This window comes from Perca flavescens, chromosome 7, assembly GCF_004354835.1.
Source record: "Perca flavescens isolate YP-PL-M2 chromosome 7, PFLA_1.0, whole genome shotgun sequence".
NCBI lineage: Eukaryota > Metazoa > Chordata > Actinopteri > Perciformes > Percidae > Perca > Perca flavescens.
Genome location: NC_041337.1, coordinates 22,587,470 through 22,709,365, shown reverse-complemented (window position 1 = coordinate 22,709,365; position 121,896 = coordinate 22,587,470). Strand labels below are relative to the sequence as shown.

Below are 121,896 nucleotides of genomic sequence, written 5' to 3'. Positions count from 1 at the left end.
AAATGTGCTATAGAAATAAACTTTACTTACTTACTTACTTACTTACAAGGCCCTCATAGAGAGTGTGTTGTTTTATTTACCTGTTTGAACGTCATTTTGCGAGTGCACCGCAAAGTCCTCCTTAAACTGCTCCAGGTTCAACTTCCCTAACGTTACTCCTTTACTGTAATATAACCAATCAGCTCAATCTGTACCAGTACAACCAGTCCTCAAAGTTTTCAGACATGTTGAGCTGAATGAGGCTCTGCAGTCACAAACAGTAGAAATGCCTCACACACCTCACTGAAGGTAAAAGTTCCTGAGTAAACTTAGCGACATAGACAGTAAAATAAATGGACACAGCGACGCCATAGACTTCGACAGAGAAGAAGCAAAACGTTGCTGAAATATTTTGTTCCGATGCTTTCATGGACTCTCTATGTGCCCCCGATTTCCTGCGAGCTTCTCCTGACAACAGAAAGTTGCGTGGTTATAACACAAAGTCAGCCTGTTTTTATAAAAACATGGGCGGGGGCACCGTTTCGGTGGCCTCCACCGCTAAGGCTCTCTTCTTGGATCTGCCGGAGATCATCAAAAGGCGGCAGACCAGAGAGGCATAAGCGCTCCCGGCTGAGCTGAGCTTCCAGCCCCCGCTCTTGTTTACGCTCAGGAGCCGCCTTTCTCACGGTCTCCACCCTGGCCGAGCTTCACGGAGCATTCGGCCGTTCGTGGAGGAGGCTCTCTCTCTCCCAGCCCGGGAAACTGAAGGCTCCCGTCTCTCGCTACGCCCCGTTCACTCGGGTTCAAGGCGACACAGAAGTGGGCTTCCCTTCGGTAACCCCCCTGGAGCAGAGCCTGGCATCCATTCTGCTTCCGGAAGCTGCTTTTTTTTGGCCACCGGAAACCCGCGCCTTTTCCCCCAGCACCGGCGTCGCCATGACAACTGCCATAAAATGCTGCGGCGGCGTCTTCCCAGGCTTCGAGCCCCGCTCCTCCCCCCTGCCCCCCTCCGCAGCGGCTGCCGGCACATTACCGGAAGGCTACACGGTGCCAGAGGACCATGAAGGTGTCCCTAACCTGATCTAATCCAACCCCCAGCCACAACGGCGTGGCTATGTCGGGGCGCGGGTAACGTCTGTCCCTCTATGGTTAAGTGCCAGAGACACAACAGCCCTCGTTCCCACTGAACAATGCACTGACAACATGACAGTCGTTCCCCACACAAGCACACACCAGCCCACCGCAGCACGTGGAGCTCCACTGCTGTCTCACTATGAGTATGCAGACAGCGGGAGCAAACGCTCACGCACTATGAGCGTTACCGCTCAGTCATTCTTCTCCCCCCGGCTATGCCAGCGGGATGAGGACGACAGTGACCCGGTGGCCGCTCCCGCCCCAGTCAGCGGTGACCACGGCGGACATAAGGCAGACACAGCAGCTGTTTGTACACTATAGGGAACACTCCCAAGGAGCGGCCCTTTCAAAACAGCGTCTGTCTCACTGGTCACTCGTCTGAGACCCTCACCCCCCCTACACTGGGTGGCTGAGAGGAACATGGATGTCCCATAATTGTCAATCATTTACAACTCTCACTATCATGCACGCCTACACTCATGGCTTGGGCTTTGCAACCAGCTAGGTCAAGTCTTTACCATGGCAGGCTCTTTTACCAGAATAACGCTTCTGATGCGATCTTCTGCCAGTGCATGAGAGAGAGAGAGAGGGAAAAAAAATAAAAATAAAGTCTATGTCGCAGGTGGCATTGACTACATCAGCTTCGCCCTAACCCAATAGCGTAGCCTTAGAGGGCGAAGCCTATACGAAATAGAACGATAGTTACGTTATTGTAACTCCAGATTCTATGAGTATAGGCGTAACCCTCTAAGATTCGGGCCACCTGCTTCTGTAACATTAGCTGAAGAAAAAGCTGATGTTGGGAGATGAACAACGGGTCCGCTCTGTACATATACAATATCTGCCGACGTAGTTGAAGCCCGTACTGTACGCGAGGGCGGGAAAGAAAATCTTCACGACTGCGCATGCGCGAAGGGATAAACCCAATAGCGTAGCCTTAGAGGGCTACGCCTATACCCATAGAATCTGGAGTTACAATAACGTAACTATCGTTCTCATTTCTGAAGGTTTGAAGTATGGACGCCACTGTAAAGCTATTCAAGATGGGCTTCTCTCATGGTCAATCCGTGGTTGATCACATGATGAATAAGTGTGGCCCTGATCTCATCAGAGATGGCTTTCCTTCTTTCTCTTCTTCTTTCCTCCTCCTCCTCCCCTTGCTCTCTGTCTATTGTTGGCATCCATTGTTCAAAACAGGTAATCTGACCTTTGACCTATGTATAGGCCTATACTAAAGCAATGATTGGTTAGTGTTCAGTTATGACATAATGTGTTTGCAAATGTGAGAAGTGTGTGTGTGCCCTGGTAAATAAGTGTAGCATTTTGATTGATTGTGTTTAGAAATGGATAGCAAGTCACTTCCTGTTAGATTTTTGTGTCTTAGGTAGAAAATGGTGTGTTGTGTTTTGAAAAAAGTGTTTTATGCAATTGAAAACTGAGTGAAAGACTGAGAAATAGCTTATGGTTTTGGAAATTTGGTGTGTAGTTTTGCACTTTGAGTGAGAGGTTTCAAAAATCATGCATACATGTTAATGCATCTGTAGTAATATTCGATAATAACATAATATGTCACAATATATCCCTGGCCTAAGGGCCATTCTGCTGCATCAAGTACATTTTGCTGAGCATATATTTACTTAGGTAGGAATTTTAAATTCAAGACTTTTTCCTGTAATGGAAAACTCTACACACAATTCCTAAAACTGCACGCACAAAATGCTAAATGTCTCACATCTCCTTCAAAATCAAACACTGCATTCAAAATACCATGAACACATCTCAAAATGAAGCATTTGCATCAAATGGCAAACACTTTTTTCATAATAGTACATTTTTGGATATACCATGTACACACTGTTGTTCTAAATCTATAGCTCTTTTGTCTTTCATAGGCTTATAGCTACATTTACAATGTTCTAGAGGGAAAGTAATATGCTGAATGTGGTTGAAAAGTGCACCTGTAAAAAACAATCTAATGTTACAGTGAAACAGAAAATATTAAAAAGATATATACAAAGAATTGTATGCACTTTGTGCAAAACAAAGTCTGATTGATTTGTAATGCTGAAATAGTCATTAGATAGTTGCATGCAGTATGGACACCACTGTAAAGCTACTCAAGATGGGCTTCTCTCCCTGATCAGAGATGGCTCTCCTACTTACTCTTCTTCCCTCCTCCTCCTCCTCGTTGTTATCCCCTGTCTCTTCCTCCTCCTCCCCTTGCTCTCTGTCTATTGTTGGCATCCATTGTTCAAAACAGGTAATCTGACCTTTGACCTATGTATAGGCCTATACTAAAGCAATGATTGGTTAGTGTTCAGTTATGACATAATGTATTTGCAAATGTGAGAAGTGTGTGTGTGCCCTGGTAAATAAGTGTAGCATTTTGATTGGTTGTGTTTAGAAATGGATAGCAAGTCACTTCCTGTTAGATTTTTGTGTCTTAGGTAGAGAATTGCAATTGAAAGCTGAGTGAAAGGCTGAGAAATAGCTTATGGTTTTGGAGATTTGCTGTGTAGTTTTGCACTTTGAGTGAGAGGTTTCAAAAATCGTGTGACATGAAAAGATTTTGTGTGTAAGCAGTTGGAAAAAACTGTAATTTGTGGTATTACTAATTTTTCTTACAGAACAGATCTGAAAATGTTTTGCCTCCTCCCTGATACAATGGAGCTGAATGGTTTATGTTGCTCACAGCATTGAAAAATACATAATATACAGCAACTCTTTCCAGAATTAGAAATAGCCACATATGAAAACTATTTGGGTTGACCCTTTCATGAATCTGTAGTTTTATGCTGTAGGCTTGACTCACAAATGTATTGCTGATATATTGTGCATTTGGCTAGTATACCATGATGACACACAGCACAGTAGTGGGACCATCTTATCAGGATCAGGTCACTGAATCAGATAGACAGTCCAGTCTCACAGCAAAGGGAGCTCAGCCAGTATCTAAAATATACAAAGGTGCAAGCTGTCTCATGATGGAAACACATGTAATTGTACAGACGATTTTATTAATGTGGTCGTATTATGGCTCATGTACACAGCGTTGTCTTTCATGTTCTTAAGGACAGAAGTCAGATTTCATCTACAGAAAAAAAAACATATGACTCAGGTGCAGATGCTGGTGCAACAGAGGCAAGCAAGAACCCATGGAGGGTGTTCTAGAGTCATACAGGGAGTAAAACAAGAAAAATAAATGAAAAGGCAATGAGGGGGAATGAGAAGAGTGCAAGGATTACAGTGTATGAAACTGTTGGTCATCCAGGCACAATAATACCGTACTAAGCCTTTAAGTGAAACTTTCTGTTCGCTTTGCTTTAATTTATATTTTGGGAGAACTGCTCTTTTTATAAATGTGTAGTCATCTCCCTCCCTTCAAAATGGTCAGCGTACTGCATTTTAACTTCACCTGTAAAGAGCTACAGGTAATTGCACATTGACCTTAATGATGAGTTTTCTGCATACCTCTTCCCTAAAAACCTGTCTTGTCAAGTGTGATGCAAATAAAGGAACAAAATTGTTAGTGAGAACGACTAAACCACCTTCCATTTACTGCAACAGTTTACATGTAATTCCTCATTATGCCCTTAGATGGAAACACAGGGTCAGACTGAGAACGCTCCATGTTTTGCCAGATACATAACATTCTTAGTAGGGGATGATCTTTGATTGTTACATAGTGTAGTTTAAGTGACATTTAGCATAAAAAGGACTATTAAAGCCACAGCACAAGACTGAAATAACATTATAAATATGAAATGCTAGAAAAGTGTAGCCAAGTTAAATGTAACAGCACAACGTTCTAATCCCAAAAGCACATCAATAGCAGCACTTAGTACAAACACATGATCAATAACAGCTACAGCTGGCCATTTATTCATAACATTGTCATCATTACGTAGCCTACCACGATTTGCCCAACAATACAATCGTTGTCATCCTATTATATTATACCTGAATTGTCCAAGAAAACAAACCTCCGGCACTCACAGATAAGTAGTCTTCTTATTTAATGTGGGCAAAAGAAGACCTGAGTGACTGTGAGTGCCAGTTTTGTTTTCTTTGATCCTTGCCACAAGGTAGGAGTGTGTGCACTGTTGACAACTTTCAAAAACTATGACATAAACATCATGTAATTTACCAAAAAAACACTCCATCATTAATTCCTAAACAAACTCACATGAAACTAAACCAACTTGAGTATTGTATAATATGTATATTAGTTTAGGCACACATAATGTACAAATAAGCATGTAAAGACTAAAGTGAGACCTACTAGTTGCAACACTGGGAAGCAGCTGATTGGGAAAAGTGTGCCTTCTGTCACATCCCATCAAATAGCTCAGGACCCCTCAATGTGCAGAGATGGGAATGTAACTCTACAGGCACAAGGACCCAGCATCATTTGGCTGGACTGCTCAGCCTGCAGGTTGTGTACTGGGATATTTGTTCAAACAGGAGTACATTCTTGTGAGAAAGAAGTTAACATGGAGCAACACTGGTCGGCAATTTGTGCTGTGATTTTAGCACTTGGTGCATCGGTGCACTTTGACATAGTTTTTGCTGCAGAAGCTGATGGCAATTTAACAGGTACGTGTTTTGACTCAGATGGTAATATGTGTTTAACGTATGTTATTCTGAAAAAGAGTGAATGTTTGTGTGTTCCGTTCCACAACACGTTGTTTGGCAACCACACACCTTTATTAATGTGATCCCAGTTTCCACAGCTGATCTTTCTTCTGTTCTGCTTCACTGCTTCTTTCTCTCAGTGATTCTTCCCAAACCTGGCCACTGCCCACGTCGCCTTAATGTTGTCCCATCACATAAGGGGTGTGTGTGTGATGAAGACTGTCCTGCTGACCACAAATGCTGTGTCTTTGACTGTGGAGCTGTCTGTGTCCCTCCTGCTTTCAGTACGAGCCACAATGTTGTACTTTTTCTCAAGTGGTCAGCTGTTAAATCTTTGGTTGAATCTTCTCTGAGACTGAACATGATGTGGGAATCAAGCATGGACAGTAGCCTATACGTTTCTGTTTCAGCTCTTTGTATATATTAATGTCTCTTTTCCCTTCAGCTAAACCAGGAGTGTGTCCTCGCAGGCACTGGGGCTCAGGACTGTGTGCTGAATTTTGCTCCAATGATAGCGACTGCCCCAAGGATGAGAAGTGCTGCCACAATGGATGTGGACACGAGTGCATTGCACCATACACAGGTTAGATGTGAGCAACAGTTGCAAAACTCCCTAGTGTGTGATCAAATGAATGTGTTGACACTGTGTATGTTTTTGTCTCGTCAGTGAAGCCGGGTCGCTGCGCCCTTCCCCAGGGAACCCCCATGTGTGCTGAGTACTGCTACCATGATGGTCAGTGTCCAGGAGAGCAGAAGTGCTGCAAGACAACCTGCGGCCACGCCTGCAGTGAGCCCTGCTGATTGGACAGCTCTGCAACACTTCTTTAATCTTTAATGCAACAACACAGAAAAAGCATCATGTTCATTTTCCCTACCTTTTCAATTCCGTAGTAGCACACTTTGGTACAATACTTGAGCATTGGCTTGCACAAAGTTGGATTCTTTGTGGGGGAAAAAAGTAAATTGTTTTCCTTCAATCTAGATAAGATGCCATTTTATGTGCCTGTACTTTAAGTACAGTCATGTGAAAAAATTAGGACACCCATGCTAAAGTTGACTAAAAAGAGGAATAAAGAAAATCATCTTTTGCAAATTGATCTTAATGCCTTAATTAAAAAAAAAGAGGAAAAATCCAATCTTTAACCAGTTTTTTTTGTGAATGAATAATGTATCGTAAATAAATAAATCTTCCTTAAAATACAGGGGGCATAAGTAAGTACACCCCTATGTTAAATTCCTATAGAGGCAGGCAGATTTTTATTTTTAAAGGCCAGTTATTTCATGGATCCAGGATACTATGAATTCTGATAGAGTTCCCTTGGCCTTTGGAATTAAAATAGCCCCACATCATCACATGCCCTTCACCATACCTAGAGATTGGCATGGGGTACTTTCCATAAAATCATCTCTCAATGCAAATCAAACTAGCTATTAGGCTAACCGACATAAAACCATGCCATCTTACCATACCAGTAATCTTACTTTGAAATCAATTCACATTGTTGTTGAGTATTGATATTGTATCATCTAGTATATTCTAAATGGATGAAACATGTACTGTACTTATATACAGTATCAGTTGCTTGTAGAGGTTAAAGGTATGGAGCAATTTACATTTTTTTGTATTATAACCAATAAACATGTTTCTAGAACCTAGAAATGTCTTATGTATGTCACCTTGCGGGTTATACATCTTGAGTTTCACTGGTCTCTTTTATGGGCGTATTAGGCGAGAGCTTGGCTGAAAAAACAAATGATGAATAATGCCAAGAATGGAAAGTGCTTACTGGCAGAAAACAAGACTATTTTAAAGAGGTGGCCAAGAAGGTCTGTTACTTGAAGGTTTCAACACTGTTGCACCACAACCTCAAATGCAGCCCAAATGGAATTTTCTATAAACACATTTATTTCTGTAATTTAAGTGACTAAAAAGTGTACTTGTCTAGCTAATCACAAACATATATGCTACATAAAGTGAAGGCTCTGTTGCTGTGACAAGCCACTTCACACGAAGACTGCTACGGCTGAGCCAGCAGAGCTATATTTTCCAGCTGTGTATATCTACTTGCTTAGAGAGATAACATAGTTCACAGCTGACCACATATGAATATTACTTATGTGGAATGCTGTTTTTTTTCTTTGTTTTTGTTCCACGTTGTTGCCAAAAACGTGCAGGGGTGAGAATCGCTGACCGGCCAAACACAGAGACGTCTCTGTTTGTTCTCTCAGAGACTGCCAGAAGTGGGGCCAAGTTTGTTTGCACAAAGAATGTGGGCATTCAGCGGAAAGTAATACAGCTCTAGCTTTGGTGCAGTTTAGAACGGTGTACCTTCTCACAGAGGTAGAAATATAATATATATTGAATAAAACAACATGTTTCAGTGTATTAAAAAGGACGGACACACGGACACACCAGAGGATTGTTATTGGTAAAAAAGTTTAATAACCAAACACATGGTTGTATTTAATGGGAAATGGTAATTTTATGAAACTGCATTGAACTGATGAGTGAATGAGTCAACAACCCGACAAACTAAAGGCAATTCATTATGAAAAGACCTGCTGACAATCGCATTTAACATTCAAGCATGCATCCAACAACCAAGTGCAAAATAAATGTTTGGTAAGAGGGCTGTTCCTTTTTTATAGAGCAAGAACAAGCACCAGACAAGTAATGTTAGTGCTTGTAACATATTTTTAAAAAAAACTATGGTTTTGGTAACTTTTTAGTATTTTTTTTTCTCAAACATTAAAACGTGTCTCAGGGAACACAAATGAACTATTAAAGAGGAAATACTTCTGGCATATCCCATAGTTAAGACTCTGATGCTGTGTTAATTTCTGGTTGGATATGGAAAGATATATCCTGTCAAAGGAAATATGACATTCTGAAAGTTATTTATCTTTCCTAGCAGGGAGGATCGCAATCAACAGGTCAGGACAGCAGTCCTCGTCCTTTTTCTATTGGAGCTCTGAGGCTTTTTAATGCTGCATTTGTAGAAACATCATTTTACCACTCATAGTAACAAAATGTCTCAGATGGCTATTTTATGATGTAGTGGAGTTATGGCTTCAAACATCCAGAAACAAAAACAGTCTAACCAAAGCCCTCTGATGCGGTTACCATAGCAGCATACTACACAGCTTTGGTTTCTTGTTAAACAATAACAAAGCTCTTACTTTCCACCCAAGTAGAGAAATGTCTATATTTTCTTTTCCTTAGCCCGCAGGAAATTATCCTGAATACATTTTATGTTAAAAATGTATCTTCTTCCATTCGAAAACAAAAACTTCAAGTTGACTTTTTTTTAAAAACATTCATACCAGCGCTTGACTCGGTTCTTCCCTGAATGTCACGTTAGCCAGTGGTTTTGCCAAAAGGAAATCTTCCTTTCTAAAAGAAGAGCCAGTTGGCTTTCGTGTCCAGCCTCAGAGTGGCGGCACACCCCTCATCTTTCGGATGATGTTGGCTATCCGCTTGGCCAATCCCGGGCTGGGCTCTTCTATCTGGAAGCTCCGGGTCAGTAGGTTGTAGAGGGAGCCGTAGCCCACGGCCACCACAGTGCAGGTCAGGCAGATGACATTATAAGGCATGCTAAAGTCAGGAGTTGGCAGGTTGACCAGCAGAGGCTCTGTATAGACACGCACAAAGTAGCTGGACTCCTCTTTGCAGGGAAAACTGGAAGCAGATGGGAAATTGTATCATTCGACTTTCCCCAACAAATGTGTTTCTCTATAGAAACTTAAACAAAACTCTTTACTTACAAGCTGCTGAAAAGTGGCTGTTCCCGAGTGCTGTTTGTATCCATGGCGACAATACTTGGTACAAGAGAGCTGATTACTGAAGACCTAAATGTTGAAGAAACAGAACAATCAATACGAAGCTTTCACAGATGTTCAAACCACCCACTCTTACATCCCTCAAAACCATACAACACCTACAACTTTTGAAGGGACACAAGAAGCAAAATGTGTCTCTGCCTTATTTTTTTTTTTTTTTTTTTAGCATCCTCTGGAAATAATCAGTTTTGAGAACAACTCCACATGCTCCATACCCAACATAGAAGCCATGGTTGGGATCAGGGGTGTATTCAGTCCACTTGAGCAGAGCCCTCTCAAACTGCACGGTGACCTCGGTGACGGAGTTAGGAGGAAGCTGGACCAGCATCTCCAGCAGGTGGGGCCTCACACGGTCCTTAGACGGCTGGTAGTGGATGTAGCCTGGCGGAGGAAAAAACTAAATCATGAGTGACCATTAATAGGCTATTCTAATGTTTATCCATAGCCTTTTGTAGTTTCACTAAGTTGTGATATATGATACAATGTGACAAAACTCCACACATTCATAACATTATTTCATATAATAATAATACTACTAATAATAATAACCCTAACAACAACAACAACCTTTATTCATATAGCGCCTTTCATGAAACACAAGGACACTTTACAAAATTACAGTGGCTATACTAAGGAAGCCACTGTAGTAAGGGAAGTTATAATATATATATATATATAATGTTTGAGCAAGAACCACGCACCAAGATAGGTACAGTAGGTAGACCAAAATAAAAGGCTTCAGCTTTCATGACACAAAATAGGACTCTTGTTCTCCTCCCTCTGGTGAAATGATGCATCTGCATGGAATTACACGAAACAATGATTCCTCTAAGGAAACTAAGAAGGTACAGTATGTAACTCATGAGGCTAGTCCAATAATTGTACCCATCAGTGTAGAGCTAATCATTTTTTAAGCAAAAACCCTACGACAGAATGGATTGTCATAAAAATGAAAGCATAGTAATCAATAAGTTGGCTGTCTTACTAGAATTACATTATCCTTCTTTCCTACTAATGTAAACAGTTATTTTCATTTCCACATTAGCTCCACTTAATACAAAATAGTGAATGCAAACACTAGAAATCAGCCTCTTCTTGTGTTTACAGCAGCATTTGCCACGCATTACAAGAATAATTCCAAGACAATTATGAATCATGGAATAGTAGACCCTTAACATTTTTTAAATCTTGGACAGAAACAGCCACGCTTCTGTTATCTACGGTCACGGCAATGCAGACTAACTTGTGTGAGTGGGGGGGACAGAGTTCTTTTGTGCATATAATTGTGCTGTGCATGGACAGTGCAGGTACTGTCTAAAACTAGCTTTTTAATCATCACATAACCACTGGTTAACTAAAAGTACATTTACACAGAAATGTTACATTGGCTCATTTCACGTAAGGCTAATCTAATTTTTATGATGTCAAAAAGTAACCAGTTATGGCTTTTAGAAATGTATCAAATCATAGACAAATTGTTCCAGCATTTGGCACATTTGTAATTGTTAATTTCACACCGTGGCTGCAATTTTGTGTGCACATGCATCCTACTTGGCTTTCTAAAGTCACTCACTGGGCTTGTTGTCCTTTCCCTTGCTGGCCACAGTGAGGGTGTGAATGTAGAGACGAAGGTACCAAGGCACAGAGTCCAGCAGCAGCACAGGGAAGGACCTGTAGGGGTGGTTGTTGTACATCAGCGTGTGAATCTCTCCTGTCTGCAGCCCGTAACCAGCCACATAACGCTCACCGTGGAGCAAGGGACGCAGCATGTCTCCTGCAGGCAGGGATTATGAGACAAGGAGGTTTAATGGTTGACCATGTGGGAAACATTGCAGCAGAGACAAGAAAACACTGCATATGCTCACATTTAAAAAGAAGAGTTAGAGAATATGACTTATGACTGTTGTTCTTTTGAAAATCAGGACTCCGGTCTGTTGCTCTTGTTGACTTTATCAAAAACATCAGTTACAGTTTTTCTCAATTGCTTAAACACTATAACCAGGCTTTTGAACTAAAATTTCAAAACCATAACGTCATTTTTCAAAAAGCACACCCATTTCACTAAACTATAAACACTATTCCCTGGTTTTGACACGAGTCAGATTTGTTGAACTGTTACTGCAAAACTTTACACACAAATCCCTCAATTTCTCATTGCCTACACCATTTTGTCATTTAGAAAGCACAGCTCAAGTCAGCACAGCTGAAGCTCAATTATCACACAATTACCCAGGTGGAAACACTACGAGTCAAAATTGATCACACACCAATCAGAACTTTCAATAGATAGATAAAATGGCCAAAGTCAGTTCATTGAGTTTTGGAACAATGGATCCACAGAGAAATGACGGTCGAGGAGGGAGAGGAAGCGGAAGAGGAAGAGGACATGGTCGAGGAGAGAGAGGAGGAAGACATGGTGAAGGACAAGGTAGAAGAGGAGGACGTGGTGAAAGACAAGGTGGAGGAGGAGTAAGGGCAAGGAGACAAGCAGTCTCGGATGAAATTCAAGCCACTTTAGTGGACCATGTTCTTGTCCATGGTAGGACCATGAGGGAGGCTGGGCAATGAGTCCAGCCTAATTTGAGTCGCTTCACCGTCTCCTCCATCATCAGAACCTTCAGGGAGGAAAACAGGTAGGTGTACTTACAGTACGACTGCTCTGTACAGTAACTTTTGAGTGCTGTACTCTGTGCTTTGACATCACATGCACTGTTGTACTATGCTTCTGTAATACTAAATAAATCCATAAAATTTAAATAATGTGTGCTTCTATTTTTGTAGGATACAGAGACGACCATCTGGTGGTGGGAGGCTAAGGCTTTGGTCAGAGGAGCAAGAGAGGGAGCTTGTAAACCTGGTCATTGTCAATAATGTAATCTGCCTGCAAGAGATTCAAAGGAGAGTGATTGAGGATAATAATCATTTTCAAGGAATAAATTCCATCAGCCTTTCCACAATTGATCGCATCCTCCAAAAGCATCGGTTCCGGATGAAACAGGTGTACCGCGTCCCTTTTGAACGAAACTCTGACAGGGTAAAAGACCAACGAGTGGAATATGTTCAGGTATGACTTTTGATGAAGGAGAAGGGGAAGGAATATAATCGGCCATCGGGCTATTGTAAATGTCCCTGGTCAGCGTGGAGGGAATGTCACGATGTGCGCAGCCATCAGCCAACGAGGGGTACTCCACCGCCATGCCAGTCTAGGACCCTATAATACTATGCTCCTTCTTGCATTCCTTGACGGTCTAAGAGAGCATATGTTCCAGCTGGACCACAGGGAACCAGCACAACCAGAGCACCCTCACTATGTTGTTGTTTGGGATAACATCAGCTTCCATCGCGCTGCTCTGGTTCGTGACTGGTTTACAGATACCAGAAAGAGGTTGGAAAATATTGGGTTAACCCAATATTTTCAAACATCTTTCTGCCTGCATACTCTCCATTTCTTAACCCAATAGAGGAGTTTTTTCACACGTGTTCACCTCCTTCAGGCCATGGAAGAAGCCTGCCTAGACATATCCATAGATGCGTGCCAGGGGTGGATCAGGCATGCATGAGGATTTTACCCCCGCTGCCTGGCTAGGGCCAATATAGCCTGTGATGTGGACGAGATTCTCTGGCCTGAACCAGAGCAAAGACGGGATGCTGATGCAAAATATTTTTTTTTTTTTTTTTACTGTGTAGTACTGTAATACAGTAATGAATAAAATGTGCCAATGTAACCATTGGTTGTGTCTGAAAAGGTTTGTGGCAACATAACTTAACAGTTTTGGAAATGTTGTTTTTAATTTATTACACCAGTGTGTAAAATGAAGTTTTAGTGTGTATGTTGTGACGGCTTGTGTGTCCCGTCTGAGGTCAAAGTTTGGTTTTTCAGCAAGAGTTAATGGTTTTGATATAGTGCTTCATTTTGACCTGAAAATAGGATGTTTGGTGAATTGGGTGAGACGTTGTGGATTTGGGTTTACTGTTTTGAGAATACGAGGCATAGTTTCAAGAAATGTGTTTAAGCAATCGAGAAAAACTGTAATAAAGAAGTTTCACCCTAATGTTTGAAAAATTAAAAAGGAACCTCTAGGTAACAAATAAGTACAGTGTTGCTTTGATACAAAACACAACCATCTTGGATACAAGTTGTGTTTTCGTATTTGCTTTTTTTGCCTTGAATACGTTTTGCAAAAACTGACACACGTTACAATCTGAAAGTCACTTCAGCTGCTGCTTGTTGAGGACTTTCTGTCCGAAAACAGAGAACAAATTGCAGATACAATGATGATTGCAATGCAAACCCGGAGAATAGAAGAACAGTAGTTACATCATGTAACCAAGAGAGATATGACAAACAGATGCAGTTGACATACTGTATTTTTGTAAACACAATGGTAGACATCTCTGTCCACCATCTCCTGGATTACACACTTCCATCTTCATACTCCCACTCTACCTCACTGCATTAAAAAAAATATTAAAAAACTATATTTTAGTAATAGTAGTAGTTTTGTATATGTATAATGTATTTTAGTATATTCTTTATATTGTGTATTCTATAGATATACATCTTATATTATTTAAAGTGTATGCTAAGGTTTTTTTCTTGTATTCTGTATTGAGCTATTTAAATTTATTTATCATCCATCCATCCATCCATCCATCCATCCAGCATGTCCAGTCTCTTACACAAAGCTGCGTGTCATGCCCTGCTGTTCTCACTCACCCTCACTGGATTTCCAGCGGATTAGCAGGTTGAGGGAGCGCACAGTGCCAAAGGTGATTTGGTGGGTCAGATCGTAGACAGAGAAGGTTCGTCTGTCCCCCAGCACCATTGCCTGGCCCAGCAGGGGAGTGGCCGGGCTCACCTCAAACTGTTCTCCCTGCAAAACGACAATTAATTACTCTTGTATTGCACATCAATATACATACTGTACAAAGATAATACATTCTACACCTTGCTACATTGGTTTCAAATCATCTCAAATGGTACCCTGTGGAGTTTTCTTGTATACAAAAGGTTATGTTTACATTAAGTGTAACACATTATGTGTATCCTTGAGCCCTAACAAATTTGTGTAGTGCATTCCATTTTGCAAAGCAGATTAAAAAATTTTTTTAAAGCCTGCATTGTTTAAGTCCATGTTTGCTTGCAATCTTCTTCTTCTTAGCTTCCTTTGTTGGCGCATTGCAGCATATCTTAGCCAGCTCATAAATAAATGCTACTAGGGGTCAAAAACTCCAAAGGGAACCTTTGAATATCTGCACCTTCATACTGCTTTGACAGTTCAGTAAAACTAATCCTCTTTCTGTGAAGTTTGCATTGAGGGAAAAAAAACTAAATCACTTAAGAGTGCATGATAGCATATTATGTGGGAGTCAAACCTGAGGGTTGTCTGTGATGTCGATGTAGATTTTACTAGAGGAGGCCAGTGGACAAGCTTCTGTCAGGGTCCGAGAGAACATCTTAAACAGAGACCACTCTGAAGGAACAAACGGCTTAAGTTAACTAAGGCCAAAGAGTAATCATGTTTTATTCTACTACCAAACCTCAGGACCTCTAAACCTAAATAAGAGATGAATGTAGGAAGAATGTGATATTGCTCACCTCGTTTACCCTGTCCGGGGGTGTGCAGGTCAAAGACCACATTCAGCGTCTGTCTCAGCTCCCAGGATGTGGTTTTGCACTGCCAGTCTTGGCACACAGGTCTGATGTGCACTGCCTGGGAATGAAAACTGCTGTGGAAGAGTTTCTCTGACTTTAACAGGACAGCGAGACCAGCCTGCAAGTGCAACATGACCACATAAAGAAAGAGAAAAAGAAACTCAGTTAGCTGCAGTCATCAACATTTGACACAATGAAAGGGTGTTTGAAAATATGATCTTGAGAAGATTTGCCTCATATGAGGCGCTACAGACGAAAGATCATGGATGTCAGTATGTGCATCATCATACAAAGGACAGAAAGACAGAAATGAAGACAGACACACAGACACAGACACACACACACACACACCTTGGATCCACATGGCAAGAGTTTCTTCCAGGGTGTCAAATTCTCAGTGCAAACAATCTCTCGTGGGAGGGTGGCATAGCGAAGAAAGCGGTGGTCCGTCACTTCAAGTTTAACACAAAAAACAAAATCAGTCTGTAATTAATAACATACTTCTTGGGCAGTATCTGTAGCACCTGCATGCTGCAAGAGTTTAAGGTGTCTAATCACACCATACGCTTTTATTCAGGCTCATCACTCAAAAGCTCTACAAAATGCAAAGGGAGATTGAAGAAGCCTCTCTGTACCGTTGCCTATACCCAGCGGTTTGAAGGATGCGCTGGGCTGAACAGTGTTGGTGGAGTCAATGAAGTTCAGTGAAGCGCAGAAGATCCCTGACAAAACATTTGTCAGCTCCTTCCAGGTGCCATCGACACTAAAAAGGGCAGAAAATGGAACGAAAATGGCTGATAAAGCACATACTAGGATTTGGGAAAATAGTGCTCGTTTTCCCTTTCTTCTCATAAATCCGCAAATACAGAACATTTATTTCACCTCCACCAGAGGGCCGTACTCACTCTGTCACAGAGTCCTGGAACCAGACCCAGAGTTCAGCCCCAGGAGGGGACGGCAGAAAAGGCTGCCCCCACTGCATGGTCCTCCAGTAGCCCTGCGTGAAGGAGATGTGCAGCTCTCGCACTGAGAACTTGGAGATGACCTGGCCCAGGGACTTGGGAAAGAGCCGGTAGTGGGACACTGAGAAATACAATATAACACAATCATCAAAAACTGTGGGACTAAAATTGTACAGGAACAGATATTTTCTGTTGTAAAGAACAAGGTGCATGCAAGTAAAGATTTAAGCTACCGGTTCACCATGTAAAACAAACACGACTAGCTATATAATCGCCATCACTTAAATGAAGGGTATAAATACGACCACATGTATTCTATTAACAAAAATAACACGTTTATTTCTGACTAAAAATGAATGGCATGTTAAATCACTGCTAACAGTTAGCTTACCTTTGTTTCCTCTCATGAAATCCGTCTCCCAAAGTGTGCGGAACTGGAAGCTGGTGTAAATATCTCCTGAGTGCAGCGGTCTGATAACCAGTTCCTCTTGAAAATCGTCTTTAGGCTGTGGTACCGAGGAGGGGGCAGCGGTTTCGGGAGTAGAAGTGTCCTGTTTGTCGGTGTCAGCATCATCCGGAGTCGCCTCTTCAGTTGCTTCCCACAGCTTCTCCTCCACCGCAGGCTGCTCGGCCGTTTGTCCCGCTGTTTCTGTGGCTGTTTGTGGATTATCGACCTCAGCGGCATGGTTATCGCCAGTTAGTGTCGTTTCTTGACTGTCTGCGACAAAAAACCTTGACAAACTACAAATAATGAGCAAAAAAGCCGAATAGCTGCACCTGTGAGCTGCCATCTTTCTCCTTCGGCGGTGGTTCACTTCCGCATTGGCGCGTCATACGTGGAACAAGCCAATGGGCTGCTTCCATATGTATTCCTGTGGCACTGACGTGAACCTTCATTGTTTTAAGCAAAATAGTGTAATTTTATGATATTTTGCGAATAAATACTAATATGGAAGGATCGTCTGCGCATTTAAGCACGTATTCTAAACATAACGGTATTGTAATAGAGTGTAGAAGTTATTTTAAATGCGGAAGCGGTAACGTAGGCTTCTCTTAATGCTTTTCATGCAATAGTTGTATTTCAGATTTGGCGTTTTTATATAGCCTATTATGCTTCTAACAATACGCCTGCCACGTTTTCTACGTACTACCGTTGTATTATAGTTTAAAAAACAAATAAACAGACAACAATCTGACAGCAGCTTATTATTTATTTTTGCTATGCTTTGTGGAGCGAGGAAAAATGTAAACAATGCGGAAATTACAACGCATAGTATGCTATACTGTACTATAGCTATACTATGTCCCTGTCATCAATCCACCTTTTTATTTCTGTAAACTATAGGCTATATAGTATAGTATGTAGGCAGCACATATAGGCCTACATCAGTTGACCAATGTCACATGTCCAGTTGATGCATTCTGACCTGCTTTATACAGTCTATGACTCTAACTAATTAACCAATTACAGCCAATGTCAATGATCAGCCTATAACAATGCTTGCTCGACTCAATCTGGCATTTTATAGCGTTACCGGGGCTGCCCTACCCTAAATAAACGATAAAGGGGAGCATAAAATCATGTGTTGCCAATATATTGTCACCATAAAATACATAAATATTCAGTAGGCCTATAAGCTCCAAATGTGTGTCGGATATTTTGATCGTGTTGCTGGACAGGGACGGGCATCATCGGGGGCATATCACCCCTCCCACATCCACACATCATCCAGCACACAGTCCAGACACACTACACACACACACACACACACACACACACACACGCACGCACACACACACACACACACACACACACACACACACACACACACACACACACACACACGGAATTTCTGCTCAGCCATGGCTCCCTGGTAGATGCTCAACGCGGCTGTTGTCAGAGCGAATTAAATCTGCACTCGCTCGCTGCTTTCCTCCTGACCTTGCCTGCCTCTGGTTGGGTTTTCAATATTTTATTCAGGATTCCTGTGCTGTCTCCCCATGGCTACATCGGATGGACTAGACGGCTGTCTGCAACGAGGCAGATCTCAAAGTGACCCGAACATACTCACCGAACCGGGCATCGATTTGGCTCATGGCACAGGTAAGATAAACGCGACATTTTCTGGATATTTATTTGCTAGCCTATATATGCAAGTGTTTTTATGATTCCGCTTCTTTGGCGATGTAGCGATCTCCAATAGGCATCATTGCTTGCCCAGTGGGATATCGAAACACCAAGGGATAATTAGCACATATGTTTTCAACCTTGGACGTAAAATACAAGCTGTAGCCTACCACTGAATCGTGGAGCTGCAAATTGAAAATTAATGTGCCAAATCAGCGTCTATATGAATGGCTGCATGCCCCCCACCCCCCCAGATTTGCGCGTTAGAAAGACGCCTGTAGCCCATTGGGCTGTTATGGCTGCATGTAGTATAGGCCTATTTGGGAATCAGCGTGCAGGCCGTTTAATATCATATTAACGCGTGCAACATTTACAGTATCATGCCTTCTGCATGGTGCCATTCCTCCCAAATTGAGGCGTATATTTATCGTCACAAAATCCGCATGCATGTGGTCTATGATGTTAGTCTGAACGTTGTTGTCTTATCTGCCAGCATTATAGCCTGGTTATTAAGGAGACACATGGGTTTTGACTTTAGGTTTTGGTGTGTTGCATTTTCAAAAGGCACAAGCACATCTTGTTTGTATTATAGCCTAATCTTTGACCCGCATAATGACAGCTATACCCCTCCACACACACACACACACACACACACACACACACACACACACACCCTTCCCTCTTCCCCATACTGAAATGATCTCTGCTGTTGTGATCAATGACCGGCCATCCACGTGAAGTAGGCTATGGGTGGAAATACCCTTAATTCAGCACAGCCATGCACTCACAAGCGATCAATTCACCAATTCATGCATCCTGCAGGTGTGCTTTCCAACATGGAGCCCTTGTTTATCTCTCTGTGGTCTGTTAGTCATCCCCCTGCATATGGAATAATGAATTGATCTTTCATTAATAAAAGGAGAACACCAGGGAGCAGTCATGTTCTGCACTTCACTGATGATCTCCTGCAAATAGACTTCATGTGGTTCTTGTGTTTGCTGTCAATTCTTCTCACTCTTGAATTACCAATTTATCTTCAGTGCAAATATGTTTGATTTTTTACGTAAGTGAGGCTATTTATGGACATATTGTGTGGGCTTGGAAAGAGTCATTGCCTTTACTCCTACGCGTGGAGATTTTTACACACAAAGAATACTTGACTGAATGATTCAGAAAAAAAATTCACCTTTCATCTGTTCATTAATGTGGCCCTTTATTTTTCCACATCTCTCAAATCACACCTGCCTGCAATCATAAACTACCCATAGCACATTTTTAATGAACCCTTACTAAATTCAACCCTCCTATGGATGATTTAATTCACACATAGGAGGATGTGATAATGTCACACTGGGTTTATTGACACACCTGAAAAAACAACCCAGCAGCTTGGCAGATCTCTTGCTAGTGATGAGAGCTAAAGCTATTAGGGAACACTGAATATCAGCCTCTGTCGCTGGAATATTCACCACTGCATTACTGTCAAAGATGTATATACAGTTGGCAATACACTGCAAGGACAATGTCAGTGTCTGGTGACCCAAAGTACTCAACATCGCCCACCCACTCTCTGTGTGGATCATCACTGCGCTAGTGTCTGGGACACCAGTCTTTGCCAAGGGATTACTTTGGCGAGGACTGCCTTTTTCCTCCAACACAGTGGCCCTTGCAGCTGCAGAGGCTGACACTGTATTCATCCACTTACTCAACACTGGGGAGAAGAGTCAATAGAAACAGCAGTCTCAGTTGCCCATCACACACAAACACAGAGAATCCTAGCAATGTTTTCTCTCAAATGAAGGTGCAGTAGTGATACAGCAGGACAAGTCAATCCTGCTGTCTAACAATCCAATCCTTTTTCAAAGTGCTTACTTAGGCCTGACTAACGTTACTAATGACTTAACGTTTTCTCTTAATGTTGCTTTAATCTTTTATTCTGAAAGGAAACTGAATGGAGACATCCTCTTTGAGCTGCTGATTTATATTTCACATATCTTTAGGAACATACAGTAAGTCTGGTGACAGGAGCAGCAGTATAAAAACTTGTTTAGTCAGTTTGTTCAGACAAGGACCCTTTAGATTCTTCTGCTAATAAAATGTCACTTTCACTCAAACTTCCACTTAGTCATTGCAGAGTGTCGACCAAGCTAATGGTGTGGAGAGGACACCTTGAAGCTTTGCGAACAGGGAGCGTGTCCAGGCAGGGCTGTCCCTGTGCCTTTATTCCACTAAGTAATTCTTCTGTCCTATAGAAGGATGTGCACAGCTAGAGAAGCAATGTTGAGGAAGATTCAGGCAGGAAGTTTGAATAGTTACATCTAACACATATCAGGAGTAAGTAGGGAATATTAAAAATAATTCAGTACAGGCCTATATATACTATATATACATTGCAGATATGGCTGCAGCAAACAATTTTTTTACTCTATAGAATGTCATAAAAGAGTAAAACATGCTTATCACAATTTCCCAGAGCCCAAGAGAATTTCTTCAGATTGCTTGTTTTGTTGGACAAACTTCAAAACCCCAAAATATTTAGTGTACAATGATACAGAGGGAAGCAGCATATCCTCCTCTTTCAGAAGTAGGAACTAACAAATGTTTTGCCTTTTTGTTCCCTAAATTACGAAATGAAGAAATAAATGATCAAACACTTTTGTTTATCAATTATTTGATTAATAAACATCGAATCGTTTTAGCAATACTGTAGGCGCAAATGACCATCTACTTCTTTTTGTGAAAACCATGCGTAACAAGAAATGCTGTAATGGAGAAAATCACTTTTTACTTGCCCTCCCATTTGAGAAGTCAGAGTGCAGGGTAAATGAAAGAACAATGTCCCTCACAGGAATTCGTCATCTTGCTCAAGACAACTTCAACATGTTGGATCTCAGCTTGCATGGCGACCTAAACCCACGAACAGTCAGACCCAATTTGTTCGGTTATATATGGTATTTCTCATACCACCAGGCCCGCTGATCAGGGATCTTTTAGGTCACATCCTCCTTCATCAGTCTGACTGATACCTGGATAATCCTCTAAAATCTCACATCAGAATAATCTCTGAAGATTGCAGTTATAAATGGAGCACCCCATGAACAAGGTGATATATCAAACCCTGTGAAAGCTGATATTGAGCCGTAACGATGACTCACCCCAAACCAGAGCAGTGTCTTGTACATAATACCTCCATTATACTCAGGACAGGCCTTGATGAGTAAATATGGGAAAGTCGCAGGTCTTATATAATGTGCCCCTCATTTAACAAGGCTTTGTTAAAATTGAGTAGTAATAATGGAAGCAAAATTGTATTAGTGCCACAGAAATTAGTAACATAATAGTAATGTGTAAAAAAGTTTTAAGGTTTAAATGAGTTGCTGTAGCATGAAACGAAAATATAGACGTACACATTTGAGCTTTCATACATTAATACAAAACTGAACTGTATGCACACATGAACACTATAAACCATTCCATCTGATGATAAACATCTACCTATCTATCTATCTATCTATCTATCTATCTATCTATCTGTATCTGTCTGTCTGTCTGTCTGTCTATTTATCTATCTATCTATCTATCTGTCTATCTATCTATCTATCTATCTATCTACTTGTTTGCTTACATTGCACTACTTATCTATCACTTGTGGATCTGGTTGTGATTTGCTGTCTTGCCCAAAGACACTTCAGAGAACCTTGTGAAGATTCACCCCACTCTCATGTCTGTTTGTTAAAATGAAGGAACCACCAGGAGATAGTTATCTTAGCTTAGCATAAAACCTTGAAAAAGGGGAAACAGCTAGCCTGGCTCAGTCCAAAGTTAACAAACTCCACCTACCAACACCACAAACAACAAGTTAAAGTTTTACAGGGGTGTCAGACTATTTCTTGAAGGTTGCCTGGCAGCTGGTCCCAAGGCAAGTTAGCTGTTTCCCCCTGTTTCCAGGCTTTGTGCTAAGCTAAGTGAGCCGGTTGCTGGCTGTAGCTTCATATTCACTGTACAGATAAGAGTGGTACCAATGTTATCATCTACAGTAGCCTAACTTTCAGCAAGAAAGCCAGTATTTCTCAAAGTAACTTTTTCTGTTCTATCTGTTATTCTGAATGATTTTCAACCTCAAGAGTCTAGAAACAGGGTGTGAACTTGTTGCATTGAGCTGTGGATCATATGTGTTACTAAGTGGATAAAACAGCGAGAGCAACAGTGACTGAGAGGTTTTCAGTCTAAAATAAATAGGAAGAAGTGAGAATCCGACACTAGAAAAGTCATTAGGTGCAACCCTAATTCTCACAATAACAGTGAGTAACAGGTCAATTTCAATCTCGCAAATTTGTGTCCTTTTGTTGTTGAATTGTTCTTCAGCTGTCTTCAAGGAGAACACAATATACAGAAGCACACAAAGAGATGATAGACATACAGAGCTTACAGTATCAGGATATGCTGTAGCTAGATTTGGTCCTCAGAAGAACCACCTGCCCCTACAGGAAATCCAGCCTCATTAAGCTCTTACTTCGTATTTTCAGTAGCGGAGCTGTAATTCACGCCAGTGTCACTACTTGTTCGTCAGGGTCAGCCTTCAGGGGCTGTGAGTCAGTCAAGGCCACCTGTTAGTAGTAGCCACTGGAGAGCTATTTGTTTCCTCCATGATGCTTTAAAGGTCCCCACAGAGGGCAAGGAGAAACACTCAGCCATCTAGAATCTGATAGTAGCTTCCTGGTTGCCTAACAACAACAATGTTATTATTAATTGATGTAGTTGAGACTTTGGGAAGCAAAGGATTGTATGATTTAAAGCTGAAATTTTAAGATATGAAACATATCTTTCAGTCCACGGGTACAAGCACTGGCTCATCAGTCCTTTTATAGTTTACTGTCCTTGGTAAGGATGGGCGGTATTAATAAAAATGTTCTTTAACATTATTAGTTTTTTTATACACTCACCTATTTACCAATCTGAATAAATTATTTTAAAAACATACTTCTATACAGGGTATGAGCAGTACCTAAATGGTTTAATTAAAAGTATGCTGTATGCTTCACATGCTGTGGCCTTCACAGTCATCAGACCTTTTGGAGTGACATGGAGGAATGGTGTTCATCCCAGTTAAATTCTTGGAGAATCAATTTCAAGAAGAATTGAAGCTGTTCCTACTTTTACACATTAGTTTTTCCTTTTATTTTTCACCAGCTTATTGATATGGTTAGGTTTCTGTCAATTCTATCTGAAAATTGTTGAACTGTGAAAATAAGAAGTTGGAAAGGCCTTTCTTTTGGCTAATAATGTGCATTAAATACTTGCTCACTGATTTGCAACACATCCCACATTGGCTTAATTCTATCAGATATATTAACAGAGTACATTTGTAGAAATTGCATAGCAACATCTCTACTGGATGACAAATCTATTCTTCATTGTCTCTTAGATGGCTGCAATTAACTATAATTTATTCATCTATCCATTCTTTTTTAAATTCATTGTTTAGTCTGTAAAATGTCAGAGAATTGTGGTAACATAATTTAGTCACAATAACCATCACAATTTCATTACAAAATAGCTGTCAAATGTCTTGTTTTATCCAATCAACTGTCCAAAAAGGATATTCAATTTACAAACGCAGCTAATACGTACATTTCAGAAGCTGGAGTCAGTAGATGTTTGGCATTTTTGCTTTGTTTTAGTCTTCCTTTCTCCTCTCTGTCTGTAACATAACTGCATGTTGTACCAACTGTACTGACACAATAGGGATAAGCTGCATCTGGACGCCTTGCTGAGCTCTGCTCTCTGTGGACGCCTTCACTGTCTTTCAGCCGACCATGAAAAAGGAGCACAAAAATGATGACAACAACAAAAGCTCTACATCATGCCTGCTCTCTGTGGATGCGGGAGCAGATTAGGCATTTGACAGTGTTTAAGCCATGTATGGCAGCGCCTGTTGTATGCTAGAACGAGACAGACAGGCAGTTGAACGGACAGCCCTTGGAGATCAGAGAATGAAGACCCAAGCAGCCCTCAACACCTGTCAGAGACCCCAGGTTAAAGGCAGTATGTAATGGAGCTATTTAGCCTTTAAAGACTGAGGTTAAATGGAGTTCAGGAAGTTGCATGCTCTATGCTGTGAAGGTTAAAGAGCTAAGAAATGAAACTCCTTTGGGAATTGAGTCAGTAGAACAGTGGAGACATTTTTGGGAAGAAAAGGAGAAGAAAAGGACAGGAGACTTAATTAGTGAGGCGGAAAGGAGATGGAGGAGAGGGAAACAGAGCAAAGAGAGAAAGAGATGAGGAGGAGGTGGCCTTTGTTGAAAAAAAGCAAAGAACTTGTCCCTATTGCTAACTGGCCACGTTGAGATGATGGATAGCCTAGTCTACAGGAGACCATTAACAAAGAGGCGGCGGCTGTGTGGGTCTATTTTGGAAAGCCTCTGGAACGTTTTCTGTGGATCCGATGTAGACCTAAAAGTGATTCCACCAATAATACTCAATTCCTCTTTGTACCTTAATCTATATTATTTTCTCTTCAGGGATATTTTCTCATATACTCACCCTAGCTTTTGCATGCATCATACAGTACATCCAAGCAGCCATTAATGTTAATAAAAATTGAATATTTGGTTGTATTTATTAAGTTCACTTATTGTTGTGAGCAGGTACTGTTCTAGACAATGAAACGTAATAATAGACAAGAAAATGCCCTTTATTTTCCCATGGTGACATTTTTATATAATATGCAAAACCATCATTTACATCTTTGATACCAGGAAAGGCACATTCTTGTTTTCACATTGTGAGACATAACAATTTTCCTCAATTTAGCCTACCTAATTTCTCTCCCCTGCAAATCCTATGATAGCTATTTTTTTGGCCATTTGGGGTCAAATATTCACTCTATTATTGGAGCTCTATTTTTGGTCTCCACCAACTCCTGAGAATAAATCTGCCGCTGTAGCAGCTTAATGCTCCACTATGTTCACCAGCTAGTCGCTAACGTCTGTCTGTCATTTGGTGCTGGGCACGTAGCGTACAGAGGGTTTTTAGAGGTTTTTCGCTGAAAAGAGCTGCCTGTTGCTGCCAAAAACAACTAAAGACAAAAGTAATGAGAGCGGCGAGAGTGAACCAGAACAGTAAAATGGCGAGTTCTAAAAACAAAACAAGACTGAGGACTGAAAGACACGAGGGGAACTGCAATGTGTGGGTTCATCATTGCATACAATTCTTCTCTCATTCAAGTAGTCTAGTAATACATAGTAGTAGTAGTGTGATTTACCGGTAATATAAAAATATTGATTATAGCTGCTTTATGTAAGGCAGGTATAATAAAAAGTAAAAAGAGTCCTATTTACCTTCTTGCTCCCACCTCTCCCAGAGCAGCACTCCTGGTGTCTCTCTAGCTCCCTCTTTTCCTCTCACACACAGAAAATCAATGTATGTTATGCTCACACCTGTTCATAGCTGCTGTGTCCCTCTCTCCTAACGAACCTGCCAGATTCAGTCAGAGATAGATGAAGAGGGCAGAGGGGAGTCCCAGGCCGCATCACCAATAAACGCTTCTGTCTGGGACAGAGAAACATAGGGGATCAGCAGGAAGGAGGAATAAATTAGGGATGGAAAGAGAAAGAAAGAAGACAAACCCAAATTAGGTAAAGCTTCTAAAGTAAGGGAGGGTTGATGAGGCAGACTGACAGACTTTAAACCACCACAGAAATGAAAGAAAGTGGTGTGAGACCTTCTATTGAGTGACTGTTTGATAGGCACTTACACTACAGTATTATTGAACATCTCTGCCAGGGCCTCTCATGAGATGGTAAATTAAATACATTGCCAGATCAGATAACTGTACTCAAAGTAATACAGTCATAAAAAGGAAATGAATAGAAGCTTTTCATTTTGTTGTTGGACTGACTGTATGTGAGGTAAAAAGAGTAGCTGGGAGGGAAGCGAGTGAAGGGTTAGAGAGTCTTTGGCTGCGTTAAAAATCACTCCGCTTTTCTCTCATTCAATATCCCCCACATAATAAATACTCACTAGTTTACTCTATATTTTAAAATGGGCGAATGCATCTACTGGATATTGAGAAGTGACAATTGCAGACATAGCCTTCTATTTTCGTTTTTGATTTATTATAACAGAGGGAGTTTCAGCACCATGGACAGCATCAGCCTTTGCATTGCAGCAGGCCGCTGAACCGAGCAGGGCCGTGTTTGGTGTGCCGATAAGTCTGTCCTGGATCACAGATGCCTTGACTCAGCCGGCTCTTGATCTGCTGGGAAAGCAAGCGACCCAAAAACATTTTTTTTTGTTGCACCGATGACACATTAATGAGGAAAGCACATTTTGCAGATCCAGGCACAAATTCAATTTAATTTAATCATCCCATACATCCATGTAAGCCAAAAGCTCAAATCCAATCTTATTGAAACGGCTATTAGAACTGTGGCCAAGCCTGTAATACAGAGTTTGTCATTGTTGATGAGTGAGTGGCTTCTAGCAACTTCTCGAACCAACACTGTTTCATCATATGGCCCAAACGTGTTCAACTATACCAGATAATATCTTTCTGTTTTACGGCAGCATCCCTCTGGCACTCAGTGACTTCAGGGAAGCTTTTGTGGTCACACAAGTGAATGTGGACAGTTATCCTGTCTGCCATCAGTCCCAGACAGCTCTAACAAAAAATTCTACTGTAGGACTGACTCATTTTTGCTCCAGAACAAAACAAATGTTCAAAACAGCAACAGTTTTTTTCTGTTGACATCATTTCAGGCAAGAGATACATAATCTAGATCTGGATCTACTTCTAGGTGTTTATAATCGAGTTTGAGGCATAAAACCAATAATAATTTTAACTGCAGTCATGACTGTTGTAATATATATTACACACATCACATTTCCTATCACTGATTTCTAAATAGAACCAGCAGGCAGCGTATTTGTTTGACCCCATGTTCTCCGTATGTCTTCCATGATATACATGAGATGGCTATTGACATGGTTATTACATGGTATAATGACAAATACAACCATGTATGTAACGCGTGGCCTGATTAAGTATATCTGGATGTCCCTGACAAATGAGGTTACTGGACAATTAGCGCACTGACTCATGTCTGTACTGTCTGGCATCACCAAATTAGCTGTTGGCCACTGTTCATCCTGGCTGGGCATGATCTATTTGAGGTCCAGCACATGGGATGAACACAGCTTTTCGGACGATAACGTAATGAAAAATGGCTCCCTGCCTCTAATTCCAGCCACTGCTCGGGCTGGTACATCAAGTTGTTTTTAATAGTCCCAAATCGTCCTACACTCGCACACTTGAGGGAATCCAATGTGAGTGGCATCCTTGCCGTGGGAACTTGTTTGAAGATTACAGTGCTAACAGTGGTGATTTGTACTGTTCCTCTGTGCACCTCCCATTGCCTTTCCTGCCTGGAGACCGTGATGTGCTCTCCTCCCTGCAGAGTGATGGGAGCCCAGTGGAACTGAGCTATCAGCTTCTGTATCAAGTGTAGACACAAAAACATGTAGACACATGCATGTAGTCACACAGATTGTGGGTGCAATGAATATTTACTCTCCTATGCTCGCCCTCTCTGTCTCTTGCACACACTCTGTATGTTTTATATAAATGTTTCAGGCACTGACTTAAATCAGTGGAAATAACAAGAACAAATTACACACCATTGCTCACCCACCTGACTCTGACACTGGAGTCTATAACTAGCCTCGTTGTCTGAACGCCTACACCCCATTGAAGACCCATGGTGAACTCACCTGAGCATAAACTTTGAGAGTAGCGGCTGCTTCCAAGAAGCAATGATTGCCCCATTTACATTCGCTGTTATCTCGAGGATTTAAAAAAGACTGTTTAGGATATTGTTTAAGGACGCTTGAATATCCTTTTGATCGACACGTTGCAACACTGAAGCTGTGACCTTTTTGTTGCTGGGAAAGTCTTTGGAAACTCAAGGCCGGCCGCCACTTTTTAGTCATCAGCGTCTAAAAGTGTAACCTTAATAATTAAACCATCTCTGTGGAGAGGCGAATCTTTTGCAAGCAGCACTTTTGAACACATAAAAGGAGCTGAATGAGTCGATATGAATCTTTGTTAGATTAATGTGATATACTGCAGGAGCAGCCCAAGATACGAAGGGTGAATCAAAACTTCCATTACCTGATTGGAGGGAGCTTTTTGATTGAATAGGATGAGATCTCTTATAATGGGACCACTTATCTATGTACTAGATGTCTTTCTGGACACATTCAGGGGTCTTCTTCTTCTTCTAGAGGTTGTTGTTGGCTGAGCAGGTTGGAATGACATTTTCTGAGGCTTGACCTATTGTGTGGGTGACAGGAAAAGCACTTATCAGGAACATTTCCGGCCCACTGCGTGGATGTGATGGCTGATGTCTTTTTTTGGTTGAAATGCAAAAGGTGTGTCTATGTGTAAATGTGTCATATAAGTCATCCATATTCTGAGTAGTTCCGTATAAGCAGTGCTTTTATTCAGTCTGATTACAGTTAATTTTATATTAAATACATAATTTTTTATTCTAACAGACAGAAGCTACTTAAAATTAAAAATTAAAAGAGAATATAAACTTAAAGGCCCTAAACAGTTTTGGTTATTTCACTTAAGATTTCTCTTTTTGTGTTGGTGTCCATGCTTTTCTCACTTGGTTTGAAGTGGGCGAGGCCCAGTTGGAAAAAGATGGTGTGCACTTCCGTGCACCAATCACTATAGCAACATTCAAATCAAAATGTGATGACATGTTAGTGTGTTGTTTCCATTCCACCCCCACAAAGTCCTGATGAAGCAGATGAGTTTCTGACTGTTAAACTCTTGAGAAGTAATAACTAAGGATGTTTTTGTTTTTTTGTGGGGAATTTTTACTTTGATTGTTGCTTATTTATTAATGAATCTAGTTATAATAATATAAGATAATAATGTTGTAGAAAAATACTTAAAATTTAAAACCCAGCTTTAGGGGGCTTTGAAAAAACTAAATGATTATTCATGAACATTATACGATTCCATCAACATTTGAGATAGTTGTCAGAGATTGAGCTTAAAGGTTTTAGCATGATTTACTTTAAGTTAAATGAAGATGTTTTGCTTTAAAGAGGTAAGCCGTGAGTTGTGAGGGAACAGAGAGTGAGACATCCTGACTGTTAGTCCCGAGTATAAGTCAAGCTCAAATAACATTTTCAAATGCCATGCCCCCAGCTTTCTAACAAAGGCTTTCAATTAAAAGTCTCCAAGCTGAACCCACGTAACCATGATGACATACTAGGTCTCACCGTTATCAGACTTGACAAAGCTTATCAGAGCCACACAACACATTATACAGTTTACAGGAGTAGTACTGTACTATTCTTGATGTACAAACACAGATACATATATATATATATATATATATATATATATATATATATATATATATACTGTATATTAATATGCACTTGCTGATAATTGATGAGGCTAATTCAGTTTTGACAAAAGTCATAAAGAACGTTCCTGTAATCACCACCAAAACCTAATTAGGTAGATGTTGTGTACTTGTCCCAACATCTATCTGTCCACCATATTTCATGGAAGCTGACGAGTGAAAACAGAGAAACAGCCTTTCATCAGAAACCGAGAAGGATTCTTAGAACTGGATTCTTAGTTCTCCTTGTTGATGCTGCAGAAAAGGCTTACACACGAAGCCACCCACTAGTCCTCATTCTCATCACCAACATATGGTAGCAAACAAGGGCCTCGGGCATTTTCAATTGGTTGCTGGCTTCATTTCACTCTGTTGATGCCAGTAGCCCACACGCTGGAGTTTCACACTTGGGCTGTAATCACTTTGATGATCTGGAGGCTTGACCTTTGCAGTCTTACACTGTGCTACCTGGTTTTCCCAGAAACTAATTTCATTCCCAATTACAACAACAACAAGTTACAGTACGCAGATACATATTTGGATGAGTCATCGGAATGCATTTACCTGAGAAGCACAGCTAGTTTTGGTTTGTTTTGGCCAGAACATATTTATTTATTAGGGTTAATATGGACCGCTCAGTAGCGTATACAAGGTGTTTTTATTACCCTTTAATATTCATAATTTAATTTAATTCTCATTGTAAAATGAGAATGCTGTACTCTAGATGGGACTTTCATTTGAGAAACGACTATTCTTTCCTCACCTAATGAAGAACATTGCAGTATGAAAAATGGAAAAACAAGTACATGACCTTCAGTGGTGGTTATGGTCATCTGCCTAATGAATTTACAGTTGCAGAATTGTCGAAAATGCATTTTATAATAAAACTGTCCTGAAGAGAAGAAAGATCTTTTACTCATTAGTCATTTTATTATTTATGTATTGTTGAATATTGTTCATTGGGATGAATATTGGTTATTGGATATGCAAATCTATACATAGGAGGAATTTGTCTGTGACAAAATTCAGAGCAGTGACAAAATAAATCTCGAAGAATGCTTTATGATACAAGGCTTTCAAAAGTAATTAAAGTCCGTGTTGGGTGGATTTTTTAGAGGCTGAATAGAGTCATTTTGTGATAATCTCTCTGCTTTCCTTTTATTAAATCACTCTGCACTTGACTACCATTCTTGAGCTCAGCCTTTGTCCCTCATTCATACTCTTTTCATTTTTTCATTGCCTCAGCCCTGCTCTTCACTCTCTCCCTGCGAGTTGTTAACTGTGTGCCCTGACTGTGCCTGGGCCCCCTAGGCAGCGAGGCTACGGACAGATGGCAGCACAGTTGTAAAGCCAGGGGGGTAAAGTGAGGAGGTTAGCTGGCGTGGCAGAGGGTAAGGAGGTGGTCTATTCAAGGGCACATTGTCAGTTGCCTGCGTGGAAGGAGCAGGGTGGCTTTAGTGAGGAACCGAGGCACCATGTGGCCTGATAAAGATGATGGGAGTCAAGGGTCGGTCTGATGTTATTTATAGCTGTGATGAGACCACTGAAGCACACACACAGTGTTGAGCAGGAAAGGTTGCACAGTGAGATTTATTTTTGTGTAACTAGCCACAGGTTTGGTTTAGAGGTGCCTGCAGCAGGGACAGTATAATAACAAGATTCTACAGCCATGCTGTATGAGTTGTTGTGATGCTATGCAAGGCTTTACTGAGACTCAGCCCTGCTTTAAGCAAAATGCTAATGCTGGCATGGCAACCTGCTCACAATGACAATGCTAAGAAGCTCATGTTTAAATTATTTATTTTAGCATATGAATCAGATCTGGGCAAGAAATTAATCTCAAAATTATATAAAGAAGTGGAGAATTTAAAAGGTCATAATACAGTATATATAAAAGAAAAGTTAAGAATATTTGTATGCTCTGTATACGTGGAAAACATATGTGTCAGATGTTAAATGCTAATGGGACAATATTGAATGGAATCAATAAAAAAGTTAATAAAAAAAAAAAAAAAAAAGCTCATGTTTACCAGGTATAATGTTTACCAGTAACATTTTAGTTTAGCATATGAGCATGCTAACATTTGCTAATCAGCACTAAATACAAGTAGAGCTTAGGCTGATGGGAATGTCATGACTTTTGCAGGTAGTTGGTCATAAATAGCGTTGCCAGATGGGAAATGTTAAACTATCATACCAAAGACTTAAAACATTCACATGTTGGACTCTGTGCTCGTGTTGATTAATGTACGTTGTCTCTTTTAAATAATAAATAAAATCTAAAATAACGATCATATATTGAGGAAAATGATTGTAGTCGTAACCATGAGAACAAATAGACATAAATGTGCAATTTTACAAAACACAACTCTTGCCACTCCTACAAATCTACCTACACCGGTTTTTTTAAGCAAGCGGACGAAGCTATGATGTGTGGAAGAGGGGTCAGTGTCACAACAGTTTGCCCACCACAGGCACTTGGGAATGGGCTGTGCTCAATGTGTACATGTGGGGAGAGATCTTATGCTCCTGAATGTGCTGACAAGCTGGTTAAGTGGGGTGTGGTCCCTGGTGGCACACAAGCACACTCTGATGTAGTCTTCTTGCCAAGTCACATTATCACATTGCCTACTTTATTCCACTCTTAAATCATTTTGGAAATCACACTGCACTAATGCAGAATAGAGTGTAGCATTCAAAGTTTATATTTGCCTGCACCCCTGAGCTTGTTTATGGATTATATTCATTTGCTATTGGGAATTACATTTTTTAACTTGTTTAAAGCCGTGACACCATCACCTGATTGGAATTACAGTGTGTGGAGACTAGTTGGAGAGGACTATGGGCATACAGCAAATGGCTGTTGGTCTACTGCATCACGTGACACATGGATTTAATACATCCTATTTGCGTTAGCATATTAATTAGAATCGCACATCATCACCACATGGTGAGTGTAATTCATTCATGCTTATGTGACACACATTTTGATACATCCTCATCCGGCGGATAAAAGAAATCTCCATGTGCATGCATGTGTTTTCACCTAATTCCTGTGCTCCTGTCATTTTATCTTAACAACCACCCCTTCTATGAAAAATGAAGAGTTACTTGATATGCATTATAAATAGCTGCTCCATGATTGGACGAGCCCAGATTCTACTGCAAGCTCTTCCGTATAGCAACAGCCCCCTCCTATCCCTCCTTCTCGCCTCTTCTCCCTGGAATCCCCTTTCTCTCCTCCTCCCCCCTCCTATCTCCTTTCCTTTTTCAAAAATGCAGACAGATCTCGTCCTCCATGTGGCTTCACCCCCTACCCACAATGCACCGGGTGCTGCCACTGGCTTTAGATGTGGCAGGCAGTTGTCTGTGTAGGGGGCTTCTCTGCTCTCCTCCTCTCCTCTAAGCTACAGACTGACTTGCTCCTCCCGCTGGCTCCCACTGCTGCGGCAGCATCTGGATGTGGATGTGGTAGCTATGGCAACAGCAGCGGGCCTGACCCCACCTCTTCTGCCTTTTCTTTTTTCTCCACACACACTCTGCCTCTCACACAGACACAACGCCTCTACCCCCCTCCCCCCCTGCTCCCCCTCTTCTTCTCTTAAGCTTTTTGCTCTGCACGACTGGGTGCATTTCCTTCAAGCTTGACCTGGATTCTGCGTGTGTGACAGTAGTGATGATGGCACTGTGAGAGGGGTGTGTATGGTCAACTGACCTGTTTCAAGGAACTCTTAGGGTCAAATATTAAACTGGAAATTAACTCCTTTCATCTCATCTATTCTACTTTACTTCTCCTCCTGTTTTCTGCCATTCCTTTTCCGTTTCTGTTTCTGCTCCCTACCCATGTGCTTCAGGGCAAAAGGAAGGGAATGCAAAAATGCATGAAAAGGAGTCAGCTGTATTCTCTCCTCCATCACTGTATACTCCACATCACACCCTGAGCCCCTCTACACCCCCCTCTCCCCAATCCCTTCTTCTCTCCAACCTCCCCCATCATAAATACTTGCCTCCTCCTCAGCTGAATATTTTAACAAAGATATCAGCCTCCTTAAGGCAAATATAGCTGCATTTGTGTCACATTGACGCATGTAGCTCTTACATACATGGAATATATTGTACATTTCCTCTTTCTTGGCTCTCATTGTGACTACAACCCAGCAGCAATGTTCGCACATGGATCTGTAGACCCCCACTTTGCCTGATATGAGTCACAGCCTTCCTTTAATGAAATACTCATTTCCTTTAAAGAAAGAAATGGCTCTCTGTGCAGGGATGACAGCACAGTATCTAGAAATTAATATCATGGATGCATACCGTTGTTGTTTTTTTGTTTTATTTGTATAATTTTCATTGTTAAACCTTTCATTTGCAAAATCAGCTCACTTATTTTCTGATGTTTACAGTATGTTGGGCTACTGCCTCCTGTGTGCTTTTAAGTTGCTGTGTACTTTAAAAATTTTATGTGGACTCCTGGAAGATCAGCAAGCATTTTGGGAGCTAGGTGGGATTCCAAAAAAGAAAAAGGAAAAAAAGTACTTGCCTGCATGCAAAACATAACATGAACATGACAACATGTGGTTCAGTCATCCTCAGACATAAGCACAGTGTAGACATAAACACACACATATCATCATGGCTTTGTGGGATGAAATTATAAAAATACACTGCATGCTACTCATGTTTCTGCCTGCTTTGTGGCATTATGGAACATATTGATATTTGCAACTCCTGAGAACACTGATCACTTGGGGAGCCATGTCTTGTAAGAGCTAGGACAGAGAACATGTACTGTACATGTAGCATAGGAGTGGTATATTAGAAGAAGAAAAAAAGGTTGGCACATTAAAACAATCCACCCTGCTTTATCAGGAAGCCAAGTCTAATGCTGTTTCTGGGAAAGCACGATGCTTACACACCTGTAGATCTCCGGGGAAATGCATCTTTTGTAGCGTCATGAGGCTGTCTGTGTCTGTGTGCTCCCATGTTCCCTCCAAATTTGGACTGTGAGAGATATTTATTTTGATACGTGACGTATGGCCCAGAGGAAGGGGATTCGCAGGGAAATAACAGTCGTAATAGAGTGTGCCTTGATCAAAAAGTCTTTCTAATTCAATCTGTAATTCACTTGGAGTCCATCATGGTTTATTCAGTAAGGTGAGTATACTAATTGTGCTCTGGTTTCTCTCCCTCCCTCTCTCTCTGTCTCCTCTCACCTACTTTTGCACGTTTTTTTTTTCTTCATCCCTGTGTCCCGACCTCCATACTTCCTTTCCCCTTTGCCCTCTCTTTACCTTCACACCCTGCTTTTGTTCCTTCTCCTCTACACACCCTCTCCCACTCTTTCCTTACCCCATTTTATCCTCCTGCAACAACTCTTGGACTTCTTTTCCTACTCCACTGTCACTGCAGTAGAGTTGATGGACCAGCAGAGGGTGCTGAGGACTGGTTGTCTGGTGTCCGGGGTCCACACTCCACCCATCCGACGTAACAGCAAGCTGGCCACCCTGGGACGCATCTTCAAGCCCTGGAAGTGGAGGAAAAAGAAAAATGAGAAGCTAAAGCAGAGTTCCACAGGTACAGTGCTGGATGGGTGGGTGAAGTGATGGTAGAGGGTGGCTGTAGATTTCCTGGTATACACACACACACACACACACACACACACACACACACACACATTCAAATGCACATTTCTCCTCATCTCCTCTAATGAATGAGGTTAGGAAGCGATAATGAGAGGGTGTTGGTGAAAAGATGTAGCAAGTCATGCTCCAACTGTTTGAATGAAGTCAGTCCTCATCAGTCTTTAATCACGCCAAAGAAGAGTTTTATACATTTTAACTTGGTTATTTGGTTATTGAGCACATTTAAAAAGCTTGAGAAGAAACAATCAAACAGTGTTTGTTGGCTTACTGACTTATCTGACATAGCCTAAGTGTGTGCCTATCATGTATTGTATTACCATTACATTTCAGTCACAAGAGTTAAGCATGCAATTTGTTCTACTAAACAATTCAAATTTTCCCAAGTTACGACTATTTCCAGTCAAAATTACATATGTCCTTGCTCTTTTTCTACAAAACAAGAAACAGTATGAACCAGGGATGCAACGAATCCAGGATTTGGCTTCGGATTCGGCTGGATATTGGGCTTTTTGACGGGGAAAAGCATTAAATGCTTAAAGTTTGGTTCATGTTGTACAAATTGATTATGAACATGTACAAAGTATGTGATTTCCAGCTACCATCTTTGTTCGGATTAGAAAACAGTGTCCCTATTTGGAAAACGAGTTTGAAAATAATAATTAAAAAATTTCATTCAATGATTTTTCATTTTTTCATCCTAATGGTTACAGGAGTGTGAATGTTCTGGCAACCCCTTAATTTTTCAAATGTTGCCTGGTATTTCTTTTTCGGAAAACCGTATGTTTGTTTTTTTACAGTTTTCTTCCAATCATTAATTCGGATAACTGATTGTTAGTAAAATAATTACACAATAAGATCAGATCGTCATGATACAATTCCACTGAAAGTTGATAACTTTAGTCACCTTGTGTGCTTGCTTTTAAAAGCAGGCATAGCAGGTATCTAGAGTATGCCAAGCATTATATTTGCTGAACACGTGGCTAAATGTGATGCTCTTGCTGTAATGGAGAGTGCTATTGAATCAAGGTGACAGAAAGAGTGAATGTCATTTAGGGAAATGGTAGTCTCGTATTGCCAGACCTTCCTCCACAGCGCTGCAAAGTAAGGTCTGGCTAGTCCACACAGCATTCCAGGATAGGAGAAAAACGTGCTCTTTTTTATTGGCATTTTTTTAAACCAATCACAATCATCTTGGGCAAAATAGCCTCGGAAAGGAACTTGTTTTGGTGGAACGTGTTCACTTAGGGAGGCGAGCTCTGGAATTAAAATCACTTTTAATTTTAATTTTACTCCAAAAAAAGAAGATAAATCGGTTCTAGCACGGAGCATGTTTCACGAATCGACCGGAGTTTAGAATGCCAAAACGAAGAAAGCGGAAGGTGAGGGACATCCGGACAAAAATGAGGGACATCAGCGTCACCGGAACAATCCCGTAAATGAAAGGTCGTCAATATAGACTAGGTTGATCACATCAGAGGTCTGTTGCAGTGTATCTCAGTCCATCCCCCCAGTAGCTGGACCTGCCTTTTCATCGGCTAATTTTCCCCTCAAATAATATACATTTATTTAACAAAAAATATATATATTTATTTTCATTCACATTATATCTATATATGTTTGGAACGTTTTTTTTTTATTTTCATTGCTATCTCATTGGGCACAAGGTGAAACTAAATCCTCAAACCAACTTAATTCTATTGGTTTAAACTACACAATGTAACAATACTCACATCAAGGAAGTAAGATGGTCTCAAAATGCTGTTTCATAGATCAGCCGTCTGAAAGGAGTAGTAGAAATGGAAGAGATTAAGCAACAGGAGGAATGCATTAATTACTGCAGATGATTCATATGAATGTCACATATTTTGTTTTTTCCATAACACAAAAATCATGACATACTCCTCCCGTCATATCCTCTCACAGATGTAGCATTATCAAGCAGTCTTCTATGCCACGACCCAAACTCCCCCACTCAGGGCTGCTGCTCAGATGGTGCAGTCCTGCTTGGAGGATTCGGGGGACCTTTGAGCCCAAACTTCACAGTCAGCAGTGTGGAATACCTTGGTCCTGAAGAGGAGCTTCCCCCTCCAGGTAGGACAATCCCTCACAGTACTCAGAGTCAACTAATCAATGGACATTATAGATCTGCAAAAGCAACAGATGAGGGGAAATTTGGGTTTTTAAAGTGGCTGGGTGTGAGTTTCCTCAGCTTTATAGTAGATCAATATGAGAATATACAGTATAAGATTGCTGTGAAACCAATCTGAATGAAGGCGAGGAGAGATTTGGACAACAAAAGTGGTTGGTGTTATGATATAATTTAATTAGCGCTATATGTATGTATCCTAAGTAAAGGTTTGACTTAATTGTGTTCCTTTTTTATTTTGTATGTAATCCTCAAAGCTATTGCTTGATGAAACTGAGACATTTGTGTCAATTCTAGTGTGTCCCTACACATGTACCATTAGAGGGCAGCAAAGACAATTAAATGACGTTCTTTGCCTCCACTCTCATCTGCCATGAGAGGTACACAATATGCAGTACAAAACCAGAACAATACAGTTAATTCCAGTAGGGTTGGTCATTGTAGAAAATGCTATCAGTAGAACCTATACAGCAAAACTAATTTTCCTTCATTAATATACTCCAGTAGCTGCCCCTCTCCAGGACTGTGAACGGGTGGAGGAGAATGTACTATTATCGGCGGACGAGGGTGGTGAGGAAGTGCACCCTGCCGGGGATTTACCTGAGGGGCTGCAGGACATGGGCGAACAGATGGAAGAAAGACCAGAGGAAGAGATTCCTTCAGGAACGTCCCCACCACAAGTAGCTCCGAAACTTTTGCCCCAGCTGAGTACTGGAGATGGTGAGTGCTGTGAAGAAAGGTCACTGTATCTCATATAACATAAATCTGAGGGGTCCTGAGATGATCGATGGGAGGGGAACGAAAAACTAAACAAGATTCTACCACAGAAATTTGTGCTTTTCTCCAATCTTTTACTTTAAACCACTTTACTTTAAACCACTTTTACAACCAGGTGAGCTACCAAAGCACGTTTTTGTTGTGTGAAATATTGGATAATTTGACCTCTTTGGGCCACAGCAACAGTTATTTATATGAGACTGCAGATGGCAAGTTGGCAAAGTAGTTTTCTCTCTTTTTTCTTAGCAACTAGTGGAGTTTGTTTTCTTGTGTTCACATTTTCCCTCGATGTTCAATTTTCCTCTCATATTAAACATATGTGCAAGTCAAGTGTACTGGGGAGTCTAAATTTCCAAGTAGAGATGTACATGTGTTTCCCAAACTTCAGCTAAGTATCAGATAAACTCCAGCCCCTATGAGCCTGCAGACGGATATAAGGATAAGAAAATGAAAAAAAAAGAAGAGATTTTGTTGATTAACCTCCAGTGTTTATCTGGTCATCCCTCCCTTTCAGATTCAGGCCCTGTGTCGCTCCCCACTCACCTGCCCAACTCCTACCTCCCCAAGGAGCCTCCACCCAGGGCCACAGAAAGCATGGCTTCAATGACCCTGCCTCTACGAGGGCCCATGGCCAACATCTCAGGGTCTCCACATATAGGCAATATGATGCACCCTCCCATGCCCCCTAGCTGCATTATGGAGGAACTGCAGAGAGCCTTCGCTTCCAAGAACAGACACGAGATGTGAGTCCTCAGGTTGACCCCATACATCTGTTTGCATTCGTCCTCACTCAGACATACTGGGACTGTGAATAACAAATGTTGCTTTGTTCAGTCCTACTGGTGTTAAAGCTAATGCTGGCTTTGGTGACTATAATGAGGTTTGCTAACAAATCTTTCATTTCTGACAATACAGCCATTTGTTAAAATATCTCCCCAAATAGATTAAGTCTTGTTTTGTGAAATGACACCCTTAAAATATTTAAATTCCAGATGTTATCCTTCCACTGCTATCAACATTCATCCTACATTTTCCCTCCTCCCTGCGTCCCCTCAGTGTCCATGAAGGGTTTGAGCAGGCCTCACCCCCAAGGCTGTGGTGTTCAGACGGACGGCTCTCTCGCTCCTGCAGCTCTGAGAACCAACACACATCATCTTTCGGAGGCGGCTGTGTAGGAGGTGGAGGGTCCGACTGGCCCAAGAAGGAGGCAGAAGAGAATAAGGAGAATGTGCGGCTGGACCAGTGCTTCTCAAACGCCTCAGGCCTGCCTACCGACTTGGAAGGCTGGAATGACTCTGTCATCTCTGGTGGGTTGAAGAGCTTAAAAGTGTGATTTACAATGCAGTCTGTAAGCATTTCCAAATTTTTGGGTTTTTGTTTTGGCTCTGTACTGTACATATTGGATTTAAAATGAAACAATGGCTATGAGGTTAGATGTGACGCTTACATTTTAATGTGCTCACATTGATACTGGGAGCGCGGCATCCTTGTCTTAGTGCACTGTTTTGTCACGAGACCAACCAGTGATCCTATCAGAGCTAAAATGAGCGTAAATATTGGCCTTACATTTGTCAGGTGGCTCAAAACACAACTCCAACTAAATGTTAATGTTGCTCTGTGGCTGCTGGGCGTGTCAATAGGCAACTGATGCTTACAATTTCACCTTAACGTTATAAAGTGGCTAACAGGATCAATTAATGCTGATTTAACACATAAAGTCAATGTTTTATTTCAGATACAATTTGTTGTAGTTTGGAACCGTCTGAACAGAGATGTGTTTTCTATTGTTTTTGCTCTGTACTGCAGCTATCGCTTGGCGTGGATGTTTGCTGACAAGATATGAAAATGAAAACACTGTGATTCTTACAATAATATACTAATATATAATATACTTCTATACAAAGAAAGATAATAAGTTAGAGTTTCCTGTGTGTTAATGCGTGTATGCATGGTTGCAGGCACACTTCCTCGCAGGCTAAGGAAGGAGTTGCTAACTGTCAAACTACGAAACAGACCCAGCAAGCAGGAGTTGGAAGACAGGAATATCTTCCCTGCCAGAAGCGACCAGGAGCGACAGGAAATTCGCCAGCAGATTGAGATGAAACTTGCAAAGTAAGAAAGGAAATGTTCTCTACATTGCTATCTGAGTATCAGTGTTATAATTATGAAATGTTTTAATGATAATAGTAACAGTATGTTTTATTTGTTATGTCCTTGCTTAAATATCCTTTATTATTACTCTGCAGTTAGTTAAACATTTCTCATTTATTCATGGTGCAACAATGCCAACACATGACAGATCTGGGCAATTCTTGTTGCAGGCTAAACCTGTATGCTTAATTGCTTCTTCGATAAACACTTTATAATACAGGTAGTAAGGTAATAACCCGACACCTACCGGGTAAGTCCTCTTAAACTTACTGTGTAATATCGTTGTATGAATCAGTACATATAAATACCTACTGGTTTCTACTGGTACTTAACCCTTGTGTGGTGTTCATATTTTTGTTACACAGCCAATGTTCCTGCGTCTGGTGGACCCACCACATGATTAGGCTTTTAAATTAATACAGCCATAACAATTGATGTAAAAATACTTAATAGATGTTTACTTTAGCTCAATTATCAATGATAATATAATTTATGATTCATATTTGCCATTTACCCCTATAAGATCACATTTATGATCATGTGATCATTTTTGTTTTTTGTGAGAAAACAAGGAAATTCAATTATAAAAAAGGTAAAAAAAAAAATAGAAACAAGATGTTTGATCATTATAGGTGCTAATTTCATAGAACTTAATCGGAACAGGTGAAAGTGCTTGAAATGTAATAATTTTGTAACTTTGTGTGGGAATAGCAGGTGCAGAAAGACAACATAGTTTCAGAGCACCTTCATTTAAATACACTTGGGTCCAGTAGACCCGAACACCTCATATGTAATAGTTATGTGTAGGGGGGGTGTACCATGTGCAATCATTGAAAATAAGTAATTTTTTATGTTCTTCACAGAAAATGAGCCAAGTTAGAATAAATAATAAATAGCATAATTTTTCTTTTAGCAAACATTGAACTCCACACAATGGTTAAAGTGCTCATATTATGCTTTTTGGCTTTTTGTGCATGTTATAGGTTTACAAAGTGAAAAAGCTCAAAATCCACCCCAAAGGGACTTACCATCTCCAACAGAAAACACAGTTCACAAACTGCTCCAAACAGCTCTATTGTAGTCCAGCGTTTACTTCTGTGTGTCACTTTGTAACACGTTATAATGCTTGCCTAGCTGCTAGTGTGGCACGCCCTCATACTCTGCTTCTGACTGGCTAGTAGTCCTTACCTAGCTACTGCACATGTGCGACTGCCAACAAAGATGGAACAGAAGTGAGATGCTAAGACAGAGAGCTCAACATACAGGGTGAAAAGAGGAGTTGCAGCAATGTGCAGTACAACAAAAATATATGTTTTGTTGAAAACTAAACCATGTAAACCTATTCTGGTACAACCTCTAAATACAATTATGAACTTGAAAATGAGCATAATATGAGCACTTTAAATCTAGGTACTGGTACAGGAGAAATTACTTATAGTATTTTAGTAAGTACAAATACAGTCCATTTACTTGGTACTTATGGGATATTTTAGAGAGTAAAGGAGAAATTACTTACTGTAAGTATTTTAATAATGCCACGTTCCATTTACTTTGGAACTCAAATTTATCGAGGTCAAAGTCGGAAACACGCCCCCTGACCTCAGATTTACGAACTCGGAACTCGGACAATCTTGCAGTAGCCCAAGTTCAAAATCCAACATGGCTGCCCCCTGTATCAACAGTTGCAGTAACATAAAGTTATAAGCACTTCTGTCTTATTTGTGTCACTAAATCAGTCGTTCACACAGGCATGTTCAACTTCTATCTGTGGACATGTTGTTATGCTGTTTGCATGCACAAAAAACGGCGTAATGCGTTGTTATCAACTGATATTATATTGCTAACAATAGCTAACCGGGCTAGAGCTAATGAAAACAATGAAAATCCTAATAGAACGCATTCAACTCGGGTATGACGTCATTCCCAGCTCTGGCTTCCGAGTTCCAAGGTAAATAGAACGCGGCATAAGTACTGGGTAGCCTACTTGTGGGTACTTTTGGGTGTATTTTAGAGGAAATGAGAAATGACTTATTGCCTACTGTAGCCTCGAAGATCTAAAACAATGTAAATAAAAAGACACCTCGATGCAGCAGGTGTGGATATTGACTTATGTTTAATGTGCCAGCTAAATCAATTTGTGTAGGCTAAATCAATTTAGCCTACCTCTCAGTTGTTTTGCCTCCCTGCTAGCTGGGCGTTTTCCTCATAGTAACATTAGCAATACTTTCCAATTGCATAGATACATTTTATGTGTCTTATGTAAAAGAGTAATTTGTGAAGCAGCAACATAATGTACTATGAAGTAGGGTTTGGAAAATCACATCTGAAAACTAAAATTTTTCATGTGTTCTTTTTTTTTATTATGGCCCAAAGCGGAAAAAAGCAACAAAACTACCCCAAGCGACAGAAAATAAATATTTAATGGTAATAGATTATAGTCATTAAGAAATAACATAACAGTTTAATGTAGAGAATATAATAAAAACCTTTTATATTCCACCCCAAATGCCTTGTTAATTGTGTACTGTAAGTAAAAGCAACAATAGAAGAACAGGATATTGCTTGTTATTTGTGTAAATAAGTGAGTAAGTACAGGAGAACAGTGGCTCCTTCTAATAATCTAGCCCGTGCCCTGGATTTCACAGGGTAAGACACTGTAAGTACAGGAGAACAGTGGATAATCAGAAACCAGAAGAAGAGAACAGTGCATACTTTGTTGAAATGTATTATTACTGAATCTTCCATAGCTGTGCACTTGAGAAAGGTAAGTGTTGCCTACTCCAGCTTCCAGATATGAGCTGCTGCAGTTCTGGATGAAGGTTATTTTCAAAAGTATACACCAATTTTGAAAGTTCTCAGCTCATTATTTTTCAAAATATAGTAGAGGACATATGTCTAATAAATCCCTGGAGTGTGGGTGTAGCTTGCCTGCCGAAGGCACACCTGTAATACATTTTATAAATTAATTAAATTAATAATAATTGTCACAACTGCTATGACAAGGTCTGAATAAAATAGTTTTACTATACTTTCAATCAATCAATCAAAAAAAAAAAAATCTTATATAATGTGCCCCTCATTTAACAAGGCTTTGTTAAAATTAAGTAGTAATAATAGAAGCAAAATTGTATTAGTGCCACAGAAATTACTAACATAATAGTAATGTGTAAAAAAGCAAGCCAGTTTTAAGGTTTGAACGAATTGCTGTAGCATGAAATGAAAATATAGACTTACACATTTGAGCGTTCATACATTAATACAAAACTGAACTGTATGCACACATGAACACTATAAACCATTCCATCTGATGATAAACATCTTTCTATCTATCTATCTATCTATCTATCTATCTATCTATCTATCTATCTATCTATCTAAGCAAATGTCGTATATGGTTTCAATGGAGCACAGAACAAGATAGTTGAAAATCGGCAAAGTTTCCCTTAAGTTACCAGCTAACTCTAGCGATAGCTTTGGCTAACAAGGTGCTACAAAATGCTGAACAAGACATTTTTAGGCAGCCAAAATGGTCCAATTAGCCTAACTTTGATGAAAAGAAAACACACAGTGAGAGGGTCAAAGTTTAAGACGAGAACACCCAAAACACGTTAATGGATATTTTAATATACAGTGCCATGATAAGCATTGCAAAGCCTCTGTCCTGATTGACAGGTCGGCGTGCAGCCCCGCCCTAAATCATGCACTGCTTTATTGTCTATTTTAAAATAACTGGGACCATAATTTACAAAATGAACATCATGCTGTATTGAATACTTAAAACTTCTGATTGAGACCATAAACTTGTCAGGAAAATGTTTACTGAGGTTATACATCAAGTGAGAAGTAGGGTCATTTTCCCATTGACTTCTATGCAATTGGACCTTTTTTGGAATAAGTGAAGTCGCCCCCTGCTTGAAATTAGATAAAATGCAGGTTTAAGGTACTTCCCTATTGGCTTTACATTTCAGTCCCGGAAGTTGCAGCTTGGGTTCTGATTTATACAATGATATTACACCATAAGTGTACTCAGTGCCAATCCTTGTACTGGGAAGCATTTTTATTATATTCCACAATAGCACTTAAACACTAAAACTGAGAAGATTCCAATGTGGAGAAATTGTATATCTATTCAAACCAGTGAGGTGACCAAATGGAGTAAAATCCTAGAAGTCCTTTGGCGCAACAACTAGCTCTCAAAAGTCGTTTCTGTAGTGCAACGATCACAGACAGACCCTGCTTCCGGGAAATCTCTCTGTGCAAGATGCACCGCTGATGTTGATGATGTGCTCCCCTGTCAGGACATGAATAGAACAACTGGCTTTTCTAATACAACTGAGAAATGAATGTGCAAATACTGAGGGCAGCAGTCTTGTGTGTGAATGTGTCACAAGACCCAGGTTCTTTAACACCAGCATATCAAACGGGCACACCACAGCGTTACATAACCTGTTGTGCAATAACTCGCAGCCAGGCACAGAGTGCCACCCACACTTTTCAGAGAACAATATCTATCATCTGTCTGTGAGACTAGTAATAATACTGCCTCCCTGATGTATTCTTAGATTCACTGGAAGAGCATATTTTATTGTTATTTGTGAAATGTAAAGGTGTTCACAAGCAAACCACTTGGTGAGGATGGAGCACGACTGCAGCTTGCATAAGAGCCAGCCGGGTCTGTTTTGAAGACAGAGGTTCCACAGCTGCTTGTTACATAAAGACATAGTTCTACACAGCACCAGGTTCAATTGATCTTGAACCAGTCTTTTTGATTTATAGCTGTTTAAATGTCAGAATAATACAGAATAAATTATTGATCTCAGGAGGATCAACAAGGATTCTTAAGCTTTATTTGTGTGCTTCATGCTGACTTTGCCAAAAAAAAAAACAACTTTGCTCCAGGATTTTAGAGGCTGTGTTAAATGTACGCACATGTAAAAGGCTTTTGGCATCTGTTCAAGTTTATTGCTTTGTCTGGAGTTATTATCTGTAAAGCCTGAGGTTTAAAATAACTCATTTATAATATTATTTCTTCACCTACAGTGTCAAGCAAATGCAAGAAAATGCCTTTTCATCCTATAGTATATGTGTAAATTGAAGGCATACTGCAGCATTTTGGAAGGAAATCCTGGCTAAATATAGCTCAAAATGGTAGGAGGAAAAAAAACTCATTTCCCCTGGGCATTCATAACGAATGACAAAACAATCCATCCCACACTATCCCGCCACAGATTCAATCTGCTCTTTTTTTCCCGTCCTATCTGCAGCTCACAATGAAAACCTACTGTTACATTTGATGCCGATCAAGCAGAAAATGGATGACACCACGTCTGTCCGTTGTGTCAGTGATAGATGACCTTTCTATCTTTAGAGACTCCCAGCCTAGCACTTGTGCTTTTTCTAATCTTAGCTCATGAAACTGTTCAATAATGCATCTCCATTTTCTCCACAAATGTATTGTCGGGGAGTTACTGTATATCAGAAGAAATAAAGGGAGGTTGCTACCGTACTTAAAGTGAGAATGCTGGCAATGGCTAAATTTATCTCCTTGCGCAGTTGGCAGCTGAAATAAAAGAACAGACTGAAAGCCTTTGCCACCCACTCATTGCTTTTGTATTCCTTAGTTTGGATTTTTCATTCCTCCCTTGGCTGGCATAGTTAGATTTTCTATTCTAACTCATTTTGTTTCAGAACATCCTGAGTGGGAAATGGAAACCCTCATGCCCTCAGGCATTTATGCGTCATCATCGTATTCTGGGGGGATACCTTTCAAAATCTTGTTTATGAAATCATACCCTAAACCCAGATATAGAAAGCAGTGGGTGAGACACAGTATTAGTTATCCCAAATAAGCAATCTTCTGTCAGCTGAGAGCAGCAGAGTAATAAGGTGTTGTGATCCATGTGGCTCACAAAGAAGGACATCCAACGTTGTCACCGAAATAGTATTTCATATCGACAGCGATCTCTGATTTATTCAGCCAACCAAAACTAAAAATAGCCACAGACTCTCTGTAAAGCACATACAGCTCTGTGTGCAATAGCGAAATCCCCATTAGTGTGTTGCTAGGGAAAAGTGTTGTTGCTAAGCAACTCAGCGGCCAGGTCAATAATACAGTGGATGGTCGTATTCGCTGGGGCTTTGGAAGTGATTTTCTGTTTCATCTGTTTAAAATGTAACACTGTAAGAGCTCTGGGAACACTCGGTTGGTTTATTGAAGAGTCGTGAAGCACAAAAGCTGTGTCGGGATGTTCCCCACCTGATGAGATTCTAACAAAGAACCTTAAAAACAAGCCTACACTTTGATAAAAGGGGGAACCTCACAGAGAAGAAAGATATAAAAAGCAAACAGGAATAAATGGATCAAACTCCAATTTAATCATTACATGCAAAATGCTGAATTTTTTCTAGGCCGCTTTCTTGGTGTTTGTGTTCCATTTTTATTCTTATTTCTCAGAAGAGGGGAGTCAACTATTGCATTATTCCTCATGATATTACGGGATGTCTAGACATACATGTATTAATTGTACTCACAACTGTACACTCTATCTTAAAGCACCTTGAAAATCCATCAGCTTATGTTCGATTATTATTTATGGACTTCAGCTCTGCATTTAATTGTATTCTCCCTCAGACACTGTTATGTAAATTACAACAGATGGAGGTGAACCCCTTCATCATTAGATGGTATGGTTCTTTTCTGACAGACAGGAAGCAGCAGGTAAAAGTTAACTCTATTCTTTCTGATACTCTGAACATAAGTACAGGTGCCCCTCAAGGCTGTGTAAGCTTTCCTTTACTTTTTATAATATACACAAATGATTGCAGAAACATAAATAGAAATAACCACATTATTAAATTTTCAGATGATACGGCCATACTTAGTCTACTTACAAAAGACTCAGATATTGATATCTATAAACAGGAGATAGAAGAGGTAGTGAAGTGGTGCAACAGGCATAACTTGACACTTAATGTAAATAAAACCAAAGAAATGTTTTTTGACCCCAGGTCTATAGGAGATCATAGCACACTTCAAATTGAAGGTGTACTTGTTGAGCAGGTAACAACATATAAGTATTTAGGCATACAATTAGACTGTCAGTTACAGTGGTCCCATCAAATGGAGTATGTTTGCTCTAAGATATGTCAGCGTCTGTATTTTTTAAGACGACTTAGAGTTCATGGAGTGGACAAAGAGATCATGATACTGTTTTACAAGGCAGCCATTGAATCTATTGTTCATTATGGTATTATGACTTGGTTCGGTAACCTGTCCATTAAACTAAAATCACAGCTACAAAAATTGATAATAAGGGCTGGCAAAATAATTGGCCAAATGCCACCAACTCCTCTTCAGGAGCTTTTTGAGGAAGTGGTGATGAAACAGGGTTGTTTGTGCGTTATTCGTTGTTTATTGAAGCATGAGGAAATGTATGACTATGTTGTAAGTTGGTTAATTGTATGTTTATTGTGTTATGCGTGATGTGTCGCCATCTTGTTCTCTCGAGTGCCCAAGACAAATTTCTCCTATGGGAGACAATAAAGGCTTATCTTATCTTATCTTAATTAACACTGACCTGATTGCTTGCGTGTACTCATTACTGTATAGATATCTACAAGTGTGATTTTGTGTCCGTGCAGAAAGCTGTTTCCTCTGCCAGTGTTTTAATGTAGAAAACAAATCTAGGACAAATGCTTGTTACATAACGCAGTTTATTACTGATGCCTTTCTGTTTCGATGGTGGCATCTGTTGACACACATTTGGTTTTAAGTTGGCGTAAGTCTCACTTTGAATAATAAAACAGGGTTTAGAGTGCCACACACACACACACACACACACACACACACACACACACACACACACACACACACACACACACACACACACACACACACACACACACACACACACACACACACACACACACACACACACACACACACACACACTTAAAGGACAGAACTATAAAGTGTCCAGTGTTATCTTGGGTGAGGGGGGATAAAGAGAGTCCTGCAGCGTGGCGGCATTCTGCCCTCTCTGTCTTTTCAACCTTAGAAGGTGTGCCGTGGGGTGTGCCGCATGCTGTCTGGGGCTGAGCCCATGTTGTGCAGCTCACATGTATTATTTATACAAAGTATCAATAGTTCACACGCACAGGGGACTCCGGGAAAACATTGGATTTTGGAGACCTTTTGGATGCTTTGATGGTGAGAGAACGTGACAGCTTCAAATGAATGCACTACTGTAAGTGTAATCTGAATGTTTAAACTTGGTTATTAGAGCAAAGAAGAGATTGGAATTGGATCACATCATAAAATAGGCAAAGTCATATTTTGAATCTATCAAGTATTTTATTTCCTGTTGGAGAAATTATTTTTCTTGCTTTAAAAAAAAAAAAAAAAAAAAAAAAAAGAGGGTGTTTTACGTGACTGAAATGAATAACAACGTGGGTAAAATGAGTGTGCCAGTAGCCCAGTGTACCCCAGGAGGAGGTTGGGGATGCCTTGAGTGGGAGCCTGTTAAGCTCCGCCTCCTACAAATTATGTATGCAGTAACCGGGGAAACTAGGGGAGTCGCGCACCAGCAGCCCATCACGACTCGGTTCAAAAGCGCCTGTAGTCTGTGTCGGATAATAGAGAGGAGTGCCCGAGCTGCTGCTGCTGCTGCTGCTGCTGCGGTGTAGAGTAAACGCAATACGGCAGCTACACCTGAGATGCAGCATCTTGAAATCGAAAAATAATTCGGTGAATTCTCAAACAAGAGAATTGCGCTTTTTTGACTATTCCTGATGTGGGGATCGCCTCTGCCGAAGCATCACAGCCGGGGTTTGGATGCGAGATGGAGACATAGGGGATTCCTCTCGAGAACGCGCACAGTGAAGAAACTACAGCCGGTTTAAAGAGGATAGGACAGGAGAACAGTTGAAGTCAAAATGGTTCAAAACGTGGTTTTGGTGTTTCTCCGCAGGAGGCTGAGCCAGAGACCGAATGTGGAGGAGCTGGAGAGTAGAAACATCTTGAAACGTAAGTTCAAACACTTCCATTTCGGTCTCCAAACTACCGTCTCCTCACCCGAATACTAATGTTTACAATTTAAAATATATAGCCTATGTGAAATCCCTTATCAAAAACCAGGGCAAGATGATGCATTAATGATAGCACGGATTGCCCAGTGCAGTACATTATTCAGGAGCAGAAGAATGCATGAGTGCACATTTTTCTCTTCACTGTGAACCCTGTTATATATATATATATATATATATATATATATATATATATATATATATATATATATATATATATTACATCAGTTTAATTACATTATTGATATAGTGTGAATTTCTAATTTGTCTGTTTTCTTTTTCCCCAGAGAGAAATGACCAAACAGAGCAAGAGGAGAGAAGGGAGATCAAACAGCGGCTAAACAGAAAGGTACAAAATTGTGATTGTGTATTTTCCATATATTTAGATTTCTTTCCACTGTAGGTTATGCACATGGAGACTCTTGTAGCAGTCAGCTATCAATGTCTGCCAATTTCTTTTGTGTTCCAGCTCAACCAGCGGCCTACAGTAGACGAACTACGAGACAGAAAGATTCTGATCCGCTTCAGTGACTATGTGGAGGTGGCCAAAGCTCAGGACTACGACAGGAGAGCAGACAAGCCCTGGACTCGGCTCTCGGCAGCAGACAAGGTGTGTATTTATGTGGAAAACAGAGACAAATAATATTAGACAGTAAAGAACCCCCCCCCCCGCAAAAAAAAACAAAAAACAGCTGTATGTATGTCAACCTTTATAACCTGCCACAAATTCACAGTTTAAGCCTTAGGTCTTATTACAAAATTCCAGAAGTTCTATACCCTTTCGCTCATCAAGATTATTTGCATGGCATGTTGCTGTTATCAGCTTATCTTGCCGAATCCCCCATATTCTTCAATTTTTTTAGGCTGATTTTGTTTACGCTTCCTGCTGCTGTCACTTTGCTGTCAAGAGGTTGCAGCACTTAAATGGGGGGGGGCTCAGGATGTACTTAGGGATGCACTAATGTTTTTCCTCTTCACCACAGGCTGCAATCCGAAAAGAGCTCAACGAGTTCAAAAGTACCGAGATGGAAGTGCACGCCTCAAGCAAACATCTAACAAGGTTAGTATTGTAGAGCGTATGTCTGTTTGTTGTGTGTTTGGGAATGCACGCATGTTCTATTCTAGGCTGCAGCAGTCTAAATTTAGCTCTCCTTGCTCATGCAGAGAGCTCCGAGGAGCTAAAGATAGATGGGGGCTTGTAAAGGGAAGGGAGGGAGTTGACCTCTGTCGAGCAGAGAGAAATATTAAAATGCCACGGTGTCCTTGGATAAGCTCGTTATGGAAGCCGGGGTCCTTGTTGTGAGTTGTAACAGTGACACAAGAGGGAGGACTAGATGCAAGTATGACTGTGCTAAAAATAGCCCCACAGAACTGATTTATAGCTGCAATAGCTGGGTGCGACGACATACGTAGCTGCTCTTACGGTTTGTACTTTTCCCCTTTACACATGGTTTCCCTGCATGTCTGTCTCTCCAGGTTCCACCGGCCATGAAATCAGGGAGTTTCTTCTGTGAAGAAATGCTGAGTTTGGAAATTTTATGAAGCTGCTCAGCGGTGGAAAGTTTAAAGAGCCTGGAGCCTTTTCGACTTCAGTGTGTCTTTAACATTCTTCCAGCACCCGCGACTATCATATCATCCGTATGAGGGCACGGGTGTGGGAGAGACGATGACGGTAATGTTTGCGTCAGCGCGTCCTGGAGACTACTGAATGTCGCCACATGGAAGCTGGCTGGTGGAAGCGGGCTCTGGTGGAACCTCCGACTCTCAGGATGAGAGCAGGGGGGGAAAAAAAAACAATCTTGTCATTCAGTCATTGTTTAGATTTTTTGTACTATTTCATGAACTCCTTTGACAAGGCGGTGTGGATCCGCGTAATGGGAAGAAGTTGTGCATGTGACCAGCTTCACCTTTTCTTAACTGGTAATGTGTCACTTGGACTGTGTAAAGACTGTGCAGTCTGGGGGAGGTGGTATTGGGGATGAATTTGATATTAACTGTACATACAGTATGTCAATGAATGGGACTGTCAATGTCTTCACTGAAAAGAGAAATACCTTTGTAAGCACTACTTGTCTTTAAAATACAAGGTCTTTTTTTAAGAATGGCTAATCTCATTTTTAAACAGTTTTATTTTCAATCAAGAATCCGGTTGAAAGGTATTTTAAAAACTGATGGATTTAACAATTTAAATGTTTAATTGGTCATTTTTCAGTACTTAACTAACCATGAATAAATCAGGAATTTGTATTAAAAATATCACAGTGGCAAAAATTACCTGTACTTTCTATCAAATAACACTAAAATTATTGAATTTGTAAATGTAATCAAATATCAGAATAACATGACATTTCTGATAAAAAAAAAACATTGAGAAACAACACATCCATGTCAGAATAAAACCAAACACATCCAACATACAATAAAAGCAGAACCAGGAACAATCAACCCTTCAGACAAACACTTTGATATAAAACCAGCACAGCTGAAGTACACAGCGCAGTGTACATCATGTGGTGAAATGCACAACCTTGTTTATAGTGTAGAGACCCCTGGCAGGAGTTTGTTCAGCTCAAAACATGGCTCCATCAGGGGAAAAACAAAGCATGCAGGCCTCTCTTCACACTCTGGATCTCGCCCTCTTGCTACGAAAGGTAAACAAGCACAAAGAAAAGATTCAGGAAAGACACTTCATTTTAAAATCTTACACAACATCATCTGAGTCATACATTCTCTCAAGACTGTTTTGTGATATATAAGGGCTTTCAAATGAGCATTGTTCTGCTGACAGAGTGAAGGACACAAAATGAAAGCCAGCCTAATTGTTCTGGCCACCTGTATCCTGTCTACTCACCATCTCGCTGAGGAGTCTGTCCTGGACTGACTTCATGTCTTTTCTTATCAGGCCCATCTGAGAACAGCAGGCAGAGCAGCAGGGTTTTGAATATGACACGGTCAGGACAAGCAGGGGAAGGGTTGACACGTGCGACAATGAGATAAACAAAATGTTATTTAGGCCACTCAGCGAAAAATCATTGGACAGACAGGTTGACAGGCTAATGGTAGGTAACCACATAGGCATTTTTTGACGGCTGGGATCGCCCGCTTCCCACCCTTGGACGTTTAACTAGCAGTTATCAATTTCTCTTCAATGACCACTGACAAACGAAGAAAACAGGCTACACCCTCCTATAACCGCAATGGCTGCACCTGATTGGATGAACGCTTCACTCTTGGGGTGTCTTATTTAACAGAAATAGTTTACCGTAATTTGTTTCTGAAAGCATTTTATGCGAGAAATACGCTATGCAGTTGCTGAGTCTTCTTTTTAGATCGACAATGGTTAGTTTAAAAGTTTTTCGTCTGACGTGGTAAGTTGAGCTGGATGCCTCTGATTTGCATAAATATGTACATACCTGCATATATATATATATATATATATATTTTTTTTTTTTTTTTTTTTTAAAAGGATCACAAAACGACAATCTGCAACATTAAAGAATGGATTGTTTATTGCTAAGGCCACAGGGTCAAAATTAAATGATTTTTAAAAAATATAATAACACTAACTTATAACAATAATTTATGTCACCAGTAAATTCCTGTTAAACAACAAAAACAATCACTGGATGGGAAAAGGGCATTTTACAATAACTTTCAATGCAGCACGAGGCTGGCGAGGCGAGTTTCAAGTGAACGCAACATCTGTGTTGTTTTTCCGACAACGGCAGCTGCACGCTGTCATACGTTCCTCTCCAGTGAAATACAGACAAACTTTTACACCGTTTAGCTGTCAGCATTTTAACCGTGTTTACTCCAGCTGCTAGCTAACGGTAGGCTAACGTTACCTGCTGCCAAATGTAGCGTTAACTAGCGTGATGTGTGGAGATGTTTCAGTTGCCTCTAACGTCCGTTTCGGAGCATCAGAGAGAAGGGCAGGCATTTCAGTGGCACCTAAATAAGGCACCGAAATCCGCGTTGCAATTCGGTCCGGTAGATAACGGTCGTTAAGGCAACGGGGCCGTATTAGCACCGGGTCTCTTCTTCGGATCTACACGATTCACGTGGATGACATTTTCCCATTCAAAACGGTGACTAGTTTGCAGGTATTATGCAAATGAGGAGCAGGCAACTTGATGCCCCGCTTCTCAAAAGTCAACGCAACGCTACCAGAATGCATTCCCCGGCTGCTCACATAGACATGTACCATAAGGTGACATGCTCTATTTAAAAATGTTTTTAACTTTATTCCAAGCAACCGGAGCACTGGATTTACATAGCTAATTAAAAAGTCTAATGCTTGGGCAACAATATGGGTCACATATTAGATGTCAGCTGTGAAGGTTAAGCCTGAGGATCACACCTGGGATGTGAATATTCTCTCCTCATACTCCAAGCTGTGACACATGTTGCTCTGTAGAGCTTTCTTCAGGTCCTCATTTCTGGAAGGAAGAAAACAGACAGTCACACAACCAAATGAGGGAGAGCAGAAGAAGGTTGGAGAACACACAAGCTCAAGTTAAAAATGCAAATATACTGCGGGTTAAAGGGGCAACACTGATAAACTAAATGCAATTCTTTCTGAAAAAGTGCACTCGGTGTGGATTTCTGGTTTTCTTGACAATTGCAGTAATCAAAATGGTTTAAAGATGTACTTGATTGCTTTACATGTTATTCATGATATGTCTCAACAATTTGAAAGTCCACCACTGGACCCTTTGATTGCATGTCAGTGATTCCGTATCAACCACGTTTCTAGCAGAAAGCCTATGATAAAGTCTGAAAGCATGGATCTGATCAAGACTGAAAAATAAATCCTACAGTTTTAGGCATTTATGCAAGTGGCCAAAAATAAGCAGCTCACCCACCTAACGCCATCACTTCTCTGATGCATTTCAGCAGAAGTAACTCGACTCATATATATAGATACATATACAGACAGAAGGAACAATTTTGGGGTTAACTGAAAAAAAATCGTATTTTGTTTTCTTTCCTGACATCTGACTGACTGATTCGCGAGTTCACGCACACTCCATGGTCACGCATAAACCAAAACACTGACGTAATAACATCCAAGTCACACTAGAGTATATTGTAATGTCACACAAAGTACATGTATTTATGACGTAACGATATGCATTTAATCGTATGAAAGGACAAGAAAAAAAGGTAAGACCTTTGTAAAAATAAAGTCATATTTTGTAAATGTACTTTAAAGGCCTCAGTTTTAGAATATAAAATGCAATACTTTTAAGACCCGGCAGGTACCCTGGAATAAACAAGTTATTCAAAGCATTTTGAACAGAGAGAATTTCAAACTAACAATATGGCTCTTTTAGTGCTCACACAAACAGACACAAAGGCCTAAATTTCACCTTGTGGTTGCCTGCTCCTGGTAAGAATGGAAAGCCACGGTCTGCTTTTTCCAGTACATCTGTGAAAGAACAGAGACCAAACACTGATCTGAAACTTGTCAAATCAACATAGTGACAATCTCATTTAACACAATATTGTATTATTTTTTATTTGAGAGAGAGGGAGAGAGAGAGAGGCCACATCCACACAAATAGGTCACTACTAATACGCAATACGTCTGCGTCAGTTAATTTAACATGGATACTTAATTACAGTGGTTTCTGAGCTCGTTGTCGATGCTAGCAGCTGTTCTGCAGTTTAATTCTGCATTTTATAATGCTAATATTGTCAACATGAGCAGGAGGCAAGCCATGCTCTGTGATATGTGTTGTTTAGTCGTGTTAATAAGGACCTTAGTTCTAAAATGGTGCTGAAACTCTAGTTAGGATGGAGATTGTTTTCGTCTTAAAATGCTGTTTTAAAATGAAAACGTAGTAGTGTGGCTGTAGTCTAAGAGAGACAGAGTGACATACAGTCAGGTCTTTCTCCATGCTTTTCAGCACAGTGTCATCCTGCTCCAGTTTGTGGATCTCTTCCAAGAGGACCTTCTGAACCTGTTCAAGCCTCTGAGTCCTACAGATAAGAGAGAATTAACCAGTGAAGTGGACATCTAAAATGTAAAGCAGGACACTGTAAAGTTGGAGCCCATAAAACACATAAGTACTTACGTACTAACAGAGTAAACTTAGAACAGCTTTGGGAAATGAATAGTAACTGCCGACTGCACAGTCATCTCTAAGAACCACATTGGTGGGCAACCAACCATGAAATTAAGCTATATCTTAAAAGGTAAAAACATCAAATGTGCATATTCATTTTGTAATCTATAAGCCAATATGGACAGTGGATGGAAAGCTTGTTAGCTTTACACACTAACTACATACTAACTGACCTGTATTTGGTAACTTGCGTGCTGAGGGAGGAGACATGTTGCTGGACGGTCTTCAAAGAATGCTTGTTGTAAATCTCCACCATATTAAAACGGTTCTGAATACAAACACATTTAATAGCTAGTGCTTCAGCAAAGCCATCATTTAACATTTCAGTGGCTCAGGATTATGAGAAATAATGACAAATTCTGAGAATATATCAAGTTTAAACATCTGTCACAGCTTTCTCAAACCAACATGGTCACCACATCTAAAACAAACATTATTTTTAGTGGTGTTAAGTGCCTTTTGATATTCCTTCAGAAAAACTGGAGCTACACAGTGGTGCAGTTACTGCTGCATATTCTCTTTCCCTGTTGACTATTTAAATGTCATGTAAAGTGTGTATGTGTGTGTGTGTGTGTGTGTGTGTGTGCGTGCGTGCGTCTCCAACCTGGAACTTCTTCTTCAACTCAGAGCTGAATTGCTGACACAGGTTACTCGGGTTTACAGCATTTTCTGGCAACTCGAGATCCTCATCCATGTCCATGTCTCCATCCCCCCCTTCAGCCTCCCAGTGACTGGAGCTCATCGTGTGGGAAGAAGACATCACGCGGCTCACCTCACCCTCAACAGACACCTCAGCAACTGAAAGTAACAGACAGACCCACTGATCCGTTAGCAAAGATAACATCCCAAAAAGATGTATTATTTAAATTATACAGGTAAACAGTAAAAGCACACACAATACACAATCAAAATGACAAAAATATGAAAAATAAGACTACGTTGCCTCTGGAGCTTGTTTAAGTCACAGTCAGGGCAATGCCGATAAAGTGGTCGCAAGTGTGAGACAAATTTGGGACGATAGTTGAAAGAAAAAAGCCCAGCTAACTTACAATAAACGCCGCAGAAAATGAAACCGACACGTTTTGTGTAGCACACAGTTCTTATTAAACCTCCTTGACAACATAAACGTGCGTGTGCACGTGTAAGCGCGCACACGCACACACACACACATCAGCTAACGTTGGACTGTTTAATGTTAACAGTAACGTTACATTTACGTTTGTATTTAGTGAGTGAGCTAACGATAACCGTATAACATTATGAAGAGTCAAAACTCCACAACAGCTGAAATCATACTACTCTAACTAATGATAATGTAGAAAAAGATTTTAAATTTGGGATGGTCCACATTCATTTCAGGACAGCTTAGATTATATATCAGGACAGTTCTGAAAGGATGGTGAAAAAGGTTAGTTATGAGCCCTGCCGAGACAAGGATTAGGGCTCCCTATGCCCTGGTGACAGACTGGAGGCTGTAGGGACGGGTTTGGAGGGGAGGAGAAGGTAGGAAGGAGTTTAGGTTTGGACTTATTTTTACAACTGAAAATAGTTTTTGTTATTACAGAGTAGAGCCAGACCGATATATTGGTGGGCCTATATTATTTTCAAACAATCGATATTAGGCATTTTTTAAAAAATAAAATAAAACGGTATAAGCCATTTATAATGGCCGATAAACGTCCACCAGGGGCATGGTAATATTTAAAGCGTCCCTGTTGGCAAATGATTTTTTTTTTTTGTCGTTATTGTGTTTTTGTTCAAAGGACTAAGTTTCATATCTTATGTTTGTATTTTTATACATTTTATTTATCAGAACTTTAATATATTTTGATGTTCCTCTCTTCTGTTGTGACAATAAAACAAACAAGTTTATTTTTAAACTGCATTATCATATTATTTTAGTGAGGACTCATAAATAACTACAAATAACTAAATCTAGGGAAAATTTAGGGATTTAAATTTAGGGAAATCTGTTAATGTTTTGTAACACGTTTCTGGATTACTTTTTTTTTTTAAATACATATTGGCCGATATATCGGATTTTTAAATCACCAAATATTTGTATCGATATCGGCCGTAAAAATCTTTTATTGGTTGGGCTCTGTTACAGAGAGAAAGTACCCAAAAAAGGTACTGTTGGTACCAATACCGAATTACAGATCCAAGTGTGCGGTGGAGAGAGAGCAAAAAAAAAGAGGAAGGTTTGTTGGTGAGTAAGAAGTAAGCAGTAACGTAAATAGCCGTGAAAGTAGCAGTGCAGTGTGTGTTCAGTTTATCTGTTGGTGAATAAATGCCTCAACCATGGATGCATTAGGGCTACAACTCCTCAAGACCCAAGCCAACTTCCCATGTCTTGCTTGCTACCAGCTGGTTAAAGTGAAGGGGATTAGCCACAGAGCTAGTGACAACTTCAGCACAGGCTCACTAACTTAAGGTGGGCTGACCTTTAAGGTGGACCAGCTCTTCTCATTTTAGTGAGAATCCCCTCCTCCAGGTTTTGCTTTAGTAATCTCTGCTTTAGAGGCACCGATTTCTCAATAGATGTTGTTCTACCAAGACATTTGGAAAAGTTATTTCGGACTGAATTGACAACTAATTTACTTTGCAAGTAACTGGACTTACAGGACTTGAACAACTTCCTTGGTTTAATCCGAGGAGAACGCTGCCCTCTCATCTTGCTTTTCTTCCTCTCTTCCTTCTTATCTTCCTCTGAACTACTGGACAAGGAGGTGTGGCGCTTGCGACTGGGTCCTGTAACAAGAACCAGCAGTTATAATACATTACCCAGTATACGACTGGTTAACTTAACACAGGGGTTTCCTCTGAAGCAGATCAGTGATTTGACAGGGGAGCCCCATTTGGGGGAATTCATACTCTTGAAGACTATTACATTAGATGTAATTTTATACTTATTTACAACATTGTTTAGGTGTAGAGGGGATCTAGCTGTGGGGTTAGACTGTAGCAACTGATAAATCTTTTGTACACCTGTCAACGACCAAGTTGAACACAAAGGGTCTTTTACCTGAGAGAAGAAGCTGTTCAGGCTTTCGGTCTGAAGATGGTGTTTTCTGTCAGGATGGACAGTAATGCATTAGTTGTTTGTTTGATTGGCTAAAAATATTTAAAAATCACAATAACTCAGTGATTAGTGGCCTTTCAGTGCTCTCATCCGTCCATTCATCTATCCATCCAATAACATAAAGTGTGGTAAAGCCCTACCTCTGTTTTATGAGACACAGCCAGGCCAGCAGGGCTGTCCTTTACTTTTCTAGTGAGTAATGATGACTTAGTGGATGACTGGCTCAGTGAAAGCCAGGATACTGAAGACACTTTACTAAAGCTATAATGGCTCCCATGGTTTACGGTGTCTTCTGGGAATGGAGACTGAGGAGGAGAGGGCATGGACGGTTTGTCCAGCTCGAGAGTGGATGTCAACAGGGGCCGAGTGGACAGAGACAAAGGAGATTGAGGTACTGAGGGTAGATGCTGCTGGATTGGACTTATCTGGAAACAAATAAAGAAATGGAGAGGGACCGGAAGTGATGAGAAAATAATGGACAATAAGAAATATGGCCACTCATTTAGTGGTTATCTAATCACCATGTCTATCATAGATTAGGGACGGTAAAATTATAAAGACATTTTCAACAATGCATTAAGAGGCACAGATGAATTGATGCAGCGCTATTATATGCTCTGCCTGGAGCTAAATAGGTCATTTTAATCATACATCATTTACATCATCATGTGCAATTCCAACATATTCTATTTAATTACATGCATTTATCTGGTATCCTCTAATTTATCCTCTAATGTTGTCCCTTACAACTGTTAGCAGTTAAGGGTTGGGCAGTTTGAGATTTAATGTAACCTATCTGCTCAAATAGAGAACCTCAAAACTCAAAAATGATTGTTTACAAAGGGAAGTGATACCTCTTTACTTTCTCTGCCCACATTTTCTCAGCTGGCCTGGGAATTTCAACCAGCAATGTTGAGGTCACAGACCTACTTCCTTAAAGTGCCCATATTATGAAAAAAATTAAGTTATTTTGTGTCTCTGGTGCTTCCACACGCATATAAACTTTGAAAAAAATCCATCCATGCTGTTTTGAGTGAGATACGGTTTCTGAATGTGTCCTGCCTTCAGTCTCCTGGTGAGCTGTTAAAAATCGGAAACGAGCTGGCTAACCACAACCATCAGCTCGTAGTGTTAGCATGCTACCTCGTTCTCAATAGCAAAGGACTGCTACAACACACACAAGTTCACCATAATCTACAAAAGAAATATATCATGTGCGCCTTCATTTAGAAGTCTCCCAGCTAATCCTGCCTTGTAACTGACCGAAGTTGGAGAAACAGGCTTTCTTTTACTGTCTCTAGAGTTAGCTAGCTGACATGATCTACATCTGAGCTACTGCGCATGTGCGAGTGCAATCAAAGATATTACAGAAGAAGAAGAAGAAAAGAGGTCTCACTCTGTAGCTAAAACAGAAACCAGGTGAAAAGAGGATCTGCAGCAGTGAGAGAGAGCTGTGCAGTACAACAAAAATATGGTGTTTTTTGAAAATTAAACCATGTAAACCTATTCTGGTACAACCTTAAAATACAATTATGAACCTGAAAATGAGCATAATATGGGCGCTTTAAATTCTAGGTAACGGTCTATGAACGCCTTAAGTCATCTAATAAGTCACACCTCCATTCATGTCACTCTAGTGATTCTCACATGACTGTCGAGTGAAGTCAATGACTTCCATGTAGTGCAAAGGATGTGTGAATCACTTGAAGATGTTTAATACCAAAGAACCCCCCACCAGTCATTAGAACTGATGAAGAGGTGAGTAGTTCAACATCTTTAAAATAATTAAGTCTAGTTGCAATTGTCTACTTTAACGTATTCTCAACTACACTGCCCAAATTCTGTGTATCATTGGGGTGAAAATCTTTAAATTTGATTGTAACCTTTAACACAGAATCCACATACTGTATGGCCATGAGACCTACATGGGGTGTCAGAGATGTGCTGTTTTACCTCTGTTGCACGAGGTCCAGTGAGAGCACCTTGTGCAGGCGTTTGACCTATAGGGGTCAGTGAAGGGAGAGAGGGGACAGACTGGATGGATTGAGTTTTGGATGAGTTGCGCTTCTTTTCTGCACTGTAGAAAGAGCAGGCCCTGAAGTTTCCTTTACTGTTGACTGTAGAGCAAGGTTTGGGTAGCAGCAGGATTGGCAAGGGGGTGTCCTCACAGGGTGGGTCAGGGGAGGCAGGGAGTGGGGACCCCCGCGGGGTGAGGAGAGGGGAGCAGGTCAAACCAAAGGTTTGGGCTGACCTCTCAGCAGCTGTGAAGGTCCAAAATAAGCACAGATGTTTAAGCAGCTGGCCTCAGAGTTTGGACAGAGAGCAGTAGGTCAATATATACATGCTTTTCTACATATCAATTTACAGTTAAGAGATTGGAGAGCAATAAGGTCATTATGTAACAGTTTTAAAACTCTTCGAGCTAGTAAAAAAAACATGCAGTGTCACTACAGTAAGTGAAAACCAAACATTATCTTGCTATAAAATCTTTTCAATGCTGGGAAAAAAGTTCCAATAGTGTCAAGAGCAAGTAATATATGTGGCCATTGTTATAGAATTAACAAAAACTTTTTGACCTACTATGGATCATGTTATATACATTAACTGATGTCAAAGGAGTCAAATGATCTAACTGTTATCTAACTGTTGGGGAGTGGCTTTCCAGTCTTACATCTCATCCTCTCAATTAGAGGAGGAGACGGACAGAAAGAGGTCTGACGGGCAGCCCAGGACTCCTTCATTCCATTCATCTGTTCTTGGGCAGGGACGACATTTTTCTTATTTAACTTTCTGGAAGTTTTTGGAAGAACATTCTCAGGTCTCTGCTGCTGAAAAACAAAGTGTTTCATGTTCAAGACTCATTTCCAGCTTAATACAGCTAAAACATGTTTTTTGCCTTTTGATGTAAAATGGTGGGATTTTTATATTCTATACATTTCTCTTTGCAGAATTTAACTAACATTTTTCAAATGGGACCAAAAAACTAGTCAATCTTCACAATAACCTTGTAACATCAGATGTGTTTAATTCACAAGGCATACTACTTTTCAAAGGGTAAGCTGCAAGAACCTAAATAGAGGGCTGGGCTCCCACCTTGAGACCAGGTGGCTTTTTCAGATCTGATTGGTTGATGCTGTCCTGTCTCCTGTATGTATCTGGGAACTGCTCGGAGGAGGTGTTTTTTCTCTTCTTTACCTCTGGAACCTCTAAACGGGTCTTCTTACTCTTCCCCTGCTGGCCTACAAAATATTTCTGTTGGGTGACAAACCAAAAAAGAATGAAATGTATCTGCAACAGTCTACTACTAATACAGCCATGATGTTTAAATGATTTGTGTATTCTGCAGATTTCAGTAAGAGTAGACTAAGATGATGTGTGAACTGTAAACAAGCTTTACAGTTGAGAAAAGTTACGTAAATGTTTCTTGGTCATTCTCTTTTCCAAAAGACAATTTCATTTGTTTTTTGCCAGTGTGATTTAGTTTTAAAAACATTAGCTCTACAACCCTATAACATAGGGTTGTAGAGTTAATGTTTTAGAGCAGCCCTATATAATGCTTTGAGAACTTATAACCACACTGTACATCTGGTAAGCCAGACTAGATGCTACCTGATACATGCCCACTAGCTGAATGTGTTACCTGATTAAAATTATGTAACAATATAAATGCCAATACCAAAGTCACGTGCAATACATGGTGAGCATGTGGTGATATGGATATGTTTTCTGATATATTTAGACTTACAGATGCTATGTAGCATGCAGAATAGATAATCACGACAACATGAGATATCATCTCAATGACCTTTACCTTGGAAGTGGTTGGCTGCTCTGACACAGACTCCGACTCTGACTGGCTGCTATCTAGCTTCCTATAGCTTTTAGTTGGTTGTTTGCTGGAAGCCTTTTTCTTTGTCACTTGAGCAGCCTCGTGGGTTTTCTCAGCATTCTCCAGATGATTAGGGAAGTACTGTTATTGTGCGGACAAAGACAGTATGGTTTAAGTATTTTTTGCAAAAGCACTCTAATGAACTGCCATCTTTGTAATAATACATAGAAATTTTGCACAAGACATAGTTGACTGTGTGTGCGCTCAATGGCATGAAGTGAATCCCACCAGTGTTTTTGTTCTTATACTAGGGATCTGGAATCTGCCAAACCAAAACTTTGATGTATCATACTTAAAGTGCTCATATTACGCTCATTTTCAGGTTCATAATTGTATTTAGAGGTTGTACCAGATCGGTTTACATGGTTTTATTTTCAAAAAACACCATATTTTTGTTGTACAACACACTGCTGCAGCTCCTCTTTTCACCCTGTGTGTTGAGCTCTCTGTTTTAGCTACAGAGTGAGGCATCACACTTCTGTTCCATCTCTGTTGGCAGTCGCACGTGCGCAGTAGCTAGGTAAGGACAACTAGCCGAGTATGAGGGCGTGCCACGCAAGCAGCTAGGCGAGCATTATGACGTGTTACAAAGTGACGCACGTTTGTCACAGAAATAAAGGCTGGACTACAATAGAGCTGTTTGGAGCAGTTTGTGAACAGTGTTTTCTCTGGAAGATGGAAAGTTCCTTTCGGGTGGACTTTGGGCTTTTTCACTTTGTAAACCTATAACATGAACAAAAAAGATATACAGTATAATACAACAAAAGAAAGAGAAAAAGCCAAAAAGCATAATATGAGCACTTTAACTAAATAGGTATTTGTTTTTTATAAAACTTAATTACTCAAGATAGAAAATAATATTCTGATCAAGACAAACCAATTTGAATAGGCAAGTGCTTACAAAATAAGAAAAATAACTAGAAGAGAAAGTGACATAAGATATAGGGGATGCATTTGCCTTGGGAACAGGAGGCTTCTCTGATTCCGACTGGCTGTCATCAGTGTCTGGCTCCCTGTAGTTCTTAGAGGTGGCAGCACTTCTCCGGGGCCTCCTGCCTGCTGCGTGTGGTCTGCTGGGAGCTACTGCTGGCTTTACTGTCTTGTTAGGCTGCTCCACTCTCTCCTGCACACCAGACTTCTTCTGGTTAAACAATGACACACTGTGGCTGACTGGGATCACAGGCTTAAAGCACATTATTTACAAAGAACAATACTGCCTTACCTTTTTGGGTTTGGCATTGCCCTTTATACGTTTTTGAGAGGGTGGGGGTAAATCTGGGGATTCATCTGTAACAAAAGTCTAATGTCAACCAATGTCTTTAAATAAATCTATCAACATGCAGTCTTAATGTAATTAATTCCAGTTTGTAAGCAGCATTAATGTGTGACTTTGATGGCCTACATGAAGTATGAGGTGATACAGCTTTAGGCTTGACGGGTGCCTGCCTGGAGTACGTGGTAACTTTGGGTTTGGGTTTTGTGCTTGATTCCCTCAGCCAGCTGACATCTGTCGTGACATAGTCTGTGTCACTAAACAGATGCTTCTTCACATACCGCTTCCCCTACAACAAACAAGTTAGTGGAAGACAGGGAAATAGATTGATAGAAAGAGAGAAACAGAGAGTAAGAAGGTTTATTGGCTAGCTCATAGTGTATTTTGGTTCTGTGATTGCTGCATTCGTCTTGCCCCCAATATAAGTGTAAGCCATAACTTTTAAAAAGTGGTCTTTCCTCATTTCTTCGTGACAAGAGCAGGACTACATGAGCACACATGCAGCAAGCATGCACACGTGTCAACAGACATTAAGAGATAGAGATAGTGGCCCTCATTTATGTAACGTGTGTACGACCTAAAACAGGCGTACGACGGGCGTACGACGATTCCTACGCAAAGCTCGGCATTTATCAATTTGAACGTGAGCGTAGGCTGCGATAAAATCTCACGTCTGGTCTGAACTCGTGTACGCAAGTTTCGGTGCAGCATATAATCAGTTTAACAGGAGAAGGAGAAGTCATCAGTTGATCACTTATCAGCAATGGCAGATCTGTCTCTTTTAGAAGACCTCTATGAGCCGGTACAACAGTGCACACGTACGTGCCACGGTAGAGCGCTCCATCGGATTGTTTAAGGGCAGATGGCTTGCATCGGGGGGACCCTATACACGGCAGAAAAAGTCTGCAACATTGTTTTAGCCTGTGGGGTTCTGCACAACATCTCGCAGGAAAACTGGGTGCCATAAATGTAGCGATGGAGCCAGATGACCCGATGCCCAGAGAGCAGTGTCCAGCACAGCCCCAACTGGGGGCTATACGAAGGAGACAGGATATTATTCCACGCTTTTAAAAGGTAGCCTATGTGTCTCTACTAGCTTCAACTTTCAATACATATAAAACACCACAGTACAATGAAAATATACTTTTGCAACAGGCTGTCCTTTCTCGGTTGTGCTGAGTCCTGAGGAGTCATGGATGTCACTGTCAAACAATATGAGGAATATGAAATTAGACAATTTTTTTAATACAAAATCTTAACAAAAAGTTACTGTTTCAAAGGTTGCAAGGTCGACAGTCATCATACCATTTTCATCTCTTAGACCTACCTGCTTGATATGGTAGAAGTGTTAGTAGAGGTTTTGTTCTTTCCCTAAAGAGCAATAAAACAGACTTTAAACACTACAGTGGCATACCATGTACTCAAGTGTAATAAATCCAGGTGTCAAGGTATAAAATAACTAACATTAGCAATATTTACCTTAACACTCAATGGTTCATCAATGTTGAATGCAAAAATATCTTTTCTGTAAAACGGGAAAAAAAGCATTAAATACATCCTTAAATGCACTGGAATATCCAAATGTACCTCAAATATTTTAACTGAATGACATTACCTCTGCCTTGTAGAGTTTGTTGTGATTTGGCTGTAGGATTTTATTAGGCTTACGTCTCCAGATTCTCCTTTCTATAGCAGATAAAGATCATCTTTAGTAAATCAAGCAGGAGAAAACTAACTTGAAGTTACTCCTCACTAGGGTTGCAAAGGGGTAGACATTTTCCAGTTAATTTCTGGAAACTTTCCATGGAAAGTTAAGCTGTGGAATTTTGGAAACATTCCAATTTGGAAACTTTTATGGGAATTAATGGAAATTATGGGAATTAATGGAAATTATGGGAATTAATAGGAATTTACAAGAATTAACTGGAAATGTTGGGTAATTTACACAAACTCCATCTTATACAAACATAAATATAAACATTTCAGCCTTAGGCCACGTCCACACGTACCAAAACAATCTTTTTTCCCCCGTCTTCCCTGGAACCGTGTAAAAAAAAATGTGCGTCCAAACAGATCCTTTTGTAAAAGACTCAACACGCTACTTCATATTCATTCTGCTACAGAAATTCACCAAAACCGGAGAAGAAGAGCATATTCTTCACTTCCACTTCAGTTCATAACATGAGTAGACTTTAATAACTTTCACCACTGCTCATTTTATAAAGTCCACCACAAGAAAACGTGTCTTTGCTTACATTGTATAATGTGCTGTTGGATTGCTTTTTATTTTGCAGTTCTGTCTGCCATCGGACATGACTGCAGCGCGCTAGCTAGCAGAGCTAACGTTAGCGCGCTAGCTAACATCGGCAGTCAAACAAACATTAATGATCCAATGTCTTTTTGATAATCTAGCTCCACGTTTTTTTGCGGTAGCCTTTCTACAATAAGCCGTGCTAAAAGTTGCTATAATCTGTTAAAGGAGTTGATAAGCAGACAGATTAGCTAGCTAGTTGATAAGTTGTCTACTTCCACTTTAGAAACAGCTAAACATAGCAGCTAATGTTAACGTTACGTCCCTGCTGGGGCGGTCAGCTACTTTAGCGATGTTTAACGTTAGCTACATAACGTTAGCATTATATATCTTGTTTAGAATACTGGACCGGCAGAGCAGAGAGACGTGTCAGGGAGCAGAGACAAAGTATTTAGATGAAGTGAGCTGGTTTGACCATGGAGATGGGATACGGTTAGCTTGACAGCAGTTGTGTCAGTGGCCGTGCACTAGCTAGTGCGGGCTATGAGGTCGAGGGGTGTGGCGATGACATCATCGATTCGCACATATGCGTTTTTTCACACTGGGACCAGGTTTCAAAAAAGTGCGTTTTCAGGCAGTGCGTTTACAGGATTCGTTTGGACGACCGGCCCAAACGATGCAAAACGGGCGTTTGCATCAAAAAGCGTCTCCGTGGGGATGGCCCCTGAATCTGCTGTAGAATGTTGGATTCTAGAAATGTTCTGTGCAGTGGGTGTGGCCTCAATAGCCCTGCAGTAGGCTAAGTAGTAGCCCAAACCATTGACCTTTAGCTTAACATATGAAGGTAGCTAGCATGCTGCCTTTGATTTACTATGGTTATGGTTATATGCGTGCTAAGCTAATCATCGGCACTGTCTATTGTTTCCAGCCTATCAAGAACAAGTGGGCTATACAATTAACACACATAGGTTAATAGCAATGGGTTATGTATCCCCCCCCCAAAAAAAAGATAAGAAAAAAAAACTCCTGTATTTTACTAAATGTTGGCAAGTATGTAGTAGCCTATGCTGATTACTGCGTGCGTGCATGTCATTGACTGTAGGGAGGACATTCAACTGAACTTGCATTAAATCATTTTAACCAAGATTATGCTGCAAGATGTTTTTTTTTCAACTACACTTAAGTTCCCTGTTAAAGACTAACAGTATTATAACAACCAATATTAAGTTTATTCACCTTAATTCCCGTTTATTCCCATGGAAAGTTTCCAACTTTGAAAATTCCCAGAATTTTGCAACCCTACTCCTCACCATAACTTAGGTAATCACTTACTTTAGCAGTTGATAACCAGCTCATATTGAAGATAGGCCTGTTAGAAAAACACAGCAATAAGTGGCACAATAATGCTAGCGAAGACATACAAAACCTTGTTCATTTACTACAGTACAACATAATGTAGACCTACAATCTACCATTTGTGTATACCTGTTGAAAAGAGGAGGAATCCAGCTCTTAGGGACACTTTCTGCAGTATTTTTTGCTGTGGATTGGTTATTAATCTCATAACGGCTAGAGATGAGCTTCACCATGCTGCCTGCAACCTCTTCCTCCTTCTGCATAGAGTTAGTAGGTGTGAGAATCTCAATATATGACATTAATAACCTAAGAATGAACACTAAGATGCTTAAAGCTTACAAAATTCATACCTTCTCTTTGCTTGAAAGGGCCCTATTAGTTTCAACCTTAACATTTGCGGATACTCTCTTCTTCAGAGCTTTGGTTGTGGAGGCCTTGGCTGGAGTTCTGATTGGAGTAGCATCTGCCTCCAGTGACACCTGGTGTTTTCTTTTCCCTTTGGCCACGCCATTTCTCTGGGCCTGCTGCTCTTTGGGAGGACAAAGTATTGAAGCACACCGATCTGCAGAACTTCTGCCTTTAGAGTCCCCTCTGATATCAGACATTTTTATCTGGGGTACAGATGGCTCCTGCGGTGCAGGATCTCGGTTCCTCTCACTGAGGACCTGCTGCAGGCGCTGGGTGAGTTTGGTATGGAGTTGCTTTTGGCTGATTGAGCTTAAGCCTGGACCTGACAATGTCTGTGGTGAGGACAGGCGCTTCTGCGGTTGTGCCAAACTTAATCGATTCTCTAAACAAAACAAATAATTGAATGTATAAACTTCATAAAGGTTTGATGCCGACACTGATGCGGAGATGAATTTAGTTTTTAACTAGCTTTTTTTTTTTATAGCTTTTAACATGCAAAACATTGCTTACCAGGTCTTGGCACAGAATTAATTTTCTGTGTGGGCATCATTAGCATTTCAGAAACTGACAGTTTGTTCCAGTTCAAAGATCTGCAATTCCAACAAATAAATGTTAAGATATACACATTACCAATCAGAGCATTGGCTACTCTGATGGCAGCAGATTTGCAGTGTGGAGGTTCTTTACAGTGCTTACATGTTCCTCCCAGTTCTGGGCTGGGTGTCAGGCAAAAAACTAGGCTCTGTAAGTAAAAAGATCAGTGGTGGGTTCAAGAGTCGCTAAAGAATATCAATGTAGCTGTATTTCATACAGGCGAAGCTAAAGTCACTATAGCAATACAATACCCAGAGACTGTTCTTCTCCTTGTCCAGCTAAAACCACATTGACTGCTTTTGCCACTGGTATGCTCTGTAGGACAAGCAGAAACAACAAATGCAACAGAATAATATATTTTGCACCAGTTTCCACATATCTGGAACAAACTCCCAGAAAACTGCTGGTCTGCTGCAACTCTCAGTTCTTTTAAATCAAGGCTGAAGACCTATCTTTTTGATGTTGCATTTCTTTAAATAACTGTCATTTTATCTGCTTTTATATGTTTAACTGTTTTAACTGCTGTTTAATGTTTAATTTCTTATACTGCAACTTTTATTCTCATATTTTATCTATATAAATATATCTATAAAAAAGATGTAATCTGTTTTTAAGTAAAGCACTTTGAATTGCCCTGTTGGTGAAATTTGCTATACAAATAAAGCTGCCTTGCCTTGCCTTACCAGACAGCTGGAAGAAAAATCCTGTTTGGGACCAATATCCTCAAACATTATCTGTGCCTGGGGGTCATCCGTGTTGTTCTTTGTATTTAATACATGTAATAACTAAGACGATTCAAAGCAATATTAGTGTTCATAGTTTAACCATATCATACCATCATACATGCATACTGAAAACCGTTCAGAGCGATTGAGCAAAGTACACACATACTATTATTAAGCATTATTTATAAGCATAATAATTTGGTGATCATACCTTGTTGTGTTTGCCAACCTTATTCTTATTGGACAGTTTGGGAGCTGTGCTCTGTAGAGATGTAGCACTCTGAGACAGACAAACAATTAAACACAATCACAATTTGCATATTGTAATGACACATTTTAGGCCTGCTGAGCTTAAATGGAGTACATTCAGTATGTGTCATACCTGCTCTGTCATGCCACCTGCTATTGTGCTGTTAGGTGTTGTGACACTACTGCAGCTCTTAGCAGTGGTCCTTAGCTCTCCCAGGTAAAATTCCCCTTGCCTATCACATGAACGAACCATCTCCAGAGATGGCTTCCCTTTACGCTTGGCTGAAGTGTCTAAATAGGAAAGAAGAAAACAATAATTTCATAGTTGAGAGCTGAACTGGCATACCTTTCTATAATTCATATTTGTGGACAATAAGAAAGTAAGAGATAATGAAAAATGATCTAAGTTTGATTTATTGTAAGCCAAACAAGTTATTTCTCTCACTAGATGTGACCTAGTTGGATTTATCCTAACTGTTTTCTCCCTAACAACAGGGCACAGTTAGGCCCTGATCGAACAGAGCACGTTTTAGCAGCCTGGGGCAGCTTTTTGTAATTGTTTACAATGATAGTAAAGTGTTTTGCCCGCTGCTTTTGTGTTGCTGAGCACCTCATGTTTTTTTTGCAGGAGCTCCCTGAACACCTCAAGTTGAAAAACTTCAACTCAGAGCGGAAAAACATCCAATATCATTTAATTCCACGGCAAAATAACGGTTGGCTGAGGACAGGTGATTCCATGATTGCCTAGCAAGAATAACAAAAAGACGCAACTGGTCCGATCGGGGCATCTTTGACCACAAAGGCAGCGCAGTGCGACTCGCGTTGTGGAACCTGCAAACGCCCTCTGTCTAATTGCGCGCTTATACAATTTTAAAAAAATGTCATGAATCTTATCTAACTAAGGTTCACAGTACACCACTATGTCCTTGACATGAAAATGTTCAGGAAGCCCTCTAATAATATCAAATAGTTTAGTTAAGCTGATTTAAATGCAAAATAAATATTTGCATGGTGTACTATTAACCCTGTATTCATTGAAGAATATAAAATTATAAACAAATAAACAACAGAAACGCAGCAAAAAAAAAAAAAATCTGTGATTCCATTACAAATAAGCTAAATCATCAATTGCATTTGAATTCTTTTAAGAATTTAAATTACATTTATTTTAAACCTTTAGTCTTTTAAGGACTGGTGATACCATGAATATAATACAATAACACTGGAATTCTTGACAATTTCTGTGACACCTACTTGATGACATAACAGCAGAGAGGGAACTGGCACCATGCACACTTCCTCCTCCACTGCTGCTGATGAAGGTGGTAGACTCTGACATCCTCATCCTGGTTGGGGTGATCATCTGGATGGAAAACCACGATTTGTCTGTGAATCTTTAGTGTGGCTTCCGTGAATGGTCAATTTAAATGTGAAACTAAAATAATGCACTTTTTTTTGTAATCCCTTCCACATGAAGGTAATAGCACAGGATCACCCACAGAATTGAAATTTATATTGGTCAGCAAAAGGCCTGATGAGGTTGGTTCCCTTGCTCTCTACGCCCCCTACTGGCCTAGACTGCTAGTTTTTAAGGTGTTTCAGTTGGAAAGTGATAGGTGAAGTGAGGGTGCATATTTTTACAGCAGAACTGCAACCAATAACTGCACTTTTTAAGTGATATATTTAGTTGTTTTTTTTTGGGGGGGGGGGGTCCCCACTGGTGAGTCATCTTTTGTAGACAGTAGTTGTGGTGTTATGTGCTGTATTGTTACACAAAATAATGTTATACAAAATAGTGAAATAACTGGTCAAAACCTGGTCTACACAACCATTTAGTGTACTGGGGGTAATTAGAAAATAATAATAAACAGTATTAGCTATATATTGACTGAAAAAGCATTATTTACTACTATAACCACCAAAATCCAAAAGAACTAGAGAGCCTGGCTATGTATGTTTATGAGCTCACAGAACTGTCAAAGACGGTAGTCATTGACAAATCTATGCAAGTAGTACAACTGTTACATATTTGAATTATTATATAAAACATTATTTCACCTGTAAAGGGGCAGACGGGGCAGGTAAGTGGTAGGGGGCAGTATTTTTCTCACTTTCACCAATGGACATCTGACTCTCCGGAACAACCTGCATAGAGAGTGGCATGCAGTACAAACACACAAACACCTCAAAATGTTCAAAGCACTTCTCATACAACATCACATTAATGTAAACCAAATTTGGCCAAACACCGCACATACAGTGTATTTTGTCTGTAGCCATATCCTATTTCCTGAACATAACATATAGCCTTGCATCCTGAAAATGTTATCTAAACTAATCTTAAAACTGAGCTGGTCCCATTCACCAAAAGGCACCCGCCCTAACTGTATTCAGTTTAATACATTTTGCATTTGTAATGGCCACACACAGCTGTATAGTAAGTGCATTATGTTATCAGACCATTGTTTACCTGTGAGCTGTTATCTTCCATTATAATTTTAACTGTAGTCTTCACTATAGATGTGCCTGTCTTCCCCACAAAGCCCTGACAGGATGAGACATGTGTTAATGCACACTGACAAATCTTTTATGAACACACTAGAATCTGACTGGAGCCAAAGCATGATTGCTGTGATTTCAAAATACAGTTTTTCACAGGAGGCCAAGTTCTTCATAATGTCATTATTGTGTTTCTGACATTTAATAGCCGTGTATTTTGGTGTCACAAGAAAACAGGATGTTCATATTAATATTGGGGCTGCAAAGGACAGAGTAAATAAGCTGTGACCTACTTTGTCTTTGCTATGTCCAAAGACTGTATGAGCAGTCTGCAGGATGTCCAGGGAGGAACTGAAGTGGATGGTAAGACTTGATCCTTCCACTGCACCCACGACCACCACGTCTGACAACTTTAACTTAACTACTTTCCTCTTGCCCTCCTCTAAAGATAAAAAAAAAGCACTGTATTATACAATGTTACGCACTCATACGCACACGTGAGCAAATACTTAAAAGACATGGACAATCACATGCAAATCAAAAGGGAATATTATGTTAATGAAGTTTAGCACTCTTGATTAATGTTTAGGGTTGGGTATCATTTAGGTTTTTTCTTATACCAATGCTAAAACAATACTTTTAAAACGGTGGTTATTGTACTTTGATTACCTGTAACAGTGTAGCTTTGGATTTCATTCTCATTGATGCATATTGTTTCCCACTGGCCCTCCTACATGAAGAAGAAATCACTCTATGTTAGGTTCTAACAAATATGCGTCTACAGTTGATTTTGTAAATGTTGCATTTTCACTTTCATGAATGATTGTGAGGTACCTGTGCTTCTTCATCAGACAAAGAGAAGTAAAAAGAGATGCTGTGGCTGTCAAGGTTGAAGTCGATCCAAAATTCTTCCAGCTTCTCATCAGCGGGCATGAGCAGCTGACAACATAACCACAATCCTTTCAACACATCTACTAATACACTTAAGAGTACATTATGGATTGTGACATTCCAATTTACATGCAAACTAAAATCTAAATTAACAGTTAATTAACCGAGTAGGCAAAGGCTTCTTGATAAGTTATATAGGGGTGACCCCGAATAGCCAAATATTCAATGCTTCATTCGAAAGGAGCCTGATTCGACTGCCAATCTCACAGTTGAATGTTCGCAGAGGCGTAAGGCCCAGTTCAGACCAAAGATTTGCGGCGCGCAGTTCTGCAACGTTCCGTTTTCTCCAAATAAGTTAATATACAGCATTATGATATCCATATACATTATACACATGATATACATTAAATATCAACATATTGATGTAAGTAAAAATGTGAAGACAGAAGCCCCCCCCCCCCCACACACACACACGATTCAACGATCAGTCGACGATAGGCAAGGCTTGACAATTCTGATTTGACTATGTAATCTCTTAATCAGGGACACCCCTAAAGTTATATATTATTGCCTTGAATGTCAGACTCAAACAGACAAAATCAGTATTTGTAACTTTTGTCTCTTTTCTCCAATTTTTTTAAACCATAGAACCCTGTTGATACTGACCTCATGCTTGTCCAGATAAGCCTCCAAACAGGGATAGGAATACACTCTATAGTACAGAGAGGACATTGTTATTCAGTTATGTGCATCTGTCACTGCATTTGTTTTCTATCTTCGTCATATCAAGGACCCCCAAATGCTGTTTATATTTAGAGAATTTAATGAAAAGATAATGTTAGAAATGAAGCTGGCACAGAATTACACAATGGTTTATTCTATGGGAGTGTGATATCAATGGGTAGAGAGGCAAAGCTATGACCAAAACAGTCACTCTTATTTCATTTTGTCATTGTGCTAGAGTAAAGGGTTTGAAAGAACAGTAAACTGAAATTTTCCTAACCCTAATGGCCCCTCAAGTTCCCTAGACCATGTCTTGGGAGGCACTGAGTTATGGTATTTGTGTACCTTCTCCTGTCTCCCTGCATCCCATTCACCAAGTTCAGAAACTTCCGACAATCCTGAAATCACACACACACACACACCATGCAGTGCAACCACATGTAAATGCAAATGAAAGGCAAAGCTGATGCACTTGGATAAATTACAAGTTTTTACCGTCTCAAACTCAGAATCACAGATCTTGACAAAGGCACTGGCCACATGCTCCATGCTGAACCAGCGGTCTGCCAGTTTCTTCCTCTGGTCAGGAGTGGCCATTCTGCACAATGCCTCCATCAGGGCTGTCTGCAAGTCGTAATCTGACACAAACAGACTGTGTTGTACATTTTTTGTGTCTATGTCTATGGTTCTGGGTGAAGAGAGATGGTACTATTCATAAACAAACTCACCACCACCCTTCAAAATACGACCAGCCAGCTTGATCCTGTAGAAATTTAATGAACAAGCAAAAGTTCAAGAGTGTGTAGGTGCAATAAAAAGTAGTAATAATGATCCTTACTATGAGTAAAATATCATGGCATACATGATATCTGAGGCCTCCTGTGATGTTAGGATCTTCCTCTCTTTCTTAAGCTCCACTGGGATCTTGTCCAGAATTAAGTTAAATTTACGGATTGCCTGCAAGAACATTGTTAGCGAGTTAATTAATGAGCAAACACTTGACTCCGTTTCACATGCTACTCCAAAAAAGTAGTTATTAAAACCATTTCAAACCTCTTTTTGGATCAGGATGTAGATTCTGGGGTCTACTGCCAATTGACCAATAGGATACAGAAAGGACTCTGTGATTTTGTATGTTCCTGCATAAAAACATATTACGGCAATACTGTGAATAGAGCCAAAGCTTTTTCTTGTATACTGAGATTCATCATGAAAGTTGACAAGGCCCTAAAAAGCTTCTTTTTTTCTTTGTGCGATAAATGTTCATTATCTTCCACCTGAATCTGTTCCCACACATCCAATCACTTTGTTACATAAATAATGAAGTTTCTAAACATTTAGCAATTCAAGGTGGAATACTCCACTTGGGTCCTAAAAAGGGTTAACTGAACATGAAATACATATTAAGGACAAATGAAGAAAAGAAATGTAAAAAAAACAAAGTGTACCCTCTTTGCATGCTTCATGAACCACCTGTAACAGGGAGGACAGAAAGAGATTTACACAATGGACACTAACAAGAGTGGTACATTGTTTTCTTACACAAATTAAGTGTGTTTTACTGTTAGACATCAGCTCACCATTAAGGCATCAAAGAAGTCCTCAGAGAGGTTGAACAAGGTCTCATTCCACTGCGGGCCACAATGGATCCACAGTTGCCTGCATTTCTCAAACCACTGCACCATGTGCACAAAACCAGGTTCAATCAACAACTGGCCAAGTACATGTTCTTATGCAGCGCTCACACACTGTGTGCCTGTATGTATTAGATGTATACTTATCTTTTTGAGCAGGCCTTGAGCTATTATTCCTGACAGTCCTTGACAACCACCAGGTAGTTTCAGTTGTTTCCCACACTTGTAGAGGATAGCAAGACCCAAACTGGCTGACTTGAAATCTTTTTGATCCAAACTCTATGTAAACAATATAGATATGATTATTATAAACCTACAAACAACAAAGCATCATCGCATATTAGTGTGCTGGACTAAATCTTACCCTCCTGACAAGTTTATCCAATTTGGTGAGAAACTGTTGGGAACATTTTATGGGGGCCTCTTCATGTATGTCCCTTTGCAAGAAGACATCCAGTGCTTGGACATCCCCACTCTTTAACACCTCGTCAATGACTTTATCCAACTGCACATGAAAAGGTTTAATAAAAAGTTTCCTTTTCACCACTACTTCAACAATAAATATTTAAGTAACGTTACCTTAAGTGAAAGGAATGTTGGTAAGCTTCGATGAAAGGTTTGCGTTCTCACCTGCGTGTCCTGCCCCGGTGCCATTTTTTCCGAGGAACAGCTTTATTGCCGCTTGGCCTCTTCTTTCTTCAAAAAGACTGTAAAGGTAAATTGCAAACATCAACCTGCCAATCATAACGCTACTGTTACTTGAACAAGAATTAAGTTAATGTACATAACGTTAGGCATGGACAGATGAAATTACACTCTACCGTCTCAGTAGGAGTGATTTTAGAAATGTTAACGTTATAGTGAGATAACTTTGTGCATTACTAACTTAGCTAGCTAACGTTAGCTAGCTAACAGTTGACAAGCTAACCTTATCACATTTGTCTGTCAACACTATTAACGTAAACCTACTTTAGCTAACTTTGATTTAGTGTATTATAGCTATACTGTCATACGTGTACACGAAGCTTAGCTAGCTAACTACTACTACTAGATATCGCTAGCTAACTAGCGAACTGGAGTTTTAACATATTGACATGGCTTAACAACTCCGTAATTTGCTCTGGGAAAAGTAATGTTAACATTAGCTATGATACCTACTAGCTAACGTCCCCTCTCCTAACTAACGCTAGCTAATCTCCGACTAATGTTCAGCAGGCAATGAATAACTAAAATCAACGATTGTATTATTCTTGTAACATTACTTACCGTAATGTCAAATGTCGCCAAGAAACATGACATGATAACAGTTTATTTGATGGTTTTGACAGGTCCAGCGCAAAACGCGCGAAGTATTTTCATTCGCGCATGCGCACGACACGTCGCTAACTGTCCACCAGTCTCCTCTTTGTGCTTTGTTCTTATTTTGGTTCCATAAATATGCTCATTACCATGACATTTTTAGATAAAAAATTAGAATTATTATAATCAATAATAATGATTGAGCTTTTTTTTTTAGATTTTATGTTAAAACGGCTTGCCATAGGATAGTACATTTACAGCAAGTCCCCACTTTCACAAAGATAAAAACAATTAGTATTCAACTTTGACAAATCCTGGATCTGTTCTTGTAGCTACATGTGGTGATTTCAATAGTTTATTCCCATTTAGCTGAAACCATACAGAAAACTACCGGTATGTTTTAATATTTTGTTGATATGTTTTGAACAGTTTTTCAGGAAGACTAATGAAAGAAAGCTATGATAAAACCCATTGAGTCACAGAAGCTGGTAACAGTCAGGAGAAGAGGGGAACTTCAGCTTTCAACAAAAATACACTACTAAAATAACAATAATACAAACATTATGTGGAATTGTGCTTTATTGTTAAACAAATTGTTTTACAGTATTGCATGGTTTTGGCATTTGTTCTGACAACATTTGGCTCAAAAAATAAACTCTGAATACAGAGAAAAATACTTAATTGTATAAAACTATAAATTTATGTCAGATACTCAGCTTGAAGAAAACGGTGGACTGACATGCATTAATTTCAATTTCACTGAATATTTATGTAACGGTCAGTGGGGGTCACTTCCATTTTTTTGAATAGCCAGGAAAATCAAATCATAGAGTGCCATTTTAAAAAAAGAACACACAAGTAAAACAGTGGCACTGTGGCAAGTTGACATCAGGTAGAAGTGCATTAGTGTTTGTGTTCACTCTCTCTCAGTCAGCCAGAGTTGACAGTTTATCTTGAATCTAACTTGATTCAAAGAAATCTTCTGTAAGTCTAACAATATTAACATTATATGTCACAGTGCAGTGTTATGCATATATTAAGTCTTGCTGACAACAGTTATGAAGTGCACTAAATAGATTTCTTCTACCTTTAGTCAGTATCCTAAATGAAGTGCACCATGCTATCCTCACATTCTTTGGGCACAGTGAGCTTGTAGTTATGGCAAACTAACTTATAATTCTCTCCATTATTGTTGTCCCAGTATTCAGCCCCACATACTTTGTATTGAATAGCAAACTGCAACACTGCTCCTGGCTGCAAAAAGGGAGGAACAGGCAGGTGGAAACGAAATGTATCACAACTGAGTTTGCCCCCTCCTCCTTCCCAGGTCTTGGTGATGGTGGACACCCAAGAGGCCTTAGTTTCTGTGCAGTTCTTCCACTCTGTAAATGAATAGCGAGCTATAACATCCTTCTCAAAGTCCAAATTAAGGACCTGGGTGATTCCGATGACACCCAGTTCAAAACACAATACTCTCTCCAGACACACTTTCTGCTCATTGAGGCGATGCAGGAATCCTTGCTGGTCTCCAGGTTGTTGAGCAAAAACCGGTTTTAAGTATGGCAAGGAAATCTCCAGATGCCTTCCATCTGCCAACTCTGCACCCATCAACAGTCTGAAGGTAACATGATGTGGTACAAATGGATCCTCTGCAGATTTAAAAAGTTTGATGTCTTCCAGGTCGAGCCCCAAAGAGTCAACAAACCGCACACCAACATTTCTGCATTGCTTCTTTTTCTCTGTGGCGGAAGGCAGAGAGCGTGACCGTTGTCGGATGATGGGTTTAGGCGTGGGTTCACAGGAGAGACTGTGGTTGGACTCCCTTGGCAGAGAGACTCTGGGGCTTGGGGGGCGGATCGGAACTGACTTCTTTACTGCACTGGGTTTGTCAGCTTGAAGCATTTCAGTCAGGTTGATGGTCATGCAGGGCCTTGAGAGACTGCTGGAAGAGCTGGATGTCTCCTTCAAAGGGGGAATCCTCTCATGTCCGATAAACCACCCTCTATCCATGTTCTGTGAGAATTGGTGTCTTGCTCACCTGTAAAGAAAGTTGTGAAGCATTAGGTATTAGTATTATATGTCACATTCACCCAAAAAACATACTCTTATCTGAAGCATAAAACAGTTGTAACATTAGTGTACACTTTATGTTGGCCCTACCTAAAATGTAGATTTTTGGCTAATTTGACTAAAACAACAATTTGTAAAAATGACAAGAAGGAAACGGCCCCAGCAGGAAATGGAGTGGGCGTGTACACTGGGAGTACGTGCATAAATATATTTCTCTATCTGTACAGTTGTAGCATTACTTATACTGCATGTATTATGTTTCAATGAAATTAGACGGTGACATCACCTCACGATATTAACATATTCGCGGTATAGCTGCAGGGTGTAGCCTATGTTGGATCATCCATTTCAAGTAACGTTATAGTATTTATTTTAGAGCTGCGCGTTTCTGTTCGTCATGGTGTCCGCTGTTCGTCGCAATCACTTAACCTGATCTGTAACTGGTGACCCAGCTTTGTATCTCGTAAACAATCATATGTCTGTATAGTGCCTTCGATGGAGATCAGCTAATATGTGCGCAGTTATCAGGAAGCCTTAACAGACCAGCACATCACAGACGTTGCATGGGAGATTGAGTAATTTAAGATGAGCAGTTACGTTTGGGTGCATTGATTTAAACTTAATTTCCTCAAACACAGTGTTGGTCGTTTCGCCACTTGTCTTCTCCTTTATTTATGAATAGTAAGTAGTATCATCAAAGTGAGTTTGCTTGTTTCGTTTGAAACAGCGACTAGTATGACTATACTCCAAGTCCCATGATGCACCTCTGATGCTCACTTCGAAGCGTCGAGCCAGTCAGCAGCAGGTAAACAAACCTATCTGACTGGGACTGCGAGCCACACAAAGCGTATGCGCCGTTTGACAGTGTTGCATTTTTAATGGCGAGGAGGATGACAGTCGAGAATGAGACATGTCTGCTGTCAACAATTCATTAAAAATAATCGCTGAATTGTAATTCAACAGAGGCGAGTCGGCGGCAAATAGAAGGAAGAGTTTTTACCTGCAACCACTGTCGACATCTGCGCATGATGCATTGCAGCACTTTCGAGAAAATGGGTGTTTTTAGCCTGATTCTGAGAATAGGGTATATGATCCAAGATGTCGGTTGGGTTCTTTAGCTACCGTGTCATTTGATTGTGCTGGACTCAAAACAACATCCCCTCTGGCGACCTGCAACATGGGGCCCATCATGCAGGAGCGTACAGCATCCACGACACTGAAACGCGTCGTCTCCAAAGAGAAGATTCGGGTAAAATATACTGAAAACAGCGGACCAGTAACCAGGTGGGCCTTGTGTTACAGTGACAAGTTTAACACTACATTAAACTTGTTATGTTTTATCGCAGACATAGAGGCGAGCCTGACAAAGCACTGTTATGTTTCCACAGTTCAAAGAAAGGTAACAAGATGAAGAAAGCAGGGGGCCAGATGAAAAATGGCCTCCCAGGACCAGGTCAGGATAAGGACACAGTGACAACAGTGCAGAAGGTAAGTGAATGGCATCCTGGTAAATTGAAGAGAGATAATGTCAAAATTATTGTTCCTTTTTTTCTAGGACAGTGTTGCAGCATATGCTGTGGGTTATCTACTTAAATCAAGTCTGAAATAATCAAAAATTTCCATAATGATTGTTTTACAGGGTGCACAGTCAAAAGGTGGCAGGGTCAAATCTGGCACTACACGCAATACAAGCAAACTGTCCAGGTATGTGTGTTGAGGGGTTTGTATCTTTACTGAATGCTTTGCTAGAAGCAATAAAGTACAGTAAATCCCTAAATCCCCCAAAACTTTACTTTACGTCTTTACAGCCCTGAAGAAGAAGGAGATTTGAGACCTCAACTCCGCAAACATTTATCTGTGCACAGGAAAGAGGAGCAACGCGAAAATCAACGGATGTCTCAGTGCAGCAACGAGCTACACCAGAATCGTGGTGGGATGGGGAAAAATCGGCGAGCCCTCTCCCTGCCTCTCTCCCCGATATCAGGGCTACGACACATGCCAGCACACCCTCTAACACACTCCCCAGCCCCAACCCCAGAGGCACTACAGCGACACTACAACCAGAAGGATGAAGACACTGACAGTGCCAGTGATCTGTCAGACTCTGAGAGGTTGCCTGTACTGCCCTCTCCCTGTACCCCCTGCACCCCTCCTCACCTCAACCTCCGGGCCGAGGTCATCAATACCAATGACTTTCCCCCGGACTTCCCAGGACCTCATGGGGCTCTGGGTGATGAAGATGAGAGTGAAAAACCCAGCTACAGTTACCCAGACTTTCTGCCTCCTCCCTTCAACAGCTGGAGCTTGAGACAGCTGGCAGTGTTTCTTCATACGGATGGCCGTGGCGCCCCCCGCCCCAAGCCAGTAGGGCCCTTAGAGAAGTACCTGGAGAGGCTGCTGCAGCTGGAGTGGCTCCAGATCCAAACGGTGCAAGCAGAAATCAGCCGCCCACCTGGTAGTCGTACAAGGCTGCAGGGCTTCCCCTCTGCCAACACTGCTCACCCCCCCAGGCCTCACACAGCTCCACCATCACGACTCAACTCCCCTAAAGGGCTGCGGCAAAGCCAGCGATCCTTCCCATTTACACCTGTCAACAACCCTCCATCACCTGCTTCAGCTCAGCAACAGCACTCCCGCTTTCCAGTTTGCCCTCACTGTCACATTCGCTACCCATTGTGCAATGGAAGCTGCTCTGCTAATGCTTACCAGCGCCACTCAAGGCTCAGCCCACTTCTTGAGCGCAAAGCCAGACCTGGAGCACCAGCGAAGAGGAGCAGCAGTGAGACCCGAGCCACCTCAACAGAATGTAGGAGCCCAGGAGGACAAAGTGGAGTACAAGTCGGAGGAGGAGCCCAGACCCCAGTTAGCCCCTCAGCTGGAAGGAGTCATCTTAGGCACATGCAGGCTGCAGGCAATGTCCGTAAGCAACACCAGGATTGTGGAACTAACCCAAACAGCAGAGGTCAGGTGAGGAAAAGCCGCGTCAGAGCTAACTCGGAAACAGATGTTAAAAAGGAGCCTTGTGGCAGTAAAGCAGCTGGTGCAGAGAAACAAGTTTTTCCTGCAAGTAAGCGAGAGGTCACCACCTCTAAGAGAGTAGAAAGGGACCGGCAGAGGACAGAGGCGGTAGGTCAGGCCTCTAAAACTGCCATGAAAAGAGCTGCTAAAGAGCCGCAGTCTCTCTCCAGAGCTCCGCTCAGTAGTAAGCAGAATGGCAAAACAAAAAATGTGCACTTTGTTGCAAAGTAACTCTTGTAAACCTACAATATAGTGCTTTGCTTAGTGGTTACTTGGTACAGGAGCTTGAACCTATGCTTGCTTTCTGTGTAATCGGTGTAATACTAACATATTGTAACTGTTGTACAGCAGTCTACATCAGTCAGTGGTGTATAGCCTTCTAAAGGTCAAAACTAACAAGAGGTTGAGCAGCTAGAATAGAGATGAAAAAGCAATTCTTTCAAAGCATAATATGACACTTAAATAGAACAGAACTTGTATTTCATTCAAAATGTACAGTAAGTATACAATCATAATATGAGACTGTGTTTTGACAGAAGGCTCATTATGACCCGAAGCACTACTAGGATTCTAAAAACACAGCTGTTGTGTAAATTGAACTCTGCTGCACTGCACATCATCATTTCTCAGTATACTACTAATGTTGAAATAGGCATAAAATAAGCATTTACTCTACCATTAGACAGCTTTCAGCATAAGTAATTAATAGTGAAGTTTAACACAGTTCATTACATTTTAGTCATCTAATACAACCATAGCCATTACTAGTGGAGTTTGTGATGTTGGAATGTATTTGTTTTCAATGCTCTTACTTTACTTGATGTTGCATTTTATCTTTTCTTTGGTGCCTCATGTTTTAAGACATATTTCCAGAGCACCTTTGGCTGAAAAGAAAGAGGTGCAAAGAGTGGTGGTGTACTGCAGTGATGTGATTTGTTTCAGACATATTTGTGCAAATGGTTTAAAAATGTTTGGTTACAAGGGCTTTTCATGTTTGAACAGCTTGAATTGTAGTCTATGATAATATACTGTATTTTGCATAGAGCTGAGCTCTTTCTATCATTGAAGACAGTGTAATGTTTGCTACGAATGTAAATGCATATTTTTCCAAATTTTATATACCATAGTTATATTTATAAGTGTTGTTGTTGACCTGTATTCATTATTGTCATTATTATGTTTACATTGTCATGCACAAAAAGAAAATCTTTAGAGCTGAATGTAACTTAATGTCTGCTGTGCTGTACCATTGGTTATCATAATATGAAATATGGAATTTCAACACATCATAGCTGTAATGCTGTTACATGGTAATGTTATACATATCACCTCCATGCACCACTGCATACTTGAAGTCTGTAGAACACAGTACGTTAGAGTGTCTTATCTGTTTGTTGTGATTCACCATGTACACTTAATTCATGGGAACACTACATCAATGTAAATAACGTGGTATGTATTCAGACTGCACCTCTTTATCTAATATTCATGTCAAGTATCAGAGCCATAGATAAGGGGAAAGGAGGGGCAATGTTATTATTAATGTGTACATTATGTTGACACGCAGGCAGAAAGATTGTGGTATGTATTTTCTCAATGTTGAATGCAAGTATTTGTATGGCATAGAAATAAATGTTTTGCACTCAAGGGATATTGATCCATTGGCCATTCTTTGGAACAATAAATCTTGGGAATGAAGAAATGATACACAGTTTACAACAGTCTTTATTTCTGTAACTGCTAAAATCCCAAACATGACCAGCCTGTACACCGCAATTGAAGGTAGTACAAAGTTTGCTGAATAAAATGTAGTTTTCCTTAATTTGCATATCAGGTATTCCAATTTTAAGCTTGGAATCTGATCAGATCATCACAGATAGCTCATTTTGTATAAAATATAATTCATGTTTTTCAGTTTTTTGTGGTCACTGGAGCCTGTCTTCTCCCAGACACATGTCACATGCTATTAGTGGTGGGACATAAAAATGATGAGTGTGCTACATCCTCTTTTGGCCTGGAAATGGTTTTAGAAGCTGGCGAAGCTGCTTCTCTCTGTCATTCACACAACCTGCAAGAAAGAACAGGTTTATTTTCACAGCAGTTATTAATAATAGAATAATAAAGGCTTTTCTACATTATCGAATACCATGGTATTACTGCATGTATGCATTTGCACATTTATCAGAATGCATTGCAATTAATTTATTAATCTAAAAAAAATTGAGACTTTTGTTGCCTCAAAAAGTTTGCATTAGCAGCACAGTCATGTTACCTAAGTGTGTGTTGGCAGTGAAATATGAACTGCCAAATGTTTCTACGTTGACGTCCTCCCTATAGACAGGCCCATCGTTCCACATGAGATCATAGCCACCCACCCTTTTCTCCTTGCCAGTCAGCCTAGTGAGAAAAAAAACAAAACACAGCTAATTAGGACGCAGTGACAGAAAGAGATTAAAGGAACTCATCATCTGTTGTACAGCATTCACCTTGGAATCTGAGGGAAATTGTAGTAAATAGTTTATTGTTGCAAGGACAATCTGTTAAAGTGCGTCTTTCCAGCCGTGTTCTTAACTTTTAAATATACCACAACCCAAGATTATACTTCCAAATTTGTATAGATTGGTGAATATCATTAAAGAATGTGAGGTCTATAATAAATGGAGGGAAAGAGAGCCCTCGAATCTTGTTCCCTGATGACAAAGAGGCAAACACGCGATGAGAAAGAGGCATTTACCTTCCCTCCATATCAACAACATTCAAAGTGTCTTCCAGCAGCCGGCACTTCATCTCGTAATCCTCTTGACTACTGGGTGTGTATGAGGGAGAGGCGTTCACCTCAATTAACCACCTGCAAAAAGATGGAGGGTGATGACATTCACCAACATTTACTAACCTTTTGAGCAGGCTTTCGGCCAATCCATTAGCACATCCAGATCTCAAAAAAGATTGTTGGGAAGTTACAAGCAAGTGAATGATTGTTACAATACTTGCATTGGACGGAGGCACTATCATTGGTGTGTTGTATTATTTACAGCAGGATTATTGCATACCTGTCAATTTTCCATTTGCTTTGCAGATTTATACGGTTAATCATACATGGTTATTTCTGGAGCCTAACACTAACAGATTTACTGCTTTGTTTTTCAGTATCTAGGAAGGCAAGTCAAACAATGTTTGCTTGTCTGTGCATGTGCTTGTCTGTGCTTCTTTGTTAGCATGCATGCCTCAGTGCATGTTTGCAAGTGGATATGTGGAGGTGATGACATTGTACTGTGTGACAGTATGAGCACTTACGGTTTGAGGTTCTGATCCAGTAGAATGTCGTACCCATAGAGCTCAAAGCAGTGTTTGTCATTTATAATGACCTTTTGTACACTCTGTAGACTGCGGACAAAGATGTTATCCATCTCTGTAAACAGGGTTTCTACTGTCTCTCTGCCGTGTTTTGCAGTCAGGTATCTTCGAAGCTGCTGCATCTGCCACTTACATCCCTATTTAGAGATTAATAAAAAAAACAATGCAGGAATAAAGAGAAGATAGTATTGGTAAAAGGGGAAAAATTTTAGGAAAAACATATCTTTAAAGGTGCAATATGTAATACTGACAGCTAGTGTTTAAAATAGTTACTGCAGTACAAACTCAAAATAGTGGAGAGAGTCGTCTCCCCCACCCCCTCCTCCCCAGACTCGAAGTTCACAGAGGTTGCCAGGCTGAGACCGGAGCATCCAACAATGTTGCTAGACGCTTGTCTCACATAGCCAGACATTACTCCACAGCACAGCGGAGTAGCTAACGTTAAATAACATAAAAGCCCGTGCTCACGTGGAGCTCTGTACCCAACTGACAGACACACTTTTTCGGCTTAGAATTATGGTAGGAACTGCTAAAACCCCCATAACCTCGCCGTCCTCTCCCTACGCCAGACAGACATACTTCCTCGGCTTTGAATTACGATTGATCCTGTTCGTTTGTTAGCTGCTTCCATGGCTGTACTGACGTTACAGCTGTAGCGCGCTGGGTTTACGTTTTTACAGGTAAATTTGGCAACCCGGCCTGGCTGTCAAACTGGGGAGTTGATAAACAGAAAGTCCATCACGGAACGGAAATTTCAAGAGAAAATACTGGCATGAGCATTGTTGTCAGAAAAGATAGTATTTTAACTTAGCATGTTACCTTAATATCTGATGACGCATTGGGGTCATTTCTGGATTTATTACAGTAAATATATTACATATTGGACCTTAACCTATTCTCTGACTTTCCAGAATTACACACCTTTTCAGGATCATATTCGGGCGCTGTTTTCTGAACAGCAACATTGGTGAGGTGCATATCTGAAGAACGGCACTAAGTAGAATTTGGGAACAAATTTTGCTTGCATATTTCATTAGACAAAGGCTCAACTTTTTAAGGGATGACTCATAACTCCAGAACCATCAATCACATAAGTGTTCAACAGTCGAATGAATGAAGAAAAACTGTAATAAGAGTGAAAAAAGGATACACTTGTCATCAATACTGCTAAGGGAGAAGCGGGTGCTTGAGAAGCGGCCAAAGCCATCTCGATACAGCCAAGCCTTTAAAGGAACATACTGAAACAAACATGCACACATATTGATTCACTCATGCAGAAAAATTGATAATTCATATAAAAAAATGTGATTTTCAAGGTTCAGTACATACTGATGTGACTAGCACATAGACCCTCAGATCAAATTTCCTGCCTGTGGTGACAAAAAGCATAAAAAGTAAGCAGAGATATAAATCTAATTCTATGTGCTCACTAATCCTCCAGTTCATTCCACTTTTAGTTTTTTGTTAATTCATTGTTGGCACATTTGATAGTTTTTAAATTAAATTAGATTTATAGTAAAGTACAGTAAAAGTATTTTTCATTCATTTTATTACCATTAATTAGGTAGGGGTTCTCTATATAACGTTGTGCCACATAGCTTTCCACTTGAGCTGCATCCTTCTGTTCTTCTGAGCGGGTGCCGTCCTGAGTTAACACAATGATACCAATCTGAATATATGGGTGTGTATGTAGAATGTCTGTTTTTAGTCATGGAATATACGCCCAATTCCTTGATGAAATAAATACACATTACCTTCTTCCAATCCATGATGTCTTTCAGTTTCCTGAACAGGAAAATGCCTTTTCCTTGAGATTTTGCTACCTAAATAAACATACCAGTTCATTTTCATTACTTAAAAGCAATTTGGTGCTTACTTTATTTTAGTTTACGAGGTAATGCAAATACTGAATAAAAGATAATTGTATTGCACTGGATTACATCTATTTTCTACTTAAGCTAACCGGCTTCATTATCCAGGTGCTACCAGGGCTTCTTTTGAATTCCTCTACAAAGAGATGATATTCACTGGGCAGTGCAAAGGTGCAGGGGAAAAAATCACATTTGGATGCCTCCAGGCGGCCAACATCCCTTTCCTGATTTTTCCGATATCTTTTGAGATTTTTCACCATGAGGTTTTTGCGAGTCAGCTGTAACATCAAACATAAAAACACAGAAAAAGACTACATGACTACATGTTGATGATATGAATGATTTATTAAATTTCCAGATTATATTGGATTGATGCTGCCTCACCTCATAATGATTGCGAAAGTGGTTTATCCTTACATGTTCCTCCATGTACGAATGATCAAAATTTTCCCTGAGCCAGCCCACATCACACCAGTTGAAGTCCCATTCTCCTTCACTGTGAGAAAAAGACAAGATAACAGATTCAAGCCACAAATATGACATAAACTGATATGATGATGAACAGACAACACTACTCACTCTTTGACTTCAACCCAACCTGGTCTTTGGCGCAGGACATCCTGTATGGTGTTGAGTAGGCCACATTTGAAACGCACCAAACTTCTTCCCTCCCTAAGGGGACATTGTAACATATAGTCACTGTTTCCAGTGTTTTTGTAAGGTTCATTTGTTGTCAATCTACAACACAGGGTTGCAAAACAAAATACAATGTGAATAACCAACTTAATTAACCAACTTAAGAGCAACACTTACCGCTCCTCACTTTTGCTATAGTCATATGAACCTTTGTATCCAGATGTCTGCAAAGTGGAGGAAATCAAAATAATATTTAGCCTAATTCCCCATGGTGTTGAGTACAAAGTTTTATTTTACACTTTACAGCTGCAGACTACACAACATTTAGCAACTCCTCTGGTATGCTAATTTCTAGCTATGTAACCCACTTCCTAATTACCTGCTAAGCTATTATTCCAAACAGGTAACCTTATATGTAGTCTAAGTAGGCTAGCTAGCTATGTTATTTGATGGACATGGACTCTTAAGCAGTAACGCTAGCTAGCTAGCTAGTTGGAACTTTGCTAACGCGAGTCAATCAAACAAGCTATCTTACCTATCACATCATGTGAGTAAAAAAGCCCACAAGACAACAAAATGCACACATAGTGCATAGTGCATAAAGTATATTTACCTTATACTTTGACATGAGGCGCACGATATGAAGTACTAGAAAACTAGGATAGTTAACTTATATTAAAAACATGCGTAATAAATAACATCTAGCTGGCAAAGCTGAGCTAGTCCGGGCAGTGTTTGACAACTGTTGTCATGGTAACCACATAGGGTGCTTGGTAAGCCACCAATGCCTGTAGATGCTCCGTCCTGTAGCCTCCACTTTTAAGCCAAAAATTATGAAGCTCGTTTAAAAAAAAAAAATCATTTCAAGAGCAGAAGTCAAGTTTGCAGTCATGATTATTGTATTGTTTTTAATTGTCAAAACAGTTAAAAAACACATTCAAATTAATTACAAACATGACAACATTTCATACCACGTATGAAATGTTTCATAAATTATGTTGACATTTTATTCAGTCCAACAGAGTTGTCATAGATTCAGACAGAGCAGTTAGTCTTAATCCATCAGATATTATAACCAGAAGTTTGAGTTTACAGTATCGAGTTAACAGTAGCCTAAAGCTATGTTGCCTTAAAAAATATATTACATATTTACAGAAAACAACGATACACCTAGCATCAGCGCTAAACGTTACCATAAAATCACCACTTAGTGGCGCCAAAACGTCATCTAACTGAGTAGAATTGTGCCTCTCTTTGTAGTGTTGATTCTGTGTTCTTAAACATTGATATTAGATTTTTCTTTCAGCCTGAGCTATTCCGTGCTTAATGAATGCAATTAACACATATACTTATCTACATATATGCTAAGTTAGCATATGTAGATAAGTAGATGTGTTAACAGCATTGCTAACCTATCTGTTTGTTTGCTTCGGTTATGTGAATCCTAACAGTCTATGATGTGAATGAATTGCTAAATAGGCTTAAGGTCAAATTTGCCAAACTTGTTTTAACTTTGCAAATGCATAGACAAAGTTGACTCCCAACTCCATCCCTTCTCGGATTTGTCTAACTAGATGTTTGTTATTAATGTTCTGTAAATGCTTTATTCCCACTGGCCTTTCTGATATAACATACAGACACATAACATATAATATATAAACATAACCAAAAGTATCCAATGGTAAATATCAAATCAACAGAAATAGTATCTTTTTTTTCCCGCATTTGTCCCTTAAACTATTTTATTTATAAATATAAATTAAAAAAATATATAAAATAAGTATGTTTTTTAAAATAATTAAAACCAAATGTGATCCACCAATGAAATACTATAAAGAGATAACATCAACATTGTTGGATTCATGTTGAAAACATTTAACTTTTCTATATGAGATAACGTTTAAGATAACAAAACATGGCAGAAGGACAAATGGCCCAGTGACTGCACCCATGATTTACCATAATAGGAATATTCTGCACCTAGCGATTTACCATAACAGGAATGTTATGAAAAATATGGAGAGAGCTGGATCATAGCTACTTGACCTTTGACCTCTGGAGGTTAAGAAAGACCCTCTATGGCACATTGAGAAAATCCACTTCCCTGCATATTCACCCCCTCACACATTCACCGTATGGTTAAGATGTATATGTTTCTTAATGACAGGAGTCATGAGTCTGTCTTATTTCAGTGTGCATTACTTTCCCTTGAAGAAATAAGCTGGTAGATGTCTCATTGACTCTGGTGGGTTTTGTTACAGGGTATTGGATTCTTCCCCATTTCTGAATGATAAAGCATAATAATAGCTTAATTTACAGTTCATAAAAAAAACATTTACTTGTATTGCTTTAAACCCCTTGATGTCAATTCTGTAAAAGGAGCTTACACCTGAGTCAGATTCCTGTGCAAAACTAAATAAATGGGTAGATTACTGTCTCCTATGTAGTTGCTGTGCCTTTTTTCTTTCTCAGCCACCCACCACTAATCAAACATACTTAGTCTGTGAGATAAATAATCAGAACAGACTAGTATTAAGTGCTTTAAATTGAATTTGGATGTATGGTTTGGCTAGCTACCAAAGTGTCCACATTAGTAAAGAACATAGGCGAGGCCTCTCAGCAGTGTGTAATAGAATCACTCTTAGCTGAGCCAAAACCCAGTCTCAAAACTTTCCTACCATGCATATAGGCTATAGAATTAAGTTGCCTACTTTATTTGTCTCATTTCACATAAATACAGCTGCTGTTACAAAACATAACATATTGTTAGAAGGATTGATTTTCTACTAAGTTCTGTCATAGGAACTTTGGTATTATTTCTAACAATAGTAAAGATGAAGAACAAAAAATCTAGTAAAATGTGGCAGTGCAAATATATTTCATATCCAAAACAGATGGCTATATGATGGCATTAGTTTCTGTCAAACTTCATCAACATCATCTCCTTGGGCGAGCCTCATACCCTCAGTCAAGAAAAGTGTACCCTAGCATCTTTCCTTTGATCATGTTTTTTGCAGAGGAGATGTACATACGTGTGTTATATAGTGCATGTAGTCTCCAAAAAAGTGTCAATAAATATTGTATATTGTAATAATCTCCTCCAGATCTGCTGTACATGTCATAAATGATGGCTGGTTGGAATCAACAAGAATGTGATTGTATATCAAAATATTGAACTTTGGGGTACCCTTGATGTTTTTAGACATACACTGCATTAAATAAAGACCTTGAACCTTGAACCTGGAAATTGCTGTGTCTTCCAATGCTAGGAGCTTCCATCTACATCACCACCACAGCATTACAAATTCCACTTTCAAGTTCAGTGCTTTATGTTTAATGGGAGACAATAGAGACATGGAGAATATTTCACTTCATGCCTTTCAAAACCCTGCCGCCACAAAACGTTTCTTAAGCCCTAATAATCAGTTAAACCATAGGTGCCAATCAGGGGTCAAACTCTCAGCATTTATTTTGAGGCAGATTTCCTGCATTTGTGTCCGCGTCAGTGCAATGCTGTGTTTTTGGTTTGGCAGTCATCTCTTTAGATAATTTATATCAGTAGTAGCTTTACCCATTATGCTTATCATTTTGGCTAACCACATGTGTTTTTGTCCTTATGCAACATGAAGAAAACAACTCCATGATCACCAGTATCTTGGAATGGAAATTGTTTTTGAGGATCAACCCATGGGCTGGTCCCTTTCAAACATGTAGGTTGTGTTTTTTATGGATCTGAAATTAAATTACAACTTTATTGTCCAATTAAGATTGTCATTTTAAATCTAGATTTGTATTTGGAAGGCCCTCATTGACTGGCTGAGTTTTGATGAAATTTCAATACCAACACTCATTGTGAAGCATCCCACAATAAGTGATAATCATCATTTCTGGTAAACCATTTGCTCCTCCACATCGACCACAAAGCAGAAAATCCGAGGTGTCCAGGAGCATCAGCTGTTACTTATAAGGGAGGCATCTTGCTGACTTTAGAGTTAGATAATCCTTACCTTGGAATGATTCTGTTTGGTGGAAAGTTCTACTCGACCATAAATGTTTCTGCAGTCTACCCTGTTCAACCCCTCTCCACATGCAGAGGAAACACGTCTGGTATGTAACAGATTAAGGTCAAGGAGGCAAAGGCGAGTAATATAAATATAATATAATTTGAATTTGACCTCTAATCTAAGAGGTCAAATTCTAATCTGACTTCACATCTCCACATTTGAAAATAATAAAATAAATAATAATAAATTATGGTATGCACTAACGTATTTTAGAAGATTCATGCTTTTCTCATTAAATGCATAATTGTTGTGGTTATCTGCTCTACTATAAGGGTTAAGGTCTGAAGAGGCAATGGGACTGAGTCAATATTTGCCATCTGAACAGTATAATTTGAAAGGAAGTGGCATAGTTTGATGTCAAACCTGCCATTGTGACATGACAGATGGTCTCTATCATAAAGGTGCGGTTCTCAAAATACTGGGCGGAACAAACAGCAGGCTGGGATTGCTTCTATACGGCTCTCACAGAGAGTTTTTTCACAGCTACATGCACATGCACGCAGCAAAGTGTTCTTCAAAACAAAGAACAAAGAAGCTCAGAATACAACACACACAGAGGGAGTGTGACTTCATTCGGTGCTCAGGACACTATTACTCCACTATATCTTTACATAGCAAACATTTATTTGCTGCTATATTAATGTTCTGAATGGCAAGTAGGCTACAGCCCTTTTAACAACTAATAATATTCCACAAATACTGAGACTGTAATACTAGAGTGTAATTGTAACTGACAAAAATGAACGTCAACTGGTCTTTAATCGGGTAGGGCAGAAAAAAAAAGAGCTGGTAGTACTTGTCTATATTAAAAAAATGTCATGTATCAGTGGCCCTGCATCACATTTTAAATCCACTTCCTTTCTGATCATGGTTTTCTCCTTCCCTTAAGAATTGTACATCACAGTTCCTCATTTTCAGTTGAACAGGCTTGCCATTTGTTTATTGTTTCTATGCTCCCTACCTCAGTAACTCCATGGCACTCCAGGGGTAAGGACTGCAAATCTCTAGGCTTTGCACACCCAAAATGTTTCTAATAAAACCTATGAAGAGGCCAAGAAAAACAGGATGGAGTGGTCACTGAAATCCTCCTGAAATGTATTACATTTCACGTGTCTCCCAAACAATTGGCAATATTATTCTAGAAGGTGCGGACCTCCCCAGTTGCCTCTGCATCAGCTCTGCATATTTATGCTGAATTAGTTAGGCCCTCATCATGATTGGGAAATCAACATGCCAGTTTCCTGGCTACGATCCCTACTACGTGGACAAGCAAGACTGTCTCTGCGTTCATCTCCATTAGAGGGGGCACCGAGGCAAGCGTAGAGGAATTGAACAGCTTCTGTGACTTCTCTGCTGGGCATCCTGCTAACCAGTGTGCAGGCGTCGGATGGTGAGCTAGGTGGCCCCCATGCCTTTGACCGTTATCAGCGGGATTTCTGGAGCTGTGGTGTCCTTTCGCCAAGACTTGGCTGGATTATGGAGTGCCGGTGCCATTCAACCGTGTGACTCTTTTTCTATATGCCGATGTGACGGCCACATTCTGAATCATGCACACCTTTTAGGAGCTGGTGGGATAACATTTCACGGCAATCGTACCATGTACAATTTTATGTGACAAATAAAAAATATTGATTGATTCATAGGTTGATTGATTGATTGAATAAGCCAAGAACCCACCATGATGAGTTTCCCACTGCTACCCTATAATCAACATTTCACAAGCAGATGTTGGCATGCAGAAAATGGAAATGCTGACATATGATTTGAAACCATATGCCTGACTTCTTGAGGTAAACAGGGAGAATAACAGGGAAGGGAAAAAGCAAGGAACTGTAGAATTATTATATATATAATTATTACTAGGAAATACTATAAGTTTCCTGTTGGGAAAACTTGGTAGGTCCAGAATGGATTTTTATACTGGCATTGCTAATGAACATGAAAACAATACTCCTGTGTGGCAGCAGCAATATTTGTTAAGATCAAGTGAATTATAAACTCCAAAACAACAGTAACTCTCCTGCCCAAGAGTAATAATGGGCCGGTCATTTAGGCCTGAAAACTGTTGCATGTATTAATCCTCAGAATTGATATGAACATTCACATGTTTTAAAAATGTTCTCAAAACATTTATTCTGGTCCATAAGCACTGACTTTGTACTACATTTGGGATTTCTAAGAGAGAGAAGTACATTCGCTCCCTTGAGTCTGTGCCCATATCTGGCCCGCCGCCTAAATGCCTCAAAATGCAGATGTATTGCAGAGACTCCAGCTACTCACATACACATACAGATTTCTGTAGTCATTCATCACAGAGAAAACTTTTAGACAATCACACTGAAAGTAATTTGTCTGACCTTGATAAATGAAAAAACTGACTTGAAATTCAATATATTTATGTAAACTCTAACACTTGACATAGCCTATAGCCACTGCCCATAGCCCCCCCCCCCCCTCACCCACCCTCCTACAACAGACAAAGTAATACTGCAGATGAACTGTGGAGGGAAAACAATACTCCTGTGTGGCAGCAGCAATATTTGTTAAGATCAAGTGGATTATAAACTCCAAAACAGTAACTCTCCTGCCCAAGGGTAATAATGGGCCGGTCATTTAGGCCTGGACACTGTTGCATGTATTGATCCTCAGAATTGATGAGCATTCATGTTTTAAAAATGTTCTCAAAACATTTATTCTGGTCCATAACACTGACCTTTTAATCTCTTACGGGGCATGTTAAGCAAACATCTTTATTATTGAACTTTAGAAGCAGTACCTCATCATCTTTGCCTTAGGACAGACTGTGATTATTCCCAGATGGACTCTTATATAACACAGGTGTGTTTATATGTGACACTAAGATTATAGGCCTATAATTTATAGGTCTTTGCTTAATGCCATTTCCACACTTTGTCCACTATTAATGTGGCGTGCTGTTAAGTGTTTCTGAATAATCTCTTGTAACTATCTTAAAACAAGACAAGTATAGGCCTATTTTATTTGACATGTTATGCATCAACAGGAACTCAAGTGTAGTAGTTCTCCTCAGTGCACACGCTGTAATGCTGCATTTGACAGAGTGGGTGTTCTGACAGACGTGGGCGTGTACCCAAGCCTCTCCAAAAGGTTTCTTGTTGGGAAAACTTGGTAGGTCCAGAATGGATTTTTATACTGGCATTCCTAATGAACATGAGGTAAACAATTTAAGGAGTTTAATGTGGTGTATAATACAATGAGAATAAAGTGAGAGAGATCTAATGAAATGAGGCCTGCTATTAGGTTTCATACCTCAATTAATTTGTATTGCCTTGATCAGCTACGCCAAACCAATGTATCCATTGAGATTTTGTACCGTACATTTGTATTCTTGACTATATTTAATGAAAGCAACCATCCATGGCCATCATATGGGCTCACACTGCAATATAAGATTCACAAGACAAGGTCCTTCACAGAAAAAAACCCCAGAATGATACCTTGAAAGCATGCATGCATCATTTGACCGCTAAACCACATGCAGTCAGCTTTCTGATAGCATTCTGTCTCCACAACTCTGGTCAGGAGAAGGAAAACAGAATATGGTCTTCATTTATCTGGAATTCTCTCTTGTTCCCAGCTTGGGGAATGTGCCAGAGAATTGGGGTATGGCACAAAACCATAGCCTTGGGGAATTTGGGAAGGAACTAGAGGGCAATCATGAGTCAGACAGATTTAGGTTAACTGGATTCCTAAGTAGCAAAGTACAAATCCAGGACTGCTAGTGTATGTGCCAAGTAAGTGTGTTTGTGTTTGTGTTTCTCTCTGTATATGATGTATACCTCAAGTTCAGCAGGTAAGACTTGATCTTTTATATATCTTCTTCCCTTTAGTTCATCTTTAGATAATTATTTCCATATGTGGTGGAGAAAAATGAGACATGAACATTACAGGTTTCCTCTGTGACCCCCTGTTCCAGCTTTTTATGGCAGTCTGGTGTTTGATAGTAATGATCTCCCACAGGAGGCAACATAAAATGAAATGAAATGAAAGGAAATTGTACTTGAGGTTTAGCTGAGGTAAGTTTGTTTTCATAACAGTGATCTGACAGCTGTAGGTACCTCATAAAATCTCCTGCTGGCCTTTTTTCAGTTTTCCTATGCGCACAAAATATCCCCTTCAAATTCCCAAAGGCGTTCCCTTTTGTATTACACACTCACAGTGCTTTGATCTATTAAATTGAGTTGAACTGAATTACATTGGATTTTATTAATTAATTAAACCAAGATTAATTCTTAATTTAACCAACATTTTATTATAAATTACCCTTGAGTGCCAGGAGCACGACGTGGTTCTCATCTAATTGGCATTTTGTATCTGGTTGCAAATCAGTCACCATATATCGCTTCTGGCTCTCCCCAGGCCTGAACTGCAGCCATCATTAGATTTTTACCTTAAGTCTGGTCTTCAGTAAGAGAAACACATGCTAAATTTGACTTACGTCAGGTGATTGGCTCGATTCCTCAACAGCATTCCAGTATTACTTTTTTGGCCACATATTTAGAATCATCATCGGGCGGCACGACCTCCTCCATGTCTGACAGATGAGGTGGCGTGCCTTGGATTATAAACTTCTTTTCAACTCCTTTCTTTCCATTTTGAAACAGGTGGATCTATGCCTCATCTGTCCATAACAGTTAGTTTCAAAACACTGCAGATACAGAGTGCAACCTGGTATTTGTATTTTTCAGAGTTCTTGTGAACCTTGGTGTCTTTGGCACACCTCCGCCTACATTCCAGAGAGTGTTCTTGATCTGTGGGACAGGTGGTCCAATTCTGGCTTTCACTATATCGGTCCACCATGGTCTACCAGGTCATTCGCAAATTGCTGAGCTCACTAGTACTTTCTTAATTCTGAGCCAAAGAGTTTGATTTGGACACATCTGATATTTTGGCTGATTGATGAATTGAGATTTTTCAGCCTCACAATGGAAAGCTTTACTGGCATTGACATTTATTTAGTCAAAAGTTGTTGAAACACAACAACAGAATCCAAAGGCAAAACACCCAGAGTCCACTGCAGACCTTTGTGAGTGATGAAGAGAAACACACCTGCTTAGAGGCACTTTAGCAGTCAATCATACCACTACATTTGGGGTTTCTAAAAGAGAGAGAAGTACATAAGCTCCCTTGAGTCTGTGCCTGCCGCCCAAATGCCTCAAAATGCAGATGTAGATTTCTGTAGTCATTAGTCACAGAGAAAACTTTTAGACAATCACACTGAAAGTAATTTGTCTGACCTTGATAAATGAAAAGACTGACTTGAAATTCAATTTATTTATGCAGACTTAAGCAGGATTTGGTTTGGGGACTCTCTACATTGTAATGTTTTGCCACTGCACTTGGCACTAAACCAACTTGTGTATTGTAAATATCAGTTTAAGCACTCATAATGTACAAATATGCATGTAAAGACTAATGTGGGACCAATTAGCAGCAACACTTTATCTTTAAATAGACCGGCTCTGTTATAAGCTAAATTGTGAGACATTTCATGCGCTCTTGGGGGCCCTCTGGTAGCCACGGGGCCCTAAGCAGCCGCTTAGTTCGCTTATACGTCGGGCTGGCTCTGTATTTATGTAAACTCTAACACTTGACATAGCCTATAGACCCTTTGCACTTAACGTCATCCTCTGCTCGCGCAAATTATGAAGAGAGGAATAGCTAAACATTTGACACACCGTGCAAGGGAGAGCAGGAGAGGGAGAGGAATTAGCCATTGCTAATGGCTAAGCAAAAGTAGCTAATAGCGTTTTAACAATTGTGAGATCAGCGAGGCAGTCGCTGTAAGAGAAGAGAACTATAATTGCTTGAGTATAACTAATGTAGTTTAAATGCAATCCAGGCAATTAGCCGCTAAACTAAACAATAAAGCAGAGTTGAGTAAGAAGAAGGTAAGGGTCGTTATCCAATCCTGCGATCTCCAACTTCTCCAAATACCGCTCTTTGTGAGCACCTACCAGATGCCCTACCTCGACCGATAACGGCACGACAACTTGTTGTTCAATAGAAGAAGCCATAAAGAAGAAGATAGTATTATTATTACAGTTTATTTAGCGTTATTTAGGCTATTTTAAACTGATTGAAACTAATGAAACTTTCTGCTTGTCTACTACACTGTTTAGCTTGTGCTTCTGGTGCACGTGAACGTGCACGTGTTATAGGAGCGCTCTGGTACTAAAACAAGTAGCACTACACCCCTGCCCATAGCTATAGTAGGCTAATTACCATAGTAATACTGCAGAGGGACTGCAGTTGGAAAAACAATACTACTCCTGTGTTGCAGCAGCAACATTTGTTAAGATCAAGTGGATTGTAAACTCCAAAACAGTAACTCTCCTGCCCAAGGGTAATAATGTTTTAAAAATGTTCTCAAAACATTTATTCTGGTCCATAACACTGACCGTTTACTCTCTTACGGGACATGTTAAACATCTTTATTATTGAACTTGAACTAGAAGCAGTACCTCATCATCTTTGCCTTAGGACGGACTGTGATTATTCCCAGATGGACGCTTATGTAATAGAGGTGTGAATATGTGAGACTAAGATTATAAACCTATAATTTAGGTCTTTGCTTAATCCCATTTCCACACTTTGTCCACCATTAATGTGGCATGCTGTTAGGTGTTGCTGAATAATCTTTTGCATTCTCTTAAAACAAGACAAGTATAGGCCTATTTTATTTCACATGTTATGCATCAACAGGAACTCAAGTGTAGTTCTCCTCAGTGCACACGCTGACAGAGTGGGTGTTCTGGTAGGCGTGGGCGTGTACCCAAGCCTCTCCAAAAACCATTTACCTTTGATTTGGGCTTTTAGACGGAGAAGTGACTTGGAGGAGCATCGCTGCTCCCTTTTTGCTTCACAGATACCCTTCCCAAAGCACACTTTGTTGTGTGACTGCAGAGCGATTTGTTTTGAGGAAACCGCCGTTTCCTCTCACTGCAAAGTGCATGTTCACAGGTAGCCTATGATTTATGCCATGAGGCGAATAGGCCTATGAAAGAGAACCGCGCGACAAACGTCCACTGATCCGTTATTTGACATCTGGACCGCATGAGATGAGCTGCACGTGGACATCTACACTGACGTTGATGGATTTTCACTCGGTGCTGGTGGGAGATTAACTTGACAAGTGCGCTGCATCCTCATCGGGCTATGATTAATTTCGGGAATATCTGACATGGCAAGGATACTGTCCATCCTCACGAAAATCATGCTTCTTAAAATTCTTGCGTTCATTCTCTTCAAAGGTAGGTTATGTTTGGTGTCGGCCATGTGCAACACACTTTTATATTTTATTTCTCCAATATGTAGCTTGCCTATTCATGTAGGCCCATTCGTTATTATTACTACTATTACTTAGGCCTATTTATATTTATAACATGTTTCTTGTACTAGGTGTCTTGACGTCCGACGACTCGGTCACATCTGAGGTCAACCCCGGGAGTCTTTCAGTCTCCAGCAGGGCGTCTGGCTCCGGGAGAGCCACGGGTATACAGCTGTCTGAGGCAACGGAGGCTAAGTTCAGACCTAAACGCTGTACCTGTTATTCTTACAAGGATAAAGAGTGCGTGTACTACTGCCACTTGGATATCATCTGGATCAACACTCCCGAGTAAGATAAGCTTTGTTAAATAGCTACTAAACATGTATAATTCTCCAATAATACACCCGGACGTGATTGTGCAAGCATGTTTTGCAAAAATGTTTTTTTTTGTCAGTGGTGTAAGACTGGTAATTAAGAGCATTTAAAAAGCAGATTGACATGTGGTTGATTTATGAATTGTTCGAAGTCACGCCCGGTAAATTCTTCCCTGGGGCGACAGACGCAGTCATGGTTCAAGTGATGGCAAGCCCCTGCCAACAGAAACTAATTCGCTCTGCAAGGTCACAGTTTGAAATCAGAGAGGCAGAGGTTATCACAACTTTATGTTGTCTCCTGTTACTCCTTTTTCACATTCTCACTCTCTCAGTATAACCCATGAGCCATAATGTCAAGGGTTATTATGTCCATATAATAGAATTACTATTTAAGAGATGGTTAATCCATGCTGCTGGGTTTCAGGTTCAGGTTAAAAAAATAATTGTAATAAAAAAAAAAGAAGATATTTGAATAAAAATAAGAATAATAAGAAGAGACTAATAGAAGAGGAAGAAGAAAGTCTGTACTTTTTTTGGCCAAACTGAATCAAATAGTGGGCATTGTATATGAGTAACAGCTGTTTTTTTTTATCAAGATGGTTGTGGCACCATGATCCAAAGAATATTACTTTGAATACGTTGTATGTTTCATTTGCATCATGTCCCATGTGCATCAAAGGCAATAGAAAAACTAAATCTGTTACAATACATTCTGAAGTAAAGTCAAGTTTAATTTGTATACCACATTTCATATGACAGGTTCTATGCCTGTCATATGAAATGTCAATGCCCAATGTGCTTTAAAATAAAAAGCAATACATGACAAAAACATATAAGATAAGGACATATAAGATAATTTATTACATATTTAAAACATATAAGATAAAAAAAAACACAAGCTAAGAAGGTATTACAATGAAAAGGGATTAAGATAAGAAGATATTATTATTATTATTAATAAAAATAAATACATGCTTTAATCAAAAATAGTCAAATCCTCTCAATATAAACACTCTTACGTTTAAGGCAAACATGAACAAAGATAATTGGTCAAGCCTCTTAGGCTTGATCCATGAAGATGTGAGAACATTAGCTACTGTAAATCCCCTACTAGCTGAGCAGCTGAAATATTATCAATCTATGGCGTGAAGGTTGTGAGGCTGAGTGGACAGAGAGCAGAGAAATCCGTTATGCAAACCTAATAGTCTACATGGATTGATGAGGTCATCAGTGCAAATTTGTTCTAAATTTGATTGTTTTGTCAAGCCTTTAGCCTCGCTTTTAACCAAACCAAATTAATTTATAAAAAATTAAAACTTTAAATTTAGATGAATTAACGTTTCCTTTAGAGAGAGGCAGAATTGACCTGTGGCATAAACATCTTGCACTGTTGCGTATGGACAAACACCAAGGAAGGCAGCATATACGATACGATACGATACGATACTATACAATACGATACAACTTTTATTGTCAGCCAGGGCTGAAATTCTTTTTGCATCCCTGGGTAGCTCATATAAGAAAGAGGACATAAACATACATACAGACATACATAATATGAATAACACCAAATGACATACATGAAATGACATAAACACACAAGTAAGGAAAAAAAGCATACATGTATAACAGAAAATTACATGAACATACCCACAGACAAGGTCTTGGAGACTTGTAACCCTGAATAAATATTGCACTGGATTTAATGTAGCTGGCTTAACAATAGGATACATTGATGTAAGAGATGCTTGAAAGAATTTTTAAGTCTGTTGCGATTGAAAGAATGAACTCTAAAGTGTCTGTTTGAAGGCAGAAGCTGATATGCTCTGTGCAAAACATGTGAGGAGTCATTTGAAATGTTCCTGGCCAGTCTGAGCATACTAGTATTGTGAGCTTCCTGAAAGGAGTGTGCTACAAGTATTTATATTTAAGGTTGATAATTCTGTGGTTTGGTCCTGGGACCACCAACACAGTCATGTTTTGATTACCAAAAGCCAGTTCCCTGTCCTGGCCAGAGGTATGCCAACTGCACATCATGGGTTATGTTGGCTCTGTAGGTGATATGGAACCATGAAAAGTGAACATTACCAGTTGGCATCATTACAGTGACTAGCTGTTTTTCACACGTGTACTTAAACAAACTGTGTTCATGTGGCCTAGCACACCACAGATTAGTAGCAATTCCACCTTTCATTTGTTTTGCCACCTTCTAACTGTAAATTAAAATTCTTGGCAAGACAGTAGGAAAGCATTCCTTCTTCCTTTTTCTTCATGTGCCAAGATTGCTGTTGGCTATTTAAGCTAAACAGCAAACTGTATTACTTCTTAGCAAGTTGGGACAAATTGACATAGTTTAAAGACTGAGTGAAATATTGACAGAAACCACAACATTAATATAAATGTTGTAGGTGTGTTTTCAAATATGTGCTCACATTGTGGGGAGCACTGCATTCCTGAAAATAAACTCCTCAAAATGCTTTGGCTCTTTAAAGCTAAAGTTTTATAGTCTCAGCATGGAAAGTAGAAGAGAGGGTATCACCTTTCTCCCGTAGTAAAGCACCTCAAATTCTCCAGTGGAGCTACTCATTATTGGCTCCCTAGACTGTGGTTTACCTTCCAAGTGTCAGTTTGTGCATATTCCTTCTTCTCTTTTGACCTCTCCCCTGCACTACAATTATAATTAAAGTGATTTTACTCAGCTCATATTGTTTAAAAGGCAGGTTTCAAGAAAAAAAGCTTTTCTCCTATCGTCCACCAGCTGATGTCAGCATTTCCAGACCCTATTGTGATACATGAAGAGACTTCAGACTGAAGAGCAATGAGTCTCAATCAGATATAGATGAGATCACTCAGGTAGAGTCATAAATAGACAGGCTGCAGGATCGGCAAACATAGTGGAAGTGGCAGCTATTCAATCAGATACAGGCAGCAGGCAGTCTGATATAATCTGGCAAATATGGGGGAAATTTATATATTTATATATTTAATGCCAATGGATCTTTTTTTTTAAATGTCTTATGAAAACGGACTTAATGGATCAGGGCAGTGTTTTTGCCCTGATTGACAGACCTGTCTCTCAGCTATAATATGCACACATCTTGCTGGGATGCTCTGGCTGGTTTTAAAACAGATTAACCTTAATATTTGGCCTTTATAGCTTCTAAAGCCACAAACACCTTTGTATTTTTTTAATTTTACAAATTACATCTCAGATTGTCAAAAATAGATTAGGGGCAAAAGGACAAGATGCAAACCTGACATTAAGCATTAACATCGGTATCCAGATGGGAGGATTAGAATTAGAAATGTCAAGTATACCGTCATCCGATTTCTTTTGTGCCTCTATTACGTCCGCAGTTACTGTATATCACGATTGAGAGCTGCTCCCAACATCAGCATTTTTCTTCAGCCGAGGTTGGTGAAGCAGTTGGTGGCCTGAATCTTAGAGGGCTACCCCTATACTCATAGAATCTGGAGTTACAATACTAAACTATCGTTCTATTTCGTATAGGCTTCGCCCTCTAAGAGCTGTCGCTATTGGGTCAAGGGTGAAGCTGATGTAGTCAATGCCACCTGCGACACAAGGTCCACAAGCAGAACTTAGACTAATTGTTTTTCCTATTCGCACTGAAGCAGTTTAATGTATTAAATAACATATTATTGCTATAGCTACTTCATGCTATAGGCTTGGGTGATAGCCTCGGACAGCCAGAGGGGCAGCCGCTGCTTTGAAAGAAGCCGCACCTTGGGAGCGCTCTCTGTAGTGAACAAACAGCTGCTGTGTTCGTCTGATGTCTGCCGTGCGTAAAACATATTGAGGTAACGTGCATACCCGGCAGAGTCGGTGAGACACCTCCTCCGCGTGGTTACTATGAGGCGGGGGGAAAAACCCTTGAGGGAGAACATCCTCGACCAAAAGGAGCTAGTTAAAACTTTCGGTGTAAAAGAAGGGTTTGGCTGTAAAGTGGCCACACTCCCGTCCCCCTTAAAGGAACACGCTGACTTATTGAGACGTTAGCTTATTCACCGTAACCCCCAGAGTTAGACAAGTCTATACATACCCTTCTCATCTGTGTGCATGCTGTAACGCTGTCTGACGGCTCCAGCATTAGCTTAGCCTAGCACAGATCCTGCAGGTGAATGGTTCCATCTAGCCTACTGCTCCGAATAAGTGACAAAATAACGCCATGTTCCTATTTACATGTTGTGATTTGTAGAGTCACAGCGTGTACAAAAAACAACGTAACATGAGACACAGCCATCTTCTATCCGTAAACAAACCGGGAACTATATTCTCAGACAGGCTTGCTGCGAGCATATTGCTCCGCCCAAGTACTATATTCTTCTGTCTGAGAATATAGTTAACGGTTTGTTTACGGTTAGAAGATGGCTGTGTCTCATGTTACGTTGTTTTTTGTACACGCTGTGACTCTACAAATCACAACATGTAAACATGTTGGCGTTATTTTGTCACTTATTTGGAGCAGTAGGATTGCTGGAACCATTCAACTGCATGTTCTGTGCTGGCCTGATGCCGTTGGAGCCGTCAGACAGCCTTACAGCATGCATGGAGATGAGAAGGGTATGTATGGACTTGTCTAACTCTGGGGGTTATGGTGAATAAGTTAAATTCCCAATAAGTCGGCGTGTTCCTTTAATGGAGAGGCAGGACGGTGAAACCGACAGCGCATAAATCACTCACCTTCACTCACTTTGACTATAGATGGAGCCAAGTCATTATCCACCAATGTTTGGAGATAAGTTAACACGAGGGGCAAAGGGCACTAAGTGGGTTCTGCACCTTTCTCCATACACCAGCGCTGGAAAGCGGACCATACCCCTGCGTAACACGCCGTAGTAGAGGGGGCTCTTGCGCCCTGGATAGTGCGCATCACGGCAGTGGGCAAGTCTAATCTCTCCAAGCGCTCCTGCTCGGTGGCCAAGCCTAGCCGCTAGCTTATTACCAGAGTACGGGATAACAGTGCATCCCCATGTCACAGCAGTTGCCAAGGGGGCCCCGCCAGTAGTTGATCAGAGTCATGAACCAGGATGGGCCTGTGCGCTCCGGTGCCACCAGAATGACCGACAGTTTCTCCTCCTGGATGCGAGCCAGGAGGCGAGGGATCAGAGGGACCGGGGAAAGCATATAGGAGGGCTCTGGGCCAAGGTTGGTGGGAAAAGGCGTGAGGCGAACAGATCCACTTTTGCACCTGCTCCACAGCATCTGAACGATAGTCGGATTCAATTTCCACTCGTTGTGAGACGGCCCCCTCCTCAACATTATGTCTGCCGCCCGGTTCAAAACCCTGGGGATGTAGACCGCTCTGAGAGACAAAAGGTGTCTGTGGGCCCACAGTTGTCTCCCTGCTACCACTTGGGGGAAGTGCTTTTATACTTTCAGCACCGTGGACAGCTCCAGGCAGTTTATGTGGGGGAGGGCCATCTCCCTCCCACCACATGATTCGCGAATGCCTCCCTAGCCGGTGACACGCCTGTGTACACTGTGTTACGTGTGACGTCACTCTGCCCAGGGGAACCCTGGATGAAAGGGTCCGGAAGTTTCCCCAATATGTCCGACTGTAGGGAAGGAGGGATGGTCAGCATCCGCCAATTGTGGCGTATAGAGTCGAGGTGCATTCGAAAGAACCATCTCTGAATCTTCCTCATGTGGAGGAGACCCAGGGGAACCATCACGTGACTCAAAGACATCACACCCAGGTGTGGTGTGTGTTGTGATGCGTGATAACAGAGAGCTCAGTGTGTCCAGCCTTGGTGCTGAGAGTTTGGGTCTCATAGTGGTTGAGTCTATGTCCATACCCAGATAAATTATTGTCTGAGGGTACCAGCATGCTCTTTTGCCAGTTTATGACAAAGCCCAGTATCTGTATCTGTATCTGTTTTTACTTACTTACTTATTTTAAAGAAAATAAATAAGAACTGTTTTCATTCAACATTGTGCCCATTATTATCATCAGTGATTAAGTAACTCAGACTTTTAAAAACACATTTTTAAAGGATATCGTCTAATTATCGCTATCGCCAAAATCGGAAAAAATATCGAGATATTATTTTTTGTCCATATCGCCCACTCCTAGTGTGAGGTGAAACATGAGGTTCAGCGGCCGCAAGATGTTCAGGAGGGACAAAGGCGGACTGACTGAGAAAAACAAAATGCATTTTTTCAAGGGAACTGTGTGTTTCCAACTCTAACACTGTGTGGCGCCACCTCCTTGAGCTGCCATCACCGAAGCGGCACTCTCTAGGAAGTGTGTTACCTTCACTACCTACAGCTCGTGACTGCCCCAGCCTTAGCGGGGAACAGCCAAAGCTTACGGTCATGGCGGAGACAGCAGAGCTTGCGGTCATTCTAGCAAAGCGGTATTGTTCAGTGCCGCGGTCACCTAGGCGGTACACGGGTATGCGTGGTCAGTGAAGTGAGCATGGACTGGTTATGGGGAGATGGTGGTGTGGGATGGAGGCTGAGCTCTGCCACTGTGGAGGGACCTCCCAGGAGAGGGGAATACTACACGGCATTCACACAGGATGAGAACAAAAACCTAGCGGTGGGCATGGAGCCCGCCCGCTGCCTCGCAGCTCGAGTGGCGGGCCAGTGGCAGGATTTAGCCAGTCTGTGGTCGGTACACGGCAGCTGTTCTTTGAATTTTTCAAACTGCTTGTCGCTGAAGAAAAATAGGGAGAAGTTCTATGGTCACGCAACTGTGATATACAGTAACTGCGGATGTTATAGAGGCCCCATGCAGGGCACAAGGGCACAAAAGAACTCTTCACGACTGCACATGCGCAAAGGGATTAACCCAATAGCAACAGCTCTTAGAGGGCGAAGCCTATTCGAAATAGAACCATTGGTCACTTAAGAAAAAACAAATGTTCAGGCAAAAAGGGTAGATTCATTGAAAACTCAAGTGTTTCTGGACAATCATATAAGACTTAACACAGATCCTTCAAATGGCTTTTTTACTTTTCAGAAACCATATTGTAAGTTCATGTAAAAAGAAAATGTTCTGCACAGATTGTGCAGCATGCATCATGTACTTGCTTTTCGTTGAAATCTAAACAGAGTATATATGACTGGCTTGCGAGCTACTAGAAGATATGTCCATGCTTGACCACTCTCTAAAGTTAAGAATATTTATTATCTGTTGGTTTTCTCTGTCCATTTAGAATGTGGTTTATCTCACAATGTATTATTTAACAAAATGGCATCTGTTTGTTTTACCTGCTCAGACGCACTGTGCCCTATGGAATGTCGAGCTACAGAGGACCTCAGCGAATCAGACGTGCTGTCAGTGGACAAGCAAATGAACGTGAGGGGGCAAAGACTCAGCGCTGCATTTGTGCCATACTTGAGGCAGACCCTGAGTGCCATGATTTTTGCCTGTCATGGTCAGTGTGACATTCATTGGATCCTTCTTAGTCCTATTAGGTATATTTACATCACCACATCAAGCTAATTATAAATGAAGAGTGAAATGAATTAACCACGATAAACAATAATAATAAACAAATCACTGGGTTAGCCCTTTAATTTTGTGACTTTAATGTGAAATGTTCTCTGTAAAGCCCCCTGCAGACAGTGCCAATCAGGAGTCTCCACAGAGTCCCTGGTCCTGAATGACAGTTTGGAATGGACCTTTCCCTACTCTTAGCCCTGTCCATTCTCCATTTGACGCTCTTACCTCCACAGGCACACTCACATTAAAGGAAAAAAAACTTTGGAGTTTGACACAGACATTCCTCAGATTTAAAACTACTGGAGCAAGTTCCATCATGCCGATTCATTTCAAGAACTTTTCAGCAAATTCAATACAGATACCTGGAGGCTATCACCCTTTTGTTCCCTCCTGAAAGCAGCATGAGGGTTACTTCCACCATGATATAATAGCCATTGACCTTGCTTCTGTCAAGCTTGATTAGACACACCCTTTTTATGCACGCCTGGTTATATTGAGGACTACACTTGACTCTCTCTTTTACAAGAATGAGATAAGCTTTTTTATCAACCTATAAGGGACAACAAAGACATTTCTATGACAATGTTGGTAATCAGAAGTGCCACAAGCAGCTATGTAAAGTAGGAGCAAGGCATGCTATTGTGATATCTTGCCTTTAAAAATATCAAAGTGGGCAACAAAAAAAAGGAGAAAAGTTTTTGCCACCGGTGTTATCGGGGATATTATTGAGCTTTGGTTTATGAGACTATTTACAGTCGGTCTGGAAAGCATTAACACCCTGACAGTTTGCATATTCTGTTCATCTCATTTCTTTCAGCCATATTGTATCATTTGTGCTCTTTGCAACTGAATTATACTATATGTTGTGCTTTTACCTCACCACCACTGGTAAACTCAACTTTAACTGGAGTGAAAATATTGAACCATCCATTGTTGCACTGGGTGACATGTTCCCTCATCATGATGAACATGGACCCTGTAGTTTATTTCGAGTCAATCCCACATATATTGTCCTCAGTGGTGGAGAAGGTATTCCAGTCCTTTACTCAATTAAAAGTACTAATACCACACTTTAAAATACTGTTACAAGTTAAAGTTGTACATTGAAAATGTTACATAAGTAAAAGTATGTAAGTATAATCAGGAAAATGTACTTAAAAAGTAATTAAAGCAAAGTACTCAATGCAGATGAATGGCCCCTGTGACTGTTATATATTATATCATTGGAATATTATCACTCATGCATTGATGTAAAAGCAGAAGTTACTACTACTACTGTTGTGGTTGTTGAGGTGAAGCTAATCTATAAAAAAAATTTCAGGACACAATTTTTTCATTATGGATTAATTGGGTAATTATTTTCTCTACTGCTTGTTATTAATTCACTATTAATGAATTAATGAATACATGTCTTATGTATATACTGTTGGATAGTTAATTTCTAACAAAACAACATATTTTATGAGTTCTTTATATGTTTTATGTGCAAAAATTAGGGTTAGGCTGATACAGTATATGATACTGTTAAAATTAGAGAACATATTTAGGCTACAAAATAAATTGCATTAAATGTTAACGTATACACCAAGTGGCAACCTATGGGCCTGAAAAGTGAAGCCAATGCGGAATTCCCTCGATCCTGCATTCTTTCTAATGGCCAGCAGTAGGCGACTCCAGTGGTTGCAAAAAGATGTCCAATTGTAAAGAAATCTATGAGAAAATAGCCTACATTTCCAGGATAATTGCCTGGGGACATCCGGCGCCCTCACCTTCCGCTCTCAATGCATTGCCGTTCCTCAAACTCTGTTTGCTTCCGGAAAAAACAACAAACTTTGGAATAGCACTGAAAATGGCAAGTTCTAAAGAAAATTTGGATCATGCAACAAAGCAGACCTGCTTGGTTCTTTCAGGGAATAATTGTTAAGATTTACAAGGAATATGGTTACGGCATTTACTATCTAACTGGGACGTTTTGGGACCGATTTGAGAGCATTGCTATGGATGACGTACACACAGCGATACACTGGTAAGAGAAAATTATGTATAACCATGTATCGTTGCTAATTTAAATAGCTCACTTTACTGTATTGTGTGAACAGTTAACTTAATTTAATATTGTATGTGGCTTTTTCTTTTGCTGGGTGAAATGTTCCACCAAAACAAGTTCCTTCCCGAGACCATTTTGCAGAGCCACTGTCTTTGCATCCAGAGCTTAGCGCCGCCCAAGATGATTGTGATGGTTTAAAGAAATGCAAACATTCCAGAGCTTTTTTTCTGCTATCCCAGAATCTATGTGTTGAGACTCTACTCCACAGCGCTGTGGAGATAGGTCTGGCAATGCAAGACTAATGAGAAAATTACTCTACTTCTCACTTGAGTTTATAGGCTCAATTGCTAGTTTCAAGTCTTCTTCAATACAGCATGTTCATTTGGTAAATTATGGTCCCATTTATTTTAAAATAGATGATAAAGCAGTGCATGCTTTACAGCGTGGCTACAAGCCGACCTGTCAATCAAAATAGAGGCTTAGCAATGTGTATCCATGGCACTGTGTACATAAAATAGCCGTGAACTTGTTTTGGAGTGTTGTCCATGTTTTCGTCTTAAACTGTGACCCTCTCACTGTGTGTTTTAACTTCATAGAGTTGATTGGAACATTTCGGTCACCTAAAAATGTCTTGTTCAGCATTTGGTAGCACCTTGCCAACTAAGCTAGCTAGCTAGTGATAGCATTAGCTGGCAGCTTAAGAGAAAATGTGTTAATTTTCTGTGTACTGCCATACATGCTGATGAATTGTGCCAGTACCAGGTAAAACTTGCTTCAGCTGGTTGAAAATCTGCAGCTTTCTTTCTTAGCATTTACTAAGGGACATGTATCGCAGCGGGAATTGAACGTGGGTCTACCACACCAAAGGCACGCGTCATATCCACTGCACCATCACCACCCTAAACTTGTATGGTATACAAACAAGTACTCTTGTTTGAGTAATGTTTGCTAAAGAACTACAGTGTCTGGCTGTTTCAGGGAAGCTTTTGTAAAAACTCAAACTGTTTGTATTTCTGTCTAATTTTTACATCTTCATTAGAAATGAATGGGCTTAGGCCGGGTGCCACAGACAGGGTAGGGAGGGTGGAAAGTATTGAGACAGACTCCAAATTCCCACCTGCCTCGTTTTAGGCCTTCTAATTGCATTTTTGCAAATCACAACTCTTCTGGACTTATGTTCCTTTTATTCAGTAGTCCTAAGTCTTTGGGGTGAAGATCAAAATTGAAAGCACTGTATTGCCCAAGGTCTAAACAAACTGGTTCAAGTGAGTCAAAAGCTATGCTACTAATGGAGTTAAAATCAGCGATTGTGTTTCCTGCTTCTGAAGCCACATGTGCCCTCCTTCTGACCAATAATTTAATACATCCAGTTTCTCTCTCCTGTGCTTCCCCATACTCTGTCTCTCTGTCCTGTTTGTCAAATAGTTGCTTTGACTGATGCTGAACAAACAATAATCACATATTTATCCGATTAAAATGTTTTCAACTTGTATAATTTTCCACTGATAGCAGAAATAGTTCTTCTGTCTCTTTTTGTCTTTTGGTCAGAGTTGTGTCTCGTTGCACCAAACTGTTTACCAAATAATGTGGTGTACTGTAGTAAACAAAAATGCACAATGAAAACAATAAGTGGACTAAGTATTTGTTAGTGCCTTTTGATTAGTCGTCCACGTGGTTACAGTGCACTGAGAGCATTTCCACGAAAATAGAGTTTAACATGGGGAGACATTTCAAGACAACAAACCCAAGTTTGGCACAACCTTTCAAGTGTACCCTTAAGCGTATGCATGGATTACAGTGTCTCTATATTGCCAAGAATGCATCACCACTTGTTCAGTAAAAGCATTAATTGTTGCTAAACGGTTTAATAAAAGTAGCATACTGCAAAGCGAATTCAAGTTTGTTTTTTGATGCCTTTTTGTGCATGTGCCAGCTTGGATCAAAAAGTGGACATCAAACATGTATTTCCATTCTGACCCTATTCTGACATAGTGGTTCACATTGTACACCTTGTACACCATCTTGTTAGAAACTATATCGTAAAACTCTAATGCTGTGTTCACACTGCCCAGATTTCTCACAAATTGCATGCTTACGATTACATACATAAGTCAATGCAAAGACACGCAAACTCGCGACAGGTGAAGCAAATGATGCAAACAGCAACTGCAGTACTTTAGCCCTCGATTTGCCTAAATTGCTCCTGGAGACTTTGTGCGTGCTGTGTAATTTATGATTGACTCCAGGGCTGCACCTCTAACCCCTACTGAACTATGAACTGTGCAGTTAAACATGCTCTCAATTCTCACTGCTACCTTTGGCGTAATTCCATATTTTTCTCTGTAAGTGGGCCTGTCCATTGCACAGTATCTAATAAATTTTGATCAATTATGCAGATGCTTTTATATTTTTTATTTATTTATTTTTTTACTTTGGAGGAATACAAAAAGCAACAACGCTGTACAAAGGTATACAACGGATATTTCTTGAAACAGAGAGTGGCCATGGTTGTAATGATTTTCCAAATCACAAGTTAATCATCTGATAACAAAGTTATCTCAAGATAAAAAAAAGTGCTTTCATGAAAACATCATTTTCTTGTTACCTGGAGAAGAAAAAATATTTTCTTGTGATAATGGGTTAATTTATGTGTTTATAGAGAAAACGTCTTTTTGTTTACACATGAGAAGGAGAAAATTATCCCTTTATTACAAGAAAACGACTTTGCTATCTGGAGATCGCAAGATATTTTCACTTCAGATACTGTTGCAGGATTGTTTTTTTAAAGAATTGCAAAATTAACTCACTTTTTTTGTCTTTGTTGTAGTTCTTAATAAATTATAGGCTACATTTGTTATTTTGTTGTAAATAAGATAATATACTGTATTTCACAGACCTGCATTTCTGCCATACCAACACCACCACCTTCCCCCTCATACGACCTGACCCTTTGAGGCCCTAATACCACCTATCATCCTGGAATGTCGTGCTGAGTCTGCTCTAAATAAGTATGCCCTGGAGCCTCAGTATAAACCTTCTGCTGTGAGCACCAATAATATCGCTCAGAGAGAAAAGCCTCATTCCCACAGTTTACCCTGGGAAATATTTCTTTGCAGACATCCTGACCATGCGCCGGCAGGTTCAGGGCCTCTACCATGGCTTACCGTTTGTTGTTTGTATTCTGTTTCATTAAATAGGTAAACCTTTTGTGCCAAGCAGGGGAACCTTTGCTGGTTACTGACAATATCCAGTGCTCCAGCCACAAAAGCACTTTCAGACACAATAATATCATGTTGATATTGTGTTATGCTTGCATTATATTCTTGATTTAGTGCATGAAACAGATGCTAATTATAAAAAAAGGAGGAGGAGCTACTGACAGCTATTTTTTGAAAGTGCCTTCCCCTCTCCAAGCAGTTTCCAATGACGGCTTCTCAGATGGTTCTGTAACTAGCCATCTGGCGAATCAGGTTATAAAACTACATCCTTTCCAGGAAGTCACATTGAGGCGCAACCCAGTCTCACGGCAGTTCGTGATGGCATCATGAAAAGAAATCTATTAGATCATGATACCATCACGATATTTTGAAGATTTTCGTGATGGGGGTCACGTTTTTAAAACTAATGTATTTCAATGGGAAGCATCTTTCGTGATCACAGCATGATTCTTTCTGCCAGTCGGGCTGCAGCAGAGAAGCTGTATACAGCTTTGTTATTATTGATATTTTTAGCCCAATACCGCTGTTTTAATCAACATTTATTCATGAGATCTTATCATGGTTTATATGTATTTCTTTTAATGTTATTATTTCGGTCTTGTTGCCAGGGAAGATGGATTGCTTTGTTGTTTATTGATATTTTTTAAAACTATAACGCTACATCTATCAACATTTATTTAGATGTTATCATGGTATGCATTTCTATATTTTAATAATATTATTTCAGTCTTATTATTAAAGTATACTGTAAGACAGATCACGGTTTTGTCACCAGCAAAAACACGTTGCTCAGCTTTGTTCCAGTAAGTTATGCACCGTAATAATGTTTAAAAAAATCAGCTGAAGACTCGAGAAGTGACATAGTAATTACAGCTCGGCGGATATGAAAGATACAAATACATAATATTCATAATATTGATGTTTTTGTCTAACGTTGTATTTGAAGTTTTAAACAATAAAGATAACAATAATAATAAAATACTGTTTAATGTATTTGTCTCATGTACTGTTTGCTCGGTTGGCAGGTGGGCAGCGGCAATCTGAAATGGAATGAAGCCCATTCACAGCAGAAAGCAGAAAAACAGGAGCCGAACAAGTCCACCCACCCACCCCGGAAGAACTACAAGTACACTAGCTTTGTAACAGGTTCTGGGGCGCGTCTCTAGTGGGAGTTGTAGTTTTTAAATATATTGGTATATTTCTCATAAGTAGAAGTTGGCAGTGTAAAATTATTTATACACCCTGGGTTTTTTGGGGATGGTGAACACACTGGTGTCATCAGAGTTTAAAAATCAAATCGTTAAATAGGTGAAAATAGCTTTTTACCATATTTGACAGTGCTTACAGTGAGTAAACTTTGGAGACCATATCTACATGACAGCTGAGGTCCAGAGCTTTCTATAACAGCTGGTCCTATGTGTGTAGCACCTCCTGTTGCTAAATGACAAGCCTTCAAACATGTACTGGGTTCAAGGTTCATTGGTCAATATTTATGTAATGCTCCACAGGGAGTAGAACAAATAACCGAAACTCGTTGTGTAAAAGTGCAGAAATCGCCATTGTAAACTGCTGCAAGGTTGAGTAAATTGAAAACCATTTAGCACTATTTTTCAGCTGTATAAAAGTTCTGGCAACGCACACTTAAATATGTGAAAATGGAATGGTTTTCAAATTAGCATATTATCTGTTTGTTAAATGGCATTTCTAAACATTTCTACTTTACGTGAAGGCTGTAATGTAGAGTATCTTGAGTTTTTCCATACCCTGATTTTGGAAATAATATTTAGTCTATGTAACTGCTGTGAATGCTTGTTGCATGACATACAACTGTATATTACACACAGTGTTTATTTAGGGTAATTGTCAGGCACATACACTAGGTCTTTTTAACAATTTAAGTTTGGACTTGAAATAATGCATAGATAAACAAAATGGCTAGAGATGTGCCTCTGTCCAATGCTGCTGACAACCAATAGACCAACATCCTTCACATATTATCACATTCAAACGCTATGTTGTTAGTTGTTTATTTGGAGTCGTGTTTCCAGTTGAATATAATGCAGACTACACTGACAAAAACCTATTCCATCAGAGTTGCTGTAATCAGTGCCTGAAATGGTCCAGTTCTCACCAGTTCTGAGTACTGGAGCTTCTGGTTTTTGTCAACATGAGTACCATTACTTCTAATTTTTATCAACAGTATCATTACTTGGCTGATATGTATACTAAAATACAAAAAAAATAGGTTATTTATCATGACTTATTGGAAAGAAACAAGCAATTCTATTTAAAATCTGACATTCAGCACCCCCATATAGGCCGAATAAAATTATCCTTTGTTTCATAACCACATTTTCAGACACTGTGAGATTGTCGAATCATGCTCATTAGATCAAATTGTCGAATATTCGACTATTTGGGGTCACCCCTACAAGACATTCTATGAATATAAACACATGCAATGATCTTGTCATGAAACTGCCAAATTAGGATACTGGCACCTTGTTTGGTCCGATTCAGGCACTGGCTGTAATTACATAAAAATACTACACACAGTGGAGTGACTACTTGTTTGTGAAAGTGGTCGCTCATTTGTTTATTTGTTTATTTAAAAAGATTCCCATTAGCTGCCGCCGAGACGACAGCTAGTCTTCCTGGGGTCCAAACAATACATACAAAACGTGTATGTGAGTAATTACAATCACAATTACTCACAAAAATATCATATATTAATACACATAAAAGAACAAGAAAAAATAACAATACAAAAAGTACTGATTAGAATAATAGTAAAATAATACAAAACAACATAGCACATGATACAACCTCTCTCAGCCAATCCAGACGATATTATGATGTTGAAAACAAATACAGTCTTTGTCTTTTTTTAAAACCAGTTTTTCCCTTGATTTCCCGAACCCCAACTGGAAGATTGTTCCAAAACACAATTGACCTATAAAACACGGTCCTCTTCATAGAGTCAGATTTAGGTAGGGGTAAAGAAATCTGTCGACTATTCGCCCCTCTTGTGTAATGTGAATGCATATCTGAATAGTAAATTATATTGTCATAAAGAAATTTTGGAATCCGAGTGTTAATAATTCTATGAAAATATCCTAACATATTAGCAGATAGTCTATGCTTGACCACCAGCCAAGCAAGACGTTCATGCATCTCTGCAACACTAGTTGTCGAAGAACAACCAGTCTTGCAGCCTTATTTTGAGCCATTTGTAATTTTTTTAAATGACTGCATGATGCAGCAGACCATACAACAGAACAGTAATCCAAATGACACAAAACCAATGTACAAACAATACGACTAAACAACCGTGAATTAAAAAATTGTGCACATTTACGCATTACTGCAACAGCTCTGCCCATTATAGCAACAACTTTGTTGATGTGATCAGACCATGACAATGTAGAATCGAGCCAAAGTCCAAGAAGCTTCACCTTTTTTACTTGCTGTACATTTTGACCATTAACTTGTATTCATTTTAGGATTGTCAGATAATCTATACTTAGAACCAAATATTATACTCATAGTTTTTGAAATATTTAGTACAAGCTTATTTGTTTTGATCCAATTATACAATTTGCTAATCTCACAAGACAGAACCTGATTAAGCTCTAAACACGTAGGGGCTGCATAATAAAGAGTAGAATCATCAGTAAACATAGTCAATGTAGCCTTACTGAGTATATACGGCATATCATTTGTGAAAATTGAAAATAACAAAGGTCCGAGGCAACTTCCTTGAGGAACACCACAATCCAGGGACTTGCTACAAGATAATGCACCATTAAAATAAACTCTTTGCAACCTCTCCGAGAAATAGCTCTTAAACCACTTGATTGCTGAGGAAGTAAAACCATAACTAATAAGTTTAGAAATCAAAATGTCATGGTCAATCACATCGAAGGCAGCACTAAAGTCCAGTAGTAGTGTACCCACCAGCATTGAGTTATCAATTGATGTAAGCCAGCTATCCGACATTTGTGTCATTGCAGTGCAGGTGGAATGACCATACCTATAAGCATGCTGAAACATAGTGGTCAAATCATTGTTAGTAAAGTAATCTTGCACTTGCTCAAATACAATCTTTTCCAATAATTTACTTAGAATAGGCAAAATGCTAATAGGCCTACTATTTGGGCCACAAAAAGATGATTTTGTGTCTTTGGGGAAAGGGATTATCTTACCCTCCTTCCAAAGTTTTGGACACACACCACTAACCAGACATCTGTTAAAAATGTGACAGATAGAGTTATGTCCAGCTGCTAACTTCAACAGCCGACTATCCAAGTTGTCTGTACCAACAGACCCTCCAACAGTCAAAGATCTCAACATTTCCACCTGCACAACATTAACCTGATGGAATTCAAAACTACACAGTTTATCTTTCATAATACACCTTTCAATTAGCTCATTTGAGTTGGAATCAACAGTGTATTTCATTGTCTCTCTAAAATTAGAAACCTTATTAACAAAATAATCATTAAAATAATTTGCAATCTGTATTGGCTTAGTCAAATAAACTCCATTCAATTCAACAAAAGAAGTACAACTAGATTTTTTCCCCATGATTTCATTAAGTACATTCCACATTCTCTTACTATCTGAAAATATTTTTTCTTTTTTACTCTGTTCTCCTTGGTCACCTGATTCCTTAAAATACAATAAAATGTTCATTCTCTTACTATCTGAAAATATTTTTTCTTTTTTACTCTGTTCTCCTTGGTCACCTGATTCCTTAAAATACAATAAAATGTTCTGTCCTCCAGAGAGTTACAAAGAGCCGCAACCTTTTTAGCCTCTTCCCTTTGAGCCATTATGCTCTTTAACTCAGTATCAACCCAAGGAGCACTTTTGGCTTTAACTGTAAATTTCTTTAATGGGGCATGATTGTTAACAACTCTCATAAAACAATCCATAAATAAATTAAGGGATATATCCACATCATCAATATCACTTATCAAATTCCATTTAATATTATCCAATTCATTTAAAAAACACTCCTCATTAAATACCCTATAAGATCTTTTCATAATAATTTTAGGACAGGCTCTAGGTAGCTTAGTTCTCCTGGAGACAGCAATACAGTTGTGATCACTAAAGCCAACTGTCACAGAAATAGGTGTTGAGCACATATCAGGATTTTTTGTGTAAATATGATCAATACATTTTGATATTAAAGATCCTGTATTGTTACTAGAAACTCTTGTTGGTTGATCCATTAATTGAGATAAACCACAGGTGTCTGTCATGGTTTTAAGCTTATTCTTCAGAGGACAAATCTCAGATAGCCAATCAATATTTAGATCACCCAGCCAGTATAGCTCTTTGTTTCCCTCAGTCACCTTGTCTAGCATATTACATAAACCATTTACATACTCTATCCTGGCACTAGGTGGCCTATAACAACAACCAAGAATAATCGGTTTTAAATTTGGAATATGTACCTGTAACCATAACACTTCAACTTCATCAACCATTAAGTCATGTCTCAGTTGAACAGGGAAATGATCACGCCACATGACGTTTGAATATTCCCTCTAAAAAAGACAATGAATATTCGAACTATTCGAACATCTGGTTATATACACACCATATATATCTTGATCGATATACGGCTTATGCGATAAACGCTGATGGAAACGTTATTTGCTGAATAAATTAATGAATTGCGATTAAGTTTTAGGTCATTTTATGGTTGCAACCCGCCACAAAACAAAGAAGAAGTTTTAGTTCATTTCCACCCAGTATTTCCGCTCTGTTTGCACACACGACAGGTGTCAAAAAAAACAGATGTAAGTGGACGAACGAGGAGACAAGAGACTTTTTGAATTTAATTTATCAGCAAAATATAACGGCTATTTTAGATAGCAAAAATCTAAGAAATGCCATAATTTGTCAGGAACTTGCGAAGGAAATGTCCAACAAAGGTTACGACAAGCCGTGGGAAGTCCTCCGGAGTAAATGGAAGGCGCTCAAACAGCAATACATGCCTCAAAAAAGAGAGTTGTCTCGCAGCGGTGCAAGAGGGAAAATAAAAGGCAAGTTTCACCTTTTTGATGAGCTGGATCAGATCCTCGGCCAAAGGCCCATCGGAGCTTCCTTGGCTTCTAATACTTTTGTCTAGCAAAACTTTGTTCGCAAATGTTTGCTTGAGTGTTGTGTGATTCAGTGTGAAAATGAATGGAAACACCTTAAAATCAATTCGATATACCAATTTAATCGCATCCAAAGTAGGCTAAGTTACCTTATGCAACACTTAAAATGCAACAATACATGTGTAACTTATTCTCTCATTGTAAATGAAAGATTTTCTGTCTAAGCAAAACATTTGTCATAACTATATGACCTCTCGGTAATGCTAACTCACTAATACAGTGGGCTACAGCACCGCGAAGAAAAGACCTTTACGACAGCAGGTGCAGTAAAAACACTACCGCTTTTGTCCAAAGTGGCCGCTAGAATCAACCCAAACTGAAAGTTACACATGGCCACTTTAAGCATCATGTGCTGTTTTAAGATTGAAATATTGTGCTGCACGTTCACCACTCTTAAAAACTCCCTGAAAGCTTATTTTCTCAATCATCGTTTTACTATGCACGATGGGATCATACAACATGCTGTCACATACTTCCAGGTAGGGCTGTCAACGAATATTCTAAATTTGAATATATATTTGAATATTTAAAAAGAAAACGAATTTCGAAGGTGAAAATTAATAAATATGGGTTTCTACATGTTTATGCCTGTACAACAGGTAGGTGGGTATACTGATCAGTATTGACTAATTAGCCAATCATTGAGGGTTTATTGTAGGCTACTTACAATAACGAGTGTAGTGTTAGTTTATCTGCGCCAGCGGAAGTAAATCATGTATAATCTGTAGCTATCGTTTCAAATCAGTTGCATATGCTGCGTGAAGTAACGCACACACATCGGCTCTGGTTTGTGTGTGTGTGTGTGTGTGTGTGTGTGTGTGTGTGTGTGTGTGTGTGAGAGAGTGTGAGAGAGAGAGAGAGAGAGAGAGAGAGTGTAGCGTGGGCATCGCTGTTCAAAATCCTGTCTATCTTCCATAATGTAACGCTTGTATCCAAATGAATAGTGTTGTGAAGTTGTCATTAGCTTCACTGCTGTTAGCCACCTCCATTGAGCCACGGGACTTACTGTAACGTTAGAGCACTCTAAAGGGTGTTTACCTTTCATTTGATCGTGTTTGCTGCTACGTTGACATCCTCTTGAACGACATTAAACACAACATATAGTTCATTATCACATTATCATCAATTATCATCACATTCATCGGCCCTGTTTAACGTGTTGAAGCTCCCCGGCGGCGCAGTAGCGCTGTAGCTGGCCGGTGAGGGCTGCTTGAAGGCGCCGTCCGCGCTGCTGCTGCTGCTGCTGCTGCTGCCATAAAACTGGACACTGCAACGTTAAGTGCCGCTGCGGCGACTTGCATCGTCTTGTTTTTGTGTAGGTAATACGTTGTCAAATATGTTTGAACTTAAATAGACTACCTATACAAGTAGTTATGTCTCTTTGTATTAATTTGTCCTGTTATTGACGTAATGCGCGTCATTGACAAAATGCGCATGCATGCGCAACCAGATGTTCGAATAGTTCGAATATTCGGTGTCTTTTTTAGAGGGAATATTCAAACGTCATTTTTGAACAATTTTGACAGCCCTACTTCCAGGTAGGATCTGTATTCGAATAAGAATCTGACAGTAGGTGGGTTGTTACTGTCACTGTCAATCAAGTCTGATCAAACCACATATAATCAACTCTGATAAAGAATATTAGCTGTTTTCAAGTGTTAAAGCTTTAGTTCGTAACTTTTTGATATTAATGAACGTCTGTTAAATTCAAGCCATTACCAAATGAGTTGCTATAAAGCTAATTAAGACTGTCAGCTCCACAAAACTCTCTCAGTATTTCTCAGCATGGCAGAAGATTGTGTCGTCCGGTGACTTTTGCGCGCAGAACCTCAAGTGAAGATAATTACCTCTTCTGAAGAGTCCATCATGTTTTTTAATCCTCTGTGTCCTCTTTTGCTACTAACAACTGTGTGAAGGAGGGTGGGGGCTCTGCGCGATCATGGAAGGCTGTATCATGTGGACGCTAAAGTAGATGTTAAACTCAGCAAATGAAGTGGATGAATTTGTTTCCATATGTGAAGCTGATAAATATATATGTGAGGAAAATATGAGGTCTGTTATGTGAAAGACTCAAGTGTTGACTTACATGTCAAAGCCTAAAAACAGTGTAAACGTATTGCATAGTAGGATACAGAGAAAGGATAACAGGAGCTAACAGCAGTCACAGTGAGATGGTAAACGTGTTCAACTTATGAACGATGTGTCTTCTGAGGTCCACCATTAAATACTTTGACACACCAGTCTCATGAATGGAGAGTGTTTGGTCTGTGTATGTTTTGTCTCTTTCCTTGGCTTCATAACGTCAACACTATGTTCCAAAATTACATAACAGCAGCTTACACAACAAAGATAACAAGTGGTAAATTACAGAACATATAACAGAAGTATAAACATAATTATAAATCCTCAGAGCTTGAAGTGTAAACATGTTTATAGTTGCAGTAAAAAGGTTAAATGTTTGTACTTGTAAAACATACAGTTTTGGATGATGATTACATTCTCATTTATCTGAATAGACTTGTCTGACACAGCCTTATAATACGCCCACAGCGAAGTGAGTATAGTATAGTGTATCAGTGCATGTTGTAGCACCACACCTGCAAGTAGAAAAGTATGTAATTATGTGTGAAGAGTCCTAAAATAATTTAATACAATTAATTATTGATTTGTTGGCCTTTGGGCTTGATTAAGCTTTTGCTCTACTTCTACAACACAACATGTTGTCTTGCCTGCCTGACACCTACAGTAATGAAAAAGTGTTTTTCGTTCCCTTTCACTTGAGCTGGACTATTCACAATTTTGAATAAATGACGCCAAAAGCTTGAAACCTAAAAGCAGCAGTCACAGAAAAGCAGGTAAGATAAAAGTCCAAGTTTACTCAGTTCAATCATCTGACAAATGCTTATTACTCATAAATGTCTCCTATAACATATAAAAAGTCTTAATCATCATCACATGCAGCCTGAGATTAATTTGCACACCTGAACCCAAGCAGTTTCTACAACAGACCACCCAATGTCATGCTCCTTGGATGTGCACCTCGGGCTGCTGCAGTCCGTCTTGCAGCTGATGACCCATAAGAGTTCCTGTGAAGCTGGTGGTAAATCCGTTTGGACAGGGACAAGCCCCCATACAATATCAGTGGTGAATGAAGTATTGAGAAAGTAGTAAAACACTGCGTTATAGGTAAAAGCCCTGCATTTAAACTTTTGAATGGTTAAAAGTACATAGGTAGCAACAAAATTTACTTAAAGTATCAAAAGTAAATGACTATGCAAAATGGCACCATCCAGGATTAATTATATTAGGGCATTAACGTGTAAGCAGCATTTTAAGGTGGAGCAGCTATAAAGTTTTATCTTACAATGTATATTGTATAAAATGATCATGTGTTTTGTATGTAAAACTGTGTTTGTAATCTGGAATGAAACTATAGCTGTTAATGTAGTGGAGTAAAAAGTGCAATATTGATCTCTTAATTGCAGTGCAGTAGTAGTATAAAGGTGCATAAAATGGAACTACTGAACTACTGTACAAGTGCCTCAAAATCGTACCAAAGTACAGTACCTAAATAAATCTACTTAGTTACATTACCATATGGTCAAAAGCAAAGTGTTGGACTGATAGACTGACATACATCCCTCTAGCCACACTGTTAGCGATATTGTCTTTATTGTAACATAATAGCACACCACATATGCTCAGTGTTCAACGTTAAGTGTG

General features: G+C 39.9%; 8 protein-coding genes across 16 annotated transcripts; 4 read left to right on the top strand and 4 right to left on the bottom strand.

Moving 5' to 3' along the window:
• The first annotated feature begins 5,370 nt into the window (after positions 1–5,370).
• wfdc2 (WAP four-disulfide core domain 2) lies at positions 5,371–6,827 on the top strand. 2 transcript variants are annotated; one of them, XM_028583624.1, is made up of 4 exons: positions 5,371–5,709; positions 5,889–6,032; positions 6,194–6,331; positions 6,416–6,827. In XM_028583624.1, the coding sequence occupies exons 1-4, from the start codon at positions 5,475–5,477 to the stop codon at positions 6,547–6,549; spliced, it is 651 nt and encodes a 216-aa protein (XP_028439425.1). In that variant the 5' UTR covers positions 5,371–5,474; the 3' UTR covers positions 6,550–6,827. The 2 variants fall into 2 exon arrangements, with proteins under 2 accessions (XP_028439425.1, XP_028439426.1); XM_028583625.1 differs by lacking the exon at positions 5,889–6,032 and having other exon boundaries at positions 5,382–5,709.
• A 1,341-nt stretch (positions 6,828–8,168) lies between these two features.
• pigt (phosphatidylinositol glycan anchor biosynthesis, class T) lies at positions 8,169–17,051 on the bottom strand. The gene is made up of 11 exons (XM_028582859.1): positions 16,598–17,051; positions 16,150–16,327; positions 15,880–16,007; positions 15,596–15,696; positions 15,188–15,362; positions 14,965–15,062; positions 14,306–14,462; positions 11,162–11,362; positions 9,804–9,969; positions 9,514–9,597; positions 8,169–9,427 (listed from the first exon to the last, which is right to left on the bottom strand). The coding sequence occupies exons 1-11, from the start codon at positions 16,995–16,997 to the stop codon at positions 9,178–9,180; spliced, it is 1,938 nt and encodes a 645-aa protein (XP_028438660.1). The 5' UTR covers positions 16,998–17,051; the 3' UTR covers positions 8,169–9,177.
• A 1,065-nt stretch (positions 17,052–18,116) lies between these two features.
• Positions 18,117–51,771, top strand: phactr3a (phosphatase and actin regulator 3a). The gene is made up of 12 exons (XM_028582380.1): positions 18,117–18,310; positions 35,170–35,334; positions 37,326–37,493; positions 38,053–38,268; positions 38,840–39,068; positions 39,382–39,632; positions 40,284–40,437; positions 49,446–49,501; positions 49,848–49,909; positions 50,030–50,170; positions 50,544–50,620; positions 51,037–51,771. The coding sequence occupies exons 1-12, from the start codon at positions 18,208–18,210 to the stop codon at positions 51,050–51,052; spliced, it is 1,638 nt and encodes a 545-aa protein (XP_028438181.1). The 5' UTR covers positions 18,117–18,207; the 3' UTR covers positions 51,053–51,771.
• Positions 51,672–76,669, bottom strand: sycp2 (synaptonemal complex protein 2). 5 transcript variants are annotated; one of them, XM_028582375.1, is made up of 47 exons: positions 76,532–76,669; positions 75,896–75,972; positions 75,630–75,770; positions 75,413–75,544; positions 75,212–75,316; positions 75,080–75,104; positions 74,685–74,770; positions 74,494–74,588; positions 74,360–74,394; positions 74,127–74,269; positions 73,977–74,029; positions 73,575–73,620; positions 72,852–72,956; positions 72,687–72,747; positions 72,311–72,459; positions 71,989–72,063; positions 71,577–71,663; positions 70,773–70,881; positions 69,652–69,809; positions 69,481–69,549; positions 68,796–68,859; positions 68,647–68,692; positions 68,461–68,540; positions 67,893–68,332; positions 67,672–67,799; positions 67,519–67,555; positions 65,551–65,621; positions 65,415–65,460; positions 65,263–65,306; positions 65,080–65,137; positions 64,065–64,224; positions 63,885–63,949; positions 63,621–63,803; positions 62,585–62,743; positions 61,867–62,025; positions 61,445–61,601; positions 60,727–61,034; positions 58,914–59,198; positions 58,717–58,762; positions 58,314–58,442; positions 56,296–56,489; positions 55,865–55,959; positions 55,446–55,545; positions 54,933–54,991; positions 53,921–53,999; positions 52,412–52,468; positions 51,672–52,202 (listed from the first exon to the last, which is right to left on the bottom strand). In XM_028582375.1, the coding sequence occupies exons 2-47, from the start codon at positions 75,917–75,919 to the stop codon at positions 52,146–52,148; spliced, it is 5,004 nt and encodes a 1,667-aa protein (XP_028438176.1). In that variant the 5' UTR covers positions 75,920–75,972; positions 76,532–76,669; the 3' UTR covers positions 51,672–52,145. The 5 variants fall into 5 exon arrangements, with proteins under 5 accessions (XP_028438176.1, XP_028438178.1, XP_028438179.1 ...); XM_028582377.1 differs by having other exon boundaries at positions 61,445–61,598; XM_028582378.1 differs by having other exon boundaries at positions 63,621–63,800.
• A 983-nt stretch (positions 76,670–77,652) lies between these two features.
• On the bottom strand, positions 77,653–79,171 carry ppp1r3da (protein phosphatase 1, regulatory subunit 3Da). Of its 2 annotated transcripts, none has more exons than XM_028583191.1 (2): positions 78,921–79,171; positions 77,653–78,602 (listed from the first exon to the last, which is right to left on the bottom strand). In XM_028583191.1, exon 2 carries the CDS (start codon positions 78,572–78,574, stop codon positions 77,666–77,668), a length of 909 nt encoding a protein of 302 aa, XP_028438992.1. In that variant the 5' UTR covers positions 78,575–78,602; positions 78,921–79,171; the 3' UTR covers positions 77,653–77,665. The 2 variants fall into 2 exon arrangements, with proteins under 2 accessions (XP_028438992.1, XP_028438993.1); XM_028583192.1 differs by lacking the exon at positions 78,921–79,171 and adding an exon at positions 78,725–78,903.
• fam217ba (family with sequence similarity 217 member Ba) lies at positions 78,865–83,359 on the top strand. The gene is made up of 4 exons (XM_028583188.1): positions 78,865–79,918; positions 80,023–80,122; positions 80,274–80,338; positions 80,443–83,359. Exons 1-4 carry the CDS (start codon positions 79,812–79,814, stop codon positions 81,881–81,883), a joined length of 1,713 nt encoding a protein of 570 aa, XP_028438989.1. The 5' UTR covers positions 78,865–79,811; the 3' UTR covers positions 81,884–83,359.
• A 218-nt stretch (positions 83,360–83,577) lies between these two features.
• On the bottom strand, positions 83,578–88,268 carry ttll9 (tubulin tyrosine ligase-like family, member 9). 2 transcript variants are annotated; one of them, XM_028583189.1, is made up of 14 exons: positions 88,127–88,268; positions 87,691–87,737; positions 87,457–87,549; positions 87,262–87,373; positions 86,970–87,155; positions 86,761–86,829; positions 86,561–86,651; positions 86,336–86,376; positions 86,157–86,244; positions 85,928–85,986; positions 84,947–85,143; positions 84,387–84,500; positions 83,925–84,049; positions 83,578–83,720 (listed from the first exon to the last, which is right to left on the bottom strand). In XM_028583189.1, exons 1-14 carry the CDS (start codon positions 88,139–88,141, stop codon positions 83,650–83,652), a joined length of 1,308 nt encoding a protein of 435 aa, XP_028438990.1. In that variant the 5' UTR covers positions 88,142–88,268; the 3' UTR covers positions 83,578–83,649. The 2 variants fall into 2 exon arrangements, with proteins under 2 accessions (XP_028438990.1, XP_028438991.1); XM_028583190.1 differs by lacking the exon at positions 86,970–87,155 and having other exon boundaries at positions 87,295–87,373.
• Positions 88,269–98,442: 10,174 nt separating this feature from the next.
• On the top strand, positions 98,443–107,807 carry edn3b (endothelin 3b). 2 transcript variants are annotated; one of them, XM_028583815.1, is made up of 4 exons: positions 98,443–98,869; positions 99,018–99,234; positions 106,506–106,664; positions 106,842–107,807. In XM_028583815.1, exons 1-4 carry the CDS (start codon positions 98,800–98,802, stop codon positions 106,894–106,896), a joined length of 501 nt encoding a protein of 166 aa, XP_028439616.1. In that variant the 5' UTR covers positions 98,443–98,799; the 3' UTR covers positions 106,897–107,807. The 2 variants fall into 2 exon arrangements, with proteins under 2 accessions (XP_028439616.1, XP_028439617.1); XM_028583816.1 differs by having other exon boundaries at positions 106,506–106,704; positions 106,842–106,907.
• Positions 107,808–121,896: the final 14,089 nt, after the last annotated feature.

Excerpts from the sequence above, each read along its gene's own strand:
- wfdc2 (XM_028583624.1), top strand. The coding sequence starts at position 5,475 with ATGTGCAGAGATGGGAATGTAACTCTACAGGCACAAGGACCCAGCATC. Across the intron at positions 5,710-5,888 it reads AGCTGATGGCAATTTAACAG|TGATTCTTCCCAAACCTGGC; the intron begins GTACGTGTTTTG and ends TCTTTCTCTCAG. Across the intron at positions 6,332-6,415 it reads GTGCATTGCACCATACACAG|TGAAGCCGGGTCGCTGCGCC; the intron begins GTTAGATGTGAG and ends TTGTCTCGTCAG.
- pigt (XM_028582859.1), bottom strand. The coding sequence starts at position 16,997 with ATGGCAGCTCACAGGTGCAGCTATTCGGCTTTTTTGCTCATTATTTGT. Across the intron at positions 9,970-11,161 it reads GGGAAAGGACAACAAGCCCA|GCTACATCCACTACCAGCCG; the intron begins GTGAGTGACTTT and ends TTCCTCCGCCAG. Across the intron at positions 9,428-9,513 it reads CAGCCACTTTTCAGCAGCTT|TTTTCCCTGCAAAGAGGAGT; the intron begins GTAAGTAAAGAG and ends ATCTGCTTCCAG.
- phactr3a (XM_028582380.1), top strand. The coding sequence starts at position 18,208 with ATGGCTACATCGGATGGACTAGACGGCTGTCTGCAACGAGGCAGATCT. Across the intron at positions 18,311-35,169 it reads CGATTTGGCTCATGGCACAG|TAGAGTTGATGGACCAGCAG; the intron begins GTAAGATAAACG and ends CTGTCACTGCAG. Across the intron at positions 49,502-49,847 it reads GAGTAGAAACATCTTGAAAC|AGAGAAATGACCAAACAGAG; the intron begins GTAAGTTCAAAC and ends CTTTTTCCCCAG.
- sycp2 (XM_028582375.1), bottom strand. The coding sequence starts at position 75,919 with ATGGCACCGGGGCAGGACACGCAG. Across the intron at positions 69,810-70,772 it reads CTCTGCTGTTATGTCATCAA|ACACTTCAGCCAAGCGTAAA; the intron begins GTAGGTGTCACA and ends TTTCCTATTTAG. Across the intron at positions 61,602-61,866 it reads AAAAGCCACCTGGTCTCAAG|CAGCAGAGACCTGAGAATGT; the intron begins GTGGGAGCCCAG and ends TTTGTTTTTCAG.
- ppp1r3da (XM_028583191.1), bottom strand. The coding sequence starts at position 78,574 with ATGGATAGAGGGTGGTTTATCGGACATGAGAGGATTCCCCCTTTGAAG.
- fam217ba (XM_028583188.1), top strand. The coding sequence starts at position 79,812 with ATGGGGCCCATCATGCAGGAGCGTACAGCATCCACGACACTGAAACGC. Across the intron at positions 79,919-80,022 it reads AACAGCGGACCAGTAACCAG|TTCAAAGAAAGGTAACAAGA; the intron begins GTGGGCCTTGTG and ends ATGTTTCCACAG. Across the intron at positions 80,123-80,273 it reads CAGTGACAACAGTGCAGAAG|GGTGCACAGTCAAAAGGTGG; the intron begins GTAAGTGAATGG and ends ATTGTTTTACAG.
- ttll9 (XM_028583189.1), bottom strand. Across the intron at positions 87,550-87,690 it reads TATAGCAAAAGTGAGGAGCG|GGAGGGAAGAAGTTTGGTGC; the intron begins GTAAGTGTTGCT and ends ATGTCCCCTTAG. Across the intron at positions 87,374-87,456 it reads GGTTGGGTTGAAGTCAAAGA|TGAAGGAGAATGGGACTTCA; the intron begins GTGAGTAGTGTT and ends TTTTTCTCACAG.
- edn3b (XM_028583815.1), top strand. The coding sequence starts at position 98,800 with ATGGCAAGGATACTGTCCATCCTCACGAAAATCATGCTTCTTAAAATT. Across the intron at positions 99,235-106,505 it reads ATCTGGATCAACACTCCCGA|ACGCACTGTGCCCTATGGAA; the intron begins GTAAGATAAGCT and ends TTACCTGCTCAG. Across the intron at positions 106,665-106,841 it reads CATGATTTTTGCCTGTCATG|CCCCCTGCAGACAGTGCCAA; the intron begins GTCAGTGTGACA and ends TTCTCTGTAAAG.